At 42.4% G+C, this 144,179-nt stretch overlaps 3 protein-coding genes across 4 annotated transcripts; 1 reads left to right on the top strand and 2 right to left on the bottom strand.

The window, feature by feature from the left end:
* Positions 1-5,923: 5,923 nt before the first annotated feature.
* On the bottom strand, positions 5,924-10,638 carry SUCNR1 (succinate receptor 1). The gene is made up of 2 exons (XM_069973898.1): positions 10,538-10,638; positions 5,924-7,468 (listed from the first exon to the last, which is right to left on the bottom strand). Exons 1-2 carry the CDS (start codon positions 10,538-10,540, stop codon positions 6,479-6,481), a joined length of 993 nt encoding a protein of 330 aa, XP_069829999.1. The 5' UTR covers positions 10,541-10,638; the 3' UTR covers positions 5,924-6,478.
* A 49,590-nt stretch (positions 10,639-60,228) lies between these two features.
* Positions 60,229-84,123, top strand: LOC138795832 (cysteinyl leukotriene receptor 1-like). Of its 2 annotated transcripts, none has more exons than XM_069975447.1 (3): positions 60,229-60,316; positions 79,089-79,146; positions 82,970-84,123. In XM_069975447.1, exon 3 carries the CDS (start codon positions 82,970-82,972, stop codon positions 84,083-84,085), a length of 1,116 nt encoding a protein of 371 aa, XP_069831548.1. In that variant the 5' UTR covers positions 60,229-60,316; positions 79,089-79,146; the 3' UTR covers positions 84,086-84,123. The 2 variants fall into 2 exon arrangements, with proteins under 2 accessions (XP_069831548.1, XP_069831547.1); XM_069975446.1 differs by lacking the exon at positions 60,229-60,316 and adding an exon at positions 60,714-60,786.
* Positions 84,124-86,953: 2,830 nt separating this feature from the next.
* On the bottom strand, positions 86,954-129,402 carry AADAC (arylacetamide deacetylase). Its single transcript, XM_069975445.1, has 5 exons — positions 129,135-129,402; positions 107,589-107,811; positions 100,789-100,858; positions 90,176-90,347; positions 86,954-88,253 (listed from the first exon to the last, which is right to left on the bottom strand). Exons 1-5 carry the CDS (start codon positions 129,270-129,272, stop codon positions 87,645-87,647), a joined length of 1,212 nt encoding a protein of 403 aa, XP_069831546.1. The 5' UTR covers positions 129,273-129,402; the 3' UTR covers positions 86,954-87,644.
* Between the last annotated feature and the right edge of the window lie 14,777 nt (positions 129,403-144,179).

The following is a 144,179-nucleotide window of genomic DNA, read 5'->3' as shown; positions in this document are numbered from 1 at the left end:
GCCAAAAATGGTGTTGCTGATGAATGCCGCACTTATGTTCGGCACTTATAAGCAGACCGTGGCAGTAGGATATAAAAAAAAAACCACCCTACGCCAAAAAGGAGGAGTTGCTGATTAGCAGCGCACTTTCGTGCGATGCTGATCAACACTCAGCGGCGATAGGGTGCGGAAAATAGAAAAAAAAAAAATTGGGAAAAAAATTTTTTTTTTTACTACATTCTGAACATCCCTGTAGTGGCTGATACGTGTATTACACTTATCAGCCGCTAGGGGGCAGCAGAGCGCAAGATCCGAAAATAGACGACGCTGGAGCCGGAAAAATACGAAAATAGACGACGCTGGAGCCGGAAAGAGACGATCGGGACTCACGGAAGAAGCCGAAGTCCCAACAAGAGGAAGTGGACGCCGGGAACCCGGAAGACGCCGATCAGGACCCCGGGACAGGTGAGTAATGTACAAATACCTGCTCCGGACCCCTCAGCTATTTATTACCGGCGATCGGGACGGTGGTACCGTGACCACCATTACTTTTTACAGTAATGGCGGTCGGTGCCGTCCTCGGACAGCACCGACCGCCATTTTTTTTCCGGGTCATCGGGCCACCGATGGCCCGGAAAGGTTCCGATCGCCGCTATGGGCTTATCAGCCAATAGCGGCGATCGTCGGCATGGGGGGGGGTTAACAACCCTCCATGCCGACAGGGAGAGATGGCCTGCTATGTATTATAGCAGGCTATCTCCCCCGATCGGGACCCGGCCGGCCGCGGCGCCCGTTTAAAGGGATGACGTACCGGCACGTCATGGGTCCTTAAGTGACAGTGATCCATGACGTGCCGGTACGTCATGGGTCCTTAAGAGGTTAACTAGTGGGAATCCATGCTTCAATCCACTGCAGTCTGTTCCTGTCCCCTAGTGACGATGCTACAGGTCTTGTATTGGGGCCCAAGAGGTCCAAGTTGTGCCAATGATATATTTATACAATGACTACTTAAAATTATGTTTTTACTTACAAACTAACACTTCTGCATTATCGTAGTCACTTGCCTGGCATGTCGGGAAGACACATGACCTAGCAGTTCTAGAAAGCGCTCAATTAAAAATGCAATTAGAACTAATGGAGTTATTCGGGTAGTCTCTTACTAACCTGCTGTGACCGGTGCGCTAATTCATCATTATTGCAGCATGGCGAATAATAAAACACCATCAATTCTATCCCACCCAGTTGAAACTGGGCTAAAAGTAACCGCTTTGTCTGTCCTATGGGGAATTATAACCAGCAGTTAAAAACATTATTTGCAGTAAACATGCACGAATGGTGTCATAAAGTGAAAGTCCTAATGATTGAAAGATGAGTGAGAGTAAACACAGAATGGAGCAGGGATTGTTTGCACTGAAATGACAGGTGCCCTTTTGGTGCAAATTAATGGGTCTGAGCCTTTGCTTGTAAACCACCGCTGTGAGATAACGAGAGTCCGCAAGAGCCGCAGTGGTGACATTGTGTTTGTTGCTCGCACAGACATGACACTTGCAAACCTAGCAACAAGAACCTTGTATAAAGCAAGTCTATCCGCTGTACTCCTATGTAGAGTTAATGCTCTTTGTTTTTTTTTTAATAATTCTACTGATTCATGGGGCCCAATAGCAAAAAACTGATTGGGGACCCCCCTACAAGCACAACACAAAGCATTGTATTTAACTATAAGAGCCCATTAGGAGCCCTTATGGTTAAATACATAGGTGCAGGAGAGGACTACCCTCTGATTAAAGAAGTTCGGGCAAAAGCATTTTTTAATATGTTATCAGTTAGGGAAAGTTAGACAAATTCCTAATATACATTAATTATGGGAAATGCACATTTACCGTTATTTCCCTTAATTTAGTAGATCACAGAGACTTCAAAATCTCAGAAATACTGTGACGTCACGAACCAGGGTGTAATTCCAATGGAGTGTCCAGCAGGGGGCACACTATATATAGAATTCAACGAAGTACCTGTAATTGAGGCCCCGGCCCCGGTCTCAGGGGGGAAGTAGGTATATATAGTGTGCCCCCTGCTGGACACTCTATTGGAATTACACCCTGGTTCGTGACATCACAGTATTTCTGAGATTTTGAAGTCTCTGTGATCTACTAAATTAAGGGAAATAGCAGTAAATGGCTTACAGTATATGGTGGGTCAGATTTAACAATTAGGCTCAATTCACAAGGAAAAGGGATCAAACTAGTAGACCCTAGAAAATAACAGTGTACATATAGAGCCCCTGACAATGAAAAACCTAAAATACTCACTCTACTCACACCAGCAATGAAGAACATTCATGAGGACACGCTTGCGTACCCTAGAGATCAGCACTTTTGCAGGCCACGGGCCAATAGTGGGCTGTTGTGTCAGGACATCGCATCAATGGCCCCCCAAGTCTGCCAAAGTGTAACGAGACTAATTGTATACAGCTATGAAGAGTGCCTCCACTGTATGATAAGCATGGCTCAAGACCTTTAAAGGCTTCCACAAAATGCTTCCTCTATATTTTCAGCTGTAAGTAAAATATTGGTAATGGTAATATGTATGGTTTCGTGTTTTATCATGTTTATGACAGTACCTTCCACCGTCCCAGTGGCTATATAGATAACGAAATGTTACTCTTGCTATAAATGTTCTTATGGGAAGCAAACCACATGTCGCTGCATGTCCATTGTGTATGATAATTGCTTGTCAGGTGAAGACTTCAGTAAATAGGAGGAAATGAGAATCTACAGTACAATGTTTGCCCGTACCAAAAGGTTTCCACGAAGGGCGTTATCTGCAGGATGGGTGATAAATGTCTGATCAGTGTGTGTCTGACTGCTGGAACACCCACTGAGCATGAGAATAAGGGTCCCATGTCCCCCTGGTTCTGTAGGGTCACAGTTAGACTTGTCAGATTATACTCCGTTTACTACCTATGGATCTTCTGATGATAGCTGAGTACTCTAACTGGCTACATAGATTAACAAGAATATACCATGCATTCATAATGATATGTAAATAACAAGAAAAAAGAGTGGAAAATTGTGTAAATTGTGTTTTTTTTTTTTAATTTCTAATTAAATTTCTAATGGTCATTCCAACTTCTTACAAATCTAACTTTGTCAAGAAACATTGAAATTCATCATCATCTCCCTGTTATCAGTAAAGATTGCAACTTTTATATTTACCCTAAAGGGAACCTGTCACCAAGACAATGCTATCTAATCTACTGACATCATATTTTAAAACAGGAAGAACAGTGTCCCTCAATGATAGGATCACTTACTGGACTCTTTAGCATGGAAACATTAGGGATTTCAATCAATAAATTTCAAGTTATACAATTTTTTTTTACCATAAAGAAATATATAATTCTACTCCGCTACCTCTGCTCTATAACTTGATGCCAACAGCCTAGTTGACATTTTCATATTGACAGGTTCACTTTAATTTCTTCTTATATATAATTTTGAAAGTAAAAAGGAAATCATACATCATCTCATCATTCAGCCACCATCGGGGAAAAGGTGGCTGAACATAACAAGATGCACCTACCTCCCTGGCTTCAGCGCTGGGGTCTGCTGTCACTTGTTCCGATTACTGGTCCTAAGGGCCGCTTACTGGTCTGAGTGGGTTTTAACCACTGGATCCATCTTTTTTCCAGTCAGTGGCCGGGGACCAGGAATCGGAGCAGGAGACAGCAGACCCCCATGCTGGAGCCAGGGAGGTAGGTGCATGTTGTTATGTTCAGCCACCTCCTCCCAGGCTATTTTTTTTTTTTAAAGTCTGAACCCTCCTTTAATGTTACACACTGCTGAGTCTTTGTACAATGTCACTTAGGAATTTGACACTAGCGTGAGCATAGGCATTGCTGCATCATGGGAAGTACCTATTACTAATGCTTGACTATGTGCATACATCAGGATCACACATATGTCAGCTGATGTAGAACTGAACCTGACAACCTTTTACAGCTTTCATTTCTGTTTTCCATGTGTTTTGCTTTTATTTGAAATCCCCTCTACAATGTTACACTGTGTTTTAATCAGTCTGTTGTTATGTACTTAAAACTTTCTAATAAACTTTGCCAGTTCGTCATTACTATTTGGTACTGGTTGATAGATGGAAACAAGAACTGTTTATTTTTAGGGTCTGAAAACACCACTGCTAACATTTGTTATAATATTTCTATCTAGCGCCTTAAAGTGCTTGTCCCGCCCTATCATCTGGATAGGGAATAACTATCTGATGCTGATCAGTAACCATAGCTGTTGGCTGCTCATAGCAGCTGCTAACCATCAGGCATATAGCTCCTGAGCCTGCCATACATTATTAATGCCCCCATGATATGCATGTACCATGTATCATGGGCAGTAGTGGATTATAATAGGGGCGTTTCGGGCGGTAGCCCGGGGCCCTGAGCTCCTGGGGGGCCCATGACCACCCAAAAAGGCTTATACTTTCAATGGTGTACTGTCTCCTGGCTACACTTCCGCCATAATTTGCAAAAAATCACTGTTTTTTTATGGCAATTTTGCACAAATCCGGACATGACATTATCTGTCCTGTACTATGAACACCAGGCTAGTGTTGCATTAGTTACAGTGGGGTGGGGGGCCAGGCTTGGTGAACAGCCCGGGGCCTATGGTAAAGTTAATCCACCCCTGATCATAGGTCATTAAAAGCTATACAGCACAGCAGAAGCTAAAACCTTCTCTAGTTACACAGAGCAATAATAGGCCAAATAGGCCCGATTCGGACGATTATGACGTTGTGTAATAGAGACAACGACCAGCCAATGAACAGATCAGCGGCTGATCGCTTCTTTAGGCCCTGACTTAAAAACATTGGCTGCATAGCGTACGTGTAATAGTAATAAACGGCCAACGGCTGCCGATTCAACAATCAGTTCACATTACCTCCTGGTGTTGTTCTGTGCTCTGCATGCATCCTGGCGGTGGTCCTGGAAAGTGATTTGCTGAGCAGCCTTTAATCTCAGACAGGCCGCTCTGAATCTGCAGAGTGCGGGACTGGGGAGGAAACAAAGAAGAGAACACTGGGAACATGGACAGGTAATTTAAAATGTTTGAGCAAGGGCTGCTTGGACATCGCTAATGATGTCCGTGTGGCCCTTGCTAAACTATTATCGGACCACATAATAGGTCCAGTAAACCAGCTCCGATCGGCGCTCATTTACAGTATTGATCGGGCTGCCATCGACCTGTCTAATAGGAACCTTATACTCTGAATGCTCTTACAGCAATGCACTGTAACAAATGGGTAACCTTGTCATGATCTATCTTATTGTATTAACCTTCAGTAAACTCAGCGATACACTTTTAGTCATTTATTGGTTTACACTTAATGCACACTATAAATTACTATAAGGAATCCTTCAAAGAAAACTTTACAAAATAAAGAACTGAATACAACTGTACACAAGATAGAAAATATACAGCATAAAGTAAAGTGGCTGGCAAACATATCAATCCTATTCACTACTATCAGCCCATTATTACATAATGTTCATTTAAATAAACGATGGGAACAGTCAATTTTTGGAAATGCACAATAGACATGATCTAATACTGTTCATGGCTTTACAATATGAAAAACTGAATGTTTTATTAGCATCCAAAGGATAGGACGTTACAAAAATGTTGCCAATACAGGAGAATATACAGTGGTACCTTGGTTTAAGAACAACTTGGATTGAGAGGGTTTTGCAAGAAGAGCTCAAAGTTTTTCAGAATTGTAACTTGGTTTAAAAGCATCGCCTTGGTTTAAGAGGTCCCTGTACTGGGTGGTAGAGACAGTCGGAGAGGGGCATGGCCTGCATAGCACAGCACTGTACTCTGACCACTGTACTCTGTATATTTTCAGGTGAATTAATGGGCATATTATATATAATCCTATGGTGCCCTGTTTTAACTGTGATTTTATTTTGTTGCTATGCGTCCCTGTTCCTGAGATATAGGGATTTACTTATTTGATGACTATCCACTTTTTTCCTGATTAGGAACCAAGAAGACAAAGCATCCACTTCATCATTGTTACTCATGCTTCCTCGGGAGGGATCCTCCGCTTAATGACTTAGGTCCCCAGAGAAAATGGGTCCATGGCACATGAACAGTGCACATCTTTGTGTGCAAATCGCCTAGATAAAATCATAGCATCACATATGGCATAACACGGACATTTTGGCTAAATAATGGCTTTTTAAGTCAAAAGTAGCAAACATAGCAGCATGCTATACCTTTTACTGTACATCTCACTGCATTACATATAGTGTTCCAGTTGTTTTGGCCACATTATATATCGCCGCATTTTATATCTTATTTTATCTGACAGAAAAAGTATTACAAAATACATATTTAATATAATGTAATTCTGTTTAACAAAATAAATAAATACTGAATATGGCCTATAATACGATATACAGTATATATATAAAACATGAAGCATGTTGATACTAGGAATCTGTGGTATAATCCCTGGATTCATGGCAGGCAAATTTGAAATCATATATGCAGCGACAATTCATAGTCTTGAAACAGTTTCTTATTTTTGCTAGTAACATTTCCCTGAAGTTGTCCCCCATAAGAAAATAGAAGACAGGGTTTATCACACTATTCAAAAAAGCAATCGGTCTTGTGAGGACATATATGGAGTTGATGGCGACCATTGCTTCCTCGCTCAGGTTCCATCCTTCCAAACGGGAGGCGATCCTGACATTTCTCATGATGTGATATGGGGTAAATAAAATAAAGAACACAATCACCGCAACAGAGACTAATGTGAGAGGTTTCTCCAGGGAGAAGGACGTTGTAAGGGTTCCATTTCTGGTTTTCAAAAAGCGGGCCATTTGCAAGTAAAATATACACATGGTGCAGAGTGGGATGAGGAAGCCAGTGACGGTAAGGCACATGCTATAAATAAGGCTTGAAGATGCCATCCCAGAACTTCCATAGCTGAGACATTGGCTGCTGTCGCGCAGTTCTATGAAAAACAGAATTGGACCTATTTCTAACATCACTGCAACCCAAATACCAACAGAAATGATAATCGCTGTTCCCGTCTTCTGCATAATATGATCTTTAAAAGGAAACTTAATAATCAAATATCGATCAATACTGATGAAGGTGAGGAAAAGGATGCTGGTATAGAGATTGGCATGCAACAAGTATCTGTTGCTATAGCACAGAAACTCCTCAAACATCCAGCTTCCATGGGTGTAGCTGTGAATCAGAAGAGGAAGGGTGCATAGGAAGGCAAAGTCTGACAAGCATAGGTTGAATAGGTACACATTTCCACTGGACCACTTCTTTATGCCGAAAATATAGCCAAACATCACAATGCCATTGCCAAGAATTCCAAATATGAATTCCAGGGAATACACAGTAGATAGGTAGTATTTCTCAAGTAGGCAATCAACTGAAGAACAGTTGGGGCTTTCTTGGTCCTAAGAAGTAAAAATCATAAATGTAAGTTAAAATTAACCAAACTAATCCTATTTAAATTTACAGTCATAGACCCCGTTCACACAGAGCAAGAGCGGCGGAATTGTCCGCCAGCCTCCGTGTCAAAATGACACTCCATGGGAGGCTTGCACGCCACATCGCTCAGCGTCTCTCTGCGCTGAAGAATGAACATGTTCATTCTTCAGTGCAGAGAGATGCAGCGCGCCCGCCTCCAATAGAGTGTCATTATGACACAGAGGCTGGCGGCATTCCACGGTGGACAATCCCGCCGCTCTTCCTCTGTGTCAATGGGGCCATAGTGTATGTTTACACTGAGGAATAGGTGAGGAATAGGCAAGGAATTGAAGAGGAAGGTTTTCTGCTTGAAATTCCTCCCCTATTCAGCTCTGGCAGAATAGGCACATAAATAGAGTGGAATGCAAGCAATATTCAAGTAAAATTCAAGCCCCATTGACTTCTATAGGATTTTTCTAGTCCGCCCAAAGAAGGGCGCCCAAAGGGGTTAAGAAAACATTAACAATTGTCCATCGGTCATATTAGTATCTGATCTTCTGGGGCATTACAGGTAATAGTTGTCTCATGGAAATGTGGGAAATTTGTTACTTTACTTGGGGTGGTATGTAAGATATAGCTGCGGAGAGAGCACGCAGTTTAGGCCCATTAGAGCACGCCGCTCTCCCTGGCTATATCTCCAAATCACAATGGGTCTGAACAGTGAGATCCACTACGATCAATAACTTTTGACATGCCTGATGACATGTCAAAAGTTATTTTTAATGACAGGTATTTTTTAAAGCACAATCTAATATTAGTCATATGGTCAGCAAATATTAGTACTAGGCACCATATCTGTTTTATAGGAAATGAGACACTTTACAACAAGAGTCTTTAGAATCAATTTTAAAGCGGATCTAGCATGGCCCTCAAAGCTTTGTTATTATCGGAAGCCATGACGGTAATATAAACTAAGCCTCAGACTTTTATTGCTCTGCCTAGTCCACTTGGCATTGTGAGTTATTTTTAGCAGGGCAATTACACAATAGTAGTAAAAAAAAAAAATACAGGACCATTTCCTGTGAACATACACTTCTCAAAGGTGGGAGTATATGTATGACTTGAAGTCATAAGACTACAAATGTTAAACGTCCATGTAAGTTTGCAGTGTTAGAAATGAGCTGTTAAAGTGGTCAGAGCATATTGACAATACAGGAAATTTTTGGATCTCTAGTGGATTAGCAAATACAACTCTATTATTTATCTATTTTACAGTATTTGTTCAACACTTTATTGTATAAGCACAGTCAAGAATTAAAGATGGCCAATGAATTTCCAATGAAGAGTTAATAAGAGTTACTGGAAGGATATTATTCATTTTGTCAATAGAGGAGTGAATACACAATATATTTAATGACTTCTTGGCATTCGTACATTATTTATAGTGCACCTGTTAAATATGAAAGGGCTTTTCATTGGTTTTCCCTATTCAAAAATCCTACCCCACTTCTGGCCCTCAGCCTGGTAAGAACATCCTGAGCTAAACAAGTTTTAAGAGTAATCACTTTTTCTTTTCTTGAAATTCATGTTGGTTCTGAACCATCACTTGACTTGACTTTTGATGACTTCCTTCCGGGTATCCTTAACCACCTCCCTATCTTTTCCCACCAATCTCCCCTTCCTTACCTCACAAAACTGGGAAGACACTAAGATGACGTTGGAAAAATGGCCATAACAGCCTCTTTATTAAAGTTTCACTATTGTTTGGAAAAACTTTTGACATCATAGAGACTTGTCAAAAGTTATGATCATTTCAGGTCTGAGTGTTCAGACTTGTACCGATCATAAGAACAAGCGGAGAGAATCCCCTCCCGATTCTGTGTCACCTGATCAGTCTTGCTCAGACTAATTGTCTATGTAAGTCTGTATCCTCCTGCCATTACACCATGCCAAAGAATTCTACACCAGTTCTGGAGCTTTTAAAAGTTTAAATCAGAGGCAAAAGGAGGCCACACCCCCACCAGGTGAGCAGGGCATACATCAGAAAGAAATCTTTGACCGATAATAAATCACGCCCCACCCCCAGTGTTTATTGTTATCTTCATTGCCCTTTGTATGACCCAAACTTGATACTATGAACCTATGATGCCCACCCTGATCTATTTGCCTTTCTCTGACTATGCATTTCAATTCTATGCCCTAGACCTTTTTCCTTTATCATAACTTGCTTGTCTTTTGGGCCAGTGGCCCCCAAAACCACTCTTACAGGTAGTGACCTGGTAGCCATCTTCAGTAAAGTCCAGACCCCAGTAGAATGTGTTTCAAAGCCAGACTGGATGAGTGCCATCGCAAGTCTACACCTGTTTCGCACTACGATTACACATCTGTATACCACAAATTATACTAATAAAAGTTTCCATATATAAGATAGTACTGTACACACCAGTGAATATAAATGTACATTACAGGTCATTATTCTACATATGTGCATTACTAGGGATGGTATAATATCTGATAAGTAACTTCATTATAGCTGGGATTATCCACAGGAAAGCTTAGATAAACCCTGAGAAATATGTCACCTGCTTAAAGTGTGCAATAGACAATAAATACATTTCCACCACATATCTAACACAGATTTCCACCTCTAGATACCATCCCCTTATACATGGTTATATGGATAGTAGATTATATATAAAAAGACAGGAAGAAAAAGAGATAATTTTGAGTTGTTTTCCAATATTCTCCTAATGAACTTGCTTGAGAATGACACCAGTTGCTTATTTATCACATACGATGTAAATGTCAACTCTAGAGGATGAACTCAACTCCAGTTCACAAAGGTCATATATGAATATTCTATGTACAGAATTAAATGCTAGAAATAATATTAGCAGTTATATAGCTATAAACAGCTCACACAGTCAACAAGCGGCTTCAACCTGTTGCAACAATGATATACAGTATTATGTGTACAAACAACACCAAACATTTACTAAAGTCAGACATTAGCATTTACATTACGTAAGACTTGAAGAGAGAACAGCATAACCTACCATGGTACCAGATGATCCTGATGCTAGCCGTCCACTACCAGCCTGTGACACTGTGTACGCTCCTGTGACTTCTCTGTGTGTAGCTGGAGCAGCTGTAACAGCCTCATTTGCATATCTTGAGTAACGCTAGTTAATAATTCAAACAAAAGTAGCGACCAAGCTCCTATTGTGGTTAGCAACCAGCAGGAAGAAATGCCACTTAGAACATCCATCCATAAACAACCCTTCATTTTTTTTTTTAAGGTAGATTCATTTTAAATAAGAAAAACTTTTCATTTCTCCCATCCGGATTGCTTCTTGGCCTCTTATTTGTTCTGCAGCTACAGGGTAAACTGATGCTCTGTAAGATGTTCTAATAAAAAAAAAATGTTTTATGTGTTAAATTAGTCATTACATTGCTGCCGTAATATTTTGCCTATAATGGATGCATAAAAAACCCATCACATGAGTCACCAGTATCTTTTTATAACCCATAATGATGATAGGTAGTGGAGTAAGGACATATATTTTAACTGCAAACACTATAATGTGATCAGTAGGTAGGATGCACGCTTTGTACAACATGTGCTGGTGGGACTTAGAAAATCTCAGTTTTCTAGAAGAACTATACTTTGATTATACTAGGGTGGCGCATGTATAAATGGTGACAACCGCTTACTTATGCATATATCACCCCAATTTATAACACCGGTGAATTGTAATTTATTCAGGTCCTGTTCTATAGTACTATGGGGGACATAAAAAAGGTGCAGATTAACCCCTTCTTCCTGGCGTACGCCTGTCGTATGCCCCGCTCAACCAATGGGCGGGCTGGGGGAGCTTGGGGGTGTGTGACAAGGCGGGGAGGAGGCATTTATAAGCAGATGTAGATTTAGTACACCGGGCGCAGGTTCGGGCGTAAAGAGGCAAATTCTACCGGGAAAAGGGGGCGAGGCCTAATATAAGACCAGCGTACTTGTACGCAGGTCTTCATAAACAACATGGAAACTTTAAAGGGAACCTTTCCCCAAGACAATGCTATATAATCTAATAATATCATGTTATAGTGCAGGAAGAACTGATATACATTTATATATTATTGTGGGGAAACAATTTGTATAGCTTGTAACTTGTGATTGAAATCCCTGCTCATTCTGTGTTAAGGAGTCTGGTGGGCGGAGTCACTCAATGGACTGGACTTTTTGGCATGGAAACATCAGAGATTTCAATCAATAAACTAAAGGTTATACTGAATCTTTTCCCATAAAGATATATATCAATCCACTCAGCTCCTCCTGCTTTATATCATGTTGCCAAAAGCTGAGGTAGCATTTTCATTGAAACAGATTCCCTTTTAGGGTAGTTTCACACATTTAAAACACTCTTTTTCCCTGGGCTAATTAGTAGCCAACATGGATTTCACATCCCCAATTTCTTCCTCATGAATTGTGACAAAGAATCAACATGAAAAAACTGAAAAAAGTGTGAACACCCTTACTTCACTATCTTTCAGTAAATTTAAGTGCATGTAAACCATTCTGTGATTGCACGTACTTACCCATTGCAGTTCACAGGGATCCTTCGATCTTTTATTAGCGATCCTGGTCTTTTCACACAAAGTTATGTGAGTGCTTTATTGTTTAATGTTCTACTAACTACAAATGACTAGTCTCTACAACCTTGAGTTTGCCACTGACCACAAGGGACTGTGCAATGAACTAAGACTGAACATCAAAGAGGACATACTGAATATCCTGTTTCTTCAGACTAAGTATCCTGTGGGAGGGGAAGCATTGGGTAGAAGAAAGGAGGGCGAGGATGAGAGGAAATTACATTCTCAGTATGGGAAACATACAGAAGTAGCAGAGCTGGATTAGTCATTTAATTGTTTCTTTAACGGATTTAATGTAAGACATATGAAAAAGTGTATGCATGGGAGCAGGCTGCTTAATAGATCGATACAGTATACTAACAGTATGTGTTATTGTAAGTGTCATAGGGTGGTATATTAGCAATAAGCTTAAAGAAGCACTGTCAGAGAGATATGTTAATAGTTTTGATTGGTCAGGGTCTAAGTGTTTAGGCCACAACCGAATGAGATGGGATAACACGCTCTCAGCACAGTCCTCTCCTGTTTCTGTGTCACGTCATGAGAAGACCACATAATGCAAGTCTATGGAGCACATCTATTCACACTGATACTGAGCGGGGAGAGGATCTTGTGCAATCCACTGATTGGAACACATGAAAGTACTATAAAAAGGGGCTCTCAGGGGCTACTTTTGGGTAGCTGGCAGCAGTGGTTATATGGAGGGCATGCACATAGGGAACAGGCTCTGGGTGGCCTCGACAGCCTCCCTAAACTGCTAAATAGCTAAATTTCCTTGCTGCACAATAAAAAAGGCTCCTAAATGCTACTTTTGGGTAGTGTACATCTTACTGAGAGGTTGTTGACTGCTATGCATGCCTCTACGACACACGTGAAGGCATTTTGTCTAGTATATATAGTTTATATACATTGTAGTGAGAGAAGTAAGATGGTCATTTTGAGGAATTGTCTGCCATCTCAGCCATTCTGACCAAGCTTTACCAGAAGGAGCGCACACAGAGCGAACAGGCTCTGGACAGCCCAGACATACCACCAGCAGAGAGGATTGTTTTATCTGCCAAAAAGCATGAGCAGCACAGCTCCCTTGTCCATCATCCAGACGCAGGAGGCACCTTCATTCCACACCTATCTCTGCTGAGAACATTTGCAGGTGCTAAGGAGAGAGAAATTTGCCATAATGACAATGATGTGTCCTTGACAGCCAGCTATTGTTACCTTTTTGCTGTGGTGTCGTGAACATTAAAACTTGGAGTGCTAAAGACTAGAACTGTATTATTTTTAGTGGTGAATCAAGGTTCTGTTTTAGATTCAATGATCAGGTTATTTCCCTGAAACAAAGCATGTTTTTTTTACCCGTCATTGGTGAGTGCCTCTTCCATTCTTTCTAAAGCATACTGGACTAACTGTGGCTTGTCTGTGGACGCAGGGCAGAACCTGGGTAAGAGAACCCCGTCTCATGCAAGTTCTATATATTCTGTATGAAACTACGACCAGCTGTCTTCTATGTGGATGTTATTATAGGGGACTTTAACTACCCAATATAAACTGAAAAGCTCCAGCAAAGGAAGCAGATTTTTGGAAATAGTAAAAGTCAATTACCTTTTCCAACTAGTACAGGAACCAACAAGAGGAGGGGGGCACTTCTGAACCTAATTTTAACCAATAGGCTGGAAAGAATATCAAAGGTAAAGGTGTGTGTGTGTGTGTTGGGGGGGGGGGGGGTCACCTAGGTAATAGTGACCACAACATAATGCGTTTTTATTTATGCTTTGAGAAAATCAATAATAGGGGACAACAAAAACATTAAACTTCAGGAAGGCTAACTTCCAAAAACTAAGAGAGGACATTGGTGACACAGACTGAGACTCTAAAAAAAATGAATGAAAGTACACAAGAGTAATGGGGCATTTTATCCTAGGTAGATCTTGTGAACGACACATAACCTATGGGAAGAAACGTAGTAGAAATAGAAGAAAACCAATGTGGTTAACTATAGCTATTAGGGATGCAATTAATAATAAAAATCAAGCATTCAGATTACTAAAACATGAAGGCTGCGGGACAGCATTGAACAATTATAGGCAGAAGAATAAATTGTGTAAAAAACAAATAAAAGCAAAAATTGCAACAGAAAGAATTATTTCCATAGCAAGTAAAAAGAATCTCAAAATGTTTTTCGACCTATATACATAATAAGAGACTTAAAACTAAAAATGTGGGTCCCCTCAAAAATAATATGGGAGAAATAGTGGAGGGGGATGAAGAAAAGGCCAATCTACTAAATACATTCTTCTTTTCTGTATTCACAGAAGTGAATCCTATGACAGATGACATGAGTAGGGATCATGTAAATTCCCCTATAAATCTCACCTGCCTAACAGAACAAGAAGGGAGGCAGTGCCTCAACCCTTTGAGGACCAGGCCCAAAATGACCCAGTGGACCGGCAAATTTTGATCTTAGTGCTTTCGTTTTTCCCTCCTCCCCTTCTAAGAGCTCTAGCACTCTCAGTTTTCTATCTACAAGCCATGTAAGTGCTTGTTTTTTACAGGAATAGTTGTACTTTGTAATGGCGTCATTCATTTTACCATAACATGTATGATGGAATTCCAAATATATTATTTATGAAGATATAAATTGGTGAAATCGTAAGAAAGAATGCAATATGGTAACGTTTGGGGGGTTCCTGTGTCTACGTAATGCACTATATGGTAACAGCGACATGACACTATTATTCTATAGGTCAGTCCGAACACAACCATATGCAGGTTACACCGATTCTCTAATGTTATATATATTTTTTTTTATGAAATCCTTTTTTTTGGCAATTAAATATTAATAAAATGGGCCTATTGTGACGCTTATAACGGTTTTATTTTTTCACCTATGGGGCTGTATGGGGTGTCATTTTTTCCGCCATGATCTCTAGTTTTTATTAATACCATATTTGTGAAGATCGGACGTTTTGATCACTTTTTATTGATTTTTTTTAATATATAATGTAACATAAAATCGGTAATCTGCGCACTTTTCCCCCTCTTTTCGTGTACGCCGTTTACCGGTCGCAATGACGCTTGTTATATTTTAATAGATCGGACAATTACGCACGCTATGGTATATTATATGTTTATCTATTTATTCATTTTTATATGTTTTATTTATATAATGGGAAAGAGGGGTGATTTAGACTTTTATTGGGGGAGGGGCTTTGGGGTAGTGTGTTAGTGTTTTGAACTTTTTTTTTTTTACACTTTTGAAGTCCCTTTGGGGGACTTGTACATACATTACTTTGATTTATACACTGATGAATGTTATGCCATAGGCATAGCATTGATCAGTGTTATCGGCGATCTGCTCATTGAGCCTGACTGTGCAGGCTCAGTGTAGCAGATCGCCGATCGGACCGCATGGAGGAAGGTAAGAGACCTCCAGCAGTCCGTTTCAACGATCGGGACCCCCGCAGTCACACTGCGGGGGTCCCGATCGGTAAGTGACAGGGGACTCCCCCTGTCACTTACACTTAAACGCTGCGGTCGCGGCGTTTAAGGGGTTAATGACACGTGGCAGCGCGATTGCTGCAGCGTGTCATTACCGGTGAGGTCCCGGCTGCTCACTGCAGCCGGCCCCCACCTCCTATGAAGAGCGCTCCGCTCCGGAGCGCGCTTCATAGCGGGAATAACACCCATGACGTAAGGTTACGTCATGGGTCGTCTGGGGACAGACTTCCATGACGTAACCCTACGTCCAGGGTCGTCTAGGGGTTAAAAACATAAAAAATCATAAATCATGAAGCCCAGAAGGCATCTATCCCAGAGTTTTGCAGGAATTTAGTACCGTGTTAAGGCCCTATTACACAAAGCCATTATTGGCCGTATTCAGCCGAAAATAATTTTGTGTAATAGAAGACAACAATCAGCCGACATGCATGATGTCGGCTGATTGTTGTCTTTCAACATGTTGGAAAACCAACAATCACGATAGCAGCGATCTGCTGCCGTTGCTCCGCGTAATAGGAGCGGCGCCAGCAAACCGTCGCTAACTTCTACGGGCTGCCTGGACGATCTAGCAATCACCCGGGCAGCCTCCCTGGGAACAAGGAGCAAGCGAGCACTGACCTGACAGGTCAGTGCTCCCTTGCTCCTCTTGTCACCCAGTGTAATAGGGGCTTAAGACAGACCCTTATTCCTAAAGATTGTTAAAAACTCAATGATGACAGGGATTGTTCCACTTGACTGGTGCATAGCTAATGTGGTATCAATATTCTGGAAGGGTCAAATAGTTATCCTGGAAACTAAAGGCCTGTAAGTCTAACATCTATAGTTGGTAAAGTATTTGAGGATTTTGTAAGAGATACTATACTGGAGTAACCTAATAAAAACACTCTTATAACACCTCACCAGCATGTGTTTATGAGGCATCAGCTTCTATGAGGAGGTCAGTTATAGACTGGACCTGGGGGAGACTGTGGACTTTGTGTATCTGGACTTTTCTATTGCATTGAATGCTGTGCCGCACAAAAGGTTGGTCCATAAAATGAGGATGGAGGGACTAGAGGAAAACATATGCAAATGAATAAGTAACTGGTTGAGTGATCGGAAACAGAGTGTGGTCATTAATAGAACATACTTAGATCGGTTCATAGTTACTAATGTGGTAATACAGGGGTCAGTATTGGGTTCACTTTTTGACCTTGTAGAGAGGCTACAGAGTAGAATCTCCATATTTGCAGATTATACTAAACTGGGTAAAGTAAACACCACAGTGGAGGATAATACTATATTATAGAGGAATTTGGAGTAAACTGACCTTTAGTGATCAGTGTCAGGCAGCGGCTACCAAGGCGAATAAAATACATAAAAAAAGGTATAGCTGCTAAAGTTGAGAACATAGTTTTGCCTCTTTAAAAATCACTGGAAAGACCACATATGGAATAATGTGTACAGTTTTGGCACCGGTATATAGAAAGGCGATGGCTGAACTGCAGTGAGTGTAGAGGAGGGCAACCAAGGTCATTAAGGGAATGAGTGGGTTAGAGCAGTGGTTCTCAACCTGCGGTACACGTACCCCAGAGGGTACACAGCGCAGGTTTAGGGGGTACGCCGGAGGAGTGGAAAAAAACTGGGATGCATAATGAAAACACTAACAATCCCCAGCTGCAGCCCTCCGCCTCTGCGCTGCTTAATCAGCAGCTGAGGGCCGCCGAGGACATGCTCCTTCACAGCGGGGAGGGAGGAAGGTGTCCCCTGTTCTCCCCCATCCTTGATGTGTTCTCCCCGGTCTCCAGTCATGTTCCGGTGCAGGCAGCCTGGTACAGAGGCTCTGCCTGCACCGGATGTGCCCTGCAGCCCCGTGTGAGTGTCTTTAAGACTCACACAGATGAGTGATTGAGGCTGCAGGACACATCCGGTGCTTCCCTGTTCCCCTGCTGCTCTGATCATCTACCGCCCTGTACACAGCCAGCAGCACCCGGTGACAGTGTCTCCTCCCCCGACCCGGCCGGGACACAGGGGAAGAGAGAGCATCTTGTAAGTCTTGCTCTCTTATCTCATTAAGGCTGAGATGGGGATGCCAGGGCCGGGATGTACTGTATGTGTTTCTGTGTTTGTGTGTGTCTGTGTTTGTGTGTGTGTGTGTGTGTGTGTAAAGGGGGGGGGGGGGGGTTGGGGAGGTCAGGGCAGTGTAGTGTCAGAGCTGGGATGTGTGTGTTTATGGGTTCACTAGTTATTCCAGTCTAAAAATTATTGGCCGCTGGGGCGCACATAGCTACTAACAGCTGTAATAGCGATGTGCGGCTGACGGCTGATGATTGTGTAGAAAAAATAATATAAGGTCATACATACTTGTCTACACTCTCAGAAGTTCTTCTCACCTCTGTCTGCTCCACACAGCTGCCACTGAAACTTTAGAACTAGTCTCGAAAGTGGCAAGCCACTCATCTAATCAAATGCAGAGCTTGGACCATCACGGCCACTGATTGGTTGAGCAGCCTGCCACTTTAAAGACCAGTTCTAAAGTTCCAGCCGCAGCTGTGGGGAGAGGACAGAAGTGAGAAAAACACCGGGTAGCATGGACAGTTACTGTATGTATAACATTTTTTATAATGTTTATTGCACATATCACTAACAATATATATATATATACTGTATATATATATATATATATATATATATATATACAAAGCCCTTGCTGCACAATGTAATAGGCTTAGTAAACCTAAGTTTTGATTAATTCGGGTATGAGTGTTCTGACCTGTACTGATTGAGAGAACAAGTGGGGAGAAGTACACACTTAGCACCATCTTCTCCCAGCCAGGGCCGTCTTAACAGCATTATGGGCCCCTGGGCAGAGGTGCGAATTGCCCCCCCCCCCCAACCGCCGCCATCAAATCACCAACATCTTTGCATATAGTGCCACACATAGTAGCCAATGCCCACATATAGTGCCCCCCATAGTAGCCAATCCCCTCATAGTAGTCAGTGCCCCCCATAGTAGCCAGTGCCCCCCATAGTAGCCAGTGCCCCCATAGTAGCCAGTGCCCCCCAAAACTACAAACCAGTTACTCACCTGTCCGGCGGCCCCAGCAGCTCCTCTCCCGTCAGCGCGCCACTCCCGACATCCTCCGGAACAGGCAGTGGGGTACATAGAGACTGCCTGTGCCGGAAGTGTCCGGCTGCCCGACAAATCCAGGACACAGGCAGCGTCTCTGTACCCCACTGCCTGTTCCCGGAGGATGACGGGAGCGCGCTGCCGGGAGACATCAGCTGCTGGGGCCGGCGGACGGGTGAGTTCCTGGACCGCCCAGCCCGCCCCTTCTATCGCCGCTTAGTTGAGTCAATCAGAAGCCCAGGAAAGTGCTGCTCATTGCACTTTCCTGGGCTTCTGATCGGCTCAGCTGAGAAGCAATAGAAGGGGCGGGCGGGCAGAGGGGGTCGCTCAGGGCCGCTCACTATGCATATGCATAGTGAGCGGCAATACAGGGGGCGGGCGGGACGGCTTCCTTGCGGTGCTCAGCACTGCTTGGGAGCCGTATTCGCTTAATAGGATGCACTTAGTTTTATAAGTGCGTCTTATAAAGCAAAAAATACAGATATGTCACAGAGGGCAGGGGCCCCCTAGGATGCAGAGGCCCCCGGGCAGCCGCCTACCATGCCCAATGGGTGAGACGGCCCTGCTCCCAGCTCTGTGTCACGTGATAAGACAGACTTTGACTGATTGCCTATGTAAGTCTATGGAGCCCAACTGATATCACTTGACAGAGTGGGAAGCGGACTGTGCTCAGTACGGTCCTCTCTCGACTCATTCTCCCGATTGGTACAGGTGTGAATACTCAACTAGCGTATATATACAAAGCCCTTGCTGCACGATGTAATAGGCTTAGTAAACCTAAGTTTTGATTAATTCGGGTATGAGTGTTCTGACCTGTACTGATTGAGAGAACAAGTGAGGAGAAGTACACGCTTAGCGCCATCTTCTCCCAGCTCTGTGTCACGTGATAAGATAGACTTTGACTGATTGCCTATGTAAGTCTATGGAGCCCAACTGATATCACGTGACAGAGTGGGAAGTGGACTGCGCTCAGTACGGTCCTCTCTTGACTCATTCTCCCGATTGGTACAGGTGTGAATACTCAACTAGCATACTCACAGAACTGTCCTTAATAACCCCCCATCCATATGCACACTGTTGGATTTAGTAAGAGGAGCATGCCTCTTAGTAAATCCGTGGGACCTACACCTTCTCCCTGGTTTATGCCAGGGCCATAAATCATAAATTCCCCCCTATATATTCTGATCTTCTGTGTGTGTACACCTTTAAAGCAGAAGGGTGGCAGTACAATTAGGTTATGGGGGGCACAAGCACAGTGGCCCTCTGTAGTCTATGCCTGCCCCTGGATGGGGCATATAAACACTATAGGGGGCATATAAACACCATTTTTGAAGATGTCAGAAGACATCTAAATGGTGGTTTGGGCCAGATGGGGAAGGAAAGCAAAGTGATTGATTGATCAGAGAAGACGTCACCAGTAAGTCCCTGGATGTAACTGCAGTGTAATCTCTTATGGGTGGGGGTGGGGGGGGGGGTAGAGTGTGGATGCGATTGGGTTAGGTGAATTCCATTTAATCAGGGGTCAGATATATGAATATATTTAGGGGTCTGCAGAATTGTTCGTGCAGCTCTGGCTGCGATCAATCAGGATCAGCAGCTGCTGATTTTTGTGTTTAACCTCTTAAGGACATAGGACGTATGCGTACGTCATATGTCCTCACTTGCACTTCAAAGCGGGGCCGCGCGGCCCCGCTTTGAAGTGCCGCGATCCCGGGTGCCGCGAGTAGCCCGGGACCGCTGCTATTAGCGGGCACGGTCTGATCGCCGTGCCCGCTAATTAGCTAATCGGAGGCAGCTGTCAAAGTTGACAGCTGCCTCCGATTACCGGAGGCAACGTTTCCCTGGGGTCTAGTGGGGGAGATCGCTCCTCCGGGACCTTGTCCCGGAGGAGCGATCTCCGTTACTGATGCCGGCCGGGGACGCGTCCAAGATGGCGCCGTCCTCGGCTCGGCACTCGTTCGTTTTCGGCTGCAGCAGCCGAAAGCAAACGAGTGCCGATCTCATGGATCTCTGCAGCATATCAATGCTGCAGAGATCTCAATGAGAGATCCAAGTATATATACTAGAAGTCCCCTAGGGGGGCTTCTAGTATATGTGTAAAAAAAAAAAAAAAAAGTGTTGTTAATAGTAAAAAGCCCCCTCCCCTAATAAAAGTCTGAATCACCCCCCTTTTCCCAGGTTTTAAATAAAAGTAAACAAATAAATAAATAAATAAACATGTTTGCTATCGCCGCGTGCGTAATCGCCCGAGCTATTAATTAATCACATTCCTGATCTCGTACGGTAAACGGCGTCAGCGCAAAAAAATCCCAAAGTGCAAAATTGCGCATTTTTGGTCGCATCAAATCCAGAAAAAATGTAATATAAAGCGATCAAAAAGTCGTATATGCGCAATCAAGGTACCGATAGAGAGATCACATCATGGCGCAAAAAATGACACCTCGCACAGCCCCATAGACCAAAGGATAAAAGCGCTATAAGCCTGGGAATGGAGTGATTTTAAGGAACGGTTTGAATTTTTTACAGGCCATCAGATACAATATAAGTTATACATGTTATATATCGTTTTAATCGTAACGACTTGAGGAACATGCATAACAAGTCAGTTTTACCCCAGGGCGAATGGCGTAAAAACACATTTCCCCCAAATAAAAGAAATGCGTTTTTTTTTTTTCAATTTCACCACACTTTGAATTTTTTTCTGGTTTCGCAGTGTACTTTATGCAAAAATTCAGCCTGTAATTGCAAAGTACAATTAGTGACGCAAAAAATAAGGGGTCATGTGGGTTTCTAAGTGGAAAAATGCAAGTGCTATGACCTTTTAAACACAAGGAGGAAAAACCGAAAACGTAAAAACGAAAATGGGCCATGTCCTTAAAGGGTTAAACACAGCGATCAACAGATGAGCTCCTGATATCACTGCTATATTCTCTTCTTTAGTCTGCTGGGTGCAATACTCTCCAGCATTTGTGTGCACCTGGTATCTGATATCACTGCTGTATTCTCTTCAATAGTCTGCAGGGTGTAATACTCTGCAGCTTCAGTGTACACCTGATATCTGATATCACTGCTGTATTCTCTTCTATAGTCTGCTGGGTGTAATATTCTGCAGCATCTGTGCACACCTGGTATGTGATATCGCTGCTGTATTCTTTTCTATAGTCTGCAGGGTGTGATACATGGCTGTATTATTGATTATATTGGTTGTGTACACTTATTTTTATGTCATAATTCTGGATGTTACGTATGTGACAGAATGGTGTGACATAATAGAGCTAAAAATTCTTCTGCTCAACACAGTTAATGCAGTCGGTTGGGGAGATTTATATGTGAGCGAGCTGGTGGGGTTTGTGTGCCCAGGCTGCTTTTCAGCCTACAAGGGGACATCTGGCTACAGGGGGGCATGTATCTGGCTACAGGGGGGTGGCATGTATCTGGCAACAGGAGGGCATAGATCTGGCTACAGGGGGGCATGGATCTGGCTGCAAGGAAATATGTATCTGGCTACGGGGGGGGGACATATATCTGGCTGCAAGGGGATATGTATTTGGCTACAGGGGGGCATGTATTTGGCAACAGGGGGCATGTATCTGGCTACATGGGGGCATGTATTTGGCTACATGGGGGTGTGTGTCTGGCTGCAGGGGGGCATATATCTGGCTATAGGGGGGACATGTTTCTGGCAACAGAGGGCATGTATCTGGCTACAGGGGGGCATGTATCTGGCAACGGGGGGGGGGGGGGGGGGGCGTATATATCTGGCTACAGGGGAGCATGTATCTGGCTATTGGGGACAATATGTGGCTACATGGGCCATACCTGTCTGCAAGAGGCATATTCAGCTGCAGGTGGCATACCTGACTAAGGGCACATCCTGTTGCAGGGGGTATACCTGGCTAATGGAATATCCAGTTGCAGTGGCCATACCTGGTTATAGGCATATCTGGCTGCAGGGGACATCCCCTGCTGCAAGGGGCATATCTATCAGAAAGGGGCATGTGGCTGCAGGGGGCATTTCTGGCTGCAAGGGACATATATGACTGCTGGGGCATATAAGGCAACAAGGGGCATATCTGGTTGCAGTGGGCATACTTGGTTGTATGTGTCATACTTGACTGCAAGTGGCATAGCTGGCTACAAGATCCATATCTAGTTACTGGGGGCATACATAGCTGCTGGGTTCTGTCTGTCTAAAGGGGGCATATCTAGCTACAGAAAGTACTGCTTCTAGCTACAGGGTGGTCATTAGGGGCTGGTATTATTGGAAAGGGGACATTAATAATTGCTACAGGAGGCATTATTACCAGGGAAGGAGGATTTATTATTGGGGAAGGGAGCATTGTTATTAAACATTTCTTCTGACTTTATTTATGGGTCCTACAGATCAGCCCTACAGTTATGGGGGACTCTGATCCGGGAATCAGTTGCTGACAGAAACCTTACACAGAGCCTAAAGGCTGCAGTTCAGATCCCGTCCTTATTAAGGCAATGTTTCTAATCGATCGCATTCTTGGAGGTACTCGGCTGGAGCATCTCATCTCATGGGGGTACTTTGTTTAAAAAGGTTGAGAAACACTGGGTTAGAGTACCAAATCAGATTATCAAGCTTTGGGCTATTTCGTTTAAAAAAAAAAGACATTTTTCTCCCTGTGATGGTTGGCATCTGCATCTGCACTAGGGTTAATGTAGGTTGAACTTGAAGGACTTTTGTCTTCTTTCAACCTTATTAATTATGTTACCATGTTATTAATGCATTATTTTCCTAATTTACTGTATATTACAGGTACCCCTATTTTGACAATATTACAACATTTAAAAAGATTTGTATAACTGACTATTAATTCATGACTTGCTTTCCTCTATATTAACCACATATCTTAATATTTGCAGTGTGTTGTTGCACTATTCTTTCTTTCTTTTCTTTTCTTTTTTTTTTTGTGTCTGTATTTCATCCATGGCAGCATGCACTTGCATAGTGAAAATAGTTGTATGGGAGTTGCTGGCCATTATTACTGTTATTGCTGTTGCTGTTATTATTTTTCTGTCATCTTTCATGCTTTCGTTTTGCTTCTGATGCAAACTGATTGCTGTGTTTCAAATTGCTGTACTCCCTGTCTAGTGTACATCCTGTAATGGACATCCTGTCTCTGCTGTACATTCTAGCCAGAACCCAGCAGAAAAGTGTCTTTAAAGTGTAAAACACAGAACTCCTTAGTTACTTACTACATCTGGGCCAGTATATTGAAAAAAAAAAAAAAATTACCTTTCATGCAAAATAAAATAAAGCCTGTGGTATTATTAAGGGAAATTGCACTAAAGCAGACAGTTACTACGAAATCAAATGATGAAATTGATCAGATAAAAAATGTCCACACATTCACGATTAAAAGTAAAAATGAAATTAATGCTGTATATACAGATCACAAACCAATGGTTGCATTATGTATCTTGTCCAAGGCCGGACTGGGAGTAAAAAGCAGCCCTGGCACATAAAGCACCCTTTCAGCCCACATAAAATATCCTACCCCCCCGCCCACACACACACACACCACACACACACGCCGGTAAATGAAATGGAAAAAAAAATGTGCTTGTGAAAAAAAAGGAAATGTGCTGCAGCTCAGTTTGCTGTATTACGTCACACTGCTCAGCACTCACCATGAAAATAGTTATATAAGGCTTATTAAAGGGGTACTCCAGCGGGGGGGGGGGGGGGCACTTTTTCGCTGGGACCGGGGAGGAGGTGGCCAAGGGAAAACACGTCCACTCACCTCCCCGGTTCCAGTGGCGGGTCCCGCATTGCGGTGCTCCAGTGTCCGATTCCCGCCCGCTTCTGGGTGTCTGAGGCGGGCCCGAGATGTGACGTGACTCAGGTCCGCTCAACCACTTAGTGAAGGAGGTGGGATCCGTTTCAAGTCCGATCAGACACCCAGAAGCGGCCAGGCACCGGACCGCCACAATGCGGGACCCGCCGGTGGAACCGGGGAGGTGAGTGGACGTCTTTTTCCTCGGCCACCTCCTCCTCGGTCCCAGAAAAAAAGTGCCCTCACGCTGGAGTACCCCTTTAACTATGTGCCTCTCTGAGTATCTATCCAAATAAATAGTAAAGAAAAACTTAAAAAAAAAAAAAAAGTTACTAACCTCTCCAGTCGCTCCCATAGTTGTTGCTGTGCCCCACCGTATGTCATGGAACAGCCTGTTAGATAGTCACTGCTGCTCCAGATCACTTCTAGATCGCAGGCCTAATGCAGCAAGCGGTCTACAAAATGAGAGGTAAAGAGGTGTGAGCTACTATGTGTATGTGTAGAGAGTAGGAAGCAGCACTCTGCTGGTCAGTGGTGCACGAGGTGGAGAGATCCAGTAGTATCTATAGAAAAAAAACAGAACTCACCAGATGAATATGAGATTATTTAGTCAGTGCAATATGCATCACGTTACATCAAGCACGCATTTCGGCAAGGCATGGCCTTCATCAGCTTGCTCGCAGTTTATCTGAGGGAGGGTAGGGCAAAGGGCAAGAGTATAAAGGAGAAAAGGGGTCACAGACTACAGTAAATGAGAGCTAGGTGGTCCTAGGGAGCCGTATATGAAGGGGGGGGCCTATAGGCAGTATATAGGCGAAAGTATATGTGAGAGAAGGGAGGGGTCATACTGAATAGCGTAAGTATAAAGGGGGTGTGTGTATCAGGCGGTTAATTTGGAAACATGCAAGCAGTATATGGTAGATGGGGTATATGGAGCAGAATATGTTGGGGTGTCATAGGGAGTAGTACTGTATATGGGAGATAGGTGATAGGATATGCAATAAGAATTTATCAGCACTGAATTTAATCATGTATGGAAGTCTGATGGGGAATAAATAGACCGGTGGCAAAATTGTGCTGCTGGGAGACAGGGGACCTCCACGGATCAGATCCTTACAGCACCCCCCCCCCCCCCCAACCTATGGAAACAAGATGACTTTGAATCTTGGGATACCCCTTTAATTTTCAAAATCATTGTGCTGCACTCCTTGATTTGGGCTTATAATCAGCTTATCATTCTTTGTCCTGTGGATAGGGGATAACTTAATAAGCTGGGAATAACTCTTTAAACCAAGCCCCTTGATGCTTTTTTTTTTTTTTTTTTGCTAGCTGCATTCAAGAAAATTAAGAATAAAAAAAATCAGTACTAGGGTACAAACACACTGGGCGAATCCACAGCAGATTTCACGCTGCAAATTGCAGCGAGACCCGCTGCGGATCCATGGACATCCCACTGCGAGTTTGTCAGCAGCCCTCCCAATTAACCCCCCGCTGCCAGTGCGTATACATCGCCTGCACCCCGCTCTGGCTTGCTTCGGGGCTTCCAGCATCCTCACGTCCCGCTCAGCCAATCAGTGCGCTGTGGCAGGGCAGCGCACAGATTGGCCGAGCGGGACATGCCGGGAACCCCAAAGCAAGCCGGAGTGGAGACCAGGTGATGTATACGCACCGGCGGCCGGGGGTTAACAGGGGGGCCTACCGACATACTCACAGCGGGTTTGTCTGCCATTGAGTGCACAGGGCAGGGATCCGCAGTGGGTCTCGCTGTGAATTCGCAGCGAAAAATCCGCTGAGGATTTGCCCAGTGTGTTTGTACCCCTAAGCTATTTGTACGAGTCAATGCAATTGCTTTGATACCAATCTTTTAGTTTTTGTTAATTGTTTTTTTGGGGGGAAGTTAGGTTGTATAAGGGTATAAAGAAAAACTGATGTCATATGTATATGTTTGACTCAAAAAACGGCGACAAAATTACATCATTTGTGTGAACCCTGCTCAGTAACAATAGAGCTGTGCGGCAGCACTGGATGAGAGCACGGGAGTGGGAACTGCTGGGCTTCAACAACCCTGTAGTCCCCAACACGAATGCTGGTGACAGCAGAGGGGCCCTTGTCACGTGACATTTAAATAATAATAATAATAATAATAATAATAATAATAATAAAAACCTATACATTAATTATAATTAAGTTAGATTACAAAGTAATAAAGCAATGTAATAAAAAAAATAAAAATAAATCATTACTCTCTGAAGTAGCCCTTGGTTTTATTAATAATTATTTTGTTAATTACAAGCTTGCTTGTTTATTAGTGGTTTCCGGTCCTGATTGGGCAAAGATCGTTGTGAAGAATGAAGAATAAGAATGTCTAATAAAGATTATCGGTCTCCCGAAACTCAGTACTGGCAGAAGGGCATGTGCCAAGGCTGTACACACCTCTGAACACAATTGCTGCAGTTGTTTGCTGGTGAGCATACATTTAAATAATTCCATAAGGATGACATAATTTCTCAATATAGTATTTGGCCTACAGTATCTATTGTTTATGGCTTTAGAGTCTCTTGGCTGAATGGGATATTTCACCAGTAAGAACATAGAACAATAATAGCCTGTTCTTTAACTGAGGTAAAACCACCTCAACTAGTTTTTCTACTCATTGATATTTTGGAACAAATACCTTTCTTTCTTTAAATTTTACTTTATATACTTGACACTGCTTTCTCTACACCTGTCTAGGGTTAGACCAGCTAGAAGCATTTATCACCTCCACTGGATAGGTAATAAATGATAAATGCTAATTCAGTAAAGGTCTGACTACTGGGAGCCCCTGTGATTAACATACTGAGGGAGTCCTGTCCTTCATTGCCTCCTGTGGCAATGCTGTGGCTAGGAGGAGTTTCAGCCACTTTATTAATCTATTCATAGGTTTTGGCATTAATAGAAACCTCCACGAACACTCAACCGCCAGTGTGGCTTCACTCCCTTCTTCGGCTGGTGGCCCCTGTGTTGCTAGCAGTAGGCAACCTGGCATCATTGAGTCCCTATACCGGAGGCAGACATATGCACCCAGCAATCCCGCAGCAGTCAAGCTGAACTCCCACCTGGCCAAGCTGCTGGTGCGCAAGGCTCTGCCGTTTAAAGTGGTGGACCCGTGAACTGATGTCGTGTGCGGAGCCACAGTGGAAGGTGCCGAGTCGACACTACTTTTCCAACACAGCTGTCCATTTTTAAACACAGCTAGCCATGTATAGCTATGTTAGCGAAAAGGTTGCTGACTCGCTTAGCCATTCAGTGAGCAGACATGTACATTTAACCACAGACATCTGGAGCTGTAATTACGGGCAAGTGCAGTATATGTCCATTACTGCTCAGTGGGTAAATGTAATATGGCCCGCGGACCCCCAGCAACTTGGCCAGGGAAAGGCGATGATACCACCCCTTTGTCACAGCAGGGTTCCTGTGTCGTGGTCCTCCCCCACCTCCTCCAGTAGGTCCAAAATCTCCTCAACCGCCAGTGTTCCTCCCTTGTACCATTTGGGTGTAGCACGGAGGTGTCACGCTGTGCTGCACCTAGCCTGACTGGGTGAAAGGAGACACACAGGGGAAGAGCTGCACCGCCTGCTCGAGACGGAAATCCTCTCGGGGCTGACTCCACGCTATCTTAAAGTTGGAACAGTGGTGAGTGACAATGGGAGCAACATTCTCTCTGCGCTGCGTCGAGGAGGTATGAGGCATGCCCCATGTATGGCACATAAACCTAATAGTCAGGGCCGGCTCAAGGTTTTGGAGGGCCCTTGGGCGACAGAGCCTCAGCGGGCCCCTTTGTATAGCAAATCATGTGGCATCACATGAGGGTCTCTATCTCCCCATTCTGTGTAGGTATACAGCAGTGTATTATATACGTATTATCCTCCTGTATGAGTGTGTATATATCTCCCCATTCTGTGTAGGTATACAGCAGTGTATTATATACTTATTATCCTCCTGTGTATATAATACACTGCTGTATACCTACACAGAATGGAGAGATATATACACACTTATACAGGAGGATAATAAGTATATAATACACTGCTGTATACCTACACAGAATGGAGAGATATATACACACTCATACAGGAGGATAATATCTCCATTCTGTGTAGGTATACAGCAGTGTATTATATACGTATTATCCTCCTGTATGGGTGTGTATATATATCTCCATTCTGTGTAGGTATACAGCAGTGTATTATATACGTATTATCCTCCTGTATGGGTGTGTATATATATCTCCATTCTGTGTAGGTATACAGCAGTGTATTATATACGTATTATCCTCCTGTATGGGTGTGTATATATATCTCCATTCTGTGTAGGTATACAGCAGTGTATTATATACGTATTATCCTCCTGTATGGGTGTGTATATATCTCCATTCTGTGTAGGTATACATCAGTGTATTATATACTTATTATAATACACTGCTGATCACCTACACTAAATGGAGAGATAGATATGCAGTTGCTACCCTACAAAGTCCTGCAAAACATTTTAACAGAAAAAATTGTAATATAACACAGTGGATTTATTGCATATTGTGAATCCCCCATGGAAAGTAAAGGGGGAAATCTGCAATAAATCCACTGTAGCAGATAATCCAGAGATGACCCTAAAACCTTCCTACTCCCAGCACACACAGACAGACAGACACCCACACACCCACACACCTACCTCTGCATAGACTTACACACATATGCATGTATACCCAATCACAGCATACACTCACCTCTGTATGGATCTGTCAGGCAGCAGTCCTGTCACTTGTCACATGTTCTCCCTCTGCCCTGGGCCGCTGTGGAGGTCAGGAGACCCAGGAATACAGCTGGAGGAGGGGGCAGGCAGCACAGGCAGCTGGGCCCTGACCTGCTGTTTGGCCTCTACAGGCTGCCGTGCAGTGAGCCCCGCCCCCCTCTCCTCTGGTCCGACGCATAGAGAGGCCTGGACGAGCCACAATATGCTTTCAGTGCCTCACCAGCGCCCCCCTCATCCCTGCGCCCGGCTCATCCCCCCTCCCCCCACAGCCTCAGGTAATGATGTGTGCGCTCACAGCACAGCACCACCTGTACACAGTGCAATGTGTGTCAGTGTGTGTGCGCGCAGTGAGAGGGGAAGAGATGGTGTGGGCAAGTGCCGGGGGCCCCTTGAGGCACTGTGGGCCCCGGCACTTGCCCGAGTATGCCTGGTGCTGACGCCGGCCCTGCTAATAGTTACACACTTTCTAAAGTCTTCATCCCATTTACAGACTGTGCTGTCAATGGCTCAAAAGCTGTGTAACCATTTCAGCCATTCAAGTCGCTCTCACAACATCCTCCTCAACCTGCTATGGTGGAATAATCTTCCCAACCATCGTCTCATTTGCGATGTAGCCACGCAGTGGAACTCCACCCTCCACATGCTGGACTGGCTCTATGAGCAGAGGAAGGCCTTGACTTATTTCTTCTTGATAAAGACGGACACCCCTGTGTAACCTGGAGCTCGGGCAGTGGCAGCTCATGCGTGACACCTGCCGCTTGTTACGACCCTTTGAGGAGACCACCTTTCTGGTCAGTGGGTAAGACACAGGACTGAGCGCCATCATACCAATGCTTCATGTACTGGAGCTGATGTGACTCAGTGGCGAGGGGGAAGAGGTCTTGCCACTTTTGCAGCCTGGGTCGCTGGAGGAAGGCTTGGCGGAAGAGGAGGGAGAGGAAGTTGAGGAGGAGGAGGACCTGAACGCACAGGAACTCTAAGGGGAGACGGGTGGAGGAGAAGGAGATGAGCCTTCCTGCCAGACCAGAGGGGGGCCAGAGGAGGATATGCAGGGCTATGAGGAGGATGGAGGCAGCACCCATTGGCAGTATGCTGTGGAGACAGAGGCGGGGACTCCTTCCCACTCCATGGTGGAAATGGCTAAGCACATGTTGATATGCTTTCGGACAGACCCACGCTTGCAAAGGATTCGTCAACGGGATGTGTTCTGGCTGGCCACACTACTGGACCCGCAACAAGCTGTGTGAATTCATTCACCCTTCCCAATGGAAGGAAAAAATGAATTATTGTAGAGAGGAGCTGGGTGCGCAGTTAGTGGCAGCCTTTGGAACACGGCACTCTCATTCACGCCATTCCCACCAGGGCCACACCAGCAGCGCTGCCTCCTCCACATCCTCCTCTAGCAGTTTGGGTGGCATGAGCAGCGGCACCAGTCTGAGCCTGATGTCCATGATGCACGCTTTCATGCAGCCACAGGCCGGGGTAACAGGAGCACCCGCACAGCAGCAGGACATGGCGGCACATCTCAAACAGCAAGTCCAGGTGTTTTTGGACTCTACGTTGCCACCTAACGTCCCCGAACCCCTGGACTACTGGGTGGGAAAATTAGATGTCTGGCCACAACTCACTGAATTTTCTTTGGACATACTCTCCTGTCCGGCCAGCAGTGTGTCATCTGAGCGAGTTTTCAGTGCAGCAGGTCATATTGTCAGTACCAGGAGAACCAGAATGTCCTGTGATAGTGTGGAACATCTGACTTTCATTAAAATGAACGCCACATGGATAGATAAGGACTTTGTGACACCTGCTCCTGATACCACAGAGTAAGATTTGGTTGTGTTGTCACCAAGATGTAGGACATTTTCTGCATCTATTATGGCCTATATGTGAACTAGACCTTACTGGTAATTCCACCATTGCTGCTGCCCTGCTACCTCTCGCCTGTCCATGGACCTCATTATTCTGCTTCTGCTGCTCATGTCACCCCATTACAACTGCTACTCCTGCCCTGGCCTCCATATTAGCTACTGCTGGGCCTTCACTGGCCTCCATATTGGCTACTGCTGGGCCTTAACTGGCATCCAGGTTGACTACTGGTGTGCCTGCCCTTGCCTCTATGTTGGCTACTGCTGGGCCTTAACTGGCATCCAGGTTGACTACTGGTGTGCCTGCCCATGCCTCCTTGTTGGCTACTGCTGGGCCTTAACTGGCATCCAGGTTGACTACTGGTGTGCCTGCCCTTGCCTCCATGTTGACTACTGCTGCTCCTATACTGGCCTCCGTGTTGGCTACTGCTGCTCCTGCCTGGCCTCCATGTTGGCTACTGCTGTTCCTGCCTGGCCTAAATGTTGACTACTGTTGCTGATGCCTGTCCTCCATGTTGACTACTGCTGCTCCAGTACTGGTCTCAAATGACTATTGCTGGACCTCCACTGGCCTCCAATGACTACTGCTGCTCCTTTACTGCATTTGTGACCTTTTTCCTGCATAGACCCAGTAATGGTGAATTTCCTGCATAGACCCTGTAATGGTGAATATTGAAGTCTAAAAAAAAACATTGACTTTGAGATATGGAAAAGATAATGATGTTACTGACATGTAGAGCCCTAAATTCAAGAAAATACACTACCCCCGTATCATATAGATGCTTTAAACTATGAAATCCAAAAAAATACGAAATTCAGTCGAACCGAACTTTCCAAAAAAATCCGGAAGTCCGGTCTGAATAAACTTTTGAAAAGTTCGCTCATCTCTAACCCACCCATTCCCTTAATGACCTTTGTTGCCCTCCTCTGCAGAAGTAGTTCTACCCAGTGTTTTATTATTTAGCACATAACTGTACTTATTATTTCTATGGCCCAAGTGCATAACCTTACATTTATCCACATTAAACTTCATTTGCCATTTCACCGCCCTAGCCTCCAGCTTCTCCAAATCCCTCTGTAATATGATATAATTCTCCTCTGTGATGAATACCTTACCCAGTTTAGTATGATCTGCAAAAATGGAGATTATACTCTGTAGCCCCTCTACAAGGTCATTAATAAAAATATTAAAAAGAAGTGGACCCAATACTGACCACTGTGGTACCCCACTAGTAACTAAAACCCAATCTAAATATGTGCCATCAGTGACCACCCTTTGTTTTCTATTACTCAACCAGTTACTTACCCATTTGCATAAGTTTTCCCCGAGTTACAGCATCCTCATTTTGTAGACCAACCTTTCATGCAGCACAGTATCAAATGCCTTTGAAAAGTCCAGATACACAACATCCACAGCCTCCCCCAGGGCCAGTCTATAACTTACCTCTTCATAGAAGCTGATCAGATTAGTCTGGCAGGATCGATCCCTCATTAATCCATGCTGATGTTGCGTCATAAGATAACTGGATAACTGGATTTAGTATTTCCCTTGTCATATCTGTAGACTCGTAACTGAGTTGGATATTGACTGAAAGGGCCATTTAACATGGTGGTTTGGGTGATTTCCTTAATGGAATGATCCTTTTGCTAGGTTCTTCCCTGGAGGGATATCTGGCTAGTCCTGTGTTTTGAAACTCTTAAGTAAGGTTTTTCTGCCTCAATTTGAATTTCACAGGGGAAATGCACCTAGGTTTTCACTGTATAGAGCGCTTTTACTAGCAGCCTTTAGTGTCTTCTTTAGCTGGTCTTCCTGAGATAAGTGATTGTTTTGCCAGAGAGGCAATGGGACTGGAATGAAATACAGACTTATTTATTAGAGGAACCAGTGTATCAGCTACTTTAATAGTGAACAAAATGTTTGCAGATATATAGAGATGTGAATCTTTTAGAAATTTATCCAGCCAACAACTTGCTTTTTACTGATAAGGGTCAATAACCCCGCAACAGCTGTCTGCAGATGGGAAGTCTTTACGTTTGAAGAGATTTTAGATTTGACATAAATCCCTATGTTCTAAGATTCTGTTGGAGTGAAACACTCACTTGAAGGAACATTACCTAGCTATTTTGCATATTCTTTTTTCCCAGAATTCTCAGAGGAGTAGGAATGGTCTTTAGGGCAAACGTACCACCTCCCATAATAATATTGTGTAGATGCACAATAGTACAGTAGTATCCCTTTAATTCCTAGGTATCTATATATATGCAGATGTGTCAATTCTTACTTTTTCGTGAGTTTAATAAATTGGGTGTTGTAATTTCAGCACATATTCTTATGATAGTGTCAATATCCAGAAGTCTTTAACAATAGATCTAAGGCTATGTTCACACTACATAAAAGTATGGCCGTTGTTGACATCGGCAACAACGGCCATACTTTATACAATGTGGAACATTGCCTACATTTCTATGGGATCCCGGCCGGAGCGTATACACATCGTATATGCACCGGCCGGGATCCCGTGCGGCGCCGCAAATAACTGACATGTCAGTTTTCTGCGGCCGCAATTCAATGAATTGTGGCCGTAGGAAACCCTGTCAGTTCACACAATGAAGGGAGCGGCTCCGGCCGCTTGCTTCATTGTGTGCTGTGGGAGGTTCTGATGCGGGCACGCACTGATGCGCCCGCATCAGAACACTACAGCCAGAAAGATCACCCGGCCGGTACTTAAGTCACGGAACAGCCGGTCTCTTACCCCGTGTGAACATAGCCTAAGAATGAAAAGAGTAGGTTTTGCATGCGCTGAATTTTTTGCTTTCCTATTGTTTCTAACGCAGCCTAGACATTAAGGGGTTTGCGTATGCATGATGCCATCCATTCATTCAGGGCTCTTCTTGATTTGGCATTCTGGGTATCAGTGGCAGTTTCACCTGTCACACCCCTACTGTTCTGCATGTTATCCGCTAACCTGATGAATTGTGAATACTCATAAGGGGCAAATGGTCCATACTGCTGAGAAACGGGAGAGATGATGTGTCTTCATTTTCTGTCCAAAAAAGATATGATGTGTGATGAATTAGAAGATTTAGGCACATTGCCCTTTGCCCTGACACAGGATACATTTTGTTACATATTTTCATTCTCTCTGTGTCTTTCCTTATCCCCTAAATTCTGTGAGATGTAGAGGAATTAGAAGGGGTGCTCTACCTCTCTCCATATTTCTTAACAGAGTTTATCTCAAGGAACAGCATTAACCCTTTGGTCACATGAACAGCCAGCACTCTTTCTTCCTCTTTTGAGGAGTTTCTGTCTCTGCTTATTACATCCTTAATTACGTGCTAAGGCTTCACTGACTTGAAGGGAGAACTACGACCAAAAGGTGGCAGCAGAGAGCTTCTTTGCAAATACTTCTTCCTGGAGCTGAGGAAAGGGATGTAATAATGTGGCAGGATGTAAAGTAACTGGAGACTCTGCCCCTCCTGCAAACATAGCCTGCTGTGCCGTCCTGTAATAAGGCAAGGGATGCACTTCTGTGTTGATGATCACTAATAATAAGCCTGGCAGTAACCAGTAACCCTGAACATGTCTGCTCTCCTAGATGATATGACATAATATGCTTACATGAATTAACCTATACCTATACCTCATTTTTAGTTCTTAATCTGATTTACATCAAATATCTTCAGGTTACACTGAAATGCTGAATATTTGTGGCAAATACAGATGCAGTGACGATACAGCAGAAGTCTAACAAGCATGTAGTAACCACATTGTGTAGGAGGTCTTCTAGGTGACCTCCGGCTGATGGATCAATGGTGCAGCACCTGAGGTTACTAGATGCGGCCGCTGACCTCACTTTACCCTTTCCCTGCTAAACTCTAAGCTATCCATAGTCATGGAAATTTTAAATCTAATTTTAGATAAAAACTAACATTGAATGGACATTTTTATTGTCCTACCAACAAATCAGATTAGTGGGGATCCGACTCCTGACACTTCCACTGATTAAATGGATTATGGCACTTGTGTGGCCTCTACACTGCTTACCAGACACAGCTCTAAAAACATCTGGCTATACCGAATATTGCTGTTCCTGTGTCATTCACTTCAATGGGTGTGAGCTGCAATACTCAGTACAGACGCTGCTGTGCAGACCTGTCCTATAATATGCTGCTTTTACACTAGTGAGCAAATCTGTCCTGTAATATATTGCCCTTGCATAGGAAAGTAATCTTGTCCTGTAATATGCTGCCCTTACAGAAGAGAACCACCAAAATACATGCTATATGACCCTAAACGAATCCCAAACAATGTAGCTCAAAAATGTGTACCTCAGCAAATATTAACCCCCCCAAAAAACAAACACATGAGCCACAAAAATAATTTTCAAAAAGTATTACAAAGTTTATTGAAGACAGAAATTCTTTTACATGAGTACGTATATTAAAAATTAAATATGGAGGCAAGACAAAACACACAGCAGGGGAAGAGGAACAGCACGGCATCTAGGTAAAAACTATCCTACACACACTTTAGCCCATGAGATTACTATAGACAAAGTACAATAGCTTAGTGCAAGAATAAAAAATGCTCAGAGGCAAAGTATGTAATACTTTTCCCACACCTCCAGGTATAAATCATGAAAGAAAAAGAGGATAGGGTACAGGTGCATGGATAGCAAACCAAATGGAGTATCCCAGCAAAGACAAGTATGAATTATTCCAGGGAAAAATTCTCTAAGTATGGCTAACCATGCAACATGTAAGAAATATTAGCTCAAAAACAAAAAAAATAAAGAAGGAAGTGGACAAGTAGTAGTTATAAAATGCAAAGCACGCCATGCAGTGATCTTACCCACAGAAAACCCCTTACTGCCCTTACAGAAGAGAGCTGTCCTATAAAATACTTCCCTTCCATAGGAAAGTGTTATTATTTACTGCCCTTATAAAGGAGAGAGGACCTATCCTATAATATACTGCCCTTACATGGAAGAGTGGACCTGTCCTGTAATATAATGCCTGTATATAACAGAGAGGACCTGCCCTGTAATATAATGCCCTAATATAAGAAAGAGGACCTGTCCTGTAATATAATGCCCTAATATAAGAGAGAGGACCTGTCCTGTAATATAATGCCCTAATATAAGATAGGGGACCTGTAATGTAATATAATGCCCTAACATAAGAGAGAGGACCTGTCCTGTAATATACTGCTCTAATATAAGAGAGATGACCTGTCCTGTAATATACTGCCCTAATATAAGAGAGAGGACCTGTCATGTAATATACTGCCCTAATATAAGAGAGAGGACCTGTCATGTAATATAATGCCCTAATATAAGAGAGAGAACCTGTCCTGTAATATAATGCCCTAATATAGGAGAGAGGACCTGTCCTGTAAAATACTTCCCTTATATAAAGGAACAGACCTGTCCTAAAATACACTGTGCTTACATAGAAAAGAGGACTTTTCCTGTAATACACTGCCCTTATATAGGAGAGCTGTACTGTAATATACTGCCCTTACACTATAGAGATTTATTTATTTATTGCTGTATATATGAAATACATGTGAATTGGTGATATATAATTTATTGCACACATATGTCCCCAGTGGACAAGATTAATTTATAATAGTTACATAGTTTGTAAGGTTAAAAAGATATACAGTTTAAGAATCTAGTTCACCTAGGGGTGAGGAGAAGGGGACGGGTTATAGGTAACAGTAGAAAAATATCCCTCCTTGTCTGTCACATTGAGGTTAACAGAATGTTTTGTGTAATACCTTCCTATAGCCACTAGATGTCATGCTTACTGTCTATTGGGAGAGGTCTATTCAGTGATTACATTTTCTTATGACTATATACAAATAATAAAAATGTAACTATTAGATCTGAGATATTGAAGGCTCTGTTAACACACCCCTTCCTCTGTAAAATAAATAAATAACATATAAAATTTAACCTCTTCCCTCAATATTCATTGTAAGCCTTATTAAAAGTGTATCTGGCTGCTAGAGATGAGCAAATTTATAGTACAAACGAAGCAAAGTGCTTAGTTGGTTTATTTGTGCCGCTCTGCTCCAGGTGCCTAGAAAAGCTGGATCCAGTCCTGGGAAACTGGGAGGAGTAGCTTATGAATCCATACTATTAACAAATGCCTTTTTTTTAAATGCTGCTCAGGTTTTCTGGGTATTGTGCAATTCACAGACATTTTAACATCCTATTTGGAGTCTACTGGAGATAGTTGCATAGCTGCAACCTTCACTGTACTGTATTTGATATGATTATAAATCTATTATTTGTGTAGTGATCAGCTGTATGATTTTGTGAATTTACTCTTTCCTCTGTGTTTGTATGTTTCCTCTTTTTTATTGTTGTTACTCTTGTTATTATTATTATTATTATTATTATTATTAATGTGTAATAAAAAAAATGTATATTTCAATAATATCTTGATTTTCTTGATTTTCTGTGGGTATCATCTAGTTATAAGAGGCACGTACCAGCCGCGGCTGCTGCAGAAGCTTTATACCAGAGGTAAATGAGTTTTATTACCTGGGGCGCGTGACAGAGGCTAGGAGGTAGTTATCCGGGCGGCTCCCCGCCCATGTCTAGTCAACGCTCTCTGCCTGTCATCGAGCTTGGAGAGGATGAGTGACAGGCTGAGAGGTCTGTTACTGGCCTCTTCGCCTGTCAATCATCCCTCCTAGCGCACTGACAGGCAGAGTGTTGACTAGACACGGGCGAGGAGCCGCCCAGATGACTACCTCCCCGTTTCTGACACAGATTGCAGTCAGTCTTTTGATTGACAGGCAAGGAGAGACACTTGCTAGCATGTACATCTTCCAGCTGTATCTCTGGATCTTAGTGGGTCTCACGAGTGAGAACCGGTGCTGTCAGAGGACATGTCAAAAGTTACTACAAATATAATGCTTTATAGGGGGTAAAGTATAAAAGTGCAGTTATAATTATCAGGCCTGCTCCAATGCAAATGCCAGTACCCAAGCAGTATGCTGAGTGGTCATTTCCTATCCGCACAACATGTAAGTGAAAATTCACAGAGAACAGGGGTAAGTGACCAGGGAGGCGACATTTGTGGGGAAGTGTAACTGGTAAGTATAACAGCACTGTTATGTACTAGACCTTTTATAATACAAGCTATTACAAAACGGTAGCAAATCACACACAAATTCCAGTAGTTGCTAGTTTCTGGCAAGGAAGTAGATTAACCCTTTCACGAACTGGGGTCATTGATGCCTCAATGCCCAGGTCGTGTTTGGACATCAGCTTATGGGATCATAATGCCATAATCATAATGTCCGTATCTCTGCCCCCTCTTCTCCGGTGCTGAGAGTTGCGGCGGGTCCTCGCCTATCACTGATAGCCGGGACCCTCAGTGGAAGACACAGGCTGCAGCAACGTTAATTAACAGTGCGGCAGTTGGAGGGGGTTAACTATCTGCCCTAATGCTACTAATACATATTAACACACCTAAAAAAAAAATTGTAAGAACTTACAGTACAGTACACTATAGAACAATAGAAAAAACACTTTTGAAAAGAATTCAAGTTTTAATATCACACCAGGTGTGCGATGTTTCGGCTGTATAGCCTTTTTCAAGCAGTGTAACTAAAAAGGCTATATGCATCTGGTGTGATATTAAAACGTTTTGGAAGTGTTGTCTCTAGTCTTGGATTTATTGCCATTCTGGGTCTGGACTGGTAAAGCGAGCACCCATCATCTACTTATTGTTCTTTTGTCTTGTGCTGCTGAATTTACATGGAGTACACTATAGAACAACATAGAACACGCTCTGTACTCAGTGTGTACGTCTAATGGGTTCCTTGTGTTTATACAAATCGTGAGAAATAGGCTACTTTACCAGAATTGTTTCTTTTTTATAAGAAGATTTTTTTTCTTTATTTTTCTTTATAGAGTTGATACAAGTTTCACCAGCGAATAACACCATATGTTCAAACCCTGCAGACTTCACTTATCAGCATTCCTGGGAATTTAAAGAATTTTAGGCAGTCCCTGCCAAACATTCTAATTGATAAAATGAGACGTCTAGATTTAAAAAAGTAGGGCTTGGTCCTTAAAGAGGCACTGTCATGAAAATAAAATAATAATAATAATAATAATAATAATAATAATAATAATAATAATATCAATAGAGGTTGTGATTGCAAGTAGCTCTGTTATAGGCTAGGTTCACATAACATCCAAAAAACGTCCGTTTTTGATATTTTAAAAACGTCCGTTTTTGCCTTAAAGTTAGTGCAGCGGTAAAGAATTATTCACAGACTAACACACATTACAAAGTTATACAACTTTGTAATGTATGTTATGTCTGTGAATGGCCCCCTTCCCCGTGTCCCACCACCCCCACCTGTGTACCCAGAAGTGTGGTGCGCTATACATACCTGTCACGTGCCGACTCGTCTCCGATCTTCAGTCAGTGAAGTCATCTTCGGACCGCCGGGCCGAATCCCTCCCACTGTCCCGAGTGCCGGCTGCCCTCTTCAGCGTCATCAGATGCTCAGCCGCGATTGGCTGAGCACAGTTTGGCTCAGCCAATCGCGGCTGAGCAGCCGATGACGCGGCAGAGGGCGGCCGGCACTCAGGACGGCCGGAGGGATTCAGCCCGGCCGTCCGAAGATGGCATCGCTGACTGAAGATCGCAGACGAGTCGGCACGTGACAGGTATGTATAGCGCACCACACTTCTGGGTACACGGGTGGGGGTGGTGGGACACGGGGAAGGGGGCCATTCACAGACATAACATACATTACAAAGTTGTATAACTTTGTAATGTGTGTTAGTCTGTGAATAATTCTTTACCGATGCACTACCCCTTTAATTAACTGACTGCAATGGCAATGCATTGAAGTCAATGGGAGGACGGACGTCCAATGCACACAGCGCATTGAAAAACGTCCGTGTGTGTGTGTGTGTGTGTGTGTGTAAGACGTGTGTGCGAGTAAACTGTCAACATCTCCAAGCTGTGAGTGACTGCTTACTATGCGATTGTCCTTCTGGCATGGCTAGTGTGCCAGCGTCAGGTGTGCATGAATGGTCTTGTTGGACAGAGACAAGTTGACAAAGTTTCTATCACACTATGGTGATGAGTGGACGTTTTACTTTTTTGCAATCAGAAATATAATTCCTATGATGCCACAGCAGCTCTATTGTAGTAGTTAGGAAGCACACGAAAATGTTCAACTAAGTAATATGCATTGCAGGCTTTTTTTCATTATGAGTAGGGATGGTCGTACGAACCCGAACTCTCGGCCATGATTCCCACTGTCTGCCTGCTCCGTGGAGAGGGTGGATACAGCGGGAGGACCGCCTGGAAAACTGGGATACAGCCATAGCCATAGGCAGGTTCGGACCATCCTTAATTATGAGAGTAGTAGCTATGCTAAGCTTTACATCAGTGGTTATAGTACATTCCTGGGGATAGGGCTGCTGTTTTATTGTTTTAGATGGTAATTTGCTTTACTGAGGCAAAATTATATCATAAAGCATGAAGGAAATCTGGAGCATGTGTGCTGCAGTTACTATCTCTCTCCTGGAGCTTTCCTTACAGCACTCCTCTACCGCCCTTACCTGGCTGGCTGTAAGGACATATAACATCACTTCCTGTGCAAGCCCACAGAGTTTAAGAGAAATGCAGATAAGGTGAGCAGATCAGTGCAGGTAAATGCTCAAGTAAGTCTGCATGTTTTCTTTTTTTTAAGACACATGATGACAGGTACGCTTTAATGTAAAAAGTTGCTGTGGAGTAAAGGAGTTAAAGAGAAGCAAAGCTTTTCAATATTAATCCTTCTGCGGAAAATTCCAAAAATGCTGAAATATTATGAAACTTCGTTTTACTTCAGTAGTTTTCCAAATCTTAAGTATCATTGAGGAGTAAAAAAAGTAAACATGAGGAGTGAGGACCCTGCCCGCACAAGCTCGCACAATATCTCTGTAAACCCAACTTTAGCATATCATGGCTCTAGTGTTTGGTTGCCTGTGACTTTACCCAAATTACTCTGTATGCCCCTGAAAATAATACAGAAATGTATGTTACTGTTGTTCAAGTGATTTCCCTTTGGTTGTTACCAGTGCTAACCAAAATCTTATTTTCATTAGCATTGCTTGTATAGCAATAGCAGAGCTATTCCTTACATAGTTCCCTCATATAAGTCTTGTACTTTACAAACAATAGAGATCACCCTATTTGACAGTAGAAGCAGACATACATATTACCGCTTTTTACAGCTTACTTTGTCCTGTATTATGCAATAAAATATCGGTGCTATGACTCAATACACATTAATGTCATACTACTTCTATGAATCTTGAGGTTTTGGAGTTGGAGAACCTCTTCTGTGTCACTTTATTAAAAAAAAGTAATAGAATCAATTCAGGGCTACAAAATAATTTAGCAGACAAACTGGTCCCAGTCCAAGGTTCAGAAACCATTGCGATAAAGCCATACATGACTTATAGTGTTAGTGTTCAGCTTCTACTAACCTGCAACATACAGTATTAGGTCCATTCATTCCTATACTGTGTGATAGATTGTTATATTTATACAGCTGGAGACCAAGGACAGTTTCAGAAACAATATGACTGAGAAATAATAGGCAGCTGTCTAACGTGTTAATGAATTCATAAAGTATTGCAAAGCTATGTGACTAGATGGGATTGTATCCTTCACCAGTAATCCACGCACCATCTGCTCTCTCTTATCCAATAGCATAAGGCTAATATTCTCTTCTAGAGCTGCGAAAATAGCAGAAGTCAGACTTGAAAAGCAACTTTCTAGTCTAAAAGTAAAAGATAAAGTAGAGCTGAATGTACAGTATGGGGGAAAGGCATTGTGACAGCTCTCTATGTACTGCAGGTAAGCTGCCTAGGAGATATGGTAGTACCACACACACATACAGGCGTGGACTGGCCCACAAGGGAGCAGGGGAATTCTCCGGTGGGCCCTTCCCTTTGGTGAACCCCTAAACAGGAGATGGGACTATTTTACAACTAGACGAGCCCTTTTGTACAGTCAGTGCAGTTTCTCCAGTGATAAACTAATCAGGTGATCACCGATTTCGTATGAAAGCCTAGGAAATGTAGTTTTACATGCCACCCATACTGCTTGTCTTTACTCTGGAGGATTTCAAGGTAGGGATGCTCTGCTTTTCTAATTATTTCAACAGCTTCATTAATAATACTCTTTGGCCGCCCTTTCAACATACTATTAAATCAGATTGTCAGCAGTCTCCTTCATGTTAACAAATCCTCTGTATATAACTGTACACCAGTGAATTCTAAACTGAGTACCTGGAAATGCTGGGAATTGCAGTATATACAAATGTCTGTGAACCACAAGTGTCCCTACAAAAAGCTGGGAGGAAGGAGGACTGCAAAGCATTATGGGGAAGCTTGATGTCATGTGTTTTCAGTCATCATCATCATCATAAACTTTACAGCAATGGAGCAGCTATATCAACCTGCCAGAGACAAAACACAATCTGATTCGCCTATAGCAACCAATCACAGCTCACCTTTCATATCTTAACAACCTCTTATAAAATTAAAGCTGAGCTTTGATTGGTTGCTATGGGCAAGTTAGACATGTTGCACACGGCAACCAATCACAGTTCAGCTTTTATTTAACCAGAGTAATTTGAGAAACGAAAGCTGAGCTGTGATTGGTTGCTATGGGCCACATCAAACCATATTATTTAGTGTTCTTAGTGTGGCCTAACCATAGGCTGTTTGCTTGGTCACAAGTGTGTTTAGTGACCTCTGCAGTAAAGCACATCGCCAGTCATTAATGGGTTAATGCTTCAGATGTGTTTACCTGCAGTAACCATGGTAACTATGCACTGTGATGACAAGCGCTTATGTCATAAAGAAGCTTCTATAAAGCAATGCACCGCGCCCTGATGAGTGCCATCTTGGAAGCACCAGAGGACCTTGAGCTTGACTAATTTACTGCCCCCTACCCTTGAGGAAATTTGGAGGTTCTAGCAGGGGAAATTGGGTGGTCAGCATTAGACTACCCCTTCATTGAATCTCCACCTTCTTGAGAAGTGGACCTGGATCTGTGAGAGAGAAGAGATACAGGCGCCTAGCCATCAACAAGGTGACAGATATTGCAGACAGATCTTTCTCAAATCCAGTTTATTATATTTATAGTATGGTATTACCCTCTAAGCCCAGGGGAGGGGCAGCTCTCCAGCCATGGCTCTCTCGAGGTTTCCCCCACAGGGGTTTTTTCCTCGCCTGAGTGCTGGAGGGTGACTCTTCGTGAGTCGGGGGGCTGCCATTTTCAGTGTCATCTAAATTTAAATAAAATTGGGATCCTTTGACACCTGATTACAATGTGTTGTGTCTTTATTTTGCGTTCTTTAGCTTATTATGCTTGGGAGTTGGGGATCCATCACATATTGCAGAGTCATAAAGCAGGACATCTGCCTGCTATATAGATCCATCACTTGCACAATGAACAGAAGTATGATGGATAGCAGACCTCCTGCATGTACTGTATGTGCATATCCCTGGATTAAAGGGGCACTCATACCTTTAAGAAAAAACATCCATCGCAAGGTTTATATCTTTATCTGCAAGGTTTGTCAAAAGTTTTTTCAAGTGACAGGATCACTCTAATCATAGCTTATCATAGAAACATAGACACCAACATAAATATACATCAAATGTTTGTTGAAGGGAAATAATAAAATAAGGGTTTTCATCAAATTCCTAAGGATTTGATGTACGTATTGTGTGTGTGTTTGTGTGTGTGTGTACTATGTACCATGTACTAAGTAAAGATTTTTTTGTTGTTAAAGGGGTTTTCCACCATTTTCTTTTCACTTTATAGGAATCTGTACTAATGAATCAAATGAGGCACTAGAAACAAGATCTTATTAACCCCTTAGTGACCACCGTGCTGCCTTTTCACGGCGGCCACTAATGGGCTTTATTCCGATGCGTACGCCTTTTTACGCCGTATGCACCGGAATGAACGGCGGCAGCAGAGCGGGGGACCAGCGGTCAGTGTGACAGCTGACCCCCCCCCCCCTGTAACTGCCCGGAGCGCTCCGTACAGTTTAACCCATTAAATGCCGCTGTCAAACCATGACAGCGGCATCTAACGGGTTTCGGTCGGCGCAGTGGGTCACTTACGTGATTGCGATGTCCCGCAGCGCCATCCGGTCCTCCGATGTCTCCATGGTGATCCCGGGGTCCTAATGAAGGTCCCCTGGGTCATGATGCCTCATGCTGACAGGGGTGGCCGTGGCTATTGCCTGTCAGCATGAGGCATGATACAATACATTGCAGTACATTAGGTACTGCAATGTATTGTATCAGTGATCTAAGTATTTTACACTAGTGTACAGTAAAAGTGTGCACCAAACACAACACAGCCCTCCCAATAATAAAGATGCATTACATTCCCTATACCCAATAAAACGTGACATAAAAGTGATCAAAAACACAAATCCTATACATATTTGGTATCGTTACGTCCGTAACAACCCAATCTATAAAACTATATCAATAATTGTACCGCACGACACACGCTGTAAAAAAATAAATAAAAAAAACAGTACCAGAATAGCTGTATTTTATCAATCCACTTTAGAAAATATGTCATAAAAGAGATCAAAAAGTCATATACATATAAAACTTGGTATCAATAGAAACTACAGATCTTCCCGCAAAAAAATAAGCCCCAAACCAGCTCTATCGCGCAAAAGATAAGAACGCTATGGATCTTGTAATGTGGCGACAGTTTTTGTGGGTTTTGGCTAGGAAGATAGTTTCTATTGCGCCAAAGTGGTAATAGTTAAAAAAAAACTACACAAATGTGGTATCGCCGTCACCGTAGAGAATACATGTACCCAGAAAATACATGTACAGTGGTACCTTGGTTTAAGAGTAACTTGGTTTAAGAGCGTTTTGCAAGAAGAGCTCACAGTTTTTCAAAATTGTGACTTGGTTTAAGAGCATTGCTTTGGTTTAAGAGCTCCTGGTATTGGGTGGGAGCGTGAGTGGGGGAGGGGCATGGCCTGCATAGCGGGGTCTGCAGCACAGTACTCTGACCCAGGAAGTCTCTCTCACCTTCTAATTTATAGCAGATCCACTTCAGGCTGGGGCTTGCATCAGGGGACAGGACTGTGGGGGTATTCTCTTTATAGCTTTAACCCCTCTCTCCCCGCACAGAGAGTGCTGCTATACTGTGTCCACATCTGCCCTGCTCATTCCTTCATGCTCCCTGCAGTCTCTATCAGTCCTTGTGTTTCCCATCCTCTCCATTCCTGCTATAATGTGCTTGCACTCACACTCAGCTATACACACTGCTGCTATAATGATTATAAAATGATTTTTGGGGTGTGGAACCAATTGTCTACATTTCAATGATTTCTTATGGGAAAATTTGCTTTGGTATAAGAGTGGATTTGGATTACAAGCACAGTCCAAGAACGAATTATGCTCGTAATCCAAGGCACCACTGTATTATGTTATTAGTGACCGCTGATACGGATTTTTACGGCGATCACTAATGGGCTCTATTCTGCTGCCATCAGCTCTTTATGGCGATGGTGCAGAATAGTAAGTAAGGCCCGCAGTAACTGGTAACTTGTAACTGGTAAGGCCCGCAGACCCCTCCTCTCAGCTACCAGAGGTCGCTGAGGGGTTGAAACAGAATGTGGAGTCATTCCCGGCCAGTCCCCTCACTGGCGATCACCGTTATTACCAGTATAACGGCGGCCACCGGTAACGGACATTGCCAGCTCAGCTGAACGCTTTCATCTCTTCTCACCGTGAATCCATGGTGAGAGGAGATAAAAACATGTCCCCCCCCCTGTCCCCAGAATTAACCCTAGTGACCTGGTCACTGACCCTCCCCTCCCTGGGCGGCCATCTGATCCAAGATGGCCGCCGCCATCACTGTGAACAGACTCTTTTCACAGTGATGGAATTTCTAAAAATTATCAAAGCTCCATTCTCTCCACCACCAGAGGTGGCGGAGAGCATGGGGCAATTATCGGGGACCACCCGGTGTGGTCCCAGTACAAGCGATCAGCGGTATATACTATATACCGCTGATCGCTTGATTCCAAATGGTGCTGGCACTTTTTTACCCCTGTCACCAAAGTCAAGTGCCCTGGATTACCCGTAACCACCCTGGATTACCTGTAACCACCCCGGATTACCCGTAACCACCCCAGATTACCTGTAACCACCCTAGATTGCCCATCACCACCCCAGATTGCCCCTAACCCCCCCAGACTACCCGTAACCCCCCAGATTGCCCGTAACCATCCCAGACAGCCCGTAACCATCCCAGACAGCCCATAACCACCGCAGATTGCCCCTAACCATCGCAGACAGCCCGTAACCATCGCAGACAGCCCGTAACCATCTCAGACAGCCCGTAACCACCGCAGATTGCCCGTAACCATCGCAGAAAGCCCGTAACCATCGCAGACAGCCCGTAACCATCGCAGACAGCCTGTAACCACTACAGATTGCCTGTTGCAACCTTAGATAACCAGTAAACACCCCGAGATTGTCCATTACCACCCCAGATAGCCAGTAAACACTCACATATTGCCTGTAACTAAAATGACACTCCTTTCCTTCTGAGCCCCGCTGTGTGCCCATACAGTGGTTTATGCCCACATATGGGGTACCATTGTACTCAGAAGAATCTACGTTACAAATGTTGGAAATTTCAAACTAAACAAACATGTTATTGGAAAAATTCAATTTTTTTCATTTTTACGGTCTAGTTTAAATACTTTCCTCCAATACCTTTGGGGTCAAAATGCTCACTGCACCCCAAGATGTATTCTTTGAGGGGTGTACTTTCCAAAATGGGGGGACTTTTGGGGGTTTCTATTCTGCGGACACTACAGGGGAACTGCAAATGCACCTAGCGCTCAGAAACTTCTTCAGCAAAATCATGCACTGAAAATGCTAATTGGTGCTCCCTTCCTTCTGAGCCCGGCTGTGTGCCCATGCAGTGGTTTATGCCTACATGTGGGATACCATTCTACTCAGGAGAACCTGCCTTACATATATTGGGTAGAGTTTTCTCCCCTCTTCCTTGTGAAATTGAGAAATTTCAAACTAAATGAACATATTATTGGAAAAATTCAATTTTTTCATTTTTATTGTCTTCTTTTGAATACTTTTCTCTAATACCTGTGGGGTCAAAATGGTCACCACATGCTAAGATGTATTCTTTGAGGGGTGTACTTTCCAAAATGGGGTGACTTCTAGGGGGGTTCTATTCTGCTGACACTACAAGGGCGCTGCAAACGCACCTGGCGCTCAGAAACTTCTTCAGCAACATCTGAACTGGAAATGCTAATTGGCGCTCCTTCCCTTCTGAGCCCCGCTGTGTGCCATACAGTGGTTTACACCCACATATGGGGTACCATTGTACTCAGGAGAACCTGCGTTACAAAATTTGGGGTGCATTTTCTCTCACGTTTATTATGAAAATGAGATACTTTAATCTTAACAAATATATTATTGGAAAATTTATATTTTCCATTTTTTCCGGCCTAATTGTGAATACTTTCCTCCAGCCCTTGTAGGGTTAAAATGCTCATTATACCCCTAGATTAATTCTTTAAGGTGTCTAGTTTCCAAAATGGGGTCACTTATGGGGGTTTCCAGTATACAAGCCTCCTAAATCAACTTAAAAAAAGAACTGGTCCCTAAAAAAAAATCAGTTTTGGAAATTTTATGAAAATTTCATAATTTGCTCATACACTTCTAAGCTCCGTAACACCCTAAAAAAGTGAAATATGTTTACGAACATTTTTGTCATTTGAAAGAGTTTCAAAGTTCGTAAAGTGCAAATTTTTCATGATATTTTGATGTTTTCCACAAAAAACACACAAGACAGTGACCAAATTTTGCCACTAACATAAAGTACCATATGTTAGGAAAAAACAGTCTCAGAATCGCTAGCATACGTTAAAGCATCACTGAGATATAAGCGCATTAAGTGAGACAGGTCAGATTTTGAAAAAGGAGCCTGGTCATTAAGGTCCAAATAAGCTTGGTCCCTAAGGGGTTAACCAAAATATACTCAAGACGGAAAGAGCTGAGTATGCCAGAGAGAGCTGTACTCAGGGCTGGCCTTAGGGTAAATTGCGTCCTGTGCAAAACTTTTTTTCCGCCCCCCCCCCCCCTCCCCAGGTAACATAAAGCTCCTTCAGTATCCCACCCCTCCAGATGACATCCTGACATCCAACACCCATCACCCGACCCCCCCCCCCCATACACAACAACTACCCGACCCCCTAAACATTCATGCAGCTACTACTTCCCCCCCAAGCCATACAAACAATTACCCCCCTCAGCCATACAACTACCCTCCCAGCCATATACACAACTACCGCCCCAGCCATATAAACAATTACCCCCCTCAGCCATACAACTACCCTCTCAGCCATATACTGTACACAACTTCCGCCCCAGCCATACAAACAATTACCCCCCTCATCCATACAACTACCCTCCCAGCCATATACACAACTATCGCCCCAGCCATACAAACAATTACCCCCCTCAGCCATACACACAACTACAACGACCTTTAGTTTTAACATAATATAATACAATAAAAGTTTACATTTTTTAAATAATTGTGGTTAAAATTCTATTCTATTTCAGCTATCAGGGTATGCTGGGGGTTGTAGTCCTGTAATAGTTAAGCTTTTAGGCTATGCTGGGGGTTGTGGTCTTGTAATATTTCAGCTATTAGGCTATGCTAGGGGTTGTGGTTCTGTAATATTTCTGCTATCAGGGTATGCTGGGGGTTATAGTCCACTGGCAGCCACAGGTTGGGAATGCTATGAGATACAATAAAATCTACTGTAACAGTCTGTACTTGTGATTATCATTACTACCCAGAGAGTCTGATACAATGGCTGCAGCCGTCACCATCACCAGGGACTGTGCCCAGAGTCTATTGTATCCACTAGCACAGCTCTGCTAAACCAGGTACCATGATCACTTAGACAGCTCTGCTATACCGAGTCCAGTGATCACTGATACAGCTCTACTATACTGAGTCCAGTGATCACCGATACAGCTCTGCTATACCGAGTCCAGTGATCACTTAGACAGCTCTGCTATACCGAGTCCAGTGATCACCGATACAGCTCTGCTATACCGAGTCCAGTGATCACTGATACAGCTCTGCTATACCGTGTCCAGTGATCACTTAGACAGCTCTGTACTCAGTATAGCAGAGCTGTCTAAGTGATCACTGGACTCTGTATAGTAGAGCTGTCTAAGTGATCACTGGACTCAGTATAGCAGAGCTGTCTAAGTGATCACTGGACTCAGTATAGCAGAGCTGCCTAAGTGATCACTGGACTCAGTATAGCAGAGCACTCTTAGACAGCTCTAATGCACCAAATATCATCATTAACACAGCCCTGTTACACCAGCTACCCTGACCACCCACACAGCTCTGCTACAACAGCTACTGTTGACACCAGTTACCTTAAATACAGACCCCATTTAGCTGCATTCTGTGATCACTAACAGGGTCCTGCAGCTAATTTTTTTCTTTTTAGGTTCCTCTGCCCTGAGAGCAGAGGTCAGAGGTTATCTCTGAAGACAGATAGCCCATCTAACTTTAATATCTAAGTCAGGTGTGCAGTGCAGCTCTCTGTCTGCTGAAGCTCCCCCTAGCTGGCCGGGAGTGAGGCGCCCTGTGCAAGCGCACAGGTCGCACACCCCAAAGGCCGGCCCTGGCTGTACTCCGCTCTTTCTGTCGGCTCCACAGAAATTAATAGAGTCACGGGTTGCGTGCGGGACCTGTGGATAGGGGAAAAGTGAACTTTTCCTGGACAACCTCTTTAACCCTTTGAGGACCAGGCCCAAAATGACCCAGTGGACCGCGCAAATTTTGATCTTAGTGCTTTCGTTTTTCCCTCCTCCCCTTCTAAGAGCTCCAGCACTCTCAGTTTTCTATCTACAGGCCATGTAAGTGCTTGTTTTTTACAGGAATAGTTGTACTTTGTAATGGCGTCATTCATTTTAACATAACATGTATGGTGGAATTCCAAATATATTATTTATGAAGATATAAATAGGTGAAATCGTAAATAAGAATGCAATATGGTAACGTTTGGGGGGTTCCTGTGTCTACGTAATGCACTATATGGTAACAGCGACATGACACTATTATTCTATAGGTCAGTCCGAACACAACCATATGCAGGTTACACAGATTCTCTAATGTTATATATGTATATTTTTTATGAAATCCTTTTTTTTGGCAATTAAATATTAATAAAATGGGCCTATTGTGACGCTTATAACGGTTTTATTTTTTCACCTACGGGGCTGTATGGGGTGTAATTTTTTCCGCCATGATCTCTAGTCTTTATTAATACCATATTTGTGAAGATCGGACGTTTTGATCACTTTTTATTGATTTTTTTAAATATATAATGTAACATACAATCGGTAATCTGCGCACTTTTTCCCCTCTTTTCGTGTACGCCGTTTACCGGTCACAATGACGCTTGTTATATTTTAATAGATCGGACAATTACGCACGCTACGGTATATTATATGTTTATCTATTTATTCATTTTTATATGTTTTATTTATATAATGGGAAAGGGGGGTGATTTAGACTTTTATTGGGGGAGGGGCTTTGGGGTAGTGTGTTAGTGTTTTGAACTTTTTTTTTTTACACTTTTGAAGTCCTTTTGGGGGACTTGTACATACAATACTTAGATTTCTACACTGATGAATGCTATGCCATAGGCATAGCATTGATCAGTGTTATCGGCGATCTGCTCATTGAGCCTGCCTGTGCAGGCTTAGAGTAGCAGATCGCCGATCGGACCGCACGGAGGCAGGTGAGAGACTTCCGGCAGTCCGTTTCAACGATCGGGACCCCCGCAGTCACACTGCGGGGGTCCCGATCGGTAAGTGACAGGGGACTCCCCCTGTCACTTACACTTAAACGCCACGGTCGCGCTGCAGTGTGTCATTACCGGTGGGATCCCGGCTGCTGATTGCAGCCGGCCCCCACCTGCTATGAAGCGCGCTCCGCTCCGGAGCGCGCTTCATAGCGGGAAAAACACCCAGGACGTAAGGTTACGTCATGGGTCGTCTGGGGACAGACTTCCATGACGTAACCCTACGTCCAGGGTCGTCTAAGGGTTAAGGAAGTGGTCCATACTTAATAGACCAAACCAGTGTGGGATGCTAAGGTAAAAAATGTCTACATATATAGAAGCCAACAGGTTGCTATTCTACAGTTATTCCTTTCAGCTTATTAAGATCAAACATGTGAGAAAGTCATGACAAATTTGTGTGAAATCTTGCTACTCTTGTATGAGTGCTTGTTACTATCAGGAAACCTTTTAGGGGGTCACCCTCTTGTATTTTTTGTGCAATGCATACAAAGTAGGGATACTAGGTTGCATACATTTTTGCTCATTTTTGTCAGTCCAGTAACATAAAACTGGTAATCTATTTGTAACAGCAGTACCTCATCTGCACGGACCATCTAAAAAGATAATGGTTATCCAAATCAGACAACCTTGATAAAATGTTGCGTTCGTTGGTTGAATCCAAGGTAAAAAGCTGAATGCTTGAAATGGTTTGGATCCAAGGTAAAAAGCTGAAGGCTCCATATCAAATATTGTGCACAATTTATTTCTGCCTTATTAACTAGTATTAATTCCTCCATTAATACATGAAAAAACACTGAATGTGGAATATGACAAACATACTCACACCCAAAAGAATAATAGGAACAAGTGGCAATATTTGTGTTGGTAAGATGCCCAAGTTAAGGCACTAATGGCAGTCAGTATTGGTAAATATATGTTGCTATGAGCTTAGGGTTTTATAACTTACATATTACAATGAGCTCAAGGGCTGCTAAGATACAGTAAATAGCATTATGGTATCTATAAATTCCATAAACATATTACATAGCAACTCCACTTATAGGCCATCATTTATCAATTACTTTTTTTATGTAGTCAGTTAAAAAGATACTCCACAGGAAAAAAAAGGAGTAAAATACGACATGGAGAGAAAGGAACTGCCACTCGGCTACATATAAAAACCAATGCCAGGATGTTGGTATATAATTTGAGCAAACCATATTGCCCCATGTACCATGTGCCGGTCTCCTGGTTCACATGGGTCCCTACACTGTGTCGGTCAGCGACCACAAACCCTTCAAATCGTGCACAAGCAGGGAAGGGAGGCCATAGAATGGTCCTGCAACCCCAATGTCACAGGACCAAACCCAAAGGGCCCCCCAAAACCCAGCAGGAGGAGAAAGCTGCCCCCAAACAACACAGGTGTGAATATCATCTTGTACACACCATAGCTCCTGCAGGTAGAATGGGAACGATAGGAGGTACTTGACATGTGTACACAGGTGCTTCCTGCTAACTTGGGTCATGTGGGTCTAACAAAGAGGAGTGCCAACTGCTCAGAAAAGGAACAAAAGTAAAATACGACATGGAGAGAAAGGAGCTGTTGCACATTACACCTATAACTGACACTTAATGCCACTCGCTTTGCGGGTATTGTGTTCGCTGACCGGCACAGTGATGTTTTTTGGTTAGGGACTCGTGTATCAGAGACCTGCACGTTGGTACATGAGGCAATATGGTTTGATCAAATTATATACTAACTTCTGATGTTGGTTTTTAAAGTAGCTGAACAAGCTTTCGTGTCAACCATGGGTGCGATGTGAAGCCATTTCTGTATTTTTGGCTTGTGCATATTTTATGTATTATGTCCCTTTTTTAATTTTGGTTGGCACTCCTCCTTCGTAAGACCCATGTGATCCAAGTTAGCAGGAAGCACCTGTGTGCATATGGTAAGTACCTCCTTAGATTCTCCCATTCTACCTGCAGGAGTAATGGTGAGAGGTAAGAGCTTGTTCACTTGTGTTGTTTGGCGCCCACTCTCTCCGCCGGAGGTGCCTGCGTGGTTCGGGGGGGGGGGGGCCTTTGGGGTTTGGTCCTGTTACATTGGGGTTGCAGGCCATTCCGTGGCCCCCCTTCTCTGCTTGCACACGCTTTGCGGGGATTGTGTTCGCTGACTAGCACAGTGATGTTTTTTGGTTAGGGACTCATGTGTATCAGAGACCTGCACGTTGGTACATGAGGCAATATGGTTTGATCAAATTATATACTAACTTCTGATGTTGGTTTTTAAAGTAGCTGAACAAGCTTTCGTGTCAACCATGGGTGCGATGTGCAGCTATTTCTGTCTTTTTGGCTTGTGCATATTTTATGTATTCTGTCCCTTTTTTCATTTTGGCTGGCACTCCTCCTTTGTAAGACCCATATGAATCAAATTAGCAGGAAGCACCTGTGTACATATGGTATGTACCTCCTTTGATTCTCCCATTCTACCTGCAGGAGTAGTGGTGAGAGGTAAAAGCTTGTTCACTTGTGTTGTTTGGCGCCCACTCTCTCCGCCGGCGGTGCCTGCGGGGTTCAGGGTGGGCCCTTTGGGGTTTGGTCCTGTGACATTGGGGTTGCAGGCCATTCCGTGGCCCCCCTTCTCAGCTTGTGCACGCTTTGCGGGGATTGTGTTCGCTGACCGGCACAGTGATATTTTTTGGTTAGTGACTCATGTGTATCAGAGACCTGCATGTTGGTACATGAGGCAATATGGTTTGATCAAATTATATACTAACTTCTGATGTTGGTTTTTAATGTAGCTGAACATGCTGGGTGCGATGTGCAGCCATTTCTGTCTTTTTGGCTTGTGAAAAAAGGAGTAGTATTAGTTTAGAAGTACCGGAAAGCTGGTATTTTTAAATAGAAGTAATTTACAAACCTGTATACATTTCTGTCACTGGTTAATTTAAAACATTTTTCTCTGCTCTGGAGTACCACTTTAAACAGATACAGCAGTAAGGGGCAGATTAAGATTGTCTAGGATTTGGAGCAGTTTAGATCCAAAAAATGTTTCACACCTGAAATCTGCGCTATGAAAACTAGAATAACTACCCCGCCACTTTGCTTTTTTCTTTAGCACAATATCAAATTTATCAGCCAGGAACATATAGATGTCTGAGGGTAGCTTCACACGTACCGGATCACAGAGGATTTCACGCTGCGAGTTCCGAAGTGAAATCCACTGCAATTTCCGGAAACTGTAATTTTCTATGGATTTACATACTCGCAGTGCATTTTTCATTCTGCTGTAAAGCCCCTTCCCACTTAACCCATCGCTGCCCGGGTAATACATTACCTGGCCGCACTCCTGCATGATTTTCAGGCTCCCGGCTCCCTGATATTCTGCTAAGCCAATCAGTGGCTGCAGTGGGAGAGCACACTGATTGGCTCTAATAAACCCATTCAATACCAATATAAGCAGTAGCTGTGCCTGTAATGCACCTTCAATCCTACCCAGTTATACATTGTATTAGGCTAGGTTCACACACCGTTTTAGTTTTATGACCTTCCCTATTAAAAAAAAAAAAAAATCTGTTATAAAAATAACACTGCTTTTTCCTTTTTTTTTCTTTTTTACTTTAACAATGTATGAACATAGCCTTAGACATGTATATGTTCCTGGTTTGTAAACGTGATATAGTGCTAAAGAAAGAAGCAAAGTAGTAGTGACCTGTAGCAGTGACCTGGGGATCTCAGCAACTGAGTTTAACTTACTTCTCTTTTGTCAACCTGACACAGTGGGGGAGATTTATGAAAGGGTGTAAAATGCCCACAGCAACCAATCACAGCTCAGCTTTCAGCTCTGGTAAAATATAAGAGGAGCTGTGATTGGTTGCTGTGGGCAGTTTACACAGGGTATATTTACACCCTTTCATAAATTTCACCCATTATGTTCTTACCCTCTTCCTTCCATGTTATTAAAAACAACATACTGTAGTCAGGGTGCCAACTTCTCCCACAGATCTTTTGAAATATTGTAGTTTTATTTCCTTTTTTTACCTCAGCCAATAAGCCTCTCAGATATTACATGGTGTCAAACTAAAACAGCTCTGACTTGCTGTGAATTTATTTCGAATCCCAACATTCTCTAGATCAATGCTTCTCAATTCCAGTCCTCAGGCCTCACAAACAGGTCATGTTTTGAGGATTTCCTTAGTTTTTCACAGGTGATATAATTAAAGTCAGTGAATCAGGTATTTTCACAGCTGTTCTGTGAATGGGCTATCCTCAAAACATGACCTGTTGGTTGCCACTGTGGCAAAGTACCGTGAGGACTGTTGTAGCTGACAGTTATGGGGAGAACTGTGGCGTGCATTTTTTTAAGTAAACCTGCCAGGCTGCAATTCACATTCCAAACCATTGACACTGTTAGATAGCTGTCAGGCCAAGGAGATACCCAGTACCCTTCACATATTTGTCTGTGCTTCCATAACATTGAAAAGGTCCTTTATTCTTCAGTGTGAGGTTTCAAAGTCCTTGAAGTGTTGAAAGCTGGAGTGCCTCCCTGATCTCCATTTATCCCTATGTCCTTGGGAACACCTGTTTGAGACTTTGCAAAGAGAATAAAAGTATTTTACTATATTATGAAAACATAAAGTTACCATGTGCCCCAGCATCTAACAGTGTCAGCAGTATATAATTTGAATTGCCGCTGACAGACTCATCTTTAGGGGGTTGTTGGGAACAATAATGTTGTAATTGTGCGTGGCAAATATAATACTTCTAACATCTATACTGTATACCCATCTCCTTTCAGAGACTATGGCTGCCAGTCCTCTTCCTGTGCAAGACAAATGGGCACAGCACAGTTCTCACAGTCTTTGATAATAAGGATTGGGAGGGAATTACGGAGGGAAACCCGAGGTGGTTCTTATACCACCCAGGTAAAGTAACTCTCTCAGTGACACCAAGTACTGTGGGCTGTGATTTTCAATCCAGCCACTAGGTGTCCACTCAAGGTGGACTTGAGACACACTGCAGAATGTAGGACTTGACTGAAGACTTGAGACTTTATGACTACCTAAGCATGGAAAGGCTTGATGCCTTTAGTGGTTCTGGGACTCTACAAACTCAAGGGCTTTTTCCTAATTTGATGGAGAGAAGCCAAGGTAACTCAACAGGGAATAGGCTGGAGGCAATGATAGTCCTAAAGAAGGAGAGAAATCCTGAGACAGATCGGCTCTACAGCAGGTGGCAGACAAATATGTGCAGAAAATCATGTACACAGTTAACCCGTTACATCACTTTAGCATACAGTATGCGAGCTGTCAGTTAATAAAAAAACTTGGTTAAAGATATAGAAATGCAGTTGAGACACCCTCCATTACACACAATACCCTTAGTCAAGGAAACCACCTCAGCAAGGTATCCATCCACAGACAGCTGTTCCGGGGTATTTGCCCCTCATCAGTGTGGAGTAGGATGAGGGGCGAATACCCCAAACAGCTGTCTGTGGACAGATACCTTGCTGAGGTGGTTTCCTTGAGTGGACGCCACCCGTGGCTTGGTTATTCCTTCCCGGAGGAAGGTCTGGCTAGCACAATGACGTCGAGAAACACGTCATGGTGTCTCCGCAGTACTTTTGCATATTTGATTTCCCAAGGGCCAATGTTCCTAGATTCACTGACATCGAGAAACACGTGATAGTATCTCCGCAGTGTTTTGGTTGATCTCCCTGAGGTCAACCATCATTCTCTTGAATGCACTTACTAGACATTGCTCCCACTAGTCAGAATCCTACTCCACACTGATGAGGGGCAAATATCCCAAAATAGCTGTCTGTGGATGGATACCTTGCTGAGGTGGTTTCCTTGACTGGAGACCACCCTTTGCTTGGTTGTTCCTTCCTGGACGAAGGTCTGGCTAGCTCACTGACGTCAAGAAATGTGATGGTGTCTCCACAGTACTTTTGCATAGTACAACATATAGCTGCATTGTCGTCTTAGTTTTTGGCCTTCAAAAGTATCTGGGATTGAAATGTCTTGCTACATACCCAAATATCTGCACTTCTAAGTGAAAAATGTAATTCCTTTTTTTTCTGTAGTTAGCTCAGCAATAGATTTTCCATTACATAAAGGATCTTTTTTGGCTGGTATTTATTTTAAAGTTCATGAAAAATACAATTGGTAGAGGAAGGTCACACCATTTATAGGGTCTGATTCATTTAGCATTTTGCAACTTGTCTTAAACAACAGTGGGTGGGGGAGTTAACCCTCATATATTTGTGTTGCTCTTTTGACTACAGGAAAGAGGAAGTAAATTCACATATGAACATATATATATATATATATATATATATATATATATATATATATATATATATAAAGAAAACACTTGAAACTTCCCCATTTGTCTTTGTTTCTCATTCTCTTGAGTCTTACCAGCATGTTTTTACTCTTGGTCATATTTCACATTTGCTTTAGGCCTTCTAGGCTCCTTACCTTCTAAGAACCATCATTTTTATTATTTTTCTATCTATTTCACCTGGAGGTGGGGGGTTTGGTTTGTGGAGAATAATATAAATAACATAATAAAGAACATACTTTTACATGTCCTGATGCCCGTGCAGCGTTGCATCCTGCTCCTGGACCCTGAGGTGAATTCTCTCACAGTCTTTCCTGATTCTTGTGCCGTTCAGTAGGGAGAGTGAAACGAGCAGGGACAGCATCTGAATATAGTTAGGCAGCAATATTCACAGTGGTAGTGGTAGTCAGTGTAGGGAGGGAGAGCTGACCGAGTAGGGCTTAGAACCTTGTGAAATTTGTCAGTGTAGGGAGGTTGACAGAATCCAGCATTTCTTAACCCTGTAGTGACCAGGCTTCGTCTGTGAAAAAATAAATGCGTATATAAGCATGGGCAAATAAAACATACGCTAATGCTATGTAATTGCTTCATTATTACGTATTTTACACTTTGCACCTGATAATCTGTACTCATGTGCGTAATGTTCGGGAATTTTCGGTGATCACAATCACAGTCATTTTCTTTTATTTTCATGTTCGTAAAACATCGGGTTGTTCGCTCATCACTAGTGGTGACCGAGGGGTCCTGAGTAGTAAGCTAGCTTTCCAGATCCCCAACAAATGTTCCTATTAACCCCTTTCTACAATGTGCTGGCACAAGACACAATCACAAGGAGTTCAGGGGAAGGCTTCAGAACTTTACTTGAAAAGCCTTTAAGGTGCAGATAACAATATTACAGTTCACAGTTCTTGTACAATGCAGCTTGGGAGCTGGTCTGTCAGGTCATTGCCTTTTGGCTCAGAAGTGGAGGCTCTGCAGTCAGCGGGGGACACCAGCGACAGCTCAACAGGACAACCGTTTTAAATACTACAGCAAGTGTTTTCTATTGGTGTAGTCATCCTGAGGTGATTGGTTGAGGGGAACGAGTAAATAAGACTAGGGCCCTGATATGCCTAAAGTGGGGAGGATACCTTAGACAGACCACCTCCAACAAGCAAGTGGCTGACAAGTATGTGCACAAACACATGTACACAGTTAACCGTAGCACTGTCTGGTTTGGAGAAGCGCACTGATGTGAACAAAACAGATGTCATGTTCATGTCAGGTTCATATAGATAGTGAGGGTATTGCCTAGAGTGGCGGTATAGAGCTTGGTTTAGTAGTTGGTATGTGCCTGTTCTGACTAGAGATTAGCGAACCGGCCAAGGTTTGGGTTTGTATGAACCTGAACTCTCGGCTTCTGATTCCCGCTGTCTGCCTGCTCCATGGAGAGGGTGGATACAACCTTGAGGACCACCTGGAAAGCTGGGATACAGTCATGGCCATAGGCTTACCCTGAAATAAGTGCAAAAACAGGACAAACCACGGACAGACAAAATACAGGCAAAAGACAGGACATGGAATAGAATGGTCAGAGAGGCCAGGTCAGCAACAGAGAGGGCAAGAAAGGTACAATGATGGCAGACAAATGCGAAGTCAGAAAAACAGGGAAAGGGTCAGAACCAAGAAGGCAGCAAGGTATAAAGTAGGAAAGAACAGGTATTCAGAAACTGGCAAACGGAGGACAAAAGCCAGAGGCGGTAACAAGGTAGACGGAGGACAAAGCCAGAGACAGTAACAAGGTAGACGGAGGACAAAAGCCATAGATGGTAGCAAGATAAACAGTGGTCAAAGCAAGGTACAGAATCAAAAAGACAAAGAATGGTAACAAAACAGGCAAAAGGTCAGAAAACCACTGTATTTAAGATCAAGCTCAACAGGACTAAGCTGGTCAGAGCTATCAAGGGTCCTGAACAGAAGGTAGCGAGATACCGATAAGGGATGCCAAGTCCCTGACTCAAATCTCATAGGTCCAGGGAGAGAAACACAGAAGGAAAGCGGAGGAGCAACCTGTCCATCAAAGCACAACCGACAACTGAAGCAAAGACAAATGCTTAGGACACAGAAAAACCTGGAGCAGATTATTACGGCCAAAAACGTAATCTCTGGCACAGAGGTTGCAACTTCACCTTCGAGGATGGCACTGATGTCTTATCAGACACGGACATAACAGCAAGGTATAAAGTAAAGGCCCTGGCAGTCACAAAGTGACAATGCTAAGTATTTACAAAACAACATGCTCATTTTGTTAGGGTTTTGTGATTATTTCAGCCCTTTCTCTGTATAGGAGGGAGATACACTGTGAACCTTAAATAAAATCCACATATACTGCATTCTTTTTTTTGCAGTTTATTTGTGACAGATCTGTACAATAAGTCTAATGTACGTAGAGTCATCTTAGTAGGGTGTATTGAGTCCATGCTCCTAGGACAACATACTAATACAGCCCTGGCCAAGACTGATGCCCTTTGTTACAAGGTGAAGGTGTAATAATTGCACTATATAGGCTTCAGATACAATGCTACATCCTTATGTATTTGTACCGTTATGAGGAACACTGTTGATTCCTCTTTTCAGCAGTCTATACAGCAAATGAATACCCACCCAGTAAAGAACCTTATTAACACTGTTATTTCTCATTTGCTCTTTAAAATACACATTAGGCGGAGGAAGGTTGGGCCATTTATAGGGTCTAACCATCTTTGTGTTCTGGCATTTGTCAATCTGACAACGGTTGGAAGAGTTAACCCTCCTCATATGTTTGTGCTTCTCTTGTGACTACAGGAAAGAAGAATTAAGTAAGTAAATACACACTAGAGAGGAAACTTCCCCATTTGTCTGTGGTTTCTCATTCTTTTGAATCTAAGCAATGTGCGTATACTCTTTTTACTATTTTGCTCTTTAATGATCCTTGTACATAGATTTTAAACATTTAATGAGAACTTTTTTCGAGTTCTTGGACCAAATTACCATTAAAATATATGTAAACCGAGTATTACGGTTTTGAATGCTGATCACCACTCAGATGGGGGTGGGGGGGTCTCTTTTTAGAGCAGTGTGGTTAATGCATTGCAGATTTCCTATCTTCCTCCACAGCAATTCAGAGAAAGTTCTAATTTTTTCCCATAGTCCCCTCCCCCCTTCATCCACATCCTCTTCCATCTCCCGTCCATACTATGTATTTATTTAGGTTTCCTGTAGCACAAGTTCTTATTTCTAAATGGTAAGGAACCATTTGATATTTCCCACAAGAGGGCACGTCAGACAAGTAAGTCTTTTTCATTTTTACTATCGTTACTATACTTGGATATTTACATCTACAAGTACATTTGTTAATATCATATTGCTAGTATTCCTTCATTTACATTTTATTAGTTCACTAGATTTTGGGAAATACTAAATAATAATATAGTAATAAGTTTGTCAATCTTTAGAACAAGTAAAGTGACTATAAAATGTATTCACCATGTATATAACACTTTTATATGTAAAGACATTGACCCACACAGCCAACTCTTAAGTTGTACGGAACTGTAATTTGGCACCCATAATATTCTATAGGGTCTCATTACCTCTCCATTAATATGACAAAAACAACTGGTGTCATGTTAGTTTGGATGCTATATAATGGAGTTATTCCTCTATACATCATCCAGCATACACATGCTGCAAAATCTGCACTGCAATCTGCATATGTTACTTTAGCATTCTACAGAATAACATTTGTACATGCCGAGATTTGCAAGCTAGAGTCTCAGATCCCCCCAAAAATTATGCGTATGAATTGTATTGCAAACCTCTATGCAGTTCATGGGGCACAGTGTACACCAGCAGAAGCAATGTTTTTATGAGAGGATATGCGATATGTGATGGAGCATACCAGACATTTTCTCTCTCTGCTTTCAAATAAATTAGCTAGAAAAAAAAATCTGCACAAATCTTAGGAACAAATGTATATGCTGAAGTGGTGCTCCTCCATGGTACCCCAGTGTAGCAGTATACTGAGTGGAAGTGATGTAGACAAGAGGTGTATGTGAGCAGTAATGTATCACCGATCACTACCTTTGTGGGGCTGGGTGCTTTCCTACCTGGCCCAGTAGTTGTACAGTGAGCAACAATGTCATAGTGTCATAAGCTTTTATTTATATGTCCAGGTCCTGCTTTACAGATTCTTTAAAAGGAACACGGTAAAGAACAGACACCTGACCCCATTATATGTCAATGAGGTTTGTTGGGCATTGCTGCTGGTGTTTATCATACAGGGCTGGAGTCAGCACAGGGCTTACCAGGGCAAGTGCTGGTGCCCCAGTGCATCCAGGGGCCCAGAGAGGAAGAGGGCCCAGTGTTCTGATGTTCAGCCCTTTCACTGTAGTGCAGGGTGAGCGCTGAACACCAGAAGAAAGAGAAAGAGCAGGACCTGTGAGCGTCCTGCAGAAAGAGAGTGATGAAGGACCTGATCACATGACCCACAGGTCCTCAATACTACAGTGTGGAGATTGGCTGGGCAGAGAGGAATAGGGAGAAGAGTGAGCTATAAGTGCTGTCTGTATGTATGTGTGTTTGTCAGTCAGAGATGTGTGTCAATAAGTAATGTTTGTCAGTAAAGTGTGTCAGTCAGTAATACTGTATTTATGTCATTAAGTGTGTGTGTGTGTCAGTAAGGGTATGTTCATATCGCGTTTTTGTCCATACGTCGGGCTGCACGTCGGGAATTAGTGAGAAAAGCCGGATGTACACGGCTTTTGTGCAGGACTCAAAAGCGTAGTCGACTACGCTTTTGAGTCCTGCACAAAAGACGTGTACATCCGGTAAATGAGCAGAACGTTGTCACATAATGACTCCGTCCTGCTCATTTAAGTCAATGTGGCAGTCGGCCACACGGCGGGCTGCACGGCAGCATCCTTTTCTCACTGATTCCCGACGTGCAGCCCGACGTGTGGACAAAACACGATATGAACATACCCTAACGTGTGTGTCAGTCAGTGTGTGTCAGCAGGGCCGTATTAACAACTGCTGCTGCCCTAGTCACAAAACCTAAAGACGCCCCATCTTGGGGAGAGTGGGGGAGAGTGATTTCGGCGAAATGCATTTCTCTACATTTTCTGAAACACGTTTTTCAAATTCCCACATTGAATCAATAATTAGAGCAGTCTGCATATTGTCTGAGGGAATTCTCACCACAGGATTGGAAAAGTGGTATGTAATAGCTCCAGGTGTCACAGCTATACCACACCTAAACAGCACAGCCACACCAGACCTGACCATACCTCCCCTCAAAAAGACACCAGATTTACTGGCAAGTCTGAACAGGAGGTGGGAGACTAAAAAAAAAAAAAGTTGTTTCCTTCCCCCTGCTCCCTGGTGCTGCCTCCCTGCAAGGTGCTGCCCTAGGCACAGACCACCAGTGCCTAGTGAGAAATACATGAACACATAGGGCCCTAAGCCCACAAAAGGCTCCCTCTATCTTGTAGCTCCCCCTATTCATAGTTAAATTTGTGTGCTCTAGGCTATTGTAGAAATAATGAATAAAATTGAACTTTTATTAAATAGCTGTATAAAATGTGCCGAGATACGTTTACTAAAAACACAATTACCAGGGTGTGTGTTTGTTTGTAAGGTATCACCACTACTTGTATATTACCATCATATGAGGGCACAACAGTGTAAATCTAATAGTGCCTCTATTATGGTATACACGTATAGTGATCAAACATGCAATGGTTTGACCCCCGTATGCACCCGTATTATGATAAGGGGTAAATACGGCCCTGTGTGTCAGTAATGTGTGTTTGTGTATATTAGTGGTGTCCCAGGAGCCGTCCCTGTCATCTTACAATGGATTCATCACAGCTTTAATTCTGCTTTTCTGTTATTATCATTGGAAAGAAAACATGGAAGTCACAGCTCACATATGATTAGATCTTAAAACAATTAGGATATGCTATTAAATAGGAATTGTAAGAGCGTGTAATATAACCAGGCTAGGGCTACACAGCAACAACACTTATGTTAGTGAATGGTGCTGAGTTGTGAGTGTAACATAGCACAACTGCAATACACCAATTGCAAAAAAGTCCAATCTCGATGGATTTTTTTATTCACAGGTCACAAGTCCCACAGATCTCAATGCCCCAGTCTCCACTGATAAGTTAGATAATGACAATATCAGGCTCTTGTTTAAGAGCTGCAGTTATATTTTTCCTTTAACCAGGTAAAGTAGTACTAGTATGTATGCATATCAACCAAAGAAAAAATAAATTACTATTAATAAATTATTATTAATAATATTAGTATGTATCCATGCTTTCATAATATGGCTACTCTGATCAATAATGTTTTGGGGTGAAAATCCAACCAAATTCCTCTTCACAGCAGTCATGATACCAGGGGATTGATGACAGGGTCTCATGTCTGTCAATTGATAAGGGTAATCTTTAGAGATGAGCGAACCTCCAGCATGCTCGAGTCCATCCGAACCTGAACTTTCGGCATTTGATTAGCGGTGGCTGCTGAAGTTGGATAAAGCCCTAAGGCTATGTGGAAAACATGAATATAGTCATTGGCTGTATCCATGTTTTCCAGACAACCTTAGAGCTTTATCCAAGTTCAGCAGCCCCAGCTAATCGAATGCCGAACGTTCGGGTTCGGATGGACTCGAACCCGAACCCGGTTCGCTCATCTCTAGTAATCTTACATAGACATCAATAGGTCCATTTACATCTGCAGACAGAATAAACGGATGTGTGAAAGGGGCCTAAGGCATTCAGTTCTCAACCAAAATCATTGATGCATAGTACAGCCAGAACCAAAATAAGGATGGCAAGAAAACTACTGCAGATCAAGTCTTTTTTTATAAAATTTACAAACATGGGGTTTTTCCATGTTATGTGAAGAAAACACATTTATTCAATAATAAGAAGTTATTCAACTTTCTAGTAAACATTTGTGGAAGTGTATAGTAGCTATTAAAAAAAATAGATTTTGGCCAGCAGCATGCAAAAAAGATTAGCAACCAAAAACATGTACGTGTGAATAGACCCTACAGAGGCAAATCCTCCATTGGTTGTGGTTTTGTCTTTTTGGAGACATTTATCAAGCACTTGCTATTTTTAGTTTTGTTTCGTAAAAAATGGGTGTGGTATAAGCGTAGCGCCATTTTAGGCACATTTATTATGTGCAACGTTTTAAACATTTTACACAACTCCACTCAATGGGTGACGTAAAATCCACTAGACAAAAAAGTGCATTGAAAAAAATGTGAATTATTTATGACATGATAATTTAATTAATTTTGTATAGTTAAAAAAGTTAAAAGTTAGTTGTATAGTTAAAAAAAATCTTTCAAATCAAGTGGTGCCAGAAAGTACCAGAGATTTGTAATTTACTTCTATTAAAAATATGGCTGTATGCCCTGCAGGAAGTGGTATTATTTCCAGTCTGGAGAGCAGGAGAGATTTCTATGGTAATTTGCTATTGCTCTGGACAGTTCCTGTCATGGACAGAGGTGGCAGCAAAGAGCTGGAAATACACCATTACACCACTTCCTGTAGGACATACAGCAGCTGATAAGTACTGAAAGACTTGAGATTTTTTTTAAATAGAAGTAAATTACAAATCTCCTGCACTTTCTGGCACCAGTTGATTTAAAAGAAAAGAAAATTGTGTGAACTACCCCTTTAAAACCTGCCTGAGAAAGTGCAAGCCGGAAATGTGAGGTGAAAAAGTCACAAATTATACATTCCTCCTAAGAGATTTGCTCTGCACTGCTTTTAATAATTACCTCTCTATGTTTTGAGTCTTTACTATGCAATGACTAAACTTTATAATATACACATGTGAACACACAGAAAATGCAAAAGACTGTTTCTTGTAGATGCAAGTTTTGAGCAGTGATCAACATTTAGATAAGGCTGAGAAGGAGCTGGGAGAAGTGGTGATAGATCAAGAGTAAAAGAGGAGAAAACTTCTATTAACACATCATGAGTGCAGAGCTCAAGAGGACATAGTTTGCAATGTACTGTATGTACTGTATGTGTCAGTATTTTTACCAAAACCAGGAGTGGATCCAAAACACAGATAATGGTGCAAAGCTTTCCAATATAGCTTCTCTCTGTTGTTTCCATTAATGATTTTGGTAAAATACTGACTAAAATGAGCTTCCAAACATCTGCTAAGACATCACCCAAATTGTAGTTCGGGAAGGGGTATTATATGGTGAAATATCAGTTGTGTTTATGCATTAATCTTTAAGGGTACGTTCACACTTACCGGATCCGCAGCGTATTTTCTGCTGCGGATCAGCAGCAGATTTCATTTAAATAACTGAACACAGCATCAAATCTGCACCATCAAATCTGCTGCGGATATGCTGCAGATCTGCTGCGGATCCTGTAGGTGTGAATGCACCCTAAGAAGCATTCCAGGTTTTTTTTTTGCCTGTGTTATGGTGTCACCATCAATAGCCCTATAGCACCATCTATTTTATTCCAGCACTTTTGCTATTTTCAACAATTTCATTCACTCTTGGGTCATGTGATCACTAGCCTATGTCACACAAGAAAAAAAAAAATTATATTCCCACATACATTTTTATGTTTTTTTTTGTAGTACAGAAATCTGAGAATACGAGAGTTTTAAATCTGACTGGTCTTGTTTATGTGTTAATAACTTTGAGAAAGTTAAACTTAAATTATTTTCCCCTGACACAATGTAATTCATGTTAGTAATACGTTTTCGTCTACACAATAACCCTGTTTTGTAAAAAAAAACTATAAGATGTAAAAAAAATTTAATTTGAGTTTTTTTGGGTTTGAAATTATCTGCTTGTAAGACAGATAGAATAGTGAAGAAATCAGGCGATACCTTTTACCTTCACTATTCTACTGCTTTTTATGGTTAACATGGTACAACATTACTGTATTGTAAAACAGATAGTCCCGCAACACAAATGATATAATAACTCAAATTTACAATATGTCTACTCTATGTCGGCATTATTTGGCGTAGGTTCTTTTATTTTGTACAATGTTAAAGGGCTTTTAGTTTAGCAGTAAATTTTACTTACAGTAACAGCAAAGATGATTGGGTACACTAACAGTATCAATGATCAGGTAAGGTAACAAGGGCAGCAATTAGTTACAGCAGCAGGGGCAAGGGATGACAAACAAGTACAGTACCAGGAGTTACTATAGGTACAGTAATGGGGAATAGGAGAGGGGGATCAGGTGCACCAACAAAGGACAACATAAATTCTTGGGTACATCAACAGGGTAGACTATTACATGCAGGAAGAGAGGACAGGGATGGTGATCAGGTACAGCAACAAGGGATAGGGGCAATAATTAGATACAGCAATAGGACAGGCGAAATGGTCAGGGTGGAAAGAAGTTAATTTGTTTGTTTGTGTTACTGTTGTGTGCTGTAGTAACACTGCAATCGATCTGTCTGTAACGAAGAGCCAATTGCAGCAATCCCTGGTGAAGGTTACGAGTGATAGGTCCAGTCACCACTCGCTGACGTCACAACATAATGATAGGTTAATTTATTCACATGCATGTACTCTGGATTGTGCTATCATTTAGCAATCCCAGATTAACCTGAACATGAATATGTATTAAGGGGTTGAAGGGAATCATGACTACCATGTAGTGATGAGCGAGTATCTCCCGATACTCGAGTGCTCGTTTCGAGTAACGAACCCTATTTAAGTCAATGGGAAACTTGAGCATTTTTGCAGGGGTCCCAAGTTCGGTAGAGGGAAGGTCGTGTGAAAACCTGTCAACCTCAGAAAATGATGGAAACACAACGGAAATGGACAGGAAATAGCAGGGGCAGCATATATGGATGCCTCTGAGGCTGCCTAATCGCACCATTATGCCAAATTCTGGGCAACAGCCTGGTTAAAATGGTAGGCATATGAACCACCCAAAAACCTATACACACTCTGTGACACCCCCTTTACACTGAACAAGCTGTAGTTAACTTAGATATGCCTTGCGTAAGAAATACAGAAATCAGGAAATATAGTAGAGGTCCCACTAGTTTTTAGGGGGCTGTGGGATACAATCTGTTGGTGGCTGCACCTATATACACTCTGTGACACCCCCTTTACACTGTGGAAGCAGTAGTGAACTAAGATATGCCTTGTGTAAGAAATACAGAAATCAAAAAATATAGTAGAGGTCCCAATAAACTAGTACTGAGTACTTCTTAGGGGTCTGTATGCAACACCTAATGTCCCCTTTCTGCCAACAGCCGATCACAACAGTGCGCTGCTGAAATCGTGGTAGCTGCACTGCAAGTCCCAGCCAGCAGTCTGTATTTATACAATTTAAAAACAATTTAAAGCCCTTACAAGGGCTGTTTGGTTGTTTCGCTAGTATATACCATGCCTACTGGAAAGCTAATTCTCTCCCTAAAGCTCTCCCTGACCAGCAGCAGCTCTGTCCCTAATCTCTTCTAGCATGCATGTGAGCCGAGCCTTGCCGGTCGTGATTTTTATATGGCAGGGTCATCTGATCTGGCCAACCAATCACTGCTATCAACATTTATGGGTCCCACGTGATCGCAGGATGTATCAAAGAGTGTCCTGCATGTTTATTGGCTGAGAAAAAGCGCCAAAACTTACAGGAAACGGATGATGAGATTTTCTCGAGTATCGCGAGATGCTCGTCCGAGTACCATCGAGTACTCTAATACTCGATCGAGTACCAAGTTTGGACGAGCATGCTCGCTCATCACTACTACCATGGCTACTAACATGCTGGAATGCACTTATAGACCATGGCACTCTGATCAAAATATACCTTTTTGTTTTGAAATCTCTTGTGGCGTTCTGTAAATACATCCAAAATATGCTAATGAGGTGATTTGGTGACCAGGGGCAGTTGTGAGCCCCTAAGTCCACTGCTTACCATGCATGACAGCTCAAGAAGCAATGGCCTCCTTTGGAATATGCATACATTCCCCTCTCCATGACATGGTGGCAGCACCACCCTTATAATAATTAGGGCCCTATTAAATGGAGTGATAATCGTCGAATTATCGCTCAGCGTAATACAGACAACGATCAGCCAGTGAAACGATCATCAGCTGAACGTTGTTTAAGGCCCAAACCTAAAATATTTGGCTGCCAACCGTGCATCGCCACATCTAATAGTGATGTGTGGCTGGCAGCCGACGATTCTGCAAACAATATACATTACCTATCCATGCTCCAGGGCTCCTCCTGCGGTCTGCTTCTTCCCAGGTCCCACACGCTGCAGCTTCAGGGCTCAGCCAATCACTGGTAGGGACCGCTGCGGCCAGCGATTGGCTGAGCTGCCTGTCAGAGCTGTCACTCTGAAGCTGCAGCACACAGGACCCTAGGAAGAAGCAGACCGCAGGAGGGGCAGTGGAGCGTGGATAGATATTTAGAGATGAGCGAACCTTGAGCATGCTCAAGTCGATCCGAACCTGAACTGGTGCCTCACCTGAGTGGTGGCTGCTGAAGCTGGATAAAGCCCTAAGGCTTCATCAGGGTACCAAGGGCCACAAGTGCATGCCAACAGATGAGCATGCATAGTAGTAATGATTCCCCTTAATTTTCCTTTAAAGGGGTACTCCAGCGGGGGGGGGCACTTTTTTGCTGGGACCGGGGAGGAGGTGGCTGAGGGAAAAGACGTCCACTCACCTCCCCGGTTCCAGCGGCGGGTCCCGCATCGTGGCGCTCCACTGGAGTGCCCCCCCCCCCGCTGGAGTACCCCTTTAAATGCAGCAGTAATTCATATATTTTTATTTTAATAAGATAGTGAAACTTTCTTGTCTTCCCTGTCTGGTTTGGGTCTTATCTCTATATATCTGCGTGATTTAACTTTACAACTATTTCTACCTGAAGGAAGGGAGGAACAAAGAAGGTACACCTTTTCAATGTTGTAAGATGCCTATAAAATCCTATTCCCATAAAAAAGCCACAAGACAACAATAACACTATGAATGTTCTTCCGTCACCTGGAGAAGCTGGGAGAGGCTGTACGGAACATGTACAGAGTGATATGTCATATATAGGACCCAGGCATTGCCAGCACTGAGAGATCATTGAATTATTTAGCATAATTGAAAGGTTGCCCATCATTACTGTCATATTGTAAAATAATTTATTACTTTCACATTTTGCCAAATACCTCATAACGCAACTGATATTGTGCAGAACTTTCTTCTTGTTTACCAAGAGGGTGTGGTGTTTGTATTATGTAAGTCTCCAAACAGTATATATTACTGAGGTATATAGGGTTCTAGCATTGCATAACACTGATCTATGAAAGTAGAGTTTCCCACTACAACTTACGCAATTGAACAGTGTGTGATCCAAAATAAATTCTACTCAGCTTCTGCAACTTCTTTGTTCTCCTTTGGGTACAATCTAAATAGAACATTGAGTAGCCTAGTAACATATTTCACAATTCTTATGCTTGGCTTCCTAATATAAGCAGGTGACAAATTTTTACAAGCAAAGTAAAATTTATCCTATAATACAATATACTATATTGCTCCTGCAATAAATTACTGTGCACTTACCTTAAAGGAGTACTATGGAGAAATACATTGCTTTTAAATCAACTGGTGTCAGAAAATTAAAACAAAATTGTAAAATATATGTTACGGCTATCCGCTCCCGCCCCCTGTCCCACTCTTCTGTGGTGGACGCCAGAGCCCACGTGCTGGAGCTTAGCACCTGCCTGTGATTCCTGCTCGGGGTTCCTGCCGGGGGTTCCTGCCTGTGGTGTCTCCCCGTGGTTCCTATCATCAGTCCTGCTGTGTTCCCCGTGGCCTGTGGCTCCTAATGTGAGTCCTGCTGTGTACCTGCATGTTTACATGTCTCCAGCTGCACCTGGCCCGCCACCGTTAGCAAGCCTAGCCAGGGGTATCGACCTGGGGGTTGCCTGCTGCAGCAAGCCCATCCTGCCTTGCAGCTATGGTGAAGACCAGCTGCCCCTTAGAGTTTGTTTCCTGGTGCGGCTTGCGCCATCGCTAGCATTGGTACAGATAGATAGATAGATAGTATCCAGTACTTATCAGCTGCTGTATGTGCTGCAGAAAGTGTTGTTGTTTTTTTTCCCCCAGTCTGACACACTGCTCTCTGTTGCCACCTCTGTCCATTACAGGAACTGTCCAGAGCAGTAGCAAATCCCCATAGAAAACCTCTCCTGCTCCCGACAGTTTCTGTGGTAGACACAGGTGGCAGCAGAGACCACTTTATCAGATCGGAAAGAATACACCACTTCTTGCAGGACATACAGTAGCTGATAAGTTCTGGAAAACTTGACATTTGTAAAGAGAAGTAATATACAAATCCTCATTACTTTCTAAAACTTTCTGAAAACAAAACATTTTTTCTCTTAATAGTAACTAAGAAATATTAGAGGTCTGAAAGAAAGAGGGGGTGAGGGGGACCTTCCTAGTGTAGTATATCTAAAGTTCTATAAGCGTCTTCCAGGTGAGAAAGTAAATATGTGGTATTACAATTACATTGTCATCTGCTGCTACTGTCTACTCACAGCTAACTGTATGGCAGTGCTACTTTGTAAATGACATAAGTGACGTTTTAATAAAGATTTTCACACAGAAGGGGCCAGATTACACAAAATATTTGGTGTCAGTAAAGTTGACGCAGGCCAGTATGGCAGTACGGGCCGGATGAACTTCACTTCTTTTCATTTGGAATGGGGGCACATACAGGTATGCCCGCATTCCAAATCTCCATAGCAGACAATGTAAAGTGGTATGATAAAGGACTGACGATGTTATCCCAGCTATGGGAAAACAATATATTTGTCAACTTTAAGCACTTGAGAACCAAATTTAATCTCCCTTCACAAGACTTTTTTAAGTACCTTTAAATTAGACACTCAGGGGGACATGTATCAATGGGCGTTCAGGGTTTTTTCGGCGGAAAGTGGCGATTTGCGCATTATTTTATCCGCAAATGGCCGATTTGCGAATAAAATATTTGCAAATCGGCACTTTCCGCCGGGTAAGCCGGGGTGCGGGGAGGGGGTGTAAAGGCGGCGGAACGGAGTCCACGCGATTCACCATCCGTTCCGCCAAAAGATACGGCGAAAACCTACTCCAGTCCTCAGCTGGCGTAGGTTTTCGGCCATGCACACCGGAGCGCACGGGATTTATGTAGAGGCAGTCCGCCTCTACATAAATCCCCGTATCGCCGGAGATGCGGGGACATTCTTAAGTCCGGCGTAAAAAACGTCGGACTTAATAAATGTCCCCCTCAGTGTCTTAAACTGTTATCCCTTCCCCATTAAAACAATCTGACTTTTATAGAGGGATATACTCATCAAACCATAATACTAAAGGTATTTCAAAATGCTATAAAAGACTACTACACTCCTACACAGCTGATGACACTTATAAAACTTAAAAATAGAACTTTCTCACCCAAACAATGGGAAGAGGCTCATTCTATCATTCTTTCCATTTCCAGATGCAACAACCATTTAGAGGTGTCTAAAAAACCTTCTGTACCGATGGTATTTGGTACTACCTTGTCTAATTTTAAAGATACCCCAAAACATGTTGGAGATGCACAGGTGAAGGTTTACTCCTTCAAATTTGGTGGAAATGCCCTGTAATTAAACGTTTCTGGTTGAACCTAGGCAAATTCTTATCTAAATTATGATCATATCCAAATATTGTAACACCTTTCCTGGCTCTCCTTAATGTTGATGCCAATGTACTACCCAAGATATATCTAACCCCCATGATGCAAGCTACAGTATTACCATTTCAAGAACTTAAATAGCCTATAATTTGAATTCTTGCAAAATACCCTTTAGGAAATTGTTAATACTCTGAACTCTAATGGATGGCATGAATACAAAATTGCAGTAGCTAGTAACTCCATTCATAAATCCCGTTCTGGAATACTTGGCTTAACCCCTTAAGGACAGAGCCTGAAATGGCGTTAAGGACAGAGACAAATTTTATGAATATGACCTGTGTCACTTTATTCATCAATAACTTGGGGATGCTTTTACCTATTCGGCTGATTCTGAGATTGTTTTCTCGTGACATATGGTACTTTACATTTCTGGTAAACTGGATTCGATACTTCTAACGAATCTTTATAAAAAAAAAAATAAATAAATAACGTGAAAAATTGTGAAAAATTGCATTTTTCGAACTTTGAAACTTTTCTGCTTATACATAAAATGGTTATGCCACACAAATTATATATTAAATAGCATAAGCAACATGCCTACTTTATGTTGGTGGCATTTATTAAACTATCTTTCATTTTTTTTAGACAATAGAAAGCTTAAAACATTAGCAGCAATTTTCCAAATTTTCAGTAAAATTTCAAAATCAGATATTTTTAGGGACCTTAAAGTGTATTTGAGGGGACTGTATGTTAGAAAGCCCCACAAAGCACCCCATTTCAGAAACTGCACCCCTCAAACTCTGCAAAAGCACATCCAGGAGTCACAGAAATAAAAGCTAAGTGTGTAAATGTGTGTAAATTTTAATTTTCTGTGCAGAGATTTTATTGTAATCCAATATCTTTCATAATGATAAACCTATTAGCAGAGAAATGCACCCCAAAATTAATTGCCACGTTTCTGCAGTTTATAGAAATACCCCATATGTGGCCCTATTGCGCTATTTGACGCAACCACAAGCCTCAGATATAAAGGAGCGCCTAGTAAATTTCAACGCCTCTGTTATACTTGGTCATTTTTGACTGTACCACTTCAGGTTGGCAGAGGCTCTGGGGTGCCAAAACATAAAAAACACCCCTAAAAGGACACCATTTAGAAAACTACACCTCTTAAGGAATGTAACAAGGGGTGCGGTGAGCATCTGGACCCCACAGGTGCTTCACAGATCTTCAGAACAATGTGGTGTAAAAAAGGAAAAATTTAATTTTTTCCACTAAAATGTTATTCTAGCCTTCATTTTTCATTTTTACAAGGGGATTAAAGAAAAAACAAACAAAAAAAACCCAAATGTGTAGCGCAGTTTCTCCCGAGTTCGGAAATACCCCACATGTGGACATAAAGTGCCAAGCGGGTGCAGACCGAGCCTCCAAATGGAAGGAGCACCAATTGGCTTTTGGAAGCTGGATTTCACTGTAATGGATTTCAAGGGCCACGTCGCATTTACAGAGCCCTCGTGCTGCCAAAACACTGGACACCCCCCACAAGTGACCCCATTCTAGAAACTACACCCCTCAAGGAATCTAACAAGGGGTGCAGTGAGCATATGAACCCCAATAATGACGGGCACAAATGTGGAACAATGTGACGTGAAAGGGAAAATTTTAATTTTTTCACTTTGGTGGCACAAATGTGCCCGTCATCAAGGGGTCCATATCCTCATTGCAACCCTTGTTAGATTCCTTAAGGGGAGTAGTTTCCAGAATGGGGTCAATTGTGGGGGGTTCTTACTGTCTTGGCAGCACGAGGGCTCTGTAAATGCGACATAGCGTTCATCATCCATTCTGGCCAAATCCAGCCTCCAAAATCCAAATGGCGCTCCTTCCCTTTGGAGGTTTGCCCTGCACCCACATGGCGCTTTATGTCCACATGTGGGGTATTTACGGAATCAGGGGGAATTGCTCTACACAATTTGTCTGTTTTTTATTCTTTTAACCCCTTGCGAAAATGAAAAATTTAAGGCTAAACCAACATTATAGTGTAAAAAATGTAATGTTTCATTTTAACGCCACATTGTTCCAAATTTGTGCCCGTCATCAGTTGGGTCCATATGCTCTCTACACCCCTTGTTACATTCCCTAAGGGGTGTAGTTTCCATAATGGGGTCACTTGTGGGGGATTTCACTGGCTTGGCAACACAGGTAGTGTTTAAATGCAACATGGCCCTTGAAATCCATTCCAGCCAAATCCAGCCTCTAAAAACCAAATGGCGCTCCTTCCCTTTGGAGGCTTGGACCCTGCACCCGCATGGCGCTTTATGTCCACATGTGGGGTATTTTCGTACTCAGGGGAAATTGCTCTACACATTTTGTGTTTTTTCTGTCTTTTATCCCCTTGGGAAAATGAAAAAATCAAGACAAGATCAATGATTTAGTGTAAAAATTAAACATTTTTTACACTAAATGTTGGTCTAGCCTTGATTTTCATTTCCACAAGGGGTTAAAAAAGAAAATGAACGCAAAACGTGTAGATAAATTTCCCATGAGTACGAAAATACCCCACATGTGGACATAATGTGCTTTATGGGCACAGGGCAAGCCACCAAAGGGACAGAGCACCATTTAGAGGCTGGAATGGAGGATGGAGGCCATGTCGCAATTACAAAGCTCCTGTGCTGCCAGGACAGTAGAAAACCCCCACAAGTGACCCCATTATGGAAACTACACCCCATAAGGAATCTAACAAGGGGTGCAGTGAGCTTATGGACCCCACTGGTGACGGGAACATATGGTGGTGTGAAAATAAAAATTTTTTTTTTTTTATTTTCACAGCACAAATGTGTCCGTCACCAGGGGGTCATATCCCCATAGCCCCACTTGTTAGATTCCTTAAGGGGTGTAGTTTCCAGAATGGGGTCACTTTTGGGGGGTTTCTAGTGTCCTGGCAGCACAGAGGCTTTGTAATTGCATCATGGCATCCTCTAATGGGAATGGCGGCCATACCTATTTAGCTGGCAATCAGAATAATCCATAATGACAATCAGAATAATCCCTGGATTAACGTGATCCCTGAAATAGGAATAAGGGAAGGAATTTAGACTATGTGGAACTCCAATAACGTGTGGTACGCTTTGAAGCGATCCTGTATGCAGAGGCCGGGGCGATCAGGACAGGTGTCACACTGGAAAATGGTGTCCTTCCTGATCCCCCTGTTACGCCACACTCTACACTTCTGCTGGGGTCTCCTGTTTTCCAGTGTGGGGGGCGTCACCTGGAAAATGTTGTCCTGGTGCGATACGGGGTCCTTCATATCCAGAAGCGCTGGGTCCTCTCCATGGCTGCTAAATATTAGGGCTCTATTACTGCTTCTGATATGTTCAGATCGTGCCACAAGCTACAGTAACTCGGGCAGCGAGGGACCGGAAGAGGGGGTGCTGGTATAAAACTTATCCCCGTACAGGTGGTAACCTTTATCCAGCAGTGGGAAGATCAGTTCCCAAACGATCTCCCCACTAACTTGGAGGATGGGGGAGGGGCATCTGGGGGCTGGATTCTGGTGTCCCTTCCTTCATACACTCTAAGGGTACATGCACACTGCGGAATGGCGACTGATAACCCTTTGTGCATTCTGCAGCTGGCACCTGCCGGTAGACTGATGGAGGCGCGCGACTCCGCTCGTGTCACACTCCATTCTATGCATGGGCGGAACACGTTCATTCTTTGGACGGACGACGGAATCCGCCCATGCATAGAATGGAGTCTATGACACGGGTGGAGACTCGCCTGAATCAGTCCACCGGCGGGTGCCAGCTGCGGAATGCACAAAGGGTTATCCTTCGCCACGTACCCTAAGGCTAGGTTCACACTATGTAACTGTGCGGCTGTATTTTTTATGCGGCTGTAAATGTGCGGATGAAACTACGGCTGTGGGAAAAAATAGACATGCGGCTCAAAACATACGGTCATTTACTTGGAAATCTGGTTCAACTAAAAATAACAAATAAAATCTTAAGAAAGTGATGCAAACACCTCTGGATGCATCTGGGAAAGCGGGGAACACAGTTTACATGAATTGCTATTACGGGGTTTGCGATCCTCTGCAGTATGCCGATGCCTCTCATGGTTAATCTATTAAAATAATAAAACACATTTTCGTTGTAATAAAGTGCCTTTCGTTGTTCAATAATTAAATTTAAACGAATCCATCATTTTGCAATTAAATATACTGTTAAAATAAATAGATATATAAATAAATGTATATTTATATATATATTTATTTTTTGACAGTATATTTAATTGCAAAATGATGGATTCGTTAGAAATAAATTATTGAACAACGAAACTGAATTTATTTAATCGAAAATGTGTTTTATTAATTAAATATTAATTAGTACAGGAAGCTCTATAAGCCGTTAATTCATATTGCCGGCAAAAGAGCATTCTGTACTAATCATCACTTTACTTTAATGAAAACATCAAATGTTTCTTCTAATTATGTTATCACAATAGCATTATTAGAAGAAACATTTAGAATTATATGTGCGCTCAGCTGATTGGCTGATCGGCTGAGCGCACATATAATTAGCGGGTCCGCAGCACAGTGACTTCATTGTGCTGCGGACCAGCGAAGAAACAACATCAGGGTGAGTATAGAGCTCTCCCCACCCCCTCCCCAGCACTGCACCCCTCCCAGCAAGGAAGGGGGGTCACTTAACCCCTTCCTTGCTGGGATGGGTGCAGTCTGACATCAGTCTGGCCCCCAAGGGGTTAAGGGGGATGCAATACATCCTTCCTTAACCCCTTGGGGGCCAGACTGTAAGCAGCGATCTGTAAAGATGCTGCATACTGTAAGGAGCACAACACCGCTCACAATGATGGGTGTTGTGCTCCTGTTTGTGTGTTTTTTGTGTGTTTCTCCCTTTTTGTTTTTCAGATATCGGTATCCTGGGGATTACGTCGGATTCCGTGGACTACGTCGATGACCAGCTTTTTTTATTTATTTATTTTTAATAAAATGGTCAATGAGGGGTGTGGGGGTGTTTTTATTTGAATACAAAAATTTTTTAACTTGTGTCTTGTCTTTATTTCTTTACTTTATAGACTTAGTAGTGGAAGCCGTCTAATAGACGGAATCCATTACTAAGTTGGGGCCTAGTGTTAGCCGGTATAAAATGGCTAACACTAACCCCCTATTATTACCCCAGTACCCAATGCCACCAGGGGTACTGGGAAGAGCCGGGTGCCAGTGGTCCCGGAGCGTCAAAATTGGCGCTCCTGGACCGGGCGGCAGCAGGCTGGTAATATTTAGGCTGGGGAGGGCCTAAACCAATGGCTCTTCCCACCCTGGTGTTACCAGGCTGGAGAATTTCATGCCATACGTCATCTCTTATTGGGACTGTACTGGCGGAAAAGACGTGTCTGGGGGGCAGCGTACGCTACCCCCAGACATGTCACTGGATGATGAGGACGATGAGGATGAATGGAGGAAAGAAGGATCCCCCTATTCATTCTCACTGGCTGTTTCGGTGTCGGAGGCAATAACGTACTATATGCGTCCATCGCCGAAAACCCCCTGGGGGCCATCTTTATATGGGGATTGGTATATGGGGTATGTAAATGTGTAGTGGTGTAGTGTAAAACTTTATTTTGTGTAGTGTAGTGTTTTTTAAATTGTTTTTAACAGTAAGGAAAAAAAAAACCTACGCCAAGAAAGGAGCTGCTGATAAATGCCGCACTTATGTGGCGGTAGGATATAGGGGGAAAAAACGCCCCTACGCCAAAAAGGAGGAGTTGCTGATCAGCGGCGCCCTTACATGCGATGCTGATCAGTACTCAGCGGTGTTAGGGCGCATAAAAAGAAAAAAAAAATTGGGGAAAAAAAAAATTAACCCTAAGCAACTGATCAGTGAATAATATTCACAGATCAGCCGCTAGGGGCAGTAGAGAGAAGATTGCCGGAGTCCACCGAAGCCGCCCGAAGAGCCAAAAATTACAGAGGATTTCAGAAGACCCGAACGAACCCGGAAGAAGCGCCGACCGAAGACACGAAGATGCGCAGACTGCTGATCGTCGCTCCGGACGCCGGGATCAGGTGAGTATACTGGTACTGGCCAGCATATCACGGCGATCGTGGGGCTGGCCCCGGCGCCATCTTTCCCCAGGCCACTTATGGTGATTGGTGCTGTCTCGGACACTAATCGCCATTGCTTTCTGGGTCACTGGGTCACCGATGACCCGGAAAGCTGAATTAAGCTGCTATATGCTGATCTGTATTGATCAGCATATAGCAGCGATCGTCGGCACGGGAGGGGGTTAATCACCCCCCGTGCTGACAAGCAGAGATGGCCTGCTATACATTATAGCAGGCCATCTTCCCTGACCGCTGTGTGTGAACACACAGCGATCGGGGAAACATCGGGCGTAAATGTACGTTGTACATGTACTGTTTGCGCTAAGTACCAAGGTTTGGGGGTGTACATTTACGCCCGATGTCGTTAAGGGGTTAATAGCAAATACAACAACAAATATTTACATATAATATACTATTGTAGATAACCTAAACTTCAATTTCACTGGAAAATTGAGTGTGATGTTATTATAGATGTTCTATATCATTACTTGATATGGTTGATATACTTTTGTTCCTTTGTTCCTTTTTGTTACTACCATCTCTGTACATTCATTTGTTCACTCACTGGAATCGGAAACTAAATGGATAACTGTATATGTCAATTTACTAGTATGATATATTTGTACTGTTATAAAAACTTAATAAAAAAAATGTAAAAAAAAAAAAAGAAAGAAAGAAATGTAAGTGTGGCAACCTAGCCTTTTAGGGGCGCTATACATAAGGGAGAGGCACAGACTTTGCTGGATATCTTCTCATTACAGTTCACTGACTGTTTTTAATTTTTTTTTCTCAGACTCGGAATTCAAAATATAAAGCAGCAGGAGAATTCCATGGGAAAAAAGTAAAAGAATGTAAGTATAAAAATGTCGGCATCACGTGAATAGACTTATGGGAAACTAGTTTGACAAGCACAGTTTAGGATACAGAATAAACACTTCTCCTTATTAACCCATAGCTGCACCAGGACGTTACTGAACGTCCTGGTGCCGCTATGGGAGTTCAGAGGGCTCTGAACTGCCGTGATCCCGAGTGCCGCATGTAGCCTGGGATCGCGGCTATTAACGGGCATGGTCCGATCGCCGTGCCCGCTAATTAAGTACTTAGAAGCAGCTGTCAAAGTTGACAGCTGCTTCTAAATTCTTGCTCATCTCCATACCTGGTGGTCTAGTGGGGGGATCGCCCCCCCGCGGCGCGTTTGCGGGGGGGGCGGGGGGGGCGATCCCCGCATCCATCCCGGGCTGGGGTCTGTGCCGTAATGGTGCTGATCCCGGCTTGGCATTCTATTGTTTTCGGCTGCAGCAGCCGAATCTCATGGATTCATGCAATATAACTATACTGCATGGATCTCTATGGGAGATCAGAGTGCATATACATGTTTGCTATCGCCGCGTGCGTAATCGCCCGAACTATTAATTTATCACATTACTGATCTCACACGGTAAACGGCGTAAGCGTAAAAAAATTCCAAAGTGCAAAATTGATCATTTTTGGTCGCATCAAATCCAGAATAATTGTAATAAAAAGCGATCAAAAAGTCGTATATGCGCATTCAAGGTACCGATAGAAAGATCACATCATGGTGCAAAAAATGACACCTTACACAGCCCCATAGACCAAAGGATAAAAGCGCTATAAGCCTGGGAATAGAGCGATTTTAAGGAACATATATTTTCTTTAAAAGGTTTTAATTTTTTACAAGCCATCAAATCAAATAAAAGGTTATACATTTACATATCGTTGTAATCGTAAAAACTTAAGGAACATATATAACAAGTCAGTTTTACCCTAGGGCGAACTGAGTAAAAACAACCCTCAATTTCACCACACATATAATTTTTTTCTGGTTTCCCGGCATATTTTAGGCAAAAATTACATCTGCCATAGCAAAGTACAATTAGTTGCGCAAAAAATAAGGGCTCATTTGGGTCTCTAGGTGGAAAATGCAGGCGCTATGACCCTATATACACGAGGAGGAAAAAACGAAAGCGCAAAAATGAAAACTGGCTGTGTCCCCTAAGGGTTAAAGAGTCACTGTCGTTTTTTTTTTTTTTTGCAGAAATCAATAGTCCAGGCGATTTTAAGAAACTTTGTAATTGGGTTTATTAGCCAAATCTGCCATTATCTGCATGTAAAAAGCCTTTTCCCAGGTCCCCCCCTCCTTCCTCTTTTTCATCCACTCTGAAAAATCTGAAAATTGTGACTTGTTGCAGGAGACGTCCCCTGTCTGTTCTAGGGAGAGGGGAGGGGGGAGGAGGAAGGAGGGAGTTAGCCGGCAGCAGAAAGCAGATAACAGAGGATTACAGGCAGGAGCTGGGTGACAGCTGTAATCTGAGCTCAGACAGGTCACTGGTGATGGTCAGAACAGATAACGGGTGAGGGATTTGTAGATTAACTCTTTGTTGTCCTGTTTTGGTCTTTTCTTTAGCTCTCTCCATAGGAGAACAATGAAGACAGGGGGGGAGAGCTTCAAACTGCTTTTTCATGATAAAAATGCATTTTTCGGACAATAAACCCAATTACAAAGTTTCTTAAAATCGCCTGGACTATTGATTTCTGCAAAAAAAAAATTTACGACAGTGACACTTTAATGCATTTAACCCATTTGTTTTGTATTTGTTACTATGCTCCAGTCCCGTCTAGGACAGGCGTCTCCCATGCAACTGACCACTTTGCTTCTTTTTTTTCGGTTCCCATGCCTCGTACATAGATTTTGCAATCCTTTTTGCTAGTTCTCCTTTTATCGTGACACATTTCAACATAACCGATTACTAAGTGTCAAATATAATGTATGGTGGAACAAAAAAAAATTGTTGTAATAAAGAGTTTTGGTTATATTGCAGGTTATTCTAAGCAATACAGTATGCTATTTAAAGGTTTGTTCACACTGCAGATCTGCTGCTAGTTGTATATACTTTGATTTGGTGTGGCGTACTGCACATTTTCTGCAGAAGATTCCTGGCACATGAACATACTTTAAAGGAGCTGTCTCAACAAACCTTTCCCTTTCTATAGACTATAGACATATATTGAGGTATATGGACATCATACAGGAGGATAAGAGGCATACAGTATGTGAATACCACAGCAAGTAATGGGTGAGGGGGGCTATCTTTTCATTGTGTTCAATGTGTTGTCCATGGTGCGAAACACAAAGCAACTTCATAACAAATTATAAGAGGTATTTGAAATCAGCAATCAATAAAATAAACTCTGCAGTGGATTAAGTACCTGTAAACCCTCAAAGTAACAGTGAGTATCCACTAACATAGTGTAGATGTTGATATGACAGCCTCAGCCTATCCATATTCAATCACTAATTTATACAGCTGACAAATAATACTACATTAATTGTCACAACAGTTTCTTATAACCTATAACAATGTTCCGTATAACCTAGTGATGTGACTTTCTTCATCTTTTCTCTATACATTCAAATAAAATTGCTTACTTAAAAAAAACTAAAAATCATGATTTTGCCATACTGTTTTGGAGATGTACAGTACTGTATATAATGTATGTGACATGTGAAACCCATACTCACAAAGTTAACTTCCTGTTATTATTACTGAAAACTATGGCAGATACATCCTTTCTTCACTAAAACTCTTCACAGTCTAAATATACCAGGGCTTGTGGGAACATCAGATTATTTATTGTAGCATTGTAATTTTTCTGCTAACCCTTTACTACCTGCATAATTTTGAATCCTCACATAGCTGCATCAACAGAAAAGCACACAAAAGCAACAATTTATGGCTATATAGCAACACAAATCAAATAATATATTCACAGGTAATTGTTTAATCAGTAAGGTCTACCTGCTGGGACCTCAGTCGATTACCAGAATGGAGGTCCTGAGTGCCCCTTTCTTAAAGAAAGAGGGTTGAAGTATGCCTACTGCTGCTGTATTCAAACACTATGGGGCTACATGAGGTACTACAGCTCAGTACTGTACTTAACTATCATCAGCAGTCCCAGAGTTCTAGTGGAGTGTCAGTCTCTATCAAAAATGTAAGGGGATTGAGATGTCATGCTAGCAGTAGAAATGGGGCTCCTGGCTTTCTGTGGCCTTTTTTGTGCCAAAACAGCAATCTATGTTCACATATTGGGTGCTGTTATTGTGCAATTTCAAAATGCTGCAGTAAATGTACATATTGTTAGATTTATTTATTTTATGTTTATGTTTTGGCACCTAAGTATCTTTGTAAACTTGATAGGATTCCCCCCCAAAAAACCAAGAAAAAGGGGGCCGCCAAAATCCACAAGGTACTCCATTTCTGAGGCCTCAGAATCATTATAATTTCTTAACATCTTTAAAAATTCTTCACCGACCAACTATGTTGAATTACATGACAAAACTATATAATGTGAACAAAGCCAGGTGTAGATTTTTGCCTGCTTTATGCCTGTTTTCAACCTTAATAAATCAAGCATGGGAGGAGGCCAAGAATCCTTCCCGTCTTGCCTCGACTTTTGATACCGTATAACCCTAATACTACTGTAAAACATAGAACACATACTAATAATCCCATGGTTTGGAAGGTTCCATGACAGGTAAACTCTGCTTTCTCAAAATGGTAAGGACTTATGATATTTGAGCTCCATATCAGGCTACTAAGTATTATCGAGGCATGTTCTTATAACATTTGCTCTACTTTCTTTATAATTTTACAGATGAACAACAGTGAAGGAGACATCATACACCCTTGCCCCATAGAAGATGATTACAAGTATCTGGTGTACACCGTTGTCTATGTGATCGTTTTTATCAGTGGGTTGCTGTTTAATGGGGCTGCTGTGTATGTTTTTTGCATGGTCAAGAAAAAGAAAGGACTTTCAACATTATGCCTACTAAACCTTGCCGTGGCTGATCTTTTATTTATCATTTTCCTGCCCCTAAGGATAGCCTACTACTACCAGGATGGGAATTGGATCTTTGGTGACATCCTCTGCCGCGTTACTACGTTCTCTTTCTATTTCAGCATGTACGCCAGTATCTTTTTCATGGCTTGTCTTAGCATTTTCCGTTGTATGTCAGTGGTGCTCACAGAAACAATCAAAGTAAAGACAGCCAGAAAAGTGTGTGCAGCTATCTGGGTATTCACAGGTCTAAGTACAATACCCTTTCTACTATCTGGTATCAATGTCCGGGAAGAAGTTACAAGATGCTTTGAACCTGTTGTGATATCAGCATGGAAGAGGATAATGTATATGAACTATTATGCTTTGGTTGTTGGATTTATACTCCCTTTTCTGGTCATTATGGTATGTAACGGCTTGCTGATCAGACATATTGTGACCATGCCCATGGAGAAGAAAACTATTAGAAAGCAAGTTACTATGATAGTCTTGATTCTTTTAGTTTGCTGTGTGTGTTTTTTACCGTATCATATTCAAAGGACTGTTCATCTACATTATTTGGTTTATCATCCAGACATTTGCATCTTACATAATGTTCTTCAGAAGACTGTGGTTACAACGCTGTGTTTAGCTGTTCTAAACACCTGCTTGGATCCTCTCTTATATGTGTTTATAGGCCATGGTTTTAAATCATGGCTCCTATTACTATGCATACCCAAAAAGTCTGCAAATGCAAAATCTTCTTCTACAGCCACAAGTGGTATTCATAATGAAGTAGGTGAGGAAATACCAATGCATCAAAATGGTCAAGTTTCAAACAGTCAAACAGATGAAGTCAACAATGTAACACTTGTTTGTTATAACATGTTTTCCAGGGATCCCCAACCTGTAGCTCAGGAGGCACTTTTGTCTAGCAACCCCACTGAATGAGTTGTGGCCATATGTACAATTTATGCAAGTACTCCACAAAAAAAAAAATGTGTATATATATATATATATATATATATATATATATATATATATATATATATATAATTTTAAAAAGGACCTGTAACCATCATTGAAGGGCAACTCCAGCAATTGCATAAAAAAATAAAATGTACAAAGAGCATATAGGTGCACTCACCGCCGACCATTTGATAGATTTCCCATTTGTCTACGCCACTCCTAGCCCCAGATTCAAACTTTTACAAATGATCCCAGTTTTACATCATGGCAGACATACATTATTGCAGACATAGCCTATCCATGAAATAATAGTGTCAAGTTCCTCTCTGAAATTGTTTGTCAATCCACAATATCATGTTTCTTTGCGTTTAATATGTTTCCTAAATTTTGAGATTACCATAGCTCCTGTCAATTGTTTAAAGATTAACCTGTCTCACAAAAGGTTAGGTACCTCTGCCCTACTATACCTATGCACAAACATGTGCATTGGTTTATATTATAACTCTCCAATGGAAATAATATAGATATAAATAAAGCTACACCACTGTAAATATATGATATAGGAGCATGGTCTCCTAAGTAATTAAGATTTTATGTTTATATGACAATGAAAGGAGGCCATTAAGATAGTTTTGTATTTCTTGTATATGCTTTTCAATGTTCTTAATTAATGGTTAATGGAAAAGAATTGTAAAATATCTGGGGTGACCCTAGCCCCTGTTTCTGTTCTGATGTATAATTTTTTTGTTTGTCTGTTATTGGTCTCTTTTTGAAAATCAATAAAAACTGAATCTATATAAAATATTTTCAAAAGGTAGATGTGCAAATGGGCCTTCGGTGCTGACGTCCAGAGATTACAGTGTTGTCAACACCAAAGCCACTTTGTCTTGGCCAGCCCTGAGCTGGCGTAGATGTTCACTGTGATTTCTGTCTGCTTGCAGGGATATATCATGGTAAATCAGATGTAGTAGGAGGCCATGCCCCCTCTGTGTCTAGCCTATTCTTCATATTGGCTTCAGCTGCAGACCCAATTCTAAACTAATGTGTCTCATACCCTGCAGGCTTAACCACACCTGCACTATTAGACACCATCTAAGGACCCATTGACATTGAAGTGGACCGAAAATTGTGACATGTCATGTCATGTGTGATAATAGTCCCTTAAAGTTTGCACTGGGCATACTGGACCATAGACTAGGTATAGGGGCATCCAAGCACCATGTCTAAAAAAAAATTGAATGCTGAATTATCATAATCAAATTATTAGCAGAAGTCAGACAGCAAGGCCATCTGGTCGTGTGGCAGAAAGAGTATCATCTCACTAATTTGCAGGTCTCCAAAAAGGGCTACAAATAAACCTTTAGAGCTACAGTGCTCTGCTCCTTACCCATTCTCCTTTTCTGTGGGGGTCTCTGAAACAGGTGAAAAGTGTTTTTTTTTTCTGTTTATTTATGACAAGTACGCTTTAATGAAAAACTAGGAACAGCTCGCATACAAGCTCAGTCATTCTTCATTTCTGTTCCACACATAAACAATGGGATACATTCTTACAATTTAATCTTAGAGCAAAGTGCCCTCTAAACACAGACAATAGGCTCGGTGCTTTAGAACTCACCTTGAAGCTATTTGTACTTACAGTAACTGACAGAACAGTCAGAAGGCAGCGGCCCCTTAGAAAGGAAAGTCATGCTTTAGAGATTACATTTTGATCTCCAACACGCTGATTAAGGTTTGTTGGATTGAGTCATTTCACTTGAATAGACATTTACTTGAAGAGGACTCAAGAAGATTTAACCATTGAAGGACAAGGCCAGTTTTCATCTTGGGTCTTCATGTTTACCTCCTTGCTTTTTAAAAACCCAAATTCTTTAATTCTCTCTACAGAGCCATGTGATGGCTTTATGTGTGGGACCAGTTGCATACTGTAAATTTATTGTGACTTATAAATAAATATTTGTACGGTGAAATTGTAAAGAAAATGCAGTCTTGCAATTTAATTAGTGACCTTTACTATCACCGTTCTCTATACTCCAATACCTGCACATTCAGAGATTAGTTGGTAGCTGGTTCACCCACTTTTACTTGTTCTATCCTAATTATAACATGGCTGGGCCATTGTGGAAATGAGCCCAATCCTCTCTCTCACAGATTGTAAGCTCTTGTAAGCAGGCCCCCATTTAATGGTTAAGACTCTGTTCACACAACATATGTTCTGTATAAATCACGGCCGTTATTGCAATCTGCAACAGCAGTCGTGATTTATACAAATGATACATTGTCTGTGAATGAATGGAATTTTGGCCGGAGCATATATGCATAGTATATGCTCTGGCTGGGATTTCATCCGGCCGCAAGAGAAACTGACATGTCAGTTTTCTGCAGGCGCTATTCATTAAATAGCGACCGCAGAGAACCTGTCAGTTCACTCAATTGTGCAGTGAATTCAGGTGCGGGCGCACAAGTCAGCAGAAATGTAGATCATCCGGCCGGTGCTGCAGTACCGGCCAGGATGATCTTCAGTAACAACAGTTCGTGTTATACGTAGTGTGAACCCGGCCTAAATGTGTATTTCTGCAATGGCTGATTTTGTCAGTATTGTACAGTGCTGTGGAATATGTTGATGCTATATAAATAATGATTTACTAATTTAAAAAAAAAGTATTTTTTTTACTTTACCAACTCAGATGGGATGGATTTTTATATATTTTTAAGCATGTTTTGGAATAAGGAATATAATTCTTACTTATGTAAATTCTGTTTGCCTCATATGTGTATGAGAAACACGGCCATTGGGATAGTGAATATAGTATCGGACATACTAAGGTGGAGTTGCAGAAATGTAATAAGTCATTGTGTTTAAAAAAATTTATTGTAAAAACAAAAGTTTAATTTTGAATTTTAAAAAATGTATGAAATAAAAGTAGAGAAAAACCAGACCCTTATCTATTTGCAAACAGAGTTTTCAAATGGGCAACATAAGAAATCTTGGGTCACACATATTACATAAATGAAAAAAAAAGTATGATTATATGTTAAAAGCCACATGAATGTACATTTTATAGATCATAGCAAGAACAATTCTCAATAAATGGAATTATTGGAGTTATTGACATTGTAAAAGATGCAAAGTATTGACTCCCATCACCTTTAAGGGCCTTCTGAGTTTACCCATTTTGGGTAAGATATAGAAATGAGCTCCACTCCTTGGCTCCGTGTTGCTTCTTTCTCTTGTTTAATTTGTTAAATTATCCTCCAGTATGTAGCGAGTGATCCCAGTTTTTTTTTTTTTTTTTTTGGGTTCTTTTGGCTTCCTTAGGATCTGAGGACAAATCTATTCTATTAGTCTCCAAGTCACATGCCACCGATTTCAGAATAAGGGTTTAAGTAGATATTGTTTGGCAGAATCTAATGACAACTGAATGAATAGTCCGTAAGTCTTAGAAGATGGAGAGACAAGAGGCTTTGTAACATACATGGCTCTCAGATTTCAGTAGGTACAGAAATTGACATTGAACACATTACATAACTTTGTACAGACTCTTCACAGGTTAGTATCAAGCCAGTTTAAGTAGTTATCCACTATTTGATGTGCTATAGAAAAATCGAATGGCCAGTCATCCATTAGAAGTATCCCATGGAATGTGTTATCATAGTGTTCATGAACTACCTGTACCCCAGCTTCCCTAAGTCTTGACACATACATAAAGCCATCATCTCTAAGCACATCATACATGCATGTAATGACATATGTCAGTGGCAAACCAGTTAACTTTTCGTCTTCTGCCAACAAAGGAGATGCCCTCACATCCAAAAGCCCTGGGTACTTTTTAACCAACAATGTATTCTGGTTGTTAGGCAGATTGTAAACATGATTCTTCTTCAGATATTCGGGCAATAATGTACTCCAGTTAACATATTTATATAAATGAGCATCTGGAGATGGTATATGTTTGTTAAACATCATTGCTTCAAAAAGGGATCGATCTGTGGTGAAGTATTCGCTCCAGAATCGGACCATCAGAGTCTTGGAGAGTATAGGCATTTGGCCATTTTCTTTGTGAGATGGAGTATTAAGATCAAGGGCTTGGAGAGCTGGGTATATTAACACTTGGATCTTGAGTTTCACCTTGACTTCTGGGTCATGAAGCAGCTGTAAAAATCAAATCAATGTTTTAATAAACAAATTAGTGGCTATAATGGAGTCAGCAACTATTTCATTACATGCGGTGTGAACATGTTTTGTTAAGAACATTGAGATACTTCTGAGGGTTTTCGATTTCAATTAGACAAGCTGAAAAGCAGGACACAAGTCAGTTGTACTTTCCATATTCTACACTTACAGCTGGTGAAAAAAATAAATAAATAATATATATATATATATATATATATATATATATATATATATATTGGGGGAGATTTATCAAACATGGTGTGAAGTAGAATTGGCTCAGTTGCCCCTAGCAACCAATCAGATTCCATTGGTTGCTAGGGGCAACTGAGCCAGTTTCCCTTTACACCATGTTTGATAAATCACCCCCTATATATCTAAAAAAAATACCCAGGTTATGGTGGGGCTCAGTTGCCCCTAGCAACCAATCAGATTCCACTTTTCTTTCCTTACAGATTCTTTGGAAAATGAAAAGTGGAATCTGATTGGTTGCTAGGGGCAACTGAGCCAGTTTCCCTTTACACCATGTTTGATAAATCACCCCCTATATATTTAAAAAAAATACCCAGGTTATGGTGGGATTAGGCATTAAATATTTGTGCATTAAATATTTAATCTTATATGAAGATCATTCTAATAAATTTAAAGGGGTACCCCGGCCTAGGTTACTTTGTACACATTTCTGCCACTGGAAGTGTGCTGTCATGGCAGGGCTGCGTTCCAGCATCGCCATTGTGTGCCGTGATGTCAGATGCAGAGGGCATCTCTTGTTTCAGGTTGTGACACCCTCCTCTACAGACACAGCTCTGTATTGTACTCTCACGATAAGCAAGATTATGGCTCTGCTCTGTCGGCTGTACTTTTGAGAGTACGGTGCAGCAATGTGTCTGAAGAGGAAGGTGGCCCAGCCTGTACATTAGGAGACAGATCTCCAGGGTGAGACCTAGTGTAATCTGATTCTTTGGCACATGGTCTTGTACTGACAAATGACAGGTGCTATGGAGCCGGAAGCTTTGCCTCTTAATGCAAAGTTACAAGCAGCAAGGACAACAACGCCACTGCCTGAAAGTTATTTTTCTTTTTTAAAGGGTTTGACCATTTTATAGTAAAATAGTTCAGTGTACAGTATTAGTAAGTGCAGACACTGTATATGATGACAATAGCTCCCTTTGTACCTCATAGAGCTAAAATCAGACTCTCCTCCCCAGGCTAAGCTGCCCTGCCCTGTAATGAGTCTGTCCATAAGATGGCTGACATGGAGGAGCATGAGACAGTGCCCTGCCCCCAGTTCCCTCCATAGGCATATATAGGCTCAGTGGTGGACACTGGAGGCGGGGCATGGTCACATGGTCAGATGGACAGACTCAACACAAAGCAGGACAGCACAGCCTGGAGGAGGGGTGTCTGATTTTAGCTCTATGAAGTACACAGGGAGCTGCTGTCAGTGTATACAGTGAGTACACTTATTACTACTGTACACTGAACTATTTTACTATAAAGTGGCCAACCTCTTTAAACTTTAGAGGTACACAGAGGTACGGTAAAGCACAATATAGAATTACTTATATGTACTGTGAACGTTATTATAGTGCTGTCATAGTTGTAAAGTTGTGTGTGTGGGGGGGGGGTTACCCCTTATCTGCTGAGTGTCATGTGTGTCATCACATGTCATAACATCTTTTGAGAAATAAGTTTAATATATTTCCAGTAACAGGGTTTTCTGAGCAGTGCCAGCAGAATTGAATCGGCCCTATTAGTTCTACAAATGATTCAAAAAGATCAAAAACTGGAAATCAGAAAGTTGTCACACATACATGTGTATTATAGAGATAACACTAATAATTGGCAAACTATGTGTGTTTTTGTTTACGTGTGTGTGTGTGTGTGTGTGTGAGCAACCATACCGTCTGTGCTATAGCAGCAGCTAGGTTTCCTCCAGCGCTGTCTCCAGATACAGCTATACGATTAGGATCCACAGAATACTTTTCGAGAACCTTTTCTTGCAGAAAATATTTTGCTACATTGTACACATCATCAAACTGGACTGGAAAGTGAAACTTTGGTGCAAGACGGTAACTGTGTGAAAATACAATTCATATTATATTCAAGACCTCAAAGCATTTTCCCATAAACAAAGTATATTTAAGTTAAAACAGAGAGAAAAATTTGGAATTCTACAAAAAGAATCAACTGATGTTGATATCATTGCAAAGTAACAAAACCAGGGACAGGGAAGCATAAACCCCTGGCAGGATAAGAGGCCTGGTAGTGACCATTCTGCAAGAGGACTATACAGTATGTTCACAATGAAATATATGCAAAGTTAAAATTCTTAACTTTACAATTCAGATGCAACTAACCTTAATGGCCAACAGCTTTTTAAGGACAGAAGGAAACTCTTTTGCTTAATAAAACCTATTACAGAGTTTCTTACAATAGCTTGTACTATTGATATTTATTGATGTCTAAAAAATTACATTACTTTAAAAAAAATTAAATGCTAGTTACGCTTTAAGTGGATATTTGGGATTAAAAAAAAAAAAAAAAAAAACAGTACCACACATGTCCTTATGAAAACGCATCCATGTTTGTTGGTCCAAATACTCCTTTTCCACAAACAGTGTAAAAAATGCAATGCCTTTCACCTACAGTCTCCCACAAGGCTTCCCAACCTAGCCCTAATAGACTTGTCAATAAATTCCTTACCTATTGCTTTCCCTAAGTCTACCCAACAAAGCTGACACGATGGGGAAGATAATCAAAACTGCCTACACTAAAACCTGGTGTGTATCAGCGGTACATAGCTTTATTGATTTTACCATGATTAGATCGGCGTTGGCACCGGGATGCTGGTGCGCGGTCTTTTTTTTACATGGGGGGGGGGGGGGCAGGGGCATGGAGGTCAGAACTCCACGGTCTCTTGCTTGGGGACAAGCACATTTTTTTGTTTCTCTTATCACATATTCAAATTTAATTGAAGTTTTCACAAATTATACAGTAAATGCTGTAAGTATAATATTTAAATGAAGCAAAATTAAATGCCAATAAGCAACATTTTGAAAAATAGAGAAGTAATAAATAAGCCAGAGAGGAAGGGGGGGGGGGGGACTAAGAAATGGGGTCAGAGGAAAAGAGGGCAGGAGGTAAAGGCATATACTGTAGAGAGTACAAATTATCCGTATCTGCATATCTGCAAAAGTCAGGAAAAGAGATAACACAGCAGGGAAAAAAGGGGAAAACCTTTGGCACAAAATGCAACCATAATCTATATTATCATAAGAAGAGGTTTTACATATCTAACCTAGTATGAGTATCTTGCAACCAAATATAATATCAATCAGATGAACCAAGTGGAAGGAAATAATAAGGAGCGTCAGAAAGCACTGAACATTCATGTTACTTGTCCCATACCCAGTGTGAGCAATTTATGTTGTATAGCGGTTATAACTATATCAAATACGGACGTCCCAGAAAGTAATAGAATTTGGAAGGACAGGAGGTCTACCAAGGAGCTTCAGTAAAATGCTAACTACGGGTTCCCTGATGTGGGTGCAAAAAGCACTTTATACTCTTCTGTGCTCATAAATTGCATCCAAGCCAATTGTGACCAAGTAGCAGCATGTTTATCGGCTTGTTGTTTTAAATCAGCTACCAATTCCTCCATCCAATAGAGGAAAGACACCTCTGCAACCCAGTCTCGAATTGTAGGAGCTTGTGTACTTTTCCACAATCGGGGAATGACCGACCGTGCTGCCATCAAGAGAAACCTCACCAGGGAGTTGGAAAGGTGTGAAAGAGAAATGGGCACTATAGAAAGTAGCAGTGTGGCCGAGTCCTTGTCTAGCTGTATACCTGTAAGCTGGAAGGTAAGTTGAATAACCTTTGTCCAGAATGCATGCACTGGTGGGCACTTTTACCAAATATGAATCAATATGTCCCTATCTATGTGGCATCTCCAGTAAGTCTCAGAGGCGGCCAGAAATATCTTGTGTAAAACTGTGGGAACCCTGTACCATTGCGTCAAAAGTTTGAAGTTAGTCTCCTGTGCCCTACTTGAAATGGAAGTTTTAGAGCACATAGTTAAAGCTTTATCCCAATCTCATTGGAAGATTTCCCAATCCAATTCTCCACTCCATTTTTGCATGTACGCTGGCGGCTTTTTATGGTAAATATCAAGGAGTAGGACTTCTGGCGTACCATACGGTCAAGCTGCTCCCACAACAGCTCAATGGGGTTCAGATCTGGTGACTGCGCTGGCCACTCCATTACTGATAGAATACCAACTGCCTGCTTCTGCTGTAAATAGTTCTTGCACAATTTGGAGGTGTGTTTAGGGTCATTGTCCTGTTGTAGGATGAAATTGGCTCCAATCAAGCGCTGTCCACTGGGTATGGCATGGCGTTGCAAAATTGAGTGATAGCCTTCCTTATTCAGAATCCCTTTTACCCTGTACAAATCTCCCACCTTACCAGCACAAAAGCAACCCCAGACCATCACATTACCTCCACCATGCTTAACAGATGGCGTCAGGCATTCTTCCAGCATCTTTTCATTTGTTCTGCGTCTCACAAACGTTCTTCTTTGTGATCCAAACACCTCAAACTTAGATTCATCCGTCCACAACACTTTTTTCCAGTCTTCCTCTGTCCAATGTCTGTGTTCTTTTGCCCATCTTAATCTTTTTCTTTTATTGGCCAGTCTCAAATATGGCTTTTTATTTGCCACTCTGCCCTGAAGCCCAAAATCCCGCAGCCGCCTCCTCACTGTAGATGTTGACACTGGTGTTTTGCGGGTACTATTTAATGAAGATGCCAGTTGGGGACCTGTGAGGCATCTGTTTCTCAAACTAGAGACTCTAATGTGCTTATCTTCTTGCTTAGTTGTGCAACGCGGCCTCCCACTTCTTTTTCTACTCTGGTTAGAGCCTGTTTGTGCTGTCCTCTGAAGGGAGTAGTACACACCGTTGTAGGAAATCTTCAATTTCTTAGCAATTTCTCGCATGGAATAGCCTTCATTTCTAAGAACAAGAATAGACTGTCGAGTTTCAGATGAAAGTTCTCTTTTTCTGGCCATTTTGAGCATTTAATTGACCCCACAAATGTGATGCTCCAGAAACACAATCTGCTCAAAGGAAGGTCAGTTTTGTAGCTTCTGTAATGAGCTAGACTGTTTTCAGATGTGTGAACATGACAAGGGTTTTCTTATCATCAATTAGCCTTCTGAGCCAATGAGCAAACACATTGTACCATTAGAACACTGGAGTGATAGTTGCTGAAAATGGGCCTCTATACACCTATGTAGATATTGCACCAAAAAACAGACATTTGCAGCTAGAATAGTCATTTACCACATTAGCAATGTATAGAGTGAACTTCTTTAAAGTTAGGACTAGTTTAAAGTTATCTTCATTGAAAAGTACAGTGCTTTTCCTTCAAAAATAAGGACATCTCAATGTGACCCCAAACATTTGAACGGTAGTGTATATGATATAAACCATCCCCCTTGGTGGGGAATCTGTCTAGCAAATATTTTTAAAATCAATGAGGGTTCTAAACAATAGGAGCTTAGATATATTTGATTGGAAAAAGTGCTTTACCTAAAGCTATTCCATATATCGTGTTGTAGACCGTAAGTCTGGGGGGGGGGTTGACCAACTCTTGGTAAGATTTTGAGCAGAGCAGTCTGCAGTTTTCACACTATGAAAGTGTGCATCTTGCTTTTGGGGGAGAGACAAGTAAGTTGTCATCAGAGGACCCTTTTAATAAAGAAAAGCAAAGGGTAATCTGCTTTTCTTTGTTAGGTTATGTGCACACTATGGGGTGCGTGTGGAAATTTCAAGCGGAGTCCACTGCGCGGTGTACCCTGCTTGAAGTTAAGCCTCTCCTATAGACTCCGCCATCCACGGATTTCATTTGAGAATAACATTGAGTCTATGGGACAGGCGGAACTTCAAGCAGAGTCCACTTAATATTTTTGCGTGTATCAAAATTGTCCAAATTGCAGTTTATTTTTTTGTCTAACAATGTTATCCTAAAGTGTACCTGTAAAAAAAAAAAACATTCTAAACTCTCAATGTCTTTATGATATACAAAAGTCTTTTGTTATGACAGTGCCCATTCAAAATCCATGGACAAGCGGCTGTTAGTGTACATAACCAGCACATGAGCACGGTTTGCACATACTGTACCCTTACTATGAAATGAAGGCCCTATTACACCAACAGATCTGACGACAGATTATCTGCCAAAGATTTGAAGCCAAACCCAGGAGTGGATTTGAAAAGAGGAGAAATCCAGTCTTTTCTTTATGACCTGTTCTCTGTTTATAGTCTGTTCCTGGGTTTGGCTTCAAATCTTTGGCAGATAATCTGTCGTCAGATCTGTTGGTGTAATAGGGCCTTGAGTTTCATTCTTGTCTCACATGATAAGCCTGGGATTACATGGTAACTTTGGATTGAATGGCCAGGAACAACCATAGGTGACCCTTCACTCATACAAGTGAATGAAGTCACATTGCAACCGCGACTCTGTAACTTTTTTGCAACTTTATATTAAGGGTTGCAGCAGCCTATATAAGTAAAAGGGTCGCACAACCAGGCAGTGTGACAGACTGCACTGTCTGATGCACTGTCTGGTTGTGTGACCCTTTTACTCATACAGGCTGAGTATGAGCACTACACAGCAGTTCCTAGTTGTGTAACCAGGAGGCATTGTGTGGATCAAGCCTAAATGCTGTTACAAAACGAAAGAGAAACATGCTAGAATAATTTTTGTTCACCCCTTCCAAAAGAAAAAAACAACATAAAGTGATCAGCTTCCTTGATATAAAATTTTATGGCTCTCAGAATATCATGACAAAAAAATAAAAGAACATTTTAAAAGTGATTTTGTTGTGTAAAATTTGTGAAACATTAAAAAAAGTTTAATTAATTTTTATGCAATTATATTGACCTGCAGAATAAGCCTGCCGTCAGTTGTGAGCCACAACTGAAAGTAGTCTGAAAAGGAATGGGAACTATAAAAAAATATATATATTTCTGCTTCCTACTAGATGCACTTCTGGGATTGGCTCAAAAAAAGGCTGTCATGGCAGCCTTAAAGGGGTAGTCCACCCAAAAAAAATTTCTTTCAAATCAACTGGTGCCATAAAGTGCCAGAGATTTGTAATTCACTTCTATTAAAAAATCTTAAGTCTTCCAGTACTTATTAGCTGCTGTATGTCCAGCAGGAAGTAGTGTTTTCTTTCCCGTCTGACCCAGTGCTCTCTGTTGCCTCCTCTGTCCATGTCAGGAACTGTCCAAAGCAGGAGCAAATCCCCATAGAAAACCCCTCCTGCTCTCCAGACTGGAAATAATACAACTTCCTGTTGGGCATACAGCAGCTGATAAGTACTGGAAGGCTTGAGATTTTTTAATAGAAGTAAATTACAAATCTCTGTCACTTCATGGCAGCAGTTGATTTGAAAGAAAAATTTTTTGGGTGGACTACCCCTTTAAGTTAACATGTAATTTTTTACTCCAGGATGAACAAAAAACAAGATATCTCAAAACATTACCTTTAGGCTATGTTCAGAATACAAAACACAGCAATCGCTGAGCTCAGGGAGACCAGCGACAAAAAAATCAAATGGAGTACTCAATGAGGAGTCTCCACTGATGCATTGCCCCCTATAAATTTAAATATGCAAAAGAAGGGTCCGTGGAGTCTCAGTTACGAGTCTCAAAACACGGGAATAGCCAGATATCCCTCCAGGGGAGGGAAGCCTATTGCCAAGTGGGTGCCTCCCAGTGGGGAGATCACCAAACCACCCTGATACGTAGCCCCTTAAGTCCCACTCGGTTGCGAGTATTGGAACATAAATAGGGAAATACCAAGGTGGCCCCTTTTACGTCAAAGTCTAACTCTGTGGCGAGTATTGCGACATGACAAGGGTTTACCAAGGCAGGCATCCATGCACAGACAATCGTTTCGGGGTAGTTGCCCCTCGTCAGTGTGTAGTAGGATTCTGGCTACGTAGTGTTCACACTACGTAAGAGACCGGCCGGGGTCACGGAACGGCCGGTCTCTGGCTGGATCATCTCTGGCCGGATGATCTTTCCGGACGCAGAGCTCTGATGCGGGCGCATCAGCGCGCGCCCGCATCAGAGCTTCCCATGGCATACTGTGAATCAAGCGGCCGGAGCCGCTCGCTTCACTGTGTGAACTGAAAGGGCTTTCATGTCAGTTATTTGCGGCCCCGTATGGGATCCTGGCCGGAGCGTGTACACACTCCGGCCGGGATCCCATTGAAAGTAAGGAATTGTTGCACCGCGCCAAAAGTATGGCCGTTGTTGCCATCGGCAACAACGGGCGTACTTTTACGTAGTGTGAACATACATAAAAAGCTTGCCCCATAAAAATGTTATGGCTTTCAGAATACAAAACACAAAAGGGGAGATTTATCAAATTTAGACTGGTGAAAACTGGTCACAGCAACCAATCACAGCTTCTCTTTCCTTTCACCAGAGCTGGGAGCTGAGCTGTGATTGGTTGCTGTGGCCAGTTTGCACCAGTCTAGATTTTACACCCTTTGATAAATCTCCTACAAAGTGTTTTATAATTGTTTTTATTATGTAAAACAGCGTTTCCCAACCGGGGTGCCGCGGCACACCGGTGCGCCGGGAGAACCCGCCAGGGGTGCCGCGGGATCCCGGTGGGAAATGTGCGCTGTCTCTTTAAGCATCCCGAGAAGCTGCGGACGCACAGCTTCTCGGGATGCACGGATCACTTTCATGTTCCGCCCGCACTATGAGCGGGCGGAACATTAAAGTAAGCAGAATATAGGAGCAGGAAGTGTCAGGGTCCTGCTCCTATATTCACTCCCATAGGCTGCCGGCACTTCATGCCAGCAGCCTATGGGAGGCCGGGACGTGACCTCTCCGGCAGGCGTGATGATGTGACCCCGCGGCTCGCAAGTCCTGTCCCCGCGGCTCGCAAGATGGAGCCAGAAGAGGAGGAAAGCTGCTGCCTACAGCTACACAGCGCGGATTAGGTGAGTAGGATGTTTTTTTTTTTTTAGGGGCAGAGCAGGGGGCATTATTAGTTCATGGGGGGCACCTCTGGGGGCATTATTAGTATATGGGGGCACCACTGGGGGCATTATTAGTATATGTGGGCACCTCTGGGGGCATTATTAGTTCATGGGGGCACCTCTGGGGGCATTATTAGTTCATGGTGGCACCTCTGGGGGCACCATTAGTTCATGGGGGGCACCTCTGGGGGCATTATTAGTTCAAGGGGGCACAGCAGGGGATCCTACATACAGGGGACATCCCACATTCCTTCTCTCTTTACTGCACATAACACCAAACAGAACAGTTACTTTGGGAGCCTACAGGAGGGAGAAAGGATAGGAAGTTGCTAGAAATGTGCGAAACCTAAATTGTTTGTCTCACAGGTTCTGAAGAGATGAAAAGTAGCTGGAAGAAATCATCATGGCGGATGGAGAGGAAAAGGGAAAGTGACTCCTCAGATCAAAGAAGACGTCACCTGTGAGTCACTGTATGACGGTTTTCTTATTTTGTAGAACATTATTTAGTAGGGGTGCCCCGAGGAAATTTTTTTTTGCAAGGGGTGCCCCGAGGTGGAAAAGGTTGGGAAGCACTGATGTAAAACATAAAAAATTAAAGTATCTAAATTTGGTATTGTCAGAACTGTGCTCCCCCAAAGAACAGGTGTAACGTGGTATTCATACCACACAGCCAACAGTGCAAGCTTTAAAACGTGGTAAATCAAATTCAAAATTGCTATTTTTTTCCCCTTTGGCCATTAGAGTAAGTTTTGGCTTTTCTGATGTGGAACTTTTTTTTTTTCTCAACTTTTATTAAAGAGGTACTCTGCCACTTTAAGACTTTTTATATAATAGTGCCCTTACATACAAGATAATAATACTTGCAAACATAATATTTTGTACCGTGTTTCCCCATAAATAGGACAGTGTCTTACATAAATTTTTGTTCCCAAAGATGCACTAATTTCAGGGGATGTCTTATGTTTCAACAAAGAAGAATTCATATGTCACAAACATAGCAGGGACAGAGCGCATAGTATGGCTGCTTCCGGCCACAAGGGGGAGCTCACCATGACACAGCAGGGAAAAGGACTCTTGATGTTTTGCCTGCACATTTACAAGTGACAGCAACAGAAGGGAACATCGAGGTTGGCGGCAGGTGAAAGTCTGCATGTCCTGCATGCAGCTGCTCTGCAGCAGACGGTGAAGCTAGGGGAGCAGCGGCGGGCTGAAAAAGAATCACAGCTGCATCCCCTGGTGTTCTATTTAGTAGGCATGCTTTCAAACTAAAACTTTGCTAGGTCTTACTTTCAGGGGAGGCCTTATGTTTAGCAACCCAGCAAAACCTCTACTAGGTTTTATTTTCAGGGCATGTCTTATTTTCGGGGAAACAAGGTAGTTACAGCACCACGCTGCCCTGGTGTCCTCTTCTGGGTTCCCTGCTGACTGTTGCTGCCATTTTAGAAATCAGCTCATCTCGCCCTCAGTCAGTCATTGGCTGATGAGGCCGCCACTGAAATGGCTGCGACAGCAGTCAGCAGACTCAAAGACACTGCAGAAGGAGACCGGGGGAGCGTGATGAGGTAAGAATAAGATGTTGTATATGTAAAAGGAGCATTACATAAATAGTTTTGAGGTTTCGAAAAGCCACTTTAATAAAAGTTTCGAAAACATATTAAGCCTGCACGTCACAGTTGGACCATACAAAACACTATAGGGATCCATCATTCTTTCATCGTGGGTCATTAGTAGGAATGAGTGAATGTACAGTACTAGTGAATCAAAGTGCTTCACTAGGCTTGGTGGTCAGTTTGTCACACAGTTGCCTTTGAACTCTGTGCCTCTCTGCTCTGGGTGCCTGGAAAGGCTGGATACAGCCCTGACAAACCTCCCCCAGAACTGCATCCAGGTTTTCTGCAGTGTCACAGTACGGGTGGTCCACTAAGTTTTATTCCACCTTGGTAATGTACGTCTGTCAGGTATTGCACAAAGGGGATGAAGGTGGTTATTTGTATTTCCCCACTAGGTGTCATACTATTTCTATGTATGTACTTATCTATATACAGCTAAAGGTAAAGGGTTAATATGTGTTTTATAGTTCTGTCCAATCACAGGTGCTTCCCGCCAATTAGAGTGAGCCTTAATGTCCCCTATAAAAGGGTGGTTAGTTCCTAGTGGGAGGTCTTTTCTAGTCTTCTTCAGTTAGTAGATGGTGGTAAAGAGAGAGACACAGACAAGAGAGAGCTCCTGCTGCAGTAAAGCTTGGCTTGGCCCAGGCCAGGAACACCACACCTGGCCACTGTAACAAGTGCCCCAGTGTACCCAAGCCCACCTTGCTGTACCACCACCTCACAGCACCCCGGCCCACGGCATTTCTAGCCACTCACAGCGGAGCCGCGAGGAGTTCAAAGACAGCCGCCTGACAAGCTGACTGCCTTGCCTAGAGAAGCACTCGTTACGCTAGTACCGTAAATTCACTCATCCCTGGTCATTAGACATGGGACACGTGGCCATGATATATATGCAAAAATGTGTTATGGTCATCTAAAATTGGCCTAAAGCTAGGGCTACACAATGCAATTCTGTATTCCCTTAAGGGAATCTGTCAGCTCAGTGTCATACTGAGACCAGCTGACCTGGGCAGATAGCTCATAGGGAGAGAAAACAAATAATACCTGTCTCTTAGCTGATGGCTGCTTGCAAAATTTTACAATCGTGTTTTCCTTCTAAACTCAAGTTGTTAAAGGCTAGGCTGAGCTCCAGCCTGGATGCCTCCTCCCTCCCTCCCCCACCCCTCCCTGCCCTTCATGGTGATGTACAAGGTTCAGTGCTGGGAGCTAAGCCTGTACACCCAAGGGCATACAGTACCTACAATAATAATACACCATGCAGCTGCTATAAGGTCCTTGAAATGAAGGGATCCAGGCTTGGACCTTTACGCAACTAACTGCTTTGTCCACAAATAAATGGATTTGGATTTTGAATTAAATAACCAGGAGTGCAATGACATAGAGAAAAACTATATTGGAAATATACAAAGATACTGATTTTGGTTAAAAATACAAAGAAAAATAAGGACCAAAGCTGACCTGATACTAAGTGTGAAGCCAGCCTTACTTATGCATTTTGTTCAGTATATATTTAGCCAAGATAATAGATGAACACACCATTTGGACTAAAAGCTGCATTGTTCAATAGCCATCTGATGTGAAAGACCGGTAGAGAATATATGAGACAGTGTCTCATTCCCAGGGCCCCCAGTTTTCACTCTTCATTTTATCCTGATGCTTAAAAGTTTTGGCACAAAGTTAATTATTACTGATTCTATTCTTGTTTCCGGAAAACTGAGGATCAAAAGTTGAATTAAAGGTCTTGTGCACATATTTGGCGTTTGTAATGAGAGAGGTCATAGTCTGAAACATGGGATAATACTAACAATAACATCTTTTGGAGAGCAAAGAGCACCTACTTGATGGACACAATTAAGGCATTCAGCTTATGAGCAGATTGTTTTGATAGATGATCATATGGCTTCATGGCTGCAGGACATTCAAACAATAAACAAGGATCAGAGGAATTTTTCATGTGACATAATTACATTCCATTATATCTATAGTCATTGAAATCACTCACAATACATTACAGGTCAACTTTTTATTATGTGCCGACCAGGGGTTTATTTATGTAAGGATTTTACAGTTGCTACAGATTCTTTTATGTAAGGTCTTTCTCCTTCTCCTCTATGATAGCAGCATATTACTACTCATCCCTGTGTCCTAATGGTTATTGACAGCAATCCTGTCCATGGCCATATTTACCACTAGACACTGGATGTCTAGTGACTAGGGTAGTGCCATGAGAGGGATAATGGAACTCATAGTAACATATATATATATATATATATATATATATATATATAGACACAGATACACACAGTCCTCCATACACCCACACATGAATCCACTTCAGTCCATGTTCCATATTCTCGAACTACTATCTTAAGCAGATACCTAATTGGAGTAAAGGTCCCCATACATTTTATATATAGTATACACAGTGTACTATAGAGTGTATAGGGCTCTCCTGACATCCACTGAAAAATGAGATGCTGGAGATAGGGGATTGAGCATGATGAAAAATCACTGTTAAACTTTCTTCTGAGAAAGAGAAGCAGCAACAGCGGATTCACCTTCTCCTCCCGATAGAGAACACAGAATGCTCAACTGTTCCTAATGTTCCTGTGTATAGGAAAGATGGGGGCTAGACAGGATATACAGTATAACTGACATTCGACTATCAGTTATTGAAGGTGTATGGCCAACTTACTGTAACTGCAAAGACCTTGAAACCTCTCCCAATTTCACAATGCTAATTTCAACCAATGCAATTGGTGGTACAAAAAAACAACAACAAGGTGCTCAGACTCTAGTGTCCAGAGCTACCACCAGCTGGGTGCCTGGTGCCATAGTACAAGCCTAGAGCAAGATGCATTGAACATAGGGTGAAGAGACCCCTTGTATATTAGGGGAGTACATGTGTACACTGCAATAAAGTACAGAGCATACTGGGAGCTATAGGCCATTACTTATATATGCTGGGGGATTTGATTATCTCAGATATAGGACCAAGTGGTCAGTGGTCAGTGTTAATGGACCTTTAATAGGGGGCATATCTAGGTTTAGTTTTGGGGTCTTTCTATACCTCAAAACTGGTGCTGCCAAAGCAGGAAACTGTTTAGTTCAGGTATGTCTCACCTTGATCCCAGCAGATTGTTTTGGCAAAAAAGACTGGTATAAATCTGACTGGTGTCCTCCATGGACCTTTAGTCTCCTCTCAGGATATAATTTTGTACAGGCCTATTCTGTTCTGTTTGTTTTCTGCCCTTGTGTTACTCTTGAGAGAGAAAAGCTTTCCCTATCTGTTCTGTTTATCATCTCAAGTGCAAACATGGAGCAGGAATTAAAAAGGAATTATGCTGAGTTTCGATGTATGAAGTGAACATATGTGCAGACTGTGGCATTGTGTCTATTAGTGTTAGTGCTCTACCCAGACACATCTTGGATCACCTACAAGTTAAAATCATATTGTAGAGGTTCACTGAGGGATCAACAGGTGGTAGAGCACTGGGCTGGTTGCTACTCTTATTTCTCTAGTGTACCACACTCTCCTTTGTCAATGACCTGTTGTGGTGACCCAAAGTGCAGGCAAAGAGCAAGAGTAGTCAGTCACTGTATTTTCAAGCACATTGGTACAGAGATAGCAAAGCTGTTATGGGTTACGAATCTACTTAAAGGGAACAGTTTCACTTTAACCAATAAAGTTACTTGTAGGACTTGCCAAGTTAAATATTTTTGCAACCACATCCATTTAGCAAATGTGCCTCCTTCTCCTGATAGGACAACACTCCTGATATATATATATATATATATATATATATATATATATATATATATATATATATACACACACACACACACAATATATATATATATATATATATATATATATATATATATATACGCAAATAGACACGCACACACACATACACATACATAAGCCTCACCTAAAGACTGCTCTCATTTGTTGGGAGAATCAAGTGACTAAAGCATTCTACTTTTATACATATTAACACTGGTTGTGGTAAAGACACGGGAGTAATGGCAACTTTTACACTGATCATATACTTAAAGGGGTAGTGTGGCGCTAAACAATTATTCACAAAATAACACACATTACAAAGTTATACAACTTTGTAATGTGTGTAATGTATGTGAATGGCCCCCTTCCCCGTGTTTTTCGCCCACCCATGCTAGACCCGGAAGTGTGGTGCATTATACTCACCCCATCTCGTGTCGACCCCCGTCTGCCATCTTGGGACAATGAAGTAGTCTTTGGGAGGCCGGCCGAACCGCTCCATCCGTCCCTCATGTCGGCCCCCCTCTGCCGCGTCATAACTGTGCTCAGCCGCGATTGGCTGAGCTCAGTTATGCTCAGCCAATCGCGGCTGACCTGCTGATGACGTGGCATAGGGGGTCGGCATGAGGGACGGAAGGAGCGGTTTGGCCGGCTTCCCGAAAACTACGTCATTGTCCCAAGATGGCGGACCGGGGGTCGACACTAGATGCGGTGAGTATAATGCACCACACCAGATAAGGTTATGTTGCACTCCGTAGTGTGAACATAGCCTTACACTACAATAGTAATAATATAGGGAGAGATTTAGCAAAGGGGAGCAGTTACCCATAGCAACCTATCAGATCGCTTCTTTCATTTTTAAAAAAGGCCTTGAAAAATTAAACCCAGAATCTGACTGGTTGCTATGGGCAACTGCTTCTCTGTTTCTCTGCACAAGTTTTGATAAATTACCCCCATAGTTCCTTTATTTACTGTTTATAGCTCCAACCTATGCTGCAGTGCTGTACAGAGATTGTAGTCTGTCATGCTGTCCTCACTGCTGCAGTTTCTTCTGAGCTCAGATGTTAGTTACATGTTAGGGGTGTGGCTAAAGAATTGTGTATGCATAACCCCACCCACCTGATGACTCACTGTTCCCTCACTGGCAGGAACAGAAAACAGAAAGGGAATGTGACATCACAGGAAGTAAAGAAAACACAGACAGAGTGGTCATGTGACTAAGCCTGAGGACTCAGTAAGCGCTCTAAAAAAAAAATAGAAGTGTATGTAGAATATGTAACACCCACAGAGGTCAATGCAATGCTAGTGTGTTAAAATATCCTAGACAACCCCTTTAAGTGTTTGCTGGTAAGCAGTTTGTTAACAGTACATACAAAAAACATCTGATACCCAAACACAGTATAAAGTACCAGGCAAAGTATTCCCTAGCCACACAAAAACCTTATACAAAAAGCACAAAGCTTAAGTACTCCATTGAACCTTGCTCGACCTACTTGGGAAACCTTGAGGGGTCAGCTTGTGCAGTTGTGCAACCCTGGGACTCGTGCTACTAAACCTGACACTCGCTTATTGGCATAAAATGGTCTATATCTTTCTTCTTATTCTAACTGTAAGTACAAGATTTTTTTTCTACACCAAACATTCTAAAACCATCCCGGCAGAGTACTGTACTATTAGGCAAGGCCCCAAGACAGCCCCTGCACCTATCTAGTCTCAAGCAACACTTTTCTTCCACCTACTACCGTCTATCTACCTCAACACTTTAAGCACCTGAACCTAAACCCTCTGTGTTATCCATCAAGGTAAAGGGACTTTGTTGCATTTCAATGTTTGTGATTATCTTTTGTACTTATTTCATCTGTTCTTGTATTGCACTGAAAACCCTAAAAAAAAACGTATACTTGGGTTAAGCTCGGACTCTGTCCTTATTCAGCACCTGTATGCACCCTTACAAAGCCCAGTGCCAGTATGTCCGGGGGTGGGTATCACTACTAGAGATGAGCGAATCAGCCGGATTTCTGGTTCGTATGAATCAGAAATCTCGGCGGCTGACTCCTGCTGCCTGCTCCCTCCATGCAGCGGGTGGATACATTGTAAGGAACGCCTGGAAAATTGGGATACAGCCAATACCAGGCATTCCTTACGATGTATCCACCCGCTGCACGGAGGGAGAAGGCAGCGGGAGTCAGCCGCCGAGATTTCCGGCTGGTTCGCTCATCTCCAATCACCACTCCCACCTAACATGACAAGTGCCCATCCAAAACATCAGTTATCCTACTGCTGTTACCACCTAGCAATCCCAGGTCACAGCAGATCTTTACTCCTCAGTGCTGGCGCCTGGTTACTAGGCATAGGGGCAGAGCCTAAGTGCTGGGAAAACAAAGCTCAGTGTAAGTGGCTGTGAAGAAGGCGGAGACAGTGTGACTACATGCTGCTACAGTCTCCCCCCATGCCTAGTTACTGGGCACTGGAATCAAGGATTAAAGATCAATATTTTTAAATTGCTGCCCTACCGGGCACAATGTCGGTGAGTTGTCCCTGGCAGCTGTAAGGTACTGGGGCCAAGTCACACTACCACAGGGAGATGATTGGTTCCCTTTAAGAGGATTAACAGAAGATGCCAATGTTTTCTCTGGCTCCCGATGCATCTCATGTGTTGCAATCTACATTGTTCTCCAAAACCAGCACTACAGGATCCAAGAGCTCAGTAGTAGTTACAGCAGTGGCTGCGTCTTCTGTATTACTAGCTATGCACTTTCTCACCGCTAAGACATGTTAACAACAATTATACCAAAAAAGAACGAAAACCAAAACCAAAGCATATATAGTAGGTTGTAATCTTTCTCTCATATATGAACTTGCTGCCGATTTTACATGTAGATTTGGGCAACTAAAATGTGCTGCAATATCAGGCATGTGAAGGAGACTTTATAAAGGTAGCAATAGCACTTTCAATATTCACAAAAAAATAATAATTTTGTACTAGAAGATCAAAGATCTAGTTCTCAACACTCTGCAGATATAACTTATATTTACTACCTTTCCATTAACAAGGTTAGAAATAAGGAGACTGCTGTAGAAATTGCAAATTGGTCCCAATGGGCACTGTCTATAGGGCCTCTGAAAATAACATGTTAGCCTCTTGTGACTGGGAAATTTACCTGGAGATGTTCCTTTGTATTTGAAACACTGTGTTGCTAATACAAATCCAGGCCCCTTTATTATGTTGAGGCGTTTTACTCTACACACATATCTGTATACTACACTGTGTTGTACAGTATAACATTAAATGCATAGGATAGATGGTCCTTTATCCCCATTTATCAATGCTACACTTGGCACTAAGCACACACTGTATTAGATTTGAATGTTATGTTACAAGGCATTAATGGTATATTCTCTGCCCATGTAGGAAAATTTAAATAATAACAGAAGGCATGTCATAAGAAATGATACAAAGCTTTTGGTATCCTGCTATAACCTCCTGTTCTGGCTATAACCCAAGTGTTTTCTCATTGCTGTCTGTACTAATGCTATACAATGTGATGGCCTAAATGCAGCTTACAACAGCAATAAGGATGCCAGGCCATTCTGGCAACATTTCTAGCTTATTCTGCAACAGAAAGACAGCCAGTACAACCACTGTGCCTAAGTAACACTTTTGACTCTGTTCACACCTTGTTCTCTTGAGTGCATTAACCTGACAAAGCAATGGGTGGTGTTGGGATATCGTAATGCAGGATTAGGATAAAACACCAGAGATTAAGGAGTTGAGGTAAGTTTGTGTAACGCATTAGGATAACTTCATCTCAATTTCAAGAGGGTAACATGGGGGGGGGGGGGCATAGTGCAGAGCTGTTATGTGTTACAAATCTACTTAAAGTGAAGAGTCTTGCTTTAACTAATAAAGTTACTTGTAGGACTTGTCAAGGTAAATATTTTTGTACACCCATTTAGCAAAGTTGCCTACTTCTGATAGGCCGCTATTTCCCTAGTATTGTTGATGGCTAGTTGTCTAGGTTATAAACCACCACTCTACTAAAACCGGTGGTCAGGCTAATATATATATATATATACTATACACACACACACATATTAGCCTCATCATAGGACTGCTGTCATTGGTTGGGGGAATCATGTGACCAAAGCTTCTTATTTTGGGGATGTACAAAGACCAGCATATAAGTACTGTATGTTGGTGTTAACTAAATCCCCATCCCCATGCAAATAAGCACTGTAGGACACCATACTCCCCCCTCCCCACCAGTGATCAAGACGAGGCTGGCTATATCTGTATGTCAGGATATCCACAATGTACTGGATACCTTCAGTGTATGTCCCCTATAGTCATGGAGTGATAAACTGTACATCAGCAGTTGACACAAGTAGATGACTGTAGTAGCATGCTATAGTCTGTTGAGCTTTGTTATACAGTAAAATGTAAACGAGACTATGTAATAAAATACACAGATAGAGTCTGAAAGGACATTCTTTTGACCTTTGTCAGTTTATTTGGGGCCTGTTGCTATGTTCTGCATATGCTTTAGAAACATTTATTTGCAAAACATCTTTATATAGCATGATGTGACCCTTATTCATGCATTTTAAGGTTTTATAAAGTTAAAAGAAATGGGTAGATCTGTCATTAAATCCTTTGATAAGTTACCATAAAACATTACAGTACTGTATGTACAGCATCTTTACCACATAATTGTCATATTTTACATTGAAATAAAATACATGGGGTTAACAAGATCAGGGGTTTACTAGACTGTTTCTGCAAAACCACATATAATGATAAAAGACTAGTCAACACATAACATGTTATACAGAATCCTAGATATTGCCATTTACCTGCACTTCCTAAGCACCATCCACCACCATGAATATATAAAATTGATCTTCTTGGCGTCTTTGATTTTCCTTTAGGTATATATAACCGCACCGGAATGCCGCTGAATGATTCGTCTGTGACAATGACGTTGTTGTCGGACACGGCCTCTGTGTGTTCAGCATAGGTTAAGAGCATCATTACATCCATGTAATGCTTCATCCCAAACACCTCAGCCAAAGTACTCTGTGATTAGGATATAAAAGCACAGAAAGCATAAAATAATAGAAAAGCAGAGCAAACAATTAGCACAATATTTTCTGTCAGTGTGCCATTAGAAACATAACTTAAAGTGTACCTGTCGTTAAAACTTTCAAAATCTAAATCACAGTAGATATATAGATATAATGCAAATTTGCAATATACATTTATTATTTTTTGTTGTTATCATGCTGTAAAACAAAGTTGAACCAGAAATCCAGTCCACTCTTTTCTCCAGTTTGGGTGTAGGTTTTGTAACTAAGATCCATTGAAGGGAATGGAGCTTAAAGCGACTCTATACCCATAATCTGACCCCCCCCCAAACCACTTTTACCTTCGGATAGCTGCTTTTAATCCAAGATCTGTCTTGGGGTCCGTTCGGCAGGTGATGCAGTTATTGATCTAAAAAATACTTTTAAATTTGAAGCCCGTGCCAAACAGGAGTATCTGTGCCCTAATATTGCACCATCCCTCCGTCCCTCCTCCCCACCCTCTTCATCATTAGGAATGCTCAAGGCAGATTGCCTCCTATTCCCCACCTGTGGCAACCCGGCACATGGGCTGGATCGTTAAGGACCTGTGCAATGTTCAGCATTGAGAAAATGTTTCAGTGGCATTCCTAATGATGAAGAGGGTGGGGAGGAGGGACGGAGGGGTGGTGTTTGACATGTCATAAGGACATGTCAAAAGTTTTGATCCATCAGCATCTTGGTGTTCAGGAATGAGTGAGGATACTTGTAAAACTACAATTTCCGTCATGCCTAGACAGCCATAGACGCCGATTCAAAGGGAAACTGTTATCTTACGTATGGATTGATACATATGTATGCTGTAAAACTATCCATAGCTTTACTGTCTCAAGCAGCAATCACCTAAATAGAAAAGCTTTTTATTGCAAGTCTGAAGTGTCATAGAGGCGTGTACAGGGCACTTCAGTGCATTTAAGTGTCCTAGACACTTTAATTTAGAGCAGTAATGAAAACCTTTGTTTTTTTCTTCAGGTGATTGCAGCCTCAAATAACTACAGTAAAGGTATGGATAGCCTCACAACTTTTGTTATGTAGCCATGTAAGTGGCCTTGGACATCTATTTTAGCTAACAGTGTTCCTTTAAACCAAACAGGCATTTTGCTTGTTTTGCTTCTTTATTCTAGGTTACAGTAAGGATCCTAGTTTTACGCATTTTTAATAACTCCAATAGCACAAGAATTTTTCCTGCCTAGTAAGATGCACTGATGTGAGTGAAAACATAATTATACATGTTTCAAAAATGAAGCACATCTACAATGGGAGAGGCTAAGATTACAAATTGTTCTGTTCTGTCAGTATTGTACACATTTACCATGAGTTATCATACAATGTAAAGAGCACCTCTACTTTAATAAGGTTTTTTATGATCTCTCTCTCTCTCTTTCGCTCTCTCTCAACATCAGTCATGTCAAACTCTGGCCCACGGGCCAAATCTGGCCCGTGGTGCCACTATTTTTGGCCCGCCAGGCAATTCAGAGTTTAAATTACATCTGGCCCCCCATGGCTACTATATAAGAGACTATGGGGGAGGGCCAGCTACTATATGAAACTATGAGGGAGAGTTGGCTTCTATATAAGAGACTATGGGGAGAGCTGGCTACTTTATGAGATTACTGGGAAGGGCTGGCTCCTATATAAGAGACTATGGGGGAGAACTGGTTACTATATGAGAGACAACGGGGGAGGACTGGCTACTATATGAGACTATTGGGGAGGGCTGGCCACTAGAGATGAGCGAATACGATTCGATCGAGTAGGTATTCGATCGAATATTGCGGTATTCGAAAGATTCTAATTCAATCGAGTAGTGAGGCGTAAGGGGGGAAAAAGAAAGAGAGAGGAACAAAGAGGGGCGCTTATGGTGCAGTAATCAAAGGCTCTGGGAAAATAAAATTCATATAGAAGGGCAACTAACCTTTAGGTGTTGTGCGAACGATAGGCACAACACTAGTCAAGCTTGACAATTGTAAAGTAGTCCGCAGCCAGGTCTACAGCGTACAATGGGCACCTCCGTCACGATGCTGTCACTTGCATAATCATTGGAGAGAAGACTCAAAAAGAGAATGCAATGACCTCGGCGCTGGACTTGAGACATATACTCCAATGGCCAGGGAGCTATTAGAAACCAACTTCTTTATTCTGAGCAACGCGTTTCGGCGGCGTACCGTCGCCTTTATCAAGCTCCTTGATAAAGGCGACGGTACGCCGCCGAAATGTGTTGCTCAGAATAAAGCAGTTGGTTTCTAATAGCTCCCTGGCCATTGGAGTATATGTCTCAAGTCCAGCGCCAAGGTCATTGCAGTCTCTTTTTGAGTCTTCTCTCCATCGAGTAGTGAGGCAAATACGCGGGAAACATTCGAAAGCCCTCCCATCGCACTTGGCACTTTTTTTAATCCAATGACCATGCAGGGAGGCCGTGAGGGACCCTGGGAGTACAAACACAGCGCGAAAACGGCGTCTACCCTCATTGGATAGCTAAACCACATGACCTCGAATGTTAAATACTTGGCTCCCGCCTCTCGACCGCAGATGCGCTTTTAACCTAGCCAGGGAGAGATCTTGCAGCAGGGGGAGATAGGTTTTAGTAGCGTTTTGGTTAGGCAGACGTACTACAGAACCCAAAAGTCCTTTTCAGGGCTAAGATCAAGCGAAAAAGTCATCTCTGAATCAAAAGCACTTCTCAGTGCTAAGAAAAAGATGATATAACAGCAGCAGGGCACGTTATACATATTGTTCCAGTAGCTCACTAAGGCTAGGTTCACACTGCGTTTTCAGCATCCGTTTAACGGATCCGTTTTTTTTAACGTCCAGAAAAATAGGGTCAGCAAAGTTTTTTGGTCCGTTTTGGTCCGCCAAAAAAAACGGATCCGTTTTTTTTTTTATAATGGAAGTCAATGGAAAAACGGATGCACACAAATGAATCCGTTTTTTGCAATCCGTTTATATATACTGATATATACTGTTTAAGTAGCCCAGTAAAAGGCATGTGATACATATTGTTCCAAAAATAGTATTTTTTTTTATTCTGAATAACATTTTAAACAAATGAAACAAACATTTAGAAACAACTGAATGTATCATATTATAAGTTACTGTACAGTATAGCAATCAGCATGTGGAGTATAATGTATAGTAAGTGCATAAACCTGAAAAACAGCAGCAGTTTGTACATACTGTACAGAATGGAACTGCAGATCCCCATAAAGTAGCGTAGTACAACACACACATATATATATATATATATATATACACACACACACACACACACATTTAGGCAGCCAGGCCTCAACACCGGAATTCCTGGGAAAAATTTATTGATGCTGCAAGGTAATCTGATAACCATGGCCTAGATAGAGCAAGGCATTGACAGGTAGTACATATGGTTTAGCTGTAACCAAGCCTTTCCAATCTCAGCAGCAGTCTCAGACCTTACCATCACTGACCTATAGCTTGGCTTTCCCAGTGTTGTCAGCAATCTCATAACTAATAAGTAAGGAGCAGTAACCCAGCATTTTCAGTCTCAGCAGCAGCCTTTTTTTTAACCAAAACCAGGAGTTGGAAACACAGAATATAGCTTTTCTTTGTTGGTTCCACTCCTGATTTTTACTACAAATGCTGAACAAAATACTAATAGAAATATTGAACAAAATAAGCTTTAGACCTTATGCACACCCGTGTCCTCCCGCTATTCACCCGTACAATCCGTTAATAATTACAGATTGGGCATCTGCATTTCCGTAAATCCATTTTTTTTACTGATTGCACAATACTAGTAAATAAAGTTGAGAAGGTTAAAAAAAACTAGCACCAGTATGCCCAACCCCCAAAAAAGTCACATGATCACTTGTCAGCCATTTTACTTTGCCATTTCTGGTTAGCCTTAGGGTCAGTTCACACGTACAGACTCGCAGCGTAAATCTCACTGTGAGTCTGTCAGGCCCTGGCAGTTCACTGTCACTACATACTTGCAGCTGTCTGAACGACCGCTGCATGTATATAATTCTGCCAGCCCCTTAACCCCTGCTGCTGCTGCTGGGTTAAGGGGCCGGCAGAATTACATACACGCAGTGGTCGTTCAGACAGCTGCGAGTATGTAGTGACAGTGAACTGCCAGGACCTGACAGACTCCCAGCGAGATTTACACTGCGTATCTGTACGTGTGAACTGACCCTTACTGTGAGACAGTTCTGTTACTTAATTAGTTGATTCTCTTTCTGTTTGTAAGCCCACGTACTTCTGCAGTTCCTTCTTCCTAGTTGTGGTTGCTTAGAAACACAACCTTATGACCTATGAGTCATCTGTATTTTTTAACGGAAATACGGACGCCAAACAGGTTACAATCCATAAAAAATAGCGGATCCTATTGATTTATATGAGAGAATTCGTAAAAAGATCTGGGTCCACACTAGGACATGTCCTTTTTTCAGCATTGGTTTGCATCCTTGCAATTACTGGTGAATAGCCCGATAGACATCAATGTGCATTGGCTCAAATACGGAAATACGGATCCGTAGATTACGGGACATATGAATAAGGCCTTAGAATACAGTATATTATCAATGATCTATAAACCAACTTTTTCAGTCTCTGCATCAGTCTTAACATGTAATCACTGATCAGTAACTTATCTTTCCCGGTCCCAAAAGCATTGTCAGAACATACCATCACTGAATGACAACCCATTTTCCAGGGAATCAATAGCTTATGGGCCCACCTATCAGCTAATAAGCACAGCTCCCATTGAAGATTGCAGGATTATTGTAAAATTTTGTAAATGGAAAAAAAATAATATATCAAAATATTTAAAAAGTTTAACTGTGCCCAGAAAAGTGCCCAGTTTAATCTCTACAGTGCATTACAGCACTATACTGAACAATACATTATACAAAAGAAACATTCAACAAAACCATCAATTATAGTACACTAGTCACCAACTCCTCACTCATCCTTTATAGTATAGTGCCCCCCATCCCAGCACTGTAACAGATGGGAGATGTTGGTGCACTGACTGCACTACTACTGTACTGTATATGCACTCCAGCAGTCTTATACAGTACAGGATGGGAGATGGTGGTGCAGTGACTGTACTACTACTACTGTACTGTATATGCACTCCAGCAGTCTTATACAGTACAGTACTGTATGTGAAGCCTCACCAGTGCTAAACTCACCAGTTACAACCCATCATCCACGCTCACAAAACATTCAGATGCCGAGTACTTCAAGACTGGGTGCCCAAAAAGTATGTGAGAACCAAGCAAGAGTTTGAGAACCAAAGCAGTTTGATAACCGAGGTACCACTGTAATTGTTATTTATATAGCACCAACAGATTCCGCAGCACTTTACAATTCTAGGGAAGCACTTTATAACTCAAAAAACTTGATTGAAACAAAAGGACATGTTCTGATGACATATTCTTTGTAAGCATCTCTAGATTTTTGGATCATGCACTTAAAGAGGACCTGTCACCCCCCCCATGCGAGGGTGACAGGCTCCCGACCCCCGTTAGAGCCCCCTATACTCACCTAATCCCACCGGGTCCCGCTTCTGGAGGTGGTCGGGTGACGGAGATCTCAGCCGCTGCAGCCTGGCGCGTGCGCTGAGAGATGAGTCCAACGCTCATAGAGAATGACGGAGCGCTGGACTCTCCTGTCATTCTCTATGGGTGTTGGACTCATCTCTCAGCGCGCGCGCCGGGCTGCAGCGGTTGAGATCTCCATCACCCGACTGGATCCAGAAGCGGGACCCGGCGGGATTAGGTGAGTATAGGGGGCTCTAACGGGGGGTCGGGAGCCTGTCACCCCGGCACGGGGGGTGACAGGTTCCCTTTAAAGGTTAAGACCTTTCTATAAAAAAACTTTATGGAAAGTTTATGAAACATTACATCACCTTTAATCCTGTCTCCAATACCATTAGGTTTATTGCTTTTTTTTTTAATATAGTAGCAGATCGGTGTCAGCGCAGGGATACCATTGGTACTTTTTTTGAAAAGCAGCCCAGTCCCCGGGTTCAGCGCTGTTCTTTCGCTGGCCTAGCTCTATGCACTGGTGCTGGTCCCCCCGCCCCTGTGTGATGATATCCCCTCTATGATACGGCTACATTAGAATCAATGGAGGCGCTGAGCGCTGGAACCAGACGGGGTTTTAAAAATAAGGACCACACCACCAGCATCCCCTGTTCTGCTAATGTAAAAATAAAGATCGATGTACCTAATGATACATTTGCTTTTAAACCCTTTCTGACTGCCCCATAGTAATTAATGGGCTAGGCAGGGGAAGTGGTGTATGGATCGAGCTTAGGAGCTAATGCTTCTATTCCACAGGTCGTTTAGAGGAGCAAACGAGCGCTCTCAGCGCTCGTTTGCTCCTCGTTCCCTGCTCGCTGCCGCCGCTATTCAACGCGGCTGCAGCGAGCGGGTGATTGCGGGAGGGGGCGCCGGGGAGCTGCAGGGGGGCTGCCCGGGGGATCGCTGATCGTCCGGGCAGCCCATAGGATATAGCAGCGTCTGCTGCCGATGCTCCTATTCAACGGAGCGACGGCAGCAGATCGCTGCTATATCAGTCGCTTGTTTTTCAACATGTTGAAAAACAAGCGACTGCAACGATCAGCCGACATGAACGATGTCGGCTGATCGTTGCACTCTATTCCACCGGACGATTATTGTCCGTAGCAGCCAATATCGGCCGAATACGAACGATAATCGTTCCGTGGAATAGGGCCTTAAGCCCATTCCATACACAGAGAGCGTCTGCTAATATATGCAGCAGACACCTGCTGCTAATGGCTAACATCAGCGATCCAGCCAATGTCAGTTATTAAACCATTCAAATGTTGACATCAATAGCGATCACAGCATTGAAATGTCCTAGTGACAGATAGCGCTTTGGTTAAAGGGGTTATCCATTGCTACAAAAACATGGCCACTTTTCCCCCTACTGTTGCCTCCAGTTCAGGTGAGGTTTGCAATTAAGCTCCATTTACTTCAATGGAACTGAGTTTCAAAACCCCACCCAAACTGGAGACAACAGTAGGGGGAAAGTGGCCATGTTTTTTTAGTGCTGGATAACCCCTTTAATTGTGATTGCATGAGGCTGATTAGTGATTTCTGCAGCCACAGGTCTACACTTCCGTGGCTGCCGAAGTGTCTCAGCTAATAGTGTCTGACCAAAAGAGCATTAATCTAGCTGATCCATGCAATAGGCTGTGAAACCCCCCTATAACTAGATTCCATATTCTACAACTGATGACATTACTCGGTACTCGTGCAGGAGCCACCTTGATTTGAACTTTGTTATAGGTGCTTGGGTATAGTGTAACTTTGATTTGTTTGTTTGAAAGATATTGCGCCAAGAGGCTTGTGACAGAGAACGCTCTAGAGTTGTGACTGCACCCTTTTCTAGGGTCTTATAAAGGTGACTTGGCAAAGGAAAAATCTTCATAGCCAAGAGTTGTCATTGTGTTGTACCCTCCTTTATCAAACATTTATATTTGCTTACTGCATATAAATGGGTACAGTATTAATCAGTGGTTAGATTCTATCAGATGAATTCTGTAAAAATAAAGAAGTGCTTATGTTTTAACTAATGAAGAATGTTGGACTTTAGCATCAGTTTGAGTACCATAGAAATGAATAGGATACTGTAAATAACTGATCAGTTTTAAAAAAAAATTAGGCTTGATTTACACAGTGTACAGTATGTAACGACTAGAGTCGTGGATCCACTGTACCACCACTAGCGATGACATAAGCCGCACCAGGGAGCGAAGTCTAAGGGGCTGCTCATTCTCAGGAGGGCCCGCCGAAAGGCAGGATGGACTTGCTGCGGCTGGCAACCCCCAGGTCCCTACCCCTGGCTTGGCTGCTAGTGGCGGGGGGCGGGGTGCAGCAGGAGACAGGCAGGCTGGGGCTCAGCAGGAACTCTCGGCAGGAACCAGAACAGCAGACAGGTAGCTGGAATCACGAATGGCTGGAACCAAAGGGCAGGAAACACGGGCAGGAAACATGGTGAGCTGGGACCACACACTATGGAAAACATGCAGTCTCATCTGCTGATATCACCCTTGGTGTGTAGTCATTTACTTGCCTCTGACATTAATACAAACATGCATTCATTTCTTGTACATTTGCTTTCGGGTTCCCCAGTTTTTCCTTTCATTCCTAGAGTACAGGGTGGAATTTTATAACCTCATAAGGTGTCTGCTTAAGGTGAAGTTTGGTTTTGCACCTAAAAACATAACTTTGTTTGCTCTGAATCAGATCACAATGTAAATTAGATAATTACTTATATGTATTAGGCTATGAGAAAATACAGAAAAGGCGGACGCTTTGCAATTGAAAAAAACATCAGTTATTGCCGCAATTTAACTGACTGCAATGGCAATGCATTTAAAGTCAACGGAAAGACGGACATCTAATGCACACAATGTATTGAATACCGGACATTATCATCGAGGACGTCAAAATAATGATCATGAACAATTTGTTTTTTGGACGTCTTTTGCAAACAACGGACGTTTTTGATTAGTTGTTCACACACAGGTTTTCTTTTGTCACCGTTCTTTCACCATTTTTACTATTAAATTTAATGGACTTTTCAATTAAGCTGCATCCAAAGGCCAATTAGTCACCCAAACTAGAATAATGTATCAACAGCCGTCATTGCACTAAGGGAAGGCTAGACAGCTAAATGAGATTTGTTATTTTAGACTCAAACGGAGCTGAAAAAACATTGTGTGAACATAGCCTTAAAACAAAATAAATTAAATATGGCCATACTTATTAAATACCTATATGCTATACGCCCATTTAATCCCCCCTCTATACATGTATGCTTGGCTGGGTAACTGTGCATGCGTTTTCAATTGATGAGGTGGCTTTAAAAGGAGAAGTTCAGGCTCTGACTTTTTTTTTTCAAAAGAGCCTGGGAGGAGGTGGCTGAACATAACAACACACACCTACCTCCCTGGCTCCAGCGCTGGGTTCTGCTGACCTCCCCTCTGGTTCCCAGTCCCCCAGCCGCTTCCTGGTCTGAGCTGGGGAGGCAGGTGAATTTTGTTATGTTTAGCCTGCTCCTCCCAGGCTCTTTTGGAAAAAAAGTCTGAGCCCGGACTTCTCCTTTAAGCTGTTGTGAGATTCTATACCGGCTTACCTCCATAAGAACAATAGAATTGAGCAGTTAAAATTTAGCAACCCAACTCTTACTTCCATTGACAACTACTATTGGGGGACAGTCAGAAGGCCCTTATTCACATTAGATTAGTCATAAACATCAACACTGTGTATGTAATGTGTAAAGGGCATGTAAAGTGACACTACAGTGACAATTTTATTTGTATTTTGCAGCACAGCAGAAAATGGAATCAGTGGGCTGTTTTTACCAATGCCCCATTTTAAAAATAAAATTGTCAATGGAAAGTGGCTTGAGTCATCAAAAGTAACTTTTGACATCTCATCAGGCATTTCAAAAGTAATTGATCACAGCAAGTCTCAATGCTGAGATCCACTGTGATCAGGAGATACAGCCGGGGAGAGAGCATGGCAGCAGCGCCATCAACACCCCGTCACTAATTTCAACAATGTAGTCTCGTAGACTAAAGAGCTAAAAATGAAATGTTCCCAAACTCAGCTGGTCTTACCCACCAAGTCCACCTGAGTAATTTGAGACATATCTTTCTAGCTGCCGCCCTTTCCTCTATACGCCTCTGGAAGTCCTCACTGTTCTGTTGTTTCCCCGCCCCTTGGCCAGCTGCTCACTGATTGGTGTAATGTCGGTGGTGGGCGGGGTTAAAGATAAGGTGTTACAGCTTGCCTGGCAATAGAAGAGACCAAGTTCATGTGACTTTGGTCTCAGAAGGGAGTGGGGAAAAGAGTAGCTGAGACTATGTGGACTAGGAAGTAAAGATTTTCTGTAGCTTCAGGGTGTGAGTCAGGATGTGATGCAGACAAACGGTCCAACTCATGTAATAGAAACCTATTACAAACAAGCTTAGGTTATTGGTGGGGATTGAACAGGATATAATTTTATTAAGTGGAGTATCCCTTTAGGCTATGTTCACACTGCGTATGATTCCGGCCGTAGTGCGAACCGCGATATATACGCACGTAGTTTTGAGGTTGATGCGTTCGCTTGAAAGTATACGACATATGCCCGCACAATGCACACTACGTATGAGCTTACGGCTGGATTGTATGCGGCGCCGTGAAAAATGAACAAGACCATTGTTTGAGGACGGAAATGTTCCAACTCACGGCCGTGGATTTCTATGCGGTCCCGTACAGAGTACTTATTTCAGCCAAATTCAACTTGATTTTTCGATCCAAAAGGTTCTGTGTGGTTTATTGGGCTGGGCGAAGATTTCCAAGTAAATGACCTGTTTCAGATCGCTTCGAAACAAGCTAGGGAAGCATAACTCTACTACGGGCGTATGTTCGCGGTTCGTACGCATCCGGCCGCATGTCGATTTGTCCCACGCCCGTAGTTTCAGCCACACATGTACGGCGGCGTACGAAATGCGGCCGGACTCATACGCAGTGTGAACATAGCCTTAATTTGTGGGAATTAGCTGTTGCAGAGATACAGCCGGGTAGTGGATGGCACGGCTGCCACGCTCTGTGACCGGCTATATTTCCTGATCACAGTGGGCCTCAGATCCACTATGATCAAAACCTTTTGACATGCCTGACAACCAGTCAAAAGTTATTTTAGATGACAGGTACTCTTTACATTCCCTAGGAATCTTTTATTTGTACTATTATCTTTACATTATACTGTATATTTTTATTCCTATATGCCATTTAAGTATAGGTTTTTCCAGCCCAGAGATTCTTTATCCATGATGCAGGGAAAGATTTCCAACTCAGGTTGCAAAAAAACTTTCACTAAGAGCCCATGGCAAAAAAAAAAAAAGAAAAAAAAGCTAAGAGCCTTTGCACAGTCAAAGTCCTTTAGAATATCAAGATCTTTATCACATCACATCTGTAATGGATTGTCTAAAGTATATTACAGCGTTTTACAATGTATTAGCTGAGTTCAAGGGGCAGAAAGTTAATGCCTCATGGAGTTGTTAATGTCTGACATGTGTAAAAAGGGTCAAATAATATAGTTATAACAGAGTGTGGCTTCATGGACCAATTTCTATGCAAGGTTAATTACATGTAATACACCATGGATAAGACCCATAACAATATATAATAACGTGTAGTGAAAGGGGTCATGTGAAGCGAAGGGATCAGAATAGTGAAGCTGTATCAAGGCTCTCCTCTACCATGTGCTATTTATTATATTAATATCTTGTTATGTGGCCGAGATGCTTTTGGGGCCCCAGACACCAGAACCTAGATGTGACTGATATCTTTACATCCCTTATATCTACATCTCTAAAATTAAGGTTAAAATGAAAACACTGTAATAGCTGTTATGAATATTTGGAGTCAGTGTGTATGTCAGGTTTCATATAAGCCTCCTTGGTTCATTTTTATTTTTTAGTTATCATTGCTGGAGTCTAGGAGACATGGTGCCATTACCCTGTTACCATGTGATGCACCATATATATGTCTGAACAACATCATCTTGTACCAGTATTGTCCCCCTGATTAGTTTGGTGAAATAGTCAGAAAAAAATTTGTTTGGTATTAGACAGGAATAGAGCGTGAAAATACAGGGCAAGTTTATGGGGTCATAAAAAAACACTGCTACTTCCTTGCAAAAAGTAGCAACACACCTGTCTCCAGGTTGTGTGTGGTATTACAATTCAGCCCCATTCACTTCAATGGAACTGAGCTGCAATACAACTCAAAGCCACACAAACTGAGCACAAGAGTGGTTTTGTTTCTGGAAGAAAGAATCCATATTCTGAGCCTAATCAACCCCCCTAAGCTGGTCAAAATACATGAATGAAGATAAACAGAGTCTCATGGGATTGTTCATAACAAGGATTATAAAAGCAGTATGCCTAAAGTTGTTGTTGTTGTTGTTGTTGCTTTCTTTTTTTTTTTTTAAGAAACCACAGAGACATTATGGAAAGTAGGGAATGATTTTGCAAACATTCCAGCCAAAAAATCCTGCATGACTGATCACTTTGTGGCAGATATAAGTCTGCTATTGGTCACCCTAAGGGTATGTGCAAACTACAGAATGCACGCAAAACTTTTCAAGTCCGTGCAGCAGATTTTGCTTAAAGTTCTGCCTTTCCTATAGACTCAATGATATTCTCCAACGAAATCCCCCATCCGCCCAACTGACTTGAACTGACTTGTCAATTCTTTCGGCGGGTGGCAGATTTTGCTGTAGAATATCATTGAACCTATGGGACAGGTGGAACCTCAAGTGCAGTCTGCCATGCGGACTCTGCTTGAAAGTTCCATGCGTATTCCTTAGTTTGCACATACCCTTATAGGAAACCTGAAAATTGGTTGTCCTGAATTGCAAAACACGAACTGGAGAGAATGGAACCGCTGCACATCCCATCTATGGCTGATACTAATGCCGCTAGGCCTATATTAAAAATCAACACCAGAGTGTCTGTATATGAATTGATCAAGCCATATTGCCCCGTGTACCACCGCGCAGGTCCTCTGGTCCACACGGGTCCCTACGCTAACTCCACACCGTGTCGGTCAGCGACCGCCAACCCCGCAAGGCGTGCACGTGCAGGAAAGGGAGGCCATGGAACGGCCCTGCAACCCCAATGTCACAGGACCAGACCCAAAAAGCCCCACCAAAACCCAGCCAGCACCACCGGCGGGGAAGGCTGCCCCCAAACGACACAAGTATGGATATGGTATTACACTTACCATTGCTGCACTCACAGAATGGGGAAGACATAGAGTCCAGACATGTGAGCACAGGCATCTCCTGCTAATTTTGGTCATGTGGGTCTTATAAAGGAGTGCTAGCTGTTCAGAGAGGGAGAATTGCAAAACACGAACTGGAGAGAATGGAACGGCTGCACATCCCATCTATGGCTGATACTAATGCCGCTAGGCCTATATTAAAAATCAACACCAGAGTGTCTGTATATGAATTGATCAAGCCATATTGCCCCGTGTACCACCGCGCAGGTCCTCAGGTTTTGGTGGGGCTTTTTGGGTCTGGTCCTGTGACATTGGGGTTGCAGGGCCGTTCCATGGCCTCCCTTCCCTGCACGTGCACGCTTTGCGGGGTTGGCGGTCGCTGACCGACACGGTGTGGAGTTAGCGTGGGGACCCGTGTGGACCAGAGGACCTGCGCGGTGGTACACGGGGCAATATGGCTTGATCAATTCATATACAGACACTCTGGTGTTGATTTTTAATATAGGCCTAGCGGCATTAGTATCAGCCATAGATGGGATGTGCAGCCGTTCCACTCTCTCCAGTTCGTGGTTGTCCTGAATTGCTTGTTCAAAGAAGAAGTGACTGACGATGAAGTTAAAGCACACATTTACCTATCTCTTGTAATTTCTTCATGTACATGAACTCTCAGTTCTGCCAGACTTTTTTGGCAGTGGCTTTTCTTCTTAAGAACAAAAGAATTGGGAAGCTGAAACTCAACATACCTGACACTCTTTTCCCCTGGCATCATCTGTCGGAGGAGATTTGGGAGGCCTCAGTATACATTAGATGGTTCACCCACCCAACATGATGAGTTCAGTCAACACAACCATACAGGGCCATACACAACCCATGTATAGGAGTGGACTGTTTGTGAATTAAAGCTGCCATGTTTTACCAACCTTATACCGCTCTGAAGCACACGTTTTTACTGTCTGCTCATATCTCCTGTCTCAAATGATACTTTTCCCCCCTTTTGTCTTTTGCTATAAAGTGTAATTGTGCTTTACATATAATGCTATATTACACTCATTAAGTGATGGTTATTTCTCTTGTGACACCATCTGTCCTGACTGTGCTAGTTGCTGCTGCTGTGCAGAATTCTTTCTTGCTGAAGAAGACATCTCAAAGAAATTTATGTGTTCAGATAAGTTGTAACAAAGTCTAAATGCTTCACAAATCAAGTGTTTATTATTAGCTTAACAAGTCACTGATTACATGTGTTCTCTCTATAATTCCCTAAACTCATTGGTATACAACACAGATGTAGTACATAAAAAGCATTGCAAACAGCGCAAAAAACTACTCCATGTCAAATAAAAAGACTACATTGTGAGAATAAAGCAATCCATAATGACTGCTTCACAAACAAACCAATCACATAAGGGCTATCACACTGGACATCCAGAGCACAAGCCCCAGAGAAAGCCAAGTGCCCCAGATGTCTGGAAGATGCAAATGCAAGTGAAAACAACTACAGAGGAGGGAGTTATGAGCTTTTCTAAGCCTGGACAACCCTTTTAAATAGTGCAAGGGAGATAGACAGTATGCATGCTGTGATTCAACTCAACTCTAAGGGCCTGATAAAGTTAGCACAGTGCAGGTACTGGACACAGAAAGCACAGTACTGGTCTACCTTTATCAGGCCATTAGGGTGATTACTTAACTACCCTTTTATTCAACCATAGGAACAAAATTATAAGACACTCATTGCCTATACTTTACATCTTCAATAACTGGTTGCCAACAGTTATCCCTCCTGCCTTCTTAATACACTTGAACTTTTGGAACGGCTCAAAGTGATCGAGCAGTGAAAATCCATCACGCCCACTGACTGGCTGAGCGGCCAGTCCATGAGCGGGATTGTGATGCATGCAGCACTGGAGATCGCGGAGCCTGGCGGAAGTCACGGTGGGCACGGGGAGAGGTAAATTCATACTCCTGATCACATTTCCCACAGCCCTTTCCAGCTGCCAGATTTAAAAAGTGGCTGGACTTCTCCTTTTAAGTGGCCTAGTTATACCCCAGGTACAGTATATAGGTTAGATTATACCCCAGGTATATTTTGGCTTAGGTTAGATTATACCCCAGGGAATATTTTGGCTTGGGCCAATTCATACCCCCTTAGGCCATATTATAACTCCATGAAATGAGTAGCATTAAGTGATTTACACAAGAATTGCCTAAATGTTCAACATTTTATTGGGGGTTCATCTTTGTCTGCTAAGTTAAGTGAGAAGCTAAGTGACTTAAATTCCCCCCATAGACTTTTATTACTCCAACCAGAAAAACTTGGCTGTTCATAATATAAGGAAGTCATAACGCCCTGAAACGTTATCTTATAAAGGTGGTTTTATATGGAGCGATTATGTTTATGGGTCACCTGATCAGCACGTGACGCGTCGTACACCGATCAGCACATGACGTGTCATACAATGATCAGGTGACTTGGAAGCCTTGCAGAGATAGGAGACAGTGCACTTTCCAACAAATTAGAGACCGTGTGACTTTGAGGGATAAAGTCTGACCTAGGCTATTTTACACCCCTGGGTATAAAAATATATTCCCTGGGGAATACTGTGGCCTGGGCCAGAAGTGAGAAAAGCAGTACCAATACTGTCCCAGTATTATCCCACTGATTAGTTCGGTAAAATAGTCACCGGGTATAGTTTGGCCTAGGCTCTTTTACACACAGGGTATAGTTTGGCCTAGGCTCTTTTACACACAGGGTATAGTTTGGCCTAGGCTCTTTTACACACAGGGTATAGTTTGGCCTAGGCTATTTTACACCCTGGGGTATGGTTTGGCCTAGGCTCTTTTATATCCTAGGGTATAGACTGGCCTAGGCTATTTTACACATCGGGGTATAGTTTGGCCTAGGCTATTTTACACATCGGGGTATAGTTTGGACCTAAGCTATTTTCTACCCCAGGGTATACTCTGGTCTAGGCTATTTTATACCCCAGGGTTTACTGTGGCCAAGGCTATTTTATACCCCGGGTTATATTCTGGCCTGGAGGGGTATAGTTTGGCCTAGGCTATTATATACCCCGGGTGTACCCTGACCTACAGGAAACTATACCTAGGTATAATGTGGATGGGGGTTAATTTGGCCTTCTAAACCAAGAGGCCTTATACTGATAACCTTTTACGGACAACCAACAGTGAGTTTGGCTGATTTTGGTATAAATTGTATGGGTGCTCTATGCCACAAAATTGCCAGAAGCATAACAGAACTAAAGTTGTCATGGCTTTGTTATAAATAAAAACCATGGTGTTTGTGCAAACACTATGGCTCTGCATTTTTGCTGTGAATTTTTATGCTGCGAGAATGAAGTCACTGCATATTTAACTAATTAGATGTCTGGTGTGAAACAAATCATGCTTACCTGCCCACTTTCCTGACTGCTTCTCTGGCTCCCAGGTCCATGATGGCCCACTCAGCCAATCAGTGAACTGCAGACACTGATTGGTCAGAGACCTATGAGCCAAAAAAGCAGACGGGAGCACAGGCAGGTAAGTATGATCTTGAAGCAGGAAATGCGCAGCATGAAAATCTGCTACAACCTTGGTATTTGTGAATCTACCCTTATTGTGCTTTAATCCTTTGAGGATGGGCCCAAAATGATCCAGTGGACCACGCAAATTTTCATTTTTGCGTTTTTGTTTTTTACTCCTCCCCTTCTTAGAGTTCTAGCACTTGTATTTTTCTTTCTACAGGGCCATGTGGGGGCTTGTTTTTTTACAAGAGTCGTTGTACTTTATAATGCTGTCTTTCATTCTACCATAACATGTATGATAGAACCCCATAATTATTATTTATGAAGATATAAATTAGTGAAATGGTAACGTTTGGGGAATTGCTGTGTCTCTGTAATGCACTATACGGTAAAAGCGACATGATACCATTATTCTATAGGTCAGTCCGAACACAACCATATGCAGGTTTACACATATTTTCTAATGTTATATATATTTTTTTAATGAAATCCTTTTTTTGGCAATTAAATATTAATAAAATGGGCCTATTGTGACGCTTATAACAGTTTTACTTTTTCACCTACGGGGCTGTATGTGGTGTCATTTTTTCCGCCATGATCTCTAGTTTTTTATTAATACCATATTTGTGAAGATCGGACGTTTTGATAACTTTTTATTAACTTTTTTTATGTATATATATAATGTAACAAAAAATCGGTAATCCTGGCACTTTTTTCGCTCTTTTTGTTTACGCCGTTCTCAATGACGCTTGTTATATTATACGCTTGTATAATTACGCACACTACGGTATATTATATGTTTATGTATATATTATATGTATATTTATTTTTATATGTTTTATTTATATAATAGCAAAGGGGGGTGATTTAAACTTTCATTGAGGGAGGGGCTTTGGGGTAGTGTAATAATGTTTTTTTTTTACAAATTTAAGTCCCTTTGGGGGACTTTTAAATACATTTTTTTAAATATTCACACTGATCACTGCTATGCCATAGGAATAGCATTGATCAGTGTAATAGACGATCTGCTCATTAACCCTTTGAGGACCAGGCCCAAAATGACCCAGTGGACCGCGCAAATTTTGATCTTAGTGTTTCCGTTTTTCCCTCCCCCCCCCTTCTAAGAGCTCTAGCACTTTCAGTTTTTTATCTACAAGGCCATGTAATGGCTTATTTGTTACAGGAATAGTTGTACTTTGTAATGGCGTCTTTCATTTTACCATAACATGTATGATGGAATTCCAAATATATTATTTATAAAGATATAAATTGGTGAAATCGCAAAAAAGAATGCAATATGGTAACGTTTGGGGAGTTCCTGTGTCTACGTAATGCACTATATGGTAAAAGCGACATGATACAATTATTCTATAGGTCAGCCCGAACACAACCACATGCAAGTTTACACAGATTCTCTAATGTTATATATTTTTTTTTAATGAAATCCTTTTTTTTGGCAATTAATTATAAATAAAATGGGACTATTGTGACGCTTATAACGGTTTTATTTTTTCACCTATGGGGCTGTATGGGGTGTCATTTTTTCTGCCATGATCTCTAGTTTTTATTAATACCATATTTGTAAAGATCAGACGTTTCAATCACTTTTTATTAATTTTTTTTTATATATAATGTAACATAAAATCGGTAATCCGCGCACTTTTTTCCCTCTTTTCGTGTACGCCGTTTACCGATCACAATGACGCTTGTTATATTTTAATAGATCAGACAATTACGCACGCTACAGTATATTATATGTTTATTTGTTTATTTATTTTTATATGTTTTATTTATATAATGGGAAAGGGGGGTGATTTCAACTTTTATTGGGGGAGGGGTTTTGGGGTTGTGTGTTAGTGTTTTTAACTTTTTTTTTTTTTTACACATTTGAAGTCCCTTTGGGGGACTTTTACATCCAGTACTTGGATTTGTACACTGATGATTGCTATGCCATAGGCATAGCATTGATCAGTATTATCGGCGATCTGCTCATTGAGCCTGCCTGTGCAGGCTCAGTGTAGCAGATCGCCGATCGGACCGCACGGAGGCAGGTGAGAGACCTCCGGCAGTCTGTTTTACCGATCGGGACCCCCGCAGTCACACTGCGCGGGTCCCGATCGGTAAGTGACAGGGGACTCCCCCTGTCACTTACACTTAAACGCTGCGGTCGCGCTGCGATCGCGGCGTTTAAGGAGTAAATGACACGCGGCAGCGCGATCGCTGCAGCGTGTCATTACCGGTGAGGTCCCGGCTGCTGATTGCAGCCGGCCCCCACCTGCTATGAAGCGCGCTCCGCTCCGGAGCACGCTTCATAGCGGGATAAACACCCAGGGCGTACAGTTACGCCCTAGGTCGTCTGAGGACAGACTTCCATGGCGTAACTATACGCCCTGGGTCGTCTAAGGGTTAAAGGACAAGTGCAATGAAAAACTTTTTCCCAGTAATTGAAGCACATTACAAAGTTATATAACTCTGTAATGTGCTTCAATCACCTATCTGCCTCCCTTCCCTGTCTTTCCCACCCTCCACCCCCCAACAGGAAATGTCCTAACTAAAGGCCCTATTCCACCAAGAGATCTGACGACAGATTATCTGCCAAAGATTTGAAGCCAAACCCAGGAGTGGATTTGAAAAGAGGAGAAATCCAGTCTTTCCTTTATGACCTGTTCTCTGTTTATTGTCTGTTCCTGGGTTTGGCTTCAAATCTTTGGCAGATAATCTGTCGTCAGATCTGTTGTTGGAATAGGGCCTTAACACAGACCTGATTACTGTCGTCACCGTCACCAGGCAGCTCCTTCTTGTGAGGATGAGTCATCAGCAGGAGGGCTGCTCTAGGTCCTGTTACAGCAGCCCCCCCTCCCCAGTCCAAGTGATGGCTTGCAGTTGTTCAGCCAATGGGAGCTGAGCAAGCCTGTCACCTGACAAGGCAGGGGAGGGGGGAGGCTAGTGTAACAGGAGAAGGAGCTGAGAGAAGAGCTTGGTGACGGTGACGACAGTAATCAGGTCTGTGTGAGTTTCTTACACTTCCTGGTGGGGGGTGGAGGGTGAAAAAGACAGGGAAGGGAGGCAGATAGGTGATTGAAGCATATTACAGAGTTATATAACTTTGTAATGTGCTTCAATTACTGGGAAAAAGGTTTTCATGGCAGATCGCCGATCGGACCATGCAGAGTCAGTTGAGAGACCTCCGGCGGTCCGTTACAACAATCGGGACTTCCGCAGTCACACTGCGAGGGACCCGATCGTTAAGTGACAGGGGACTCCCCCTAAAAAATTCAATCGAAAACAGCACCTCTCAGTGAAAAAACGTGATTCCTTTATTCACATCCTACTTCCGCAACGTTTCGGCTAGTTCTCAGCCTTTCTCAAGCGTTAAGCTTGAGAACGGCTGAAAACTAGCCAAAACTTTGCGGAAGTAGGATGTGAATAAAGGAATCACCTTTTTTTCACTGAGAGGTGCTGTCGCCGATTGAATTTTTGTGGATCTATATCCTGACGAAGGGGTCTTGTTCGGTGAGGAGAGCACTCTATCCTATTGTTTTGCTATGTACTCTAGCCGGTGCTGTTCCATTGGAATTTATTTAGGGGACTCCCCCTTTCACTTACACTTAAACGCCGCGGTCTTAAGGGGTTAATGACATGCTGCAGCGCAATTGCTGCAGCCTGTCATTAGCGGTGAGGTGCTGGCTGCTCACCTCAAGTGAGGTAACAGCTGCTCACCTCTGGCCCCCGTACTCCAGAGCGCGCTTCATAGGTCAGGGCGTACAGGTACGCCCACGGTTGATTGGGCACAGACTTCCAGGGTGTACCTGTACGCCCTAGGTCGTCTAGGGGTTAATAAAATAAAACCTAGGCTGTGACTGTTGCTATGAGAAAAAACAGACATTTTTTATTTTAGATAGATTGATAAATATTGGCCAGTGTATTAAGTGTGAGTGATATTGGGAGATCTGTATCCCATATTTGCCAACATACATACCAGCCAAGACATCCAAAATATATACAGTTGCCGAAACCAGGCCTCCTACATCAAAAACTTTAGATTGAACCCCTAAGAAAATAGACATTGCAGTGCAGACCTGCTAAACAAAGACTCCAGATTAGACCCCCTGAATAAATACAGACGTCAGGGCAGTTTCTGCATGAAGTGATCTCTCCTCTTTCCTGCTGATTTCAGTTCACTTCACCCCCACCCACTGCTTCAGACAACATCCTGATGCTGGCCTAGGAGATTTGATACCCCCTCTGGAAGTCTAGGAGAGCTTCTCCTATTTCTAAGCTCCCTCTTTATCCTAGTCTTATAATTATTAGCTTTTACTTTAGGTTTTGTGTCCCTTTAACTCTGCTTAGTGAACTGTGAAATAATTACGCATTACACTTGTCAAGTAACTCTTCCACTGTGTGTGTGTGTGTGTGTGTGTGTGTGTGTGTGTGTGTGTGTGTGTGTGTGTGTTTATATATATATATATATATATATATATATATATATATATATATTTTTTTTTTTTTTTATTGTAATGTTTAACTCATTCAGATGTATAAGAGTGCCATCAACATCACCAAGCTTTTGCAATTGTATATTTGGGACAGTATATAAAATATATCTTGATTTTCTCTCTAATTTATTTCAATATGTTTTCAAAGAGGAGTAGCAGATGCTTGCTACAGGGTAAGCTGCTACTGTATACCTAGTTATGCATAGCGAAGATTACACTGCACTGTATAATACCGGATAATGTAAAAGGCTTAATATGTAAACACCAGTGTGTCTCTAGGTGTTCATAAGATGTAATAAATACATTTTCTACCTCTAACTCTCTTATATCCATACAACATATCTGCAGGGCTTTCTAAATCCTGCTTATAATACCTTTATAACTAAACAAGAGCTGGTAAAAATGCAAAATAAACCAAAAAACAAAGCAATATTACAAGAATAAAAAGCAGAGAATAAATATTCAACCTACCAAATGTCCCAGACTTCTGAAAGTGGCATCCATTAACATAACTTTCCATTTCTCTTCAACGTTGTCTGGCAGAGGTTGGTAAATGTAATACGCCACCAGCACAGACAGAAGCACAAAGCACAGGGATTTTGATGCCATGTCTAACTACAGTACCCACTTCTCTCAAGTGATTAAAGCTCCCTCGCACTGACTGTGTTACAAGTCAGCAGCAGCCACTGATAGGGCAAAGTTAATCTGTTGGACCTGAGCCCACTTGTCATCTGATCTCCTGTGCAGTCTATAGAGACGCTCTGACAGGCAGTCAGGTTTCTGTGTGTGTCTTTATTACGTGTGCTTGCTTTAAATAGGAAAACAAAAATCTAAGCTCCTCTCTGCATAAAGAGCAATGCAAGGGAAAACATTCCATGTACAAAGGTGGAATGTGCCCAAAGTAAATACATCATTAAAAAGAATCAGGAAAATAATATTCGATTTTCTTACTATATATACTATTTATTGGGGTATATTTATCAATGCTGTGTCCCTGGAGTACGTCACCGAAAAGTAACGGATTTATGGCTTTTTCGTGGCATACGCCAGGCATAAACCCTGCTCACCTGATGGGCGCCCAGTAGAAGTGGCCTCATCCTGCACCTAATTTATCATAGTTTAAGCCTGGAAACAGGCATAAACCATGGCAGGAATCTATACCTCTAGAGAAAGTCTCGCCGGATTTACTTAGAGTCATGGTAAACTGGGGCAAACACCCCTAAAACGGACAAGTATTTTTGCTGCTGCTAGGAAAATTGTGAAAAATTGCTGCAAAACTATGCCCTTTTTAAAGTGCCCTTGCTACAGGGAAGCCATTTAGCAGCTTTTAGGTAGACTGTGATATTATGTGATATGTAACCAGTCACATAGCTACCATGGAGGCAGACCGCACAACTACTACAGGGCCTGTGCGGTGGGGGGCCCAGGCCCCTCTGGTGAGGTTAAGTCTGCCTCCGGGGTAGCTACTGCACACAGCACCCATATCCGCCACCACTGCCAGGGCTCCCTGCCCTGCAAGTCTCTCTTGTAACTGGAGGCAGCATTGCAACTCCAGCCCCAAGAGGCACCCCCCCACATCATCTGACAGACGCAGTGATTTGGCGTTCATTCTTCCATAGAGAACACCGTGGGACTGAGCCAAGTCATTTCAGTATGAAGGGGGAGGGGTGTACAGAATTAATGGGACCCCGTATAGTTTCTTGCTATGGGGCCTTATGAATCCTATTTATGCCCCTGGTTGTAACTATTATTTCATAAACAAACTAGCTTCTGTTTATTTAATGCCTGGATTGCAAGACCACAGCAAGACCACAAGAGTGTCCAGCTAGCGTCTTTATGGCAACAAGGAGAAAACTACTACCTTAAGGAAACAGAGCAAGTAAGGGGAGTCTGTTTTGGCTAGCAGGATCAGAAAACAAGAGACTGCATATAGCTATACTATTCCACGAAGAGTGAAGTTATATCCTCCCTGCTACTTACCAAGTTTCTTAAACTCTTGCCTATGCCGGCTATTTTGGCCTTAAAGGGGTGGTTCAGCAAAAATATTTTTCTTTCAAATCAACTGGTGTCAGAAATAATAGATTATATAGATTTGTAATTTACTTCTATTAATAAAATCTCAAGTCTTCCCATACCTATGAGCTGCTGTGTGTCCTGCAGGAAATGTTGTTTTATTTTCAGTCTAACATAGTGCTCTCTGCTGACATCTCTGGCCGAGACAGGAACTGTACAGAGCAGGAGAGGTTTTATATAGGGATTCCCATAGAAAACAGAGACAGAGTTCCTGTCTCGGCCAGAGATGTCAGCAGAGAGCACTGTTTCTGACTGAAAATAAAACAACATTTCCTACATGACATATAGTAGCCAATAAATATGGGAAGACTTGATATTTTTTAATAGAAGTAAATTACAAATCTATATAACTTTCTGACACCAATTGATGTGAAAGAAAAAGATTTTCACTGGACAACCCCTTTAATGACCAGACCATTTTTAAATTTTTAAATTTTGCTCTTTCATTTTCTCTTCCTCACCATCTAAGGGCAATAGCGCTTTAATTTTTCTACCTACAGAGCTGGTTGGGGTGTTTTTTTGCACCATGGTCTCTAGTTTTTAATTAATTAATTAATTAATATCATATGCAGATGGAAAATTTTTATCCCTTTTTATAGATGTATTACTGTTTTACTTTTAAATAGGAAAGGGGGTGATTTAAACTTTTTTTTTTAACCCTCTAGTCCCTCTAGGACACTCTTACATGCAATTATTAGATTGCATATACTTGTCAATGCTATACCATACCATAGCATAGCCTTGATATTGGCGATCTTCTCATAAAGTCAGACTCAGAAGATCATCGAATATACTGATGGGAGGTAACTATTTTACCTTCCACAGTCACACAAACCAATCAGGACTCCCGCAAACACCCTGCAGGTGACAGGACAGTAACAGGAGTGCAGCTTCTGTTACCGACAGTCAAATGCCACCATTGCGGCACTGAAGGGGTCAATGGCGGGTGCCTGTGTGATCGCTCCTGAACTTGCTTCATAGAGCCCCCTGTCATCATGATGTTCCGGGAACTTCCTGCTTTTCATGATGTTCCCGGAATGTCATTTTGCAGCAAGGGATTAAAGAGACAGCTTCCCTATTGTATATGACACTACCTGGTGCACACATTCAAGAGTTTGTTGCTGTTTTGCTGAATTACCACCTGTAAAGCCGTTCTAGTGTTATTCAGTTGACAGAGTAAGTTTGTCGCCATCCACCTGCACCCTTACATATACATGAGCTGCATGCTTCTCCCACCTTTCTGCTTCTGATGGCTTTCCTTATGTTACTTTGTATAAGGAGACATTGGTCAATCAGCTGTAGGGGTGTGAGTGGAGCCCTCTGCTTATTAATATGTGGGATTCTAAATGCAAAGTGTTTGGACCCCGCTGCTACAAATAGACTATACATGGACAAACTAAAGCATGGGTTTCAAACTCATGGCCCTCCAGCTGTTGCAAAACTACAATTCCCATCATGCCCGGGACAGCCAAAGCTTTGCTTTGGCTGTCCCGGGCATGATGGGAATTGTAGTTTTGCAACAGCTGGAGGGCCGCGAGTTTGAGACCCCTGAACTAAAGCATATTGGTATTAACAGACACATTGTTGAAAATAGCACACCTGTCACTACTTCATGCTGGTCTCAGAGACAGCATGAAGTGAGTGACAGGTTTATGGTCCGTTTACACAAATAGATTTATCTGACAGATTTTGGAAGCCAAAGCCAGCACTGGGTTTGAAAAGAGGAGAAATCTCAGTCTTTCCTATATGACCTGTTCCCTGTTTATAGTCTGTTCCCGGCTTTGGCTTCCAAAATCTGTCAGATAAATCTCTCTGAGTAAACGCACCATTAGGTCGTCTTGCCATCTAAAAAAAAAAATTGATTAAAAATCCATTAAAATTGTCAGACCTTTTGTTTTTCAAGATGTTGTTAGTTATACTTTAGTTCATCTTACAAAAAAAAAAAAAAAAAAAAACAAGACCTAACACAGCTCTGTAGAAGCAATAATTAAAATAGTTATAGCTAGGGTTCCATTAAAAATCCCAAGGAAACGCCCTCAGTTGGCTGTCAATGGAGAAATAAAAAAAGTTATGGAACCCAAAAGGCAAGTGTGGAGAAATTTTGTAATAGTCAGCAGATGTGGACCTGCGCTGTGCTACAGAACTGATTTGGATTTGGGCCACACTCAGGAGCGGAGTCTAAGAGGAACATTTATAAAGTGGTGATTCTAGCATTTTTCAGCGTAAAGGGGCCAGATGGGAATAAATCTATTTTGCACACATTTGTTCAGCAAATATTTTATTTGCATCCCATCCCTCTGCTCTATTTGCGCTAGAGGGGCAGGTGTAATAGGGGAGTGGCCACACACAGAGGGGGTGCGGCCTCTGTATGCACTGTATTTTAAGTGACTCTGTACCCACAATCTGCCCCCCCCCCAAAAAAAAACACTTGTACCTTCGGATAGCTGCTTTTAATTCAAGATCTGTCTTGTGGTCCGTTTGGCAGGTGATGCAGTTATTGTCCTAAAAAAATACTTTTAAACTTAAACGCTGTGCCAAACGGGAGTTTCTGTGCCCTAACTTTGCACCACCCCTCCGTCCCTCCTCCCCACCCTCTTCATCATTAGGAATGGCACTGAAACTTTTTCTCCATGCTGAACATTGCACAGGTCCTTAACAATCCAGACCATGTGCCGTGCTGACACAGGTGGGGAATAGGAGGCAATCTGCCTGGGGCATTCCTAATGATGAAGAGGGTGGGGAGGAGGGACAAAGAGGTTGTGCAAAGTTATGGCACAGATACTCCCGTTTGGCATGGACTTGTAGGTAAAAAGTCGCTTTAACAGGGGGAAAATGTTACAGCTATTCCAGCTTTGGGTTGGTGTAGGTTTCACTGCGTTTACACATGGAGGGGATCCGGTGTGCACAGGACTGATGTACAGGCATAGCACCTCTACATAAATTCAGCGGACATTAACCCTTTAAGGACATGGCCCATTTTCGTTTTTACGTTTTCGGTTTTTCCTCCTTGTGTTTAAAAGGTCATAGCACTTGCATTTTTCCACCTAGAAACCCACATGACCCCTTATTTTTTGCGTCACTAATTGTACTTTGCAATTACAGGCTGAATTTTTGCATAAAGTACACTGCGAAACCAGAAAAAAATTCAAAGTGTGGTGAAATTGAAAAAAAAAACGCATTTCTTTTATTTGGGGGAAATGTGTTTTTACGCCATTCGCCCTGGGGTAAAACTGACTTGTTATGCATGTTCCTCAAGTTGTTACGATTAAAACGATATTTAACATGTATAACTTATATTGTCTCTGATGGCCTGTAAAAAATTCAAACCATTGTTAACCAATATACGTTCCTTAAAATCGCTCCATTCCCAGGCTTATAGCGCTTTTATCCTTTGGTCTATGGGGCTGTGCGAGGTGTCATTTTTTGCGCCATGATGTGATCTTTCTATCGGTACCTTGATTGCCCATATACGTCTTTTTGATCGCTTTTTATTACATTTTTTCTGGATTTGATGCGACCAGAAATGCGCAATTTTGCACTTTGGGATTTTTTTGCGCTGACGCCGTTTACCGTACGAGATCAGGAATGTGATTAATTAATAGTTCGGGCGATTACGCACGCGGCGATACCAAACATCTTTATTTATTTTTTTATTTGTTTACTTTTATTTAAAACCTGGGAAAAGGGGGGTGATTCAGACTTTTATTAGGGGAGGGGGCTTTTTACTATTAACAACACGTTTTTTTTTTTTTTCTACACATATACTAGAAGCCCCCCTGGGGGACTTCTAGTATATATACTTTGATCTCTCATAGAGATCTCTGCAGCATAGATATGCTGCAGAGATCCATGAGATCGGCACTCGTTTGCTTTCGGCTGCTGCAGCCGAAAACGAACGAGTGCCGAGCCGAGGACTGCGCCATCTTGGACGCGTCCCCGGCCGGCATCAGTAACGGAGACCTTGTCCCGGAGGAGCGATCTCCCCCACTAGACACCAGGGAAACGTTGCCTCCGGTAATCGGAGGCAGCTGTCAACTTTGACAGCTGCCTCCGATTAGCTAATTAGCGGGCACGGCGATCCGACCGTGCCCGCTAATAGCAGCGGTCCCGGGCTACTAGCGGCACCCGGGATCGCGGCACTTCAAAGCGGGGCCGCCGCGCGGCCCCGCTTTGAAGTGCAAGTGAGGACATATGACGTACCGGTACGTCATATGTCCTTAAGAGGTTAATAAGTCGGACATTAACAACAGGTTGCTACACAAACATGGTGCCGGTATGTGTAGCAGCTTGTCCCAAGAGCCAGACAGTGCCTGAAAACAGTCCAAGTAGATAAAGGAAGAGGCAAACGGTCCTGAAAGATTTAGACAGGCAATCAAAATCTTAGAAAAATTCATGGGTGTGGAGACACATTGACCCTTTAAATCCCCAGCAAGGGGCCAGGCGTTTACCCTTGTGGACAGCAGTGGCAGCTGAAAGAAAGCACCAGAGACCTTGAGGAGCAAGGACCTGGAAAGGAGAATTTTTTTTTACATTTAGAGCTCCTTTACATACTCTAGGGCATAATTTAAACTAAATGACATACTCTTCTATTTCACCCTGTCAATCATCTGTAAGGTTACATCTTCAGTCCTTTATTAAAACGTGTCTGACAGTATAATACATATAATTATATGTCAGTGATCCGCCTATCCACCTGATCAACCTATGTCCTAGTGCTTCCACCCATCAACTGGCTGTTCTAGTCCCTGGGTCAACGAGATTGCTGCTACTACTTTCACCTTCGACTTTCTGCCCTAGGCCCAGTGGGGTCACTTACACTGTGGCTAATGTAACCAAACCTCTTACAGGGCAAGTAAGGGCTAAAAGGGGTACTCCAGCCCGGCCACATTTTTAAGATATGGCCGGGGAGGGGGTGGTTATGGATGCTAGAGGTCATTTACCTCCCCGGTTCCAGCGCCGGGTCCCGCCCCGTACCCCCTTCCCGTGGCCGCTTCCTGTTTTTCGTAGTTTGAGGTCACTGAGACCACTGTTACCACTACTTACTGCCTCCCACTGTAATAATCTGTAAAGGTTTTTTCATGTTTTTTGTGTTTTTTGATAAATGCGTTTTTTGGGCTCCTCAACCCAATAGTGACCGCCAATCCGCCTATTCACTGCGGTCACTAATGCATACATATAAAAAACAATAGCACCATAATTGTTGTATTTTATCAATCCGTCTAAGAAAAAAAAAGTCATAGAAGAGATAAAAATTCATATATGTAAAATTTGGTACCAGTAAAAACTATATATCTCCCAAAAATGAGCCCAAAACCAGCTTTGTCACGCAAAAAATAAGAACAGTATTGATCTTGCAATGTGGCAACAGTTTTTGTCATTTTTTTCAAGAAGATAGTTTTTTGTGTGCCAAAGTAGTAATAGTTAAAAAAAAAAAAACTATACTAATTTGGTATCCCTGTAACTGTAGTGACCCAGAGAATACATTCATTGTGTTATTTTTATCACACACTTGATAGCGTAAATTTAATACTAAAAGATAAAAATAAATCTGAATAAGAAAAAATCAGGAATCTAAAAATGGCAGCAATAAAAAGTAAAAGTTGTTCTGCAAAAAGACCTCATAAGGCTATGTGGACAAAAATATAACAACTCTTGGAAGGTGGTAATGAAAAAAGTATAAAATGATTTTGTCATCAAGGCCTAAAATAGGCCAGTCACTAAGGTGTTAATGCCTGGAACAAGCAGAAGTGCTCCTACAAAATGATGCCACTTCATTTTAAGTGCAGCTACAAAAGTCATATTTCACCCGGTCAATCATCTGTAAGGTTACATCTTCATTTAGTAAAAATGTGTCTAACAGCATAATAAATGTAATTATATGTCATGTCAGTGATCCACCTATCCACCTGATCCACCTATGTTCTAGTGCTTTCACCATCAACTGGCTGTTCTAGTTCCTACTGGGTCAACAAGATTGCTGCTACTGCTTTCACCTTCGACTTTCTGTCCTAGGTAGAGATGAGCGAATAGTGAAATATTCTATTCGATTGGATTCGATTGGAATAGCTCCTGATATTTGACTATTCGATCGAATATCAAATCCCATTATAGTCTACGGGAGAAAAATCCTTGGGACCTGGAAATCAAGATTCGATAAATCGCAGGACCAAGACATCTTTAGAAAGTGATGCAAACACCTCTGGTTGCATTTGGGAAAACAGGGAAGCAGTATTTTACAGGGCACGGTATTAAGGGCAATTAGCAATTGCTGGCAATAATGCCGATTCCTGTAATAGTTAATATTTCATTAACCCCTTAGCAACCCATGACGTACATGGTACGTCATGGTGCCGCGGGGGGGTGTTCAGAGCGGGGTCCCGCCGGGACCCCGCTCTGAACGGCACTGCTCCTGGCTGCAATCTGCAGCCGGGCAGTGCCTCTATTAGCCGGCGCGGGTCCCGTGGAGGGGAGATCCGTTCTTCTGCCCGTGCCGGGCCTCAGCGTCTCAATAACGTTGATCCCGACTCGGCAATAGATTGCTGTGGCCTGCAGCAGGCCAAAGCAATCTATGACCGATGTAATCGATCTTTGCTGTGTATATACACAGCATTGGTCTCTATGAAAAATCAGTGCTGTGTATATACAAGTCCCCAAGGGGGACTTCTAGTTTATGTAAAAAAAAAGTAAAAAAGTGTTTTTATTAATAAAAAATCCCCTCCCCTAATAAAAGTCCAAATCAACCCCCCTTTTCCCATTTTATAAATCTAAATTAATTAATAAACAAATAAATAAACATATTTGGTATTGTCGCGCACGTAATCGCCTGAACTATTAAATTATCACATTCCTGATCTCGCATGGTAAACGGCGTCAGCGCAAAAAAATTCCAAAGTGCAAAATTGCGCATTTTTGGTCGCATCAAATGCAGAAAAAATGTAATAAAAAGTGATCAAAAAGTCATATATGTGCAATCTAGGTACCGATAGAAAGAACACATCATGGCGCGAAAAATGACACCTCACACAGCCCCATAGACCAAAGGATAAAAGCGCTATAAGCCTGGGAATAGAGCGATTTTAAGGAACATATATTTGTTAACAATGGTTTGAATTTTTTTAAAGCCATTAGATACAATAAAAGTTATACGGCGAACGGCGTAAATGCAAAACTCCCCGAAATCAAAACAAATTAGTTTTTTTTTTTCAATTTGACAGCGCAAATGATTTTTTTCCGGTTTCGCAGCATATTTTATGCAAAAATAATGCAAAAGTAATACAGCTCAATGTACTAATTAATACTTTACTTTAATTAGAACAGCAAATGTTTCTTCTAATGATGGTATTTTTTTTTTATTACAATAGCAACATTAGAAGAAACATTTTGATTTATATGTCCTCTCAGCTGATTATCTGAGCGAACATATAAGAGCTGGTCCCGTCAAACTAAGCTCATTGTGCCTGGGACTGGCGAAGAGAGAAGATAGAAGAAAGAAGAGAGAAAATAGAAGATAGAAGACATCGGAGGGTGAGTAGAAAGCTCTCCCCCTGCACTATACCCATCCCAGCAAGGAAGGGGGGGGGGGTCACCTAACCCCTTCCTTGCTGGTATGGGTGCAGTCTGACATCAGTCTGGCCCACAAGGGGTTAAGTGGGACCCTTACTTAACCACCTGGGGGCCAAATTGTTCAGTATGGCACCCAAAGGGTTAAGGGGGATGCAATGTATCCTCCCTTAACCTCTTGGATGCCACACTGTAAGCAGCGATCTGTAAAGATGCGGCATACTGTAAGGTGCACAACACCGCTCACAATTATGGGTGTTGAGCTCCTGTTTGTGTGTTTTTTTTGTGTGTTTCTTCCTATTTGTTTTGCAGATATTGGTATACTGTGGATTACGGCGGATTCGGTGGACTATAGAGGTTGTTGGGATTTTTTTTTATAAAATGGTCAACAAGGGGTGTGGGGGTGTTTTTAATTCTTTACTTTATAGACTTAGTAGTGGAAGCCGACTACTAAGTCAGGGCTTAGTGTTAGCTGGTATAAAATGGCTAACACTACCCCCCCCCCATTATTACCCCAGTACCCAATACCACCAGGGGTACTGGAAAGAGCCGGGTGCCAGTGGTCCCGGAGCGTCAAAATTAGCACTCCTGGACTGGGCGGCAGCAGGCTGGTAATGTTAAGGCTGGGGAGGGCCAAAGACAATGGCCCTTCCCACCCTAGTGTTACTAGGCTGCTGTCTCTTGGTTTTTAACCCACTGGTTATGAAAATAGGGGGAACCCTATGCGTTTTTTTAAATTATTTATTAAAAAAAAAAAAAACGTGTAGGGTTCCCCCTATTTTTATAACCAGCCGGGTTAAAAACCAAGCAACAGCAGCCTAGTAACACCAGGGTGGAAAGGGCCATTGTTTTTGTCCCTCCCGAGCCTTAATATTACCAGCCTGCTACCACCAATTTTGACGCTCCGGGACCACTGGCACCCGGCTCTTCCCAGTACCTCTGGTGGCATTGGGTACTGGGTTAATAATGGGGGGGGGGGGTTTAGTGTTAGCCATTTTATACTGGCTAACACTAAGCCCTCACTTAGCAATGGATTCCGTCTATTAGACGGCTTCCACTACTAAGTTTATATAGTAAAGAAATAAAGACATGATACAAGGGAAAAATATTTTTTATTCAAATAAAAACAGCCCCACACCCCTTGTTGACCATTTTATAAAAAAAAATAATCCCAACAACTGCTGGTCGTCGATGTAGTTCACCGAATCCGCCCTAATCCACAGGATACCGATATCTGAAAAAGAAAAAGGGAGAAACACGCAAAAAAAACACACAAACAGGAGCACAACACCCATTAATGTGAGCGGTGTTGTGCACCTTACAGTATGCAGCATCTTCTCAGATTGCTACTTACAGTGTGGCATCCAAGGGGTTAGGGGGGATGCATTGCATCCCCCTTAATCCTTTGGGTGCCATACTGAACAAATTGGCCCCCAGGGGGTTAAGTAAGGGTCCCTAATTAATCCCATGGGGGCCATACTGATGTCAGACTGCACCCATACCAGCAAGGGGTTAAGTGACCCCCCTTCCTTGCTGGGATGGGTGCGGGGGGGGGGACGGAGAGCTTTCTATTCACCCTCCGATGTCTTCTATCTTCTCTTTTCTTTCTTCTATCTTCACTGGTCCCCGGCACACTGAGCTCAGTGTGACGGGATCAGCTCTTTATATGTTCGCTCAGCCAATCAGCTGAGCAGACATATAAATCTTAATGTTTCTTTTAATTAGGGATGAGCGAACTTTTGAAAAGTTCGGTTTGGTTTCATCCCCCGAACTTTCCTGAAGTTCGGGTTCTGACGAACCGAACCGAAAACGAACCTTGCAATAACGGCTGATCAGCTGATCGGCTCAGCGCACATATAATTAGCGGGTCTGCAGCACAGTGACTTCATTGTGCTGCGGACCAGCGAAGAGGACACATGGGGGTGAGTATACAGCTCTCCCCACCCCCTCCCCTGCACTGCACCCCTCCCAGCAAGGAAGGGGGGTCACTTAACCCCTTCTTTGCTGGGATGGGTGCAGTCTGACATCAGTCTGGCCCCCAAGGGGTTAAGGGGGATTCGATGCATCCTCGCTTAACCCCTTGGGGGCCAGACTGTAAGCAACGATCTGTAAAGATGCTGCATACTGTAAGGTGCACAACACCGCTCACAATGATGGGTGTTGTGCTCCTGTTTGTGTGTTTTTTGTGTGTTTCTCCCTTTTTGTTTTTCAGATATCGTTATCCAGTGGATTATGTCAGATTTGGTGGACTACGTCAATGACCAGCGGTTGTTTGGATTTTTTTTTTTAAATAAAATGGTCAATGAGGGGTGTGGGGGTGTTTTTATTTGAATAAAAAAAATTTCACTTGTGTCTTGTCTTTATTTCTTTACTTTATAGACTTAGTAGTGGAAGCCGTCTAATAGACGGAATCCATTACTAAGTCGGGGCCTAGTGTTAGCCGGTATAAAATGGCTAACACTAACCCCCCATTATTACCCCAGTACCCAATGCCACCAGGGGTACTGGGAAGAGCCGGGTGCCAGTGGTCCCGGAGCGTCAAAATTGGCGCTCCTGGACTGGGGCGGCAGCAGGCTGGTAATATTTAGGCTGGGGAGGGCCTAAACCAATGGCTCTTCCCACCCTGGTGTTACCAGGCTGCTGTTGCTTGGTTTTTAACCCGGATGGTTATGAAAATAGGGGGAACCCTACTCGTTTTTTTTTATATATAAATAAATTTTATTACAACGAAAATATGTTCTATTAATTAAATATATTAACCATTAGAGACATCGGCATTATTGCAGAGGATCGCTAACCCCGTAATGCCGATTCCTCTAATACTGTTTCCCTGCTTTCCCAGATGCATTCCATAGGTGTTTGCATCACTTTTAAAGATGTCTTTGATTTTATTATTTGTTATTGTTATTTTAACCAGATTCGTTACAAACTTTCTCATAGTTCGGTTCGGTGACGGCAAAGTTCGTAACAAATCTGGTTCGTTACGGTTCGGTTCGCTCATCCCTACTTCTAATGTTGCTATTGTGATAAAAAAAAAAATAGCATCATTAGAAGAAAAAATTGTTGTTCTAATTAAAGTAAAGTATTAATTAGTACATTGAGCTGTATTACCGGAAATAGGTATTACGGGCAATAATACAGCTTCCTGTAGTAGTTGATATTTAATTAATAAAACACATTTTCGTTCTAATAAAGTTATTTTCTTTGTTCTATAGCTTAATTAAAATGAATATATTCTTTTGCAATTAAATATACTGTAAATAAATAAATAAATATACATATTTATATATATATATTTTTTTTATTAACAGTATATTTAATTGCAAAAGCATGGATTCTTTTAATTAAGCTATTAAACAACGAAAATAACTATTAGAACGAAAATGTGTTTTATTAATTAAATATTAACTATTACAGGAATCTGAATTATTGCCTGCTTTTTTAGGGAGCATAAACTTTATTAAAACAGCTAAAAAATTGTTTAGCTGTTTTAGGGTATATTCACACGGGCGGGCTCGCAGCGAGATTCTCGCTGCGAGCCCGGCAGGTCCTGTCAGTTCCCATAAACTACATACTTGCTGCGGTCTAAACGACCGCAGCGAGTATGTAATTATACCGCGCTTAACCCCTTCTACTCCCGCCGGCTGTAAGCAGCATACATTACCTGTCCTTGCTGCACGGGTCCGGCGTCCTGCTCTCCCGTCCGGCCAATTAGTGTGTTGCCCAGCCGCAGCCACTGATTGGCCGGGCGGGAGAGCAGGACGCCGGACCTGTGCAGCAAGGACAGGTAATGTATGCTGCTTACAGCCGGCGGGAGTAGAAGGGGTTAAGCGCGGTATAATTACATACTCGCTGCGGTCGTTTAGACCGCAGCAAGTATGTAGTTTATGGGAACTGACAGGACCTGCCGGGCTCGCAGCGAGAATCTCGCTGCGAGCCCGCCCGTGTGAATATACCCTTAGTAAACTTAATTTAGATTTGAATATTCAATCACATATTCAATCGAACTCCAATCTTCCGAATAGTGCAGTATTCAATCGAATAGCTATTCGATTGAATACTCTTCGCTCATCTCTAGTCCTAGGCCCTGCGGGGTCACTTACACTGTGGCTAATGCAACCAAACATCTTACAGGGCAAGTAAGGGCTTAATAAATCTTATACCTGTCTTTCTTTCGCAGTATGAGGTCACTGAGACCACTGTTACCACTACTTACTGCTTCCCACTGTAATACTCTGTAAAGGTTTTTTCATTGTTTTTGTGTTTTTTGCAAAATACATTTTTTGAGCTTCTTAACCCAATAGTGACCGCCAATCCGCCTTTTCACTTCGGTCACTAATGAGTTTTATTCTGATATATATACTTTTTTACCTCTGCTCCAGGTAGTTTAACCCATGAAATGTCACTGTCAAATCATTAAAGTGGCATGTAACTGGTTTTGGTTCCATATATTCACCGATCGTAAGTCCTGGGGCAAAGTCCGGGCTTCTGATACTTTCCATTGCAATCTTAGGGGCCTTTTGAAGGGCCTGGGATTGCCATGTATATGACTTTGGCATGGCTGTGTAGATTGCCTTTCAGCATAATGCTAACATAGGCAATACACTGCACTACAATAGTAATTAGAAATTCACTGGTTAATATACACAAGTGTATAGTTCCGTTAAAAAAAACAAAAAAAAAACACAATTTTTGCTGTATTTTGTCAATTTGTGTAAGAAAAAAAGTCATAAAAGGGATCAAAAATTCATAAATAAAATTTGGTACCAATAAAAACTCCCAATCTCCCAAAATTGAGCCCCAAACCAGCTTTGTCAAGCAAAAAATTATTGATCTTGCAATGTGGCAACAGTTGCAACGGTGTCCTGGAATTAACATAAGATGCTTGTCCACATTAGAATAGGAGGCGTGCCGGCACGAGCAGACGCTGGCACGTCACGGAGCGGGGAGGAGAGGAATTTTAATTACCGGAGCAGGGTTGGCTTCCATTGCTTGAGCACAGGTCATAAGCATATTACTTTATTGGCGGTTTAAGGGCAACTGGGCAACGGATTAAAAAAAGTTCCCCATCACTGGGTTCTACATTACAGCGCCTACAGGGTGGTATGTATATTTCATTATAAGCTGTTTGGTGGTACATCCTCTTTAAGGCCCCAAATAGGCCAGTCACTAAAGGGTTAATGCCTGGAACAAGCAGAAGCGCTCCTACAAAATTATGCCACTTCATTTTAAGTGCAGCTTTAAAAGTTGCATTATTGTCACTTCTTCTACTGAAATCAATAGGATTACCATGGCAAAATTTGGATGTAGTTTTCATGGAAAATGAGCCCCTATAGTCCTACTATTGTACCTGCAATTGTTTAGCTGTTTTAGCAGAGGAACCCTTTAATTATTTCCATGCATAGTACCATCATACCAGGGGTACACCTATTCTTTCTGCTGCTTAAGGTGAAAAATAAAACAGTACTCCCCCTCCTCTTATTTCCCCAATGATGTGGGAAAATAAGGGTATTATTCCAGGCAAGGAAATAGAACTTGAAGGGGTTTTCCTGGAAAATCTAATAGTTCACTAAGTGCCCCGTACCATAGAATAATAAAAGAACACATTTTGCCTCCCCCTCTCCCTCTGCACTGCAGCTATTAGATCTTTCAGTTGCTGCTTCTGTGCAGATCTTGCTTCTTCTTATTAGAGATGATCGAACAGCGCTGATGTTCAGGTGCATACAAACTCGAACCATCGCATTTGACTCCTGCAGTCTTCCCGTTCCATGGGGAAGGTGGAGTCCCGCCTAGAGGACAGGAATACAACCTATGGCCCAGGCTGTATCCCCATTGTCGGACTGGGGTACCTGGGGCCCACCAGAGGAAATGATCCTTGGGGCC

This window comes from Dendropsophus ebraccatus, chromosome 6, assembly GCF_027789765.1.
Source record: "Dendropsophus ebraccatus isolate aDenEbr1 chromosome 6, aDenEbr1.pat, whole genome shotgun sequence".
NCBI classification, from domain to species: Eukaryota; Metazoa; Chordata; class Amphibia; order Anura; family Hylidae; genus Dendropsophus; species Dendropsophus ebraccatus.
The sequence above is the reverse complement of the archived record's forward strand: the minus strand, read 5'-3'. Positions and strand labels throughout refer to the sequence as shown.

What these genes read in the sequence shown, in the direction of transcription:
- AADAC (XM_069975445.1), bottom strand. Translation starts at nt 129,272, where the DNA reads ATGGCATCAAAATCCCTGTGCTTTGTGCTTCTGTCTGTGCTGGTGGCG. An exon ending in TCAGAAGTCTGGGACATTTG is followed by an intron (nt 107,812 to 129,134) that starts GTAGGTTGAATA and finishes TCCTAATCACAG; the next exon opens with AGTACTTTGGCTGAGGTGTT. An exon ending in ATGGTGCTTAGGAAGTGCAG is followed by an intron (nt 100,859 to 107,588) that starts GTAAATGGCAAT and finishes AATGTCCTGCAG; the next exon opens with CCATGAAGCCATATGATCAT.
- LOC138795832 (XM_069975447.1), top strand. Translation starts at nt 82,970, where the DNA reads ATGAACAACAGTGAAGGAGACATCATACACCCTTGCCCCATAGAAGAT.